At 44.4% G+C, this 139,001-nt stretch overlaps 15 protein-coding genes across 23 annotated transcripts; 4 read left to right on the plus strand and 11 right to left on the minus strand.

Annotated features, from left to right (window-relative positions):
• Positions 1-426: 426 nt before the first annotated feature.
• cxxc1b (CXXC finger protein 1b) lies at positions 427-7,599 on the minus strand. Of its 2 annotated transcripts, none has more exons than XM_079748375.1 (14): positions 7,456-7,599; positions 6,844-6,956; positions 6,643-6,743; positions 6,411-6,553; positions 6,007-6,156; positions 5,547-5,696; positions 4,315-4,422; positions 3,784-3,962; positions 3,311-3,518; positions 2,920-3,027; positions 2,745-2,794; positions 2,565-2,661; positions 1,792-1,944; positions 427-833 (listed from the first exon to the last, which is right to left on the minus strand). In XM_079748375.1, the coding sequence occupies exons 1-14, from the start codon at positions 7,456-7,458 to the stop codon at positions 687-689; spliced, it is 1,710 nt and encodes a 569-aa protein (XP_079604501.1). In that variant the 5' UTR covers positions 7,459-7,599; the 3' UTR covers positions 427-686. The 2 variants fall into 2 exon arrangements, with proteins under 2 accessions (XP_079604501.1, XP_079604500.1); XM_079748374.1 differs by having other exon boundaries at positions 6,007-6,162.
• Positions 7,600-9,897: 2,298 nt separating this feature from the next.
• On the minus strand, positions 9,898-16,415 carry tfe3b (transcription factor binding to IGHM enhancer 3b). 3 transcript variants are annotated; one of them, XM_079748379.1, is made up of 10 exons: positions 16,099-16,415; positions 15,523-15,596; positions 14,788-15,025; positions 14,437-14,664; positions 13,949-14,044; positions 12,924-13,035; positions 12,608-12,658; positions 12,433-12,508; positions 12,101-12,248; positions 9,898-11,723 (listed from the first exon to the last, which is right to left on the minus strand). In XM_079748379.1, the coding sequence occupies exons 3-10, from the start codon at positions 14,977-14,979 to the stop codon at positions 11,292-11,294; spliced, it is 1,335 nt and encodes a 444-aa protein (XP_079604505.1). In that variant the 5' UTR covers positions 14,980-15,025; positions 15,523-15,596; positions 16,099-16,415; the 3' UTR covers positions 9,898-11,291. The 3 variants fall into 3 exon arrangements, with proteins under 3 accessions (XP_079604505.1, XP_079604503.1, XP_079604504.1); XM_079748377.1 differs by having other exon boundaries at positions 12,608-12,664; XM_079748378.1 differs by lacking the exon at positions 15,523-15,596 and having other exon boundaries at positions 12,608-12,664.
• A 381-nt stretch (positions 16,416-16,796) lies between these two features.
• Positions 16,797-22,470, minus strand: gnl3l (G protein nucleolar 3 like). Its single transcript, XM_079748376.1, has 15 exons — positions 22,433-22,470; positions 22,290-22,333; positions 21,277-21,387; positions 21,053-21,169; positions 20,851-20,934; positions 20,382-20,517; positions 20,156-20,259; positions 19,890-20,034; positions 19,716-19,803; positions 19,268-19,445; positions 19,034-19,176; positions 18,809-18,945; positions 18,553-18,701; positions 18,261-18,432; positions 16,797-16,888 (listed from the first exon to the last, which is right to left on the minus strand). Exons 1-15 carry the CDS (start codon positions 22,443-22,445, stop codon positions 16,830-16,832), a joined length of 1,680 nt encoding a protein of 559 aa, XP_079604502.1. The 5' UTR covers positions 22,446-22,470; the 3' UTR covers positions 16,797-16,829.
• A 9,635-nt stretch (positions 22,471-32,105) lies between these two features.
• On the minus strand, positions 32,106-35,209 carry LOC307084147 (blue-sensitive opsin-like; the record flags this gene model as incomplete). The annotated part of the gene is made up of 5 exons (XM_079748388.1): positions 32,106-32,207; positions 32,743-32,982; positions 33,431-33,596; positions 34,230-34,398; positions 34,831-35,209. The coding sequence occupies 5 exons, from the start codon at positions 35,207-35,209 to the stop codon at positions 32,106-32,108; spliced, it is 1,056 nt and encodes a 351-aa protein (XP_079604514.1).
• A 1,010-nt stretch (positions 35,210-36,219) lies between these two features.
• Positions 36,220-38,213, minus strand: LOC307084146 (blue-sensitive opsin-like; the record flags this gene model as incomplete). Its single annotated transcript, XM_079748387.1, has 5 exons — positions 36,220-36,324; positions 36,464-36,703; positions 37,112-37,277; positions 37,535-37,703; positions 37,835-38,213. The coding sequence occupies 5 exons, from the start codon at positions 38,211-38,213 to the stop codon at positions 36,220-36,222; spliced, it is 1,059 nt and encodes a 352-aa protein (XP_079604513.1).
• Positions 38,214-42,632: 4,419 nt separating this feature from the next.
• Positions 42,633-61,455, plus strand: hcfc1a (host cell factor C1a). Of its 6 annotated transcripts, none has more exons than XM_079748359.1 (28): positions 42,633-42,765; positions 43,885-44,070; positions 44,620-44,768; positions 45,326-45,486; positions 45,638-45,846; positions 47,418-47,502; positions 48,069-48,175; positions 48,518-48,697; positions 48,893-49,135; positions 50,675-50,823; positions 50,916-51,095; positions 51,448-51,672; positions 51,933-52,037; positions 52,143-52,356; positions 52,477-52,628; positions 53,020-53,167; positions 54,514-54,734; positions 54,979-55,849; positions 56,097-56,248; positions 56,557-56,691; positions 57,290-57,515; positions 57,747-58,022; positions 58,124-58,230; positions 58,414-58,548; positions 58,635-58,820; positions 59,221-59,518; positions 59,747-59,810; positions 59,916-61,455. In XM_079748359.1, the coding sequence occupies exons 2-28, from the start codon at positions 43,890-43,892 to the stop codon at positions 59,953-59,955; spliced, it is 5,199 nt and encodes a 1,732-aa protein (XP_079604485.1). In that variant the 5' UTR covers positions 42,633-42,765; positions 43,885-43,889; the 3' UTR covers positions 59,956-61,455. The 6 variants fall into 6 exon arrangements, with proteins under 6 accessions (XP_079604485.1, XP_079604490.1, XP_079604488.1 ...); XM_079748364.1 differs by having other exon boundaries at positions 54,514-54,644; XM_079748362.1 differs by having other exon boundaries at positions 52,492-52,628.
• Positions 61,456-61,602: 147 nt separating this feature from the next.
• Positions 61,603-63,850, minus strand: LOC307084151 (ras-related protein rab7). Its single transcript, XM_079748392.1, has 5 exons — positions 63,727-63,850; positions 63,383-63,509; positions 63,077-63,295; positions 62,474-62,599; positions 61,603-62,360 (listed from the first exon to the last, which is right to left on the minus strand). Exons 1-5 carry the CDS (start codon positions 63,774-63,776, stop codon positions 62,274-62,276), a joined length of 609 nt encoding a protein of 202 aa, XP_079604518.1. The 5' UTR covers positions 63,777-63,850; the 3' UTR covers positions 61,603-62,273.
• A 4,195-nt stretch (positions 63,851-68,045) lies between these two features.
• gata1a (GATA binding protein 1a) lies at positions 68,046-72,198 on the plus strand. Its single transcript, XM_079748380.1, has 6 exons — positions 68,046-68,178; positions 69,845-70,063; positions 70,189-70,716; positions 70,904-71,049; positions 71,175-71,300; positions 71,438-72,198. The coding sequence occupies exons 2-6, from the start codon at positions 69,850-69,852 to the stop codon at positions 71,717-71,719; spliced, it is 1,296 nt and encodes a 431-aa protein (XP_079604506.1). The 5' UTR covers positions 68,046-68,178; positions 69,845-69,849; the 3' UTR covers positions 71,720-72,198.
• Positions 72,199-76,205: 4,007 nt separating this feature from the next.
• Positions 76,206-78,543, minus strand: LOC307084150 (bcl-2-like protein 1). The gene is made up of 3 exons (XM_079748391.1): positions 78,407-78,543; positions 76,947-77,608; positions 76,206-76,846 (listed from the first exon to the last, which is right to left on the minus strand). The coding sequence occupies exons 2-3, from the start codon at positions 77,466-77,468 to the stop codon at positions 76,703-76,705; spliced, it is 666 nt and encodes a 221-aa protein (XP_079604517.1). The 5' UTR covers positions 77,469-77,608; positions 78,407-78,543; the 3' UTR covers positions 76,206-76,702.
• Positions 78,544-78,864: 321 nt separating this feature from the next.
• On the minus strand, positions 78,865-83,158 carry adnpa (activity-dependent neuroprotector homeobox a). Its single transcript, XM_079748368.1, has 4 exons — positions 82,828-83,158; positions 82,121-82,230; positions 81,699-81,791; positions 78,865-81,600 (listed from the first exon to the last, which is right to left on the minus strand). Exons 2-4 carry the CDS (start codon positions 82,226-82,228, stop codon positions 79,288-79,290), a joined length of 2,514 nt encoding a protein of 837 aa, XP_079604494.1. The 5' UTR covers positions 82,229-82,230; positions 82,828-83,158; the 3' UTR covers positions 78,865-79,287.
• Positions 83,159-83,258: 100 nt separating this feature from the next.
• On the minus strand, positions 83,259-86,681 carry LOC307084142 (DEP domain-containing mTOR-interacting protein). Its single transcript, XM_079748381.1, has 9 exons — positions 86,568-86,681; positions 86,204-86,382; positions 85,911-86,034; positions 85,445-85,623; positions 84,673-84,882; positions 84,450-84,578; positions 84,291-84,361; positions 83,800-83,904; positions 83,259-83,661 (listed from the first exon to the last, which is right to left on the minus strand). Exons 1-9 carry the CDS (start codon positions 86,648-86,650, stop codon positions 83,536-83,538), a joined length of 1,206 nt encoding a protein of 401 aa, XP_079604507.1. The 5' UTR covers positions 86,651-86,681; the 3' UTR covers positions 83,259-83,535.
• An 840-nt stretch (positions 86,682-87,521) lies between these two features.
• mafbb (v-maf avian musculoaponeurotic fibrosarcoma oncogene homolog Bb) lies at positions 87,522-89,423 on the plus strand. The gene is made up of 2 exons (XM_079748386.1): positions 87,522-87,617; positions 87,723-89,423. Exon 2 carries the CDS (start codon positions 87,770-87,772, stop codon positions 88,781-88,783), a length of 1,014 nt encoding a protein of 337 aa, XP_079604512.1. The 5' UTR covers positions 87,522-87,617; positions 87,723-87,769; the 3' UTR covers positions 88,784-89,423.
• Positions 89,424-106,064: 16,641 nt separating this feature from the next.
• Positions 106,065-111,295, minus strand: fam83d (family with sequence similarity 83 member D). The gene is made up of 4 exons (XM_079748373.1): positions 110,715-111,295; positions 109,506-109,673; positions 109,244-109,368; positions 106,065-109,025 (listed from the first exon to the last, which is right to left on the minus strand). The coding sequence occupies exons 1-4, from the start codon at positions 111,192-111,194 to the stop codon at positions 108,047-108,049; spliced, it is 1,752 nt and encodes a 583-aa protein (XP_079604499.1). The 5' UTR covers positions 111,195-111,295; the 3' UTR covers positions 106,065-108,046.
• A 1,016-nt stretch (positions 111,296-112,311) lies between these two features.
• On the plus strand, positions 112,312-125,176 carry zhx3a (zinc fingers and homeoboxes 3a). The gene is made up of 3 exons (XM_079748367.1): positions 112,312-112,551; positions 121,072-124,004; positions 124,823-125,176. The coding sequence occupies exons 2-3, from the start codon at positions 121,282-121,284 to the stop codon at positions 124,854-124,856; spliced, it is 2,757 nt and encodes a 918-aa protein (XP_079604493.1). The 5' UTR covers positions 112,312-112,551; positions 121,072-121,281; the 3' UTR covers positions 124,857-125,176.
• Positions 125,177-127,224: 2,048 nt separating this feature from the next.
• top1a (DNA topoisomerase Ia) lies at positions 127,225-137,668 on the minus strand. The gene is made up of 21 exons (XM_079748370.1): positions 137,559-137,668; positions 137,054-137,078; positions 134,597-134,687; positions 134,215-134,329; positions 133,502-133,554; positions 133,307-133,399; positions 133,032-133,107; positions 132,827-132,921; positions 132,595-132,710; positions 132,170-132,291; positions 131,917-132,039; positions 131,627-131,814; positions 130,931-131,075; positions 130,468-130,611; positions 130,157-130,342; positions 130,003-130,071; positions 129,747-129,861; positions 129,381-129,508; positions 128,986-129,080; positions 128,730-128,879; positions 127,225-128,539 (listed from the first exon to the last, which is right to left on the minus strand). The coding sequence occupies exons 1-21, from the start codon at positions 137,589-137,591 to the stop codon at positions 128,437-128,439; spliced, it is 2,265 nt and encodes a 754-aa protein (XP_079604496.1). The 5' UTR covers positions 137,592-137,668; the 3' UTR covers positions 127,225-128,436.
• Positions 137,669-139,001: the final 1,333 nt, after the last annotated feature.

The raw sequence follows: 139,001 nt of genomic DNA on the forward strand, positions 1-139,001 counted from the left end.
TATACCAGTAGTTCAGCTCCTAGCTCCTTCCTAAACCAAACAATATTTAAACTCCAAATTGGAAATAAATGTTCAAGTACCTACTGCAATCCTTCAAACTACCCATAGGGGTACACTACTCACACTTGAAAAACTGCTATATGCTATTGTTTATACATTTACAGAAATTTAAATTTGAATTCACCAACTATTACTTCAGTTGTCAATAGCAGTAGACTAGAACCGAGATAGAGTAGAAGAGTATTAAAGTTCATTTCATTATTCAAAATGTTGGAAATCAGGCAGAGGAGAGAATAATTTGTTACTACTCCAGTAAACCAATCGTAAAATCAAATGAACCAAATGACAAGAAAAAGGATTAATGAAATTTCGCATCAAAACCTTTTTATACAATAAAAGCACTGCAAACAGGTTAAGGACCAAACATTGAGTTTATTTTTTATTCAGTATTTATTTTAGGCAGTGAAGGGCATAATGGTGTCCACTCATCAATAATCCATCTCCAACGTTCAAGAAAAATATAGCACTTTAGCTTTAAGAAAGAGTAAAACTGTCAAAATAATTAATACAAGTTTGGAAAATCTCTTGGAATAATAGGTAGGAAAGGTTTGAGTAACAAACCACAGCTCTCAAAAGACTCATTATGTACAGAAATGCCCCGTTAGGAGCAATGTGGACCAGGCAGGCTACCTGTCCTTGTTGCTACGGAGATCTGTGGTCAACGGGTCATGCTGAATAGTTTGGTGCAACATGAGAGCCAGCAGACCAGCACGGTTGGTCATGGCGGTCCTGACGTTACGCTCTTGCTCAAAGAGCTCGTCCAACTTGTACCACTGTGAGAAAAAGAAAAAACAGAATGGGAATCAACAATCCTCTAAGACATTGCACATTTTATATTACACTTAAACAGTTTAGCTTGTTATTTTAACAGTTTTTGGGTTATGCTACAATTGATTGTTTTGCTGGTGTTAAAGTGAAAAACAGTGGGATTCTATTCACATCCTCAGTTTGCTATTATAATTAGTAATTGGTCAAATCAAAGTGATGCTAGCATTAGCGGTCGCACAAGTACAGAGACAGAAGGGATATTCTTGATGCTTTGCGCTCCACTTAAGTTTCTCCACTTAAGTTTAACAAGGGGTTTGATGTGCGTTCTATGGTCTATGCTTAGATCCATTGCATTTTTTCCAAACCTTGCGCAGGTTTAAACCACATTACTAGTGCCCGTATACTATGGAAAAGCATTCATCTTCCAGAACTTTTAAGGCTAAAACTAAGCTCTGCCGTATCAGTCAGATCCTAAATCGGTTGACAAAAGCAATCCGAAGTGAAATTGTAATTTTGCTTTTTGCGTTAATATCGTAATAACGAATTTAACCATTCTGAAAGAACGTTTAGTTGATAAAAAGTGTGATTCTGTATCTGTAGCACATTCTCTTATTTGCGGGCACAGGACAAGGGATTACATATCACGCTAGACCAACGTAAAAAAACATAAACACCATCATAAAGCCTTCTTATATAAATAAATAGGCCTAATGCAATTTGACCATCAACAATTTGAAAAAAATACAGCACCATCATTCGTAGCCTTCCACACCGTAAACTATGGCGTTACCGCGTTGTTCTCTGAAGAATTTTGTGTTTGTTGTCTTGAGAGGGCCTAGGCTTAGGGGACGTCATATAATGTGGCCTGTGATGACCGTGAAAGTACTGAAGGGCTATATAGATCCTCTGTCTTGGTTGGAGTAATGGTAAAACAAGGTTTGGTCAGTATCGCTGTGGACCTACCACCCTGACCCGCTCCAGGTCCACCTCTGCTCTCCTCAGCTTCTCCCAGTTGTAATGTTTGTTGCATTTGCGCTTGCCGATTCTGCAGTACTCTCCCGTCGGGTCAAACACGTTACGAACCAACGGGCAGCCGCACACCTCTTCTGTGGAGATCTGGTCAGCGAAATGAATTGAAACAAAAAAAGCAGATTTTATAACAATTGGACTTCCATTCCTATAGCATTTCAAAAGCACAACTTCAGTTGCCAAGTGCTTAACCCATACAAATGACAAGAGTTATCAAAACCACATTAAAGTGACAATTAAAACTTCAATATGACTATATAGTAGGGCTGGGCGATTAATCAAATTTTCATCGCGATTTCGTTTTTAGCGTCAAAACGATCACAAAACTAATATAAAATTGTATTTTTTTATATATATATAAACTAATATAAATTTTTTCATTAATGTTTTATAGAAGGAGCAGAATAGATGGATGCATATCTGTACATTATTTTAGATTTGATCATTTTCTATTTGACCAGTGTATTTTTTTCAAGCGAAATTTCTAAGTTACAAAGTGTTTTTGGGAGACATGCTGAATAAATAATAAATACAAAAATACATCATGTTTTCAAACTCCAAAATAATCGTTTGATTAATCGCGATTTCAATATTGACCAAAATAATCGTAATTATATATATTATATGTTTTCTTTCCATAATGGAGCAGCTCTAATATATAGAGTTCATACAGCTCTTTAATTCAGAAAGGGGGGGAGCTCGTGTACCTTTGGGTCTCTGGAATGTTCCGGACACAACACCTGAAGTCTCTTGCAGTACGTTTTGCTCTGTGGATTGTAGACGTCGCAGAATAGCCTGGTAGCTCTGGAAAAAAAATAACAACAACCATTAATCTTCTCAAGTCAATACAATGTTTTTACCATTCAAATATTTATCCCCCAACTTACCCTTCAATTCTCGTAGGGTACATGGAGCCGAAAGATGTCTGGCTCTCATACTGTTAATGGAGAAAAGTTAAATGTCAACAGTAGGTAAAATAAAGACATTTTTGTGAGCCAGGAAGGTTATGAATCCCATTATTCAACAATAAACAAGAATATATAACAATAACATATAAATCACCTTGGCATAACATCGCTCCATATGTCTCAGCGCAACTTTTGGGTTGATTGGGTGACTACAAGATACACAGAATATCTGCAGGTCGGTGTCTTCATCGCCCTCATTCGTCTGGAAAAAAGCAGTTAAAACACCAAGGGTTACTCACTTCAACGACTGCATTCAACTAAATTAACTGGGGTTGACCCCTCATTTCCCCAGTGTCAGTCTTATAACTTTCAACTGAGCAACTTCAATACACTTTATAAGAGCGTTTTAATTACCATTTAATTCTTCAACGCATGATTTACAGTTAGTGAACCGAATCCTGTAAAAGCCAGTTGTTGTGCAACAACAACAGTGAATAAAAGTAGTGTGGCTGGCCCACCCTAGTTCTTTGGTAAGGGGGCCTCACCTCCTCGTCCTGCAGCACCATCTGCTGCTTGGCCTTGGCAATGATGCCCTCCAACTCGTGGAAGCGCCGCTCCATCTCCGTGAGACGCAGCCTGGCGTTCTGCTGGTCCCGGCGGATGCGCTCCAGCTGCTTCTTGCCCTGCTCCTCGGCGATGCAGGGACTCTGCTGCCACTGCTGGATGCGCTGAGGGAGGATCTCGTAGATCCGGCTGTAAACACACACGTGCACACACACGCGCACAAGAATTTGGGTAAATTTGAATAATTCTACGATTTTGAGTGAACCTAATCTCAAAGCTGTAACTATCAACGTTGGAACATCAAATCAAATGAACAAAATATAGGAAAGTATGTTTTTATTTGAAAGATGACTGTGTTATTTTTTATTACTTTACATATATATGCATACAGACAGCCCCGTCACTTAACAAACCTTTTAAACCCTTATTTCAGAACCTCAATCAGTTTCCTTACTTGGCTGCCAGCTTCATGCCACAGTCCTCTGAGCAGTACTTGGAGTTGGGTCGTGATGCCATGACGCAGCTGGGCCCCAGACACTGGTGCAGGCCACTGTTGTCCTTTCCCTCCGGCCTGTCACTGTGCCTGGTCTTCTCCTTGTGCCTCTGCTTCTGCTTGTGACGCCGTGACTCTTTCTGGTGGACCAATGAGAAAATAAAAACAGCATCATGGTAAAAATGTGTTTTTGCTAGTTTGTACCATTTAGTCTTGTAGCAGATGTATACATCCAAAAAGCCTTGCAGTGAACTGGGATACATGCTATTAATGAGCAAGAAGGGGTTTGGAATCTTGCTCAAGGAAGCCAACTGGCAATACTGTGGAAACGGGGGCCTAACCCAGTACGTTTTGGCTTGGATTCAATCACTCGTAGCCACGTCAATATCCAGCGCAATGTCCAGTTTTTTTTACATTTCAGTATGCTGTATGAAGAAGGAGGTTGTGATCTCTTTTATATCCATTATTTCTCACAACTTTGCTCCAACTTACTTTCTTGTCAAACTTCTTCTCTCGTCTCTTGACGTGCTTGACCTTCACGGCCTTCTTTCTCATGACGGGGCTGTAGGGCAGTTCCTCATCCTCGTCGCTCATCCACGACTACACAGCCGGAAGGAAGAGCAAACAACGTTAAACCAACCAGGCCTTTTGTTCTTCAATTTGTATCCAACATACCAAGACTCTAAGGCCCCGTCCACCTGGAGCAAATTTTTGCTGAAACCGCAAAAGTCTTGTGCGTTTCGGCCGACCGTCCAGACGGATCCGGTGCCCGAAAACGCAACGGTGAAACGGTGGTTTCAAATAAATCCGGACCTAAGCGGTTTCGTGTTAGGATTCGTGTGGACGCCTGAAACGCAAACGATAACGTCATCGCCCCACCCCTCGACCCTCTAGCCTTAGTGATTGGCTAGCCCACAGCATCTCAGAACGACAACAACAATAATAGCGGACTACATGCTTGTGACGATTCTTTTTCAGATAATGTCCCTTGTTGGGTTGCTGGGGCAATATTTATTTACCAAAATAAGCTAAAAAGGATTACGGACAGACACATACACCAAATCTCTTTAGGTCCACCGCGAAGCGCTACCAGGAGGTACTCGGACTGTATGCTTGTAGACAGCGCGCAGGCTTTATGCGCATGCTTTTCCTCCTCTTGTTTTTTTGCTGGAGTTCTGTAGCAGAAGCAGCGCACCTTATGGGCCTGGAATGTGTACTACAGCGTTTCTACAGCTCGATGCGGTTTCGCAACGAATCCGTCTTTACGGAGATATTCCGGAACCGCATCATAGGAAAACGGATCGCTTTCGCCCGTGTGGACGGAGCCTGAGTAATGTATGATTGTATAAATGTATGTTTATATGTTCATTTGCGTTTGTTTATATTAATAAAAAATACATCACTTGGTATTTTGTTTGCAATGTATTTTAAGTGAATTGGTGTTTTCAAAAGTGCTTTAAAAACAACATATATTACTCTTATAGACCAAAGCTTCCCATTACTTTATATTAAATATATTTAGCTGACAAAACTAAATTCAACCATGAAGATACAACCCAAAAACTACATTAATCATGCAACGTCATAAAATAAAACAAATAAGCTAACTGCTTCAACCATTGTGGAGCCAGCAGAGCACTCAAAATTACGGTCAAATTTACACTGAAGGATAATCCCAGGGGGATTTTCTTGGATGACAATGGACCTGAGGATTCTCCCCCTACCATGTTGTTGTCCTCTCCCCCCGCGGCTTTGTACTTCTGGTAGAGCTCTGCCTCGCTGTCGTAGTCATCTGAGTATCGCCTGCGCCGGTTGTGCGCGTTCTTGCGCCGCTCTCGTTGATTGAACTCCTCCTCTTTCACGCGCAGCATTTTCTGAAACACAGAAAGCCTTTCGTCATTCGGTGGACTGCTGTACACAGCAGAGGGTGCACTACATTTGTGACACTGATTTGGGACTTAAAGAACCTAAGGTTGGATACCAACTTTGAATGGATTCTAAACCACAGACTATATATAGATATTATTCTAGGACTTATTTTCACAAGATATTTGTTAAATGTTAACAATAACACTAACCATTTTAACATCTAAAATTGGACAGTCTAATTTCTGTTATCAAGTGTCACAACAAGCCCACTGCCTGCATTGACTAACTTGAATATAGAAATTTTAACCGACTTACCCTGGCTCGCACCACGCACTGCCTGAACCGACATTTCTGGCGTATTTTGTTTGGGCCCCCGAACTTCTTCATGTCCTTGCAGAAGTCACACTGAGCACAATCTACAGTCTTCTTACATGGCTCACACTCTCCGCACATACGCACAGAACGCTTCACCTGGCGGGAAAATTAGACACCAATGTCAAATTCTTGTTTATTATTATCAAGTTTATTTTTACTGTCAGACCACTGCATGACAAACAGGCCCACACATCTTTCTATCTGGCCATAGTTTATGGAATACAATCATATACATTGGTCAACGATCATACTTAGCAACATTTTTATCTATGATATCCACCACAACTATAATTTAACACTTCATATCAAACAGCTCACATCAGAGTGGTAGGTTTATACCTCACCTTAGACCCACGTCGACGCTCACTCCTGTATTCTGGAGTGCTTGGGTTACTGTTGCTGTAATACTTTTCAGCACGATCTGGCTCAGAATCCCTCTCCTTTGGTTTCTTTGTTCTGTATTTTATCTCCAATGAGGAATTTTTACCTGGGAGCATGGAATAAGATTGTCTAATTAAATCATGGAATATTTCGAAACCAAGAATTCAAAAGGAGAGTGTGATGAAGTTAAGTTACCTCTGCATCGCATGCAGTACCACTCCCTGATTGCCTTGGCCATCTTCTCAGTCACATTGATGCAGTGGCCATGGAACCACTCGTTACAGTTATCACAGCCACTGCCAACAGAGTAAAGGCCAAATATGTGGGCGAAAAAGCCTCTCATCAACTGGCCCAAGACAGACGTATGCAAGGAATGAATCAGCACCAGCTACTTACATCATGAAACAGTTGATGTCTGGTTTACGACATATACAGTACAGCGGTGAATTCTCGCCATCCATACCGCTCTCGGGCCCCGGCATGGGCTCGGAGTCGGACATATCGCTGTCCTGGAATCGCACATATTGATGATACAGGTGATGAGGGCACAGCACCATGTTTCAGCTACTAAAAATGTACCCGTTTGGATTATATGCACATTCGAGACACATTTCCAATATTAATTTGAAGGTTTATGCCAATATTTCCGGCAAAACTAACCATTTGAGGCTTTGTTGTATCTGATTTAACAGATTTAGCCGTTCGTCCACAAGAGGTTTCCCCCCTTTAGTTTTGTGCTTAACGAAATTGTAGCCATAATCGAGTACTAGCCGCGCTAAATTATAGATTCTTAAACTAGTTATCGCCCGCTGAAAAGCACCTACACTTGGGTAGGAAGGCACGTTAGGTAGTAAGTACGTTTTGCAACGTACGCTGCATACTGGCAGTGTAAAATAAACATTTTGAATAAGAATGAAAGGCTGGAGCCTAGCTCTGGCTAACATAACAGCTACCGACGAGCGACAGTAAAAAGTTCGTCATTGACGTTTTTATTTTTATTTCCGTTACCATTTTTCGGGGTCTGCGTGGTCCGCGATATCGCTGCAGATGTGTTGAAATCAAATCTCCGGAAACCAAGAGTGCACTTGGAAAAAATATTTTTTATCTTTGAAGCCAAGTAGTTAGCATTAGCTCTTCGAAGGCACCGTTGAGTTTGTTGATCCGGATGTTCAACATCGTTGACAATCGGCTGAACTCGTTTCTTCTCGTTGAAATGAGGCGCATGCTCAATGATGCCCAGAGCGGTTCCTTAAAATATTGTATTATTACTCTTTACTGCCCTCTCTTGTTGGAACTATAGTGTTATCACTACCACTACCACCCCCCCCCCCCCCCCCCCCCCCCCCCATCATTTAGTGAAGAGGACGTGTCATGAAAAGTAAGAATATGTTTCTCTTCAATTCACAAATATACATTCATTGTAATTTTTTCAATACTGTTTTATATATCTTTTAGTATTTGCATGGACAATGTATTCAGAATATTTTGTTAGGGTTAAACAAGAACAATGGATATTACAATGTTCAACATTTTCTAAAATCGCATTGATAATTTCAAAACATCTTTCTATCATGTAAACATAAAGTATGTTATAACGAGCATTAATATCAAGACCTCTGTATTAATGTATCAGCATAATGGTTTCTCAGCTTCCTTTCACGTTGTAAGTGTATCATCAATGGAGATGAATAATAGATTAACCTCTCTGCATGTTCCAGGAGTAACACTCACCTCTGAGAGCTGCAGGCACTTGTCAAAGGCCTGCCTGCGGTTCCCTGTTTCAAGGAACCGCAATTAAAGATAATAAAGTCTTTCCACCCTTTTGACCCTGACCTCATCCCATCAGGATTGGATGCACTGGTAGGACCTATAGTTAATTCAGCATGATAAATAAATATATATAGCATGCTTATCGACCAAAAATAACGTTGTTACTTTAGTTACTTTGTATCTTGACTGAACACAAACTCAATGAATGTGTTTTCTAAGGGGTCTTGAGCATTACAATGGATAGGAAACTGACACCCCCGGACGTGATGGAAAAGACGATGGTCATGAGTGATGTGAATGAAGATCTCCTGAGGGAAGAGCTTTCCTCTTCAGGTACACAGGTAGACTCCACAACATGCCCAACAGGAATAGCCTCAACAACATGCCCCAATTATTTACAAAGATTTCACTTGCTTACAAAAATGTAATGAAATGCAAAGTATTGAACTAATAGTGTGATATCTTGAATTGTGTTGATTCTTAATAAGATAGATTAAATGTTTTTATATATTTTCCATAGAATTGTCTGAACTCACAAAGCTGTCCCCGGAGGATAATGGGGATAAAAAAAACGCCTATAAATAATGATTTACATCAAACCAAAAGTGAGGACACCTTCACAATAGGTATATTATAAATTTTATTCGAATAGGCACCAAAAGAAGGATTTTTCCTGATCACACTTTTCCCAAAGTGTCCCTATGGGCAAAGAAATTTAGGTGTAGGCCTGTCTCTTTCCAAAGGTTCCAGGAATTCTCAGCTACATTTTGATACAAAGGATGATGTGAACAGAGCACTGCCCGTCTATGTTCCATGTTACACGAAGAACTACCCACCACAGCATCCCCCCGCCCTGTTACCGAAGCGAAAGAAATCCAGGGCCAATGAAAAGAGTTGTACTCATCCACCAGTGAAAGTTGCATTAGAACCACCTCATGCACTAATGAAACCCATAACGATGGTCAGCACACCCAACGGAACCATAAGTTGTTGGTGTGTCATCATCAATGACACTGTATTTATTCTGTGGTCGGATATTGTCCTCTAATATGGATCTCTCATCTTCCCCCTCCTGGCCCTTTGCTTTTCTTTGTCTCTGTGAGACCTCTGTGCGCCCATCCTCCTAGCATGCCTGTTCTTCAATCCACTGGACTGCCTGTTTGCCACGCTGACGGGGTGTCATGCCTCCACACTTTCCCTGTGCTCCTACCTGTGTGGCTGCCAGCCCACCACACTGGAGCCACTGCTGAACATGGGGGACTGCTGCAGCTGCCTGGTGGTCAATTCCTGCTGCTCCTCGGACTGTAATGGGTGCAGCGTCTGTTTACCGGCGGCTACAGAGTGTATAGAGCTCGCCATGGAATTCTCTCAGATGGTATTCCACTGAAGGGGCTGGATCCCATTCAGACATTCATCCAGCACGGCATGGCTACCACTCTCGACAACAAAGGCTTGAGGAACAAAAGCACATATTGACGCATGCCAAGAAATTTGTTTCCTTCATTAAAGTCCAGAATACCTTTACAGCATACAGAGGAAAGTTTTTTGCAATTATTCTCTCATGTCCAGGAAATAGGGAGTAGGAAGCAGACAAAATAAACCCAACAGGACCAAGAGCACACAAAAACAATCTATTCTAAGCCTAGTTTCATTGAGAGCAGTTAAATGTAGTCAGCCAAGAGAAGTGTGAGTCAGAATTAGGCAGTAGTCATTGAGTCGTACTTACAGTTCTATGTAAAGAGATCACAGTTTAATGTCATTCATATTTAATATACAAGACATCACTGGTGCCTAGAAGAAAGAAATGTGGGTATAGCTGGCTTCCATGATCAACCACCAAACCATCTTACCATGGTGTATTATGTCTGTGTAATAACACAGATGTGCACATATGCAGGCACCATTTTGAACATTCAGCACCTGTACATAATGTGGTATGAAAATGTGCATCCCATCAAGTCCAATGCTATCCCTTGTGTGTGGCTGTGACATTTATTAGTAATCACATTGTATAAATTTCACATAACAAATATTAAGGAAGTCAGAATAGTGGTTGCTTATACAATTCTAGGTACTATGAAGAGCAATAATCCCTTTTAGGTTAATCAAGGATTTAAATAAATAAACAAAATCCTTATCTCGCGATCAACATGATTAACTGACTAAATACACTCCAGGAGTGTTTACTCGATTACTTTGGTATAAAAATGATAGTTCTATTGTGAAATATTTGACCTGCATTTATGACAATTAAATGGACAACTATGGAGTACTAACATAAAAAAAAGTTTTTTTGTCCACGATTAGTAAAACATGCTACCTGGTTACAACCATCTCATGTGTGTAAATGGCAATTAATAAATTCTTTCATAAAATGCATAGATGCTGCAAAATAAGGCGCAATTAAAATTCTATGTAAAATATCTCATATACAATATGTAGTACATACTTTACAATGTCAATTCTACTATATATTTCCCTTTGGTGATTGCTTGACAGACTGACACCTAAGCACGTACATGCTGCATACGAACCCTGATTCCAGTCGGCTGGGGTAAAACAAATACAAGTCAATATAAAAAGAACCACGCTAGAAAATAAATGGTATCTCCCCATTTGTGTCCGTCATTCAGATAGGTTAAAGTAAAGGGAAACCTAACCGGTTTCCTCTACCCATGAGACCATTATATTATATATCCAAACATAATTTATTCTTTTCTGAAATCTGATGGAAAATAAAATATTGCATTTCGTTAAAAAAAACATTAATTAATAATTTCCCCATTATATAACATTCCATTTCCACAAGATTGCATTTTCCATTCTAAGCAATAGTTATCTGGGCCACTGCAAACTGGGACCAACTTCAACTGCGCCTACTTATGGCTAAAGTTGTGAAGCAGAATTGCTATTCTGCGATTCTACTCAACAAATACTCTGCATTATTTAGACTCTATTGCCGCCTACTCGTTGTCATAGTTCGGTTGTACAGTCCTATCGTGACACTTGGCATTACCCGGAGACTGATGGTGTGCGTTTCTCTGCCGTGGGAGCAAACCAGCGCCGGGAGCCTGTCACAAGTCCTCGTCCATATCGAGGCTGCTCCTGGAGGCACCGGGGGACAGGGGAGAGAAAAGGGGGTCCCCCTCCCTCTCGGGAGACAGGGTGCACCCCTCGTCCATGAGGATGGAGCTCAGGCTCACGTCCGGGTAGAGGCCCGACGCCTCCGCCTCGTCCAGCTCGGCGAAGCTCAGGCTCCCCAGGTCAAGGGGGCTGCTGATGGTGACCCCCACCGGTGACTCTGAGGAGGGCGGGGACAGGAAGGAGGCGGGGACACCCTGGCCTATGGCGGCTGCCTCCAGGCTGAGGAGGGTGTGGTTAGAGACTGCTCCGCCGCCGGCGGACAGATGCTGGCCGTTCTGAGAGTTGTGCTGCTGCTGGAACAGGGAGGGGTCGGAGGTCAGGCTGCCGGGGACTCCGTTGAGGCGAGCCTGCATCTCCAGTTCCTGAACGCCAAAAATAAAGAAAAATAACATTGATTGTAAATTCAGGCCACGGAAAGCCCTTCTATTTTAAAATAGATGAATCAAATTACAGAAGTTCCCTCTTCCATTCACCGGCCAAGATTACATCTACCTTTTAGGATCTAGATTTGAGCTGCTTCAACAAATATTTAAAAAAAGACAGACTTTGTGTATTCTTGCCCTAGGTGAAATGTGTGCGGGCAGGCTCAAACTTTCCGTTAAACCCCTATGTACAGAATTCTACGATGTGGAAAATAATACTTATATCTTAATAATGTTGTATTATTATTGAGCTAGTAGAACCGTACAATGTAAGGACATTTAAATACACTGGGCACAGCAAAGCAACAAATGTTGACCTGGATGCGTAGCAGGAGGCTATGATTCGCGTGCTCCAGCTTTTTCTGACGCATCTCCACCTCCTTGGCTCGCTGCTGCTCCTTCTGCAGCTTCCTGATGTAGTCCACCGAGGCCTTGAGGATGGTGCCCTTGTTCCAACGCATCTCCCTGTTGTCGGCGGAACATGACACATGGGATGCAAGGCATCACATCACTCTGTGATGTGATCACTCTGTTGCATGATGTTGCAAAACTGTTTTTTTTGCTTGAGGCCAGCACGTAATCTGATCTAATGAGGTGTTTAAATAGCCAACCGAACAATGCAGTATATTGGAATAGACGTTAGACTCACGGATCACTGGATTTGGGTATTAGACCTCCAAGCTCCTTGATGCGGTCATTGATGTTAAATCTTCGCCTCCTCTCAACTAAACAATGGCAGGAGCACAAAGAAAAAGAATATAAATTACGGTTAAAGCAGAGTGTATAATTTGTATTTAGCGTTGCCCACTTCATTGCCCACTTACTGAGATTATGGTTGTCTTTTTTCTGCCTCTCCTTCATAATTGCTTTGACATCTGTATCTGAAAGCAAGATTTTATTAATTTATTATAGTTAATACGTTAACCTAAGTTCTCACAGGCAAACATTTAAATTTCAGAGATATCCACTAACAATTGAAGTTTTAACCTAAAAACAGAGTGAGAAGCTTACGTACAAAGACAGTATAGTAAAATATTATCTGCGTAATTGTGTGTGGTAATAAAGAACCGAATTATCCTCACCAAATACAAATGATAAAAACAATGCAGATAAAAGCAAGTAGCACAAAGTTCACTGTACCGTGAATCTCCCTTTTAATGTTTGGAAGATCGGCAGGACAGGAATTGCTGGCAGTCAAAGTAGGAGCTGCCATTCCTGGGCTATGGTATACATCCAAAAGATTCCCAGGGAGCTATGCAACAAAACCAAACTCCATCAGAAAACAGATTTTTAAATGGCGACAATTTGACACATGCCACAGAACAAATAGCAAATGTTTGAATAGGGTCGGTTTTTTCTCATTCCCAGTTCCCTCTTTAAAGATGACCGCTAAATGGACACTTCCTCAAATTTGGGTTAAGCCCAAAGAGGAAGATCCTGTGTACAGAACTTAAAAGCATGCAAGTTTAACTCAGCAACCTAGCATTCAACACAAGATAGGATTAACATATATTCATCGTATAAAAGACCGTAGGCAGAATGAAGTATTGGCCGCAAAATATATTCAGCTGAATAAAGAAAATAACTTTGCTACGCACACACAGCATGAAAGTCTCAAACACTTTCCGTGCTGTGAATAAAGGCCCAGAAGGAAATCCCCCAACAAGAGAAAATTATTTTGATTGCACAAGTCCACTACTCCTTATATTTAAATGACATTATGAAAATCCTTTACCTCACACGGTTTCCTTTTTTTCTCATCCAACAGAATACCCATAATCCTCGTCTCCTTTTTGCCTTGAATAAACTTTCTGCATGTGTGACACACTGCGTGTTTAAGAGCGGCTTGGCGGCTTTGTCTCCTGGTAACCTGTCTTCTATGAACTGGTCTACACTGCTGGCTAACTCCGCCCGGCCACACTTCCCTGACAAGTTGTATCTCTGTGCCAAAAGCAATTATTTACTGCTATGTAAACGCTAAATTCCTGGTTCATGAATGAAATCTTAAAACACTTTTACCGCTAGTGAAACATTAACAATCATAAAACAATCATACAAAATACTGTATGATTGGTTGGACATTTTTATCATTCAAACGATAAATTGTATCATCGACGAATATGTTTTTTTATAAGTAAAGTGCTCTTATCAATACATTGTCATACCGTGCTAGGCAGCTGAAGACCCGAGTCAATAAACGTCATGATGTCATCATTAAAGCTGGACTCAAGGCTAATGATGTCATCGATCACATCCTCGATCTGGAGGGAGAACACCGCGAAAAAAACATGGAATACATAAATAACAAAAAAAAAAAATCATTGGATTTTTACCGATCCTTTATATAAACTTATTCTAAATGGTATGTCTGCGGAGAACAACGAAAAATGTATAGATTATCAGGGAAATTCCCTTCCCCCAGGGACATGTTTAAAATCATTAAGCCTAAGGTGCAACATTTGGCATCCTATTGTTACAACAGGCCAAACAAGAGGGGTAGGACTCCGAAAGTAGCCAAGGGCCATCGGAGTGATAACGTAGCACACCAATTAAGATGGAGGCGAAAACTACTCCTTATGACAATATAGGAACTCAAAAAAAAGAGCGAGCAAATCAAGAAAGAAACTTTGCGGAGGCCATTGCTGAGTCATACTTCTTCTTTGTTGTTGGTGCCCAGGTTAAGCAGAGCCATGGGGCTGTTCGGAGCGCTGTGTGCGGTTGGAGCCATCTCAGGGGCAGAGCTGGACTGTTGCACACCGGGTACCCCCAGACTTAGAGTTAGTGCTGTATTACCCAGAGTGGTGGAGAGGTACTCCTTGACCTGTTGCCTCTGAGCCTGCTGGATGTGGTATTTAGTGGGGTTCTCTAGGTGAGTTTGCACCTAAGTAAGGACAGAAAAAAAGAGAAAAAAGTAATTAACGTTTTGTACAACATTATCATGGGGTCTTGGCAACCAAATATGTATTGGTGCTTGAAACACTTTCATAATAATGAAATGACTTACTTTCAGCACTTCCACAGGAACCTGCGCTGGGGGAGGCCGGGCTGCGTTTGGGGGCAGTGACACTGAAATAGCAGGGGTAGAGTCTGATGGTCTGAGCTGGGATACGGAGGCTTGTTGCTGGGCCTCGCGTCTCTCCTGTTCCTGGGCTTGCTCTCGCATTAGTTGCTGCCTCAGCAACACGCGGGATGACATGGCTGACTTTGGAGATCTTGCTCTTTGGGCTTGATCTAAGAGAGACCTAGACATACACACAAACACATACATAGGGAAAAGAGTGATTCAAAATGTAGGCTAAGCGAGGAAGAGTGCAAATAGTAAGGAAGAGAGATAATAACGGCCAAACAGATTAGCCGCTTTCAAGTGGTGAGAATGAAGACGTGCCTAACAATGGTTAAGAGTTTACACAACCCATTTAGAAAGGTATGTTTTAAACATGAACAGATAAAAACAATACTGAAACCCCTGTTCCAGAGAATTGGGAAAGTTGCAGTTGAGTGTCTGAATTGCGAAACTACAACTAGGCCAAACTCAAGACGCCCTTAAAATGTGGGCCCTCCCCTTTTACTTTATATAACACAATGTACAAGTCCACTACATAAGTCCATGCCCTCGTAGAGATATTTCACCGTTAAAAGAATAACAGCCTTCAATTTGCCCAAGGCAACACGGAAGTACACCCATTTCTAGGTTTTGTATTCCAACGGAAATGCATAAACCAACAACCATCCTACATACCTGTGTATATTCACACCGCACACCCGCGTCCAGCTCTACGACTACGATCGATAATGCTCCTTGTGGAAATTAACCTGATCAATACAAAAACATAAATATATATATATATATATAAATCAACACATCTAGAAGTTTTACTTTCAATCGCAAACAATAGCCTATGTTTTGTTAAAGGTCAAGGCACGTTGCAGTAACGTTATGCTGCATACATAGCAGTGGTAAGAGTTGTAGATCAGAAGTTATAAAATAGGATGAATGTGACATTATTCAATGAGCCACTCGAGACCTCAAGTCTTGGATCTAGAGTTAGCGGTTTGTTGATAAACAAACTATCCACACAACGGTGGTAACCCACATTCTTTCGAATAAATTCTTATTTTACCTTCCTAGTTTATGCAGCATAAGTCAAGTTAGAGATAAACGGATAGACCTGATCATGTATTGATGCCCTACCGCTGTCGAAGAGCGATGTTCCTACGCACTAGCTCATTAGCACCTATAGACAGCATTGACTACTTCAGAGTTTAGATAGATTGAGAATCTAACACTTTTAACAAGAGTGTCGTTAAAACCAACCTTATTCTAAGAATAATTTAAGTTTTAGCCAGAGGCCTTTCTGCGTTCAGCGGGCTGGAGGGGCCATGAAGGGGAAGTGGGCTTCAGCTAGCGTCGCTACTGGCGATCTCCCCCGTCAGCGAGTTCCGTCAACAGCGTAAAAAAACAATAATATGCACATACTTTCTGAATAGTGAAGGTTTAATGACAGCGTTTTGTCCCCGCTACGGTCCCCCTGCCATGTAGTTGTAAATACTGCGAATCGAGCCTGTTGGTCAAACTATTATTAGCAGTTAGCCGCAGTGCTTAAAAGTTGTTTACAACGAAGATGTGGTCATCCGGCACATAACCCGGAAGTAGTTCTGACAGAGGCTTCGTGAACGCTCCTATGGATCATTGACGCATCATTCCGCCATATAAATAAGGGACTCTTGTAGCACCTTTAATACACTTTTTATGTAACCGAAGTGTGGTCAGTAAATACCATTTGTTTGGAATACAAAGTCATTACTGATTCCTCCTAGCCATAATATTATGCAAAACATTGGATGGATCACCATTAAGAAAATAATTTGTATCAACTGAACACCAAAAGCCTTTGTCGAACTATTCCATGGACTTGACCCAAAAGAGGAAAAAAACTAAACTAAACTCGGCCCATTTTCTAACAATCTTTTTAGTAGATTGAAATTAATTCAATAAAAAATGCACACAGAATCTTTTTGGTACTTTTTTTATTTATATCAGTCATCTTAAAATGAAAAATTCATTGCAGAGGTCAACGTATCAGAGAGTTTGGTGGCAAGTTTATCTAAAAAGGGAAGAAATGAGTAGCCCAAATTAAAATCCCTTTCAATCAAAGTATAGTCGGACTGTATAAACAACCAACTAAATCTAAACATTAGTAATGTGCCAGTTGCTATTCAGAGGGGTATTCCACAAAGCCGGTTTTATCACATAACCGGGTAAGTTAACCCAGGGTTTGCGGTAACCCTAGGTTTTCCGTTCCAAAGTGAACACGGTATGCTAGTTACTATAGAAACATATGCTCTGAATCAAACCTGGTCGGAGCAGGTTTTGCGCAGGTTAAGTTTGGAACATAACCCGGTTTTTGGTATTTAAACCCGCGTTCACCGCAGATTGCATGTGTTCACAATGGCATGCCCTTTTGATGAGAGGCCTGTTGATATTGGAGCGCAAATTATTCGTGCAATCCACCAGGAGCGATTAATAAGACACACATGGCCCCTGACTCTCTGAGGAGGTACCTCCAGGTACCCCATCCATGCCAGGGCGCCCTGAATTTATGTCATTTGCCAGCTCCTCCACCGGGGTCAAGACAATTTGAGGGCCAGATCCAGTCTGCCGACTGTCGGCCTTTTTATGATTGGGTTAAAAAAAAAAGGGCTTATTTAAATGCAGGAGTGACAAATATGGTATGACAATTTAAATGCTGGACTGACAAAATATACCAATACGATGGTGGGAAAAGCTTACCAGTTTGTATGTTTTTATACTTCATTTTTACTTGATCCACTGACCGCTTGGGAGCCATCGGAGTACATATTTTTTAGAAGAAAAGGGTTATGTGGTAGGAATGTTAAGAATGCTTAACTGGGATGTTAATAGATTCATGGCTCAAATATTCTCTGGGTTGCAGAGGCTTTAGCATTCCCTATTCTTGTGATAATGTCCTTCTCCTCGTCATAGAACCAGGAGAACCTGGAGTTCCATTTTGTTGAAATAAGCGGCCTGTTTCGCCATTTCGATCAGGGTTTCCATGATCCATACATCACGTCTTTATAGGTTTGGCGTGGACGCGCACAACCCTGTGTTAACCAACCCCGTGTTGATTGAACTAATGCATAACCCGTAAGGTGGAACCGACGGTGTGTTTGTTAAACCTCTGTTGATGGAATACCCCTCTGACCAATACATCCCGTTATATTGTCTAGTAGGAAATAGAATGAGGAAGAAGGAAACCAAAGCAAGAATCTACATACATTTCAGCTTAAACTAGTCTAGTCTGGGATATGCACAAAAAAGCCACATGGAAACATTCAAAATAGTTAAGAAATATATATAAACTAACAAAGTATAGCATTTGTTTATCACTGAAAGACTACAAAATCTATATTTTTTCTTAGTATTGACAGAAAATATATTTTATTTTGTATACATACCTGCTCTTTTCTGTTGCTTTTTCCTCTTCTTCCCGGCAGCCTGAAGTGCCTGGCCTTGTTGCAGAGGGTCTACATACAGGATATCTTTCAAATCAACAGGTTTGGGTGCTGCCTCTGCAGAGGCACTGGATTTGGCCTTAACAGATTTCATCTCCACGGTCATTGGTCCAAACTATTTTGGAGAAGAAAATAGCAGGGAATGAGGGGTTGGATTCAGGACACAAATATGAACTAAACAATATCTTTGCCAGGGTAAAAACCTTTAACCTTTCAATAACACCTGCCACTCTACCTCTGTGTCTTGGTCATCGTCCATAGATTCAGTTTCATCTCTTAGTTCTGGGTCTTCGACAAGGGCCCCCTCCATTGCCAAGTCAGCTGGAAAACCTTGCGTCATCCCAGCTGTTTCCATGCAGAATCCCATTTGGACCGTGGATGATTCTGAAACATACAATACATGATTTATTATGTAGCCTCACAGAAAAACAAAACCTGCATTATATATATTTTTCATTGGAGACCTGCAAGAATACAATGTCTATGCCTACCTGCAAGAACTTCCTGATTTCCTTTCTCAAGTTCGTCCCAGTCAAACGCTTTGCCCATCTCTGTAACAATCTCTGCACTGACATGGGTGGGGAGAGTATGGGTCTCTGGAGGGTGTGTGAAGTAACTGATCCTTCCTCTGTATGACAAAAAGAAAATGAAATCATTCATACAGACAGGTGATAGATTGTCCCTTCCAGGTCCAAATAATGATGAAATTCACCCACCCTGTCCAGTCGATTAAGACGCTCTTTGCTGCTTTGTCACAGTCGGGCAATCCCCCCTTCTTCAGTTTGCCTTGTCGTTTGGCAAGTAGTGCCAAGAACTCCAGGGGTGTGCGAAAGTCTGGAACCCCATAAAACTCCATGATCTGGAGGTGATCAGGCATGCTAATTAGGATGGTATACAGATTAAAACCAAAAAAAAGAACACACACACACGCGTAATGAGACCAGCTATACCTGAGGTTTATTGCAGCGTCTGAGAATGGCTTCCACAGGGGGAAGGGGGTCGACCAGAAGCTCGATTTTCACGCAGTTCCGTAGAATCATTGCTGCATCGGATGTGGAAGTAGCCATGACAATGCCAGGGCAATCTAGGAGCTTTATGTGTTTGTCCAGATGTATTTCTTGAAGGCACCTGCAACACATTTGGACAAGTTATTGAACCAGGGGGATACAAAAGGAAATCTGAATTAACTATGGGGGCAAGTTACACGGTAGTAGTCAGGGTGTTTGAATCCCAGCTGAAACTGGGGATCTAGGTTTAATCCCTTATGTCTACTGCCTAGCTGTGGGAGTCCTAGTGCATGGATGTTCTAACCCCTGCCTTCTCTTAAATGACATGCATTGAATAAAAGCGGGTGCTAAATTGCTTAATATAAAAATCAATACTTGAATGTGTACTTACTTTGTCATACCAGGTGTGGCCCCAACACTGCAGGACCGCGATCGCTTTAGACTGTTAATTAAGCTGCTCTTTCCCACGTTGGGAAAACCTACATTAAAAGGCAAGGTGGCAGTAATTAGAATATGTGCCAGATTTGATTAATGTACAGCAGAGTTTGAGCGAAGCTATGCTCACCGACAACACCGACCGTGATCGCCGTCTTGATGTCCAGGTTGCGGCAGTAATTCCCCAACAGTTTCATCAGGCAGTCTGCTCCCACACAGGCACTACTGTTGAGGAGCTCTACGGTGGCCTGGATCACCGGCACATTGCTGCGCTTCTGCTCACAGCGGGACACCAGAACCAACATGTTTCGTAGGATAGCTACTGCTGATACAAAGAACCCTTCTACCTTGATTATTTGAAGAATTGCTCTGCTGCTGAAAGGGTTGATTGCTTACCAAGTTCTTGTTCTGTAGCTGAGTGGAGGATTTGAAAGCCACAGTCGGAAACTCATTGCGTAGATACTTGATCCATTTCTCCACTATTTCCTTTGAGACCAGATCTTTATGGTTGGATGCAAATAGAGAAGCCTTCACATATCCGAGCAATAAGTGTAATCGCAGTTAGAGTACATCATAAACCATAAAATGGATACAATGTTGGATTCTTTTGCTGAAGACCTACCGATTTTATTCAACACCAGGACTATTTTCTTGTTAGTCCCACTCTGGATGACGGCCTGCTCCACCTGTGGGCACCGACATCCCAGAGGGTCGCGTGCATCGAGGACCTCTAAGATCACATCGGACGCCTCCACCACCTGAAACCAAATGTTATAATGTATAGTTTAGCATACTATTTACATCCTTTCATCTTACGATTAACCATTTTGAACTTGATACCTTAACCCTACTACCAACACCTTAACCGTTTTTTGATGCCTCCCCGGCATAAGAGTGAGAAATGTCCATTGAATTACGGGAGGGACAGCATATGATGGGACTATGGCACTATTCTCTGTAAAGTTTATTCCCTACAATACCTGTTCTTAGTGGCAGATGACAATCAGCATCTTTAAGTACTAATAAGCCAATGCAAAGGTCATAAAAATGTCTTTGTTGGTTCTTGGTTCAGCTTCATGATTGCTCTATACCTTTTTGAATTCTCTGAAATAGGCCTTTCTTGAATTCTCATTTTCAAAATTGACATGCTTCTCCAAATTCTGCATCTCCACTTCCTGCAGCAAAAAAAAAGGTTAACGAGCGAAGACAACAAGAACAAATACATTAACACTCTACTATAACAGTTATTCTACACACTTCAGTTGCCAGGCCAGTCAATTGAAAAAAACCTACCTTGATCTCGAAATCTTTCTGCCGCTGCAAAATGTCATCCTGAAAACTATTGAGACTCCTTCTCTTTTTCAGTTGTTGTTCTTTTGAGATTCTCTGCTTTTCCTGGAGCTGCAGAAGCTGCTCGAGAAAGATCAGGGATCAACTTATTAGTTAAGATGATTACATTTTCCCCCGTGAGAATTGTGATTTGACATTCTTAACCAACAAGGAAAATAATGAATCACCCGTTGCTTCCCAATTTCTTCTGGCTTCTTGTGGTCTTTAACACGTCTCATCGATGAAGGGCTTTTTTGCTTTAGCCTCCCTAAACCTTCACTTTTGTTCCCGTCGGTCGGCTGGAGAAACATGAAATGTAATGCATCAAGTAAATTAAAAAAGGATCAGAGAAAAGAATGGTCTGCCAAGTTTTCACATTCAAAATATTCTTTAGTTTAAATAGATCTACCAATAACTTTTATATTTTATTTTAAAACCATTTAAAGAAAAATATCAAAACCATCTGCCAACTAAAATGTGGGACGATTTCGTTCAAAAAAAGGTTATCTATTTATTTTCCAAAACTCACTAAAATGGTCTTCAAATCTGATATGAAACCCCGATTTGATAACCATTTAATACAGAACAGGCTATCTATGATTTAATAGCTCTATATACAGCAAATTCTGGATGCACATATTGTTTACTATGATCAATTGAAAGATAGCCCTTCCAACGTTACCCGAGTTATAACTTCTCTACAGTATTGACTGTAATTATTATATATATATATATATATATATATATATATATATATATATATATATATTTATTTATTTATTTATCTATTATAACTATAATTGCTTAAAGTTAGCCGCAAGCAACCACGAGGACTTGGTGACATCTTAGTCGCCATTCCGTCCATAAAGTTCCCTAATCATGAAAATATATGTCTTATCTGATTGTATTTATTGCAAACGTTGATGTTTGTAAAAAGGTTTGCGAATAGGTGGACGCAAAACGCGACTGCCCTAGTCTCTTGCAGAGAGTTAGCCTACTCAGTTCTATACGGTCAGTAGAAAAGCTCAACAATGTGTAAACATATTATTTGGTTTTCAAGCAAATATTCCAAAGGTGTCATCTAACGCAAAAATCGAAATTTATAACCAGATTTAGACCATGGCCTAGTAATGTGGACACATGTTGTGTATAGTAGCCACTATACTAGCTTTAGCTTTAACGTCACACGTTAACCACTTACCCTGGATTTCCCGTGGAGGGCGATGCGCTTTGCCTTTTTTTTTTCTGTAAAACGCAATGACAATTATCCATTTCAGGCGACAATAATGCATACACACAAAAACGGCTAAATATTAATGACAATGTTGTAAACCTATAACGTACTTGTTTTCGACATGTCTTCCACCCTGCCTCACGTGTGCTACTAGAAGGCGGAAATGTGTACGGAATGACGCGGATAACAACATCCGGTTAAACTTTTACATGAATATGATCTAATACATAAGTAATATTCAAATAATATAATTTAAAGTATAATAAATATATTACCCAATTTCCATTTGTAACAGGTGTGTGCCTCATTCACCCTTTCTTGGATGAGGAATCAAGAAAGACAAGGGCAAAGGGTTTGCAAACAACCACCCATCTCTCCCTCGAGATGAACGTCAGGGACCAGACAGGAGTAAGGCTTAATCCGAATTCATTGCTCATTGCTCAACACTACCCCTCATTGCTCAACCCTAACCCTAACCCTAACTTTTAAGCCACCCCTACCCTGTGACATCATCATTAGTCATCATTAGTCAACTTGAAATGCTTGACCCCCAACCTCCCCGTGACCCCCTAGAAGATAACCAGACACCTGGTAATGCTACAAGGGACAGATTGGCTGCCATTGTCTCGGGCAACGAGCAAGCCCTATTGTAAAGATTTAACCTAAAATGGTATTTATATTATGTATTGTAGCGTCGGTCAGGAAGAGACGGAAGAATGAGACGGGAGACCAGGTTCAACCGCTTAGTACCACTCTCGGGCCCCTTACACCGCACGACTACGAGAGTTCTTTTTTATTTTTTAACGACCTCACAAATGGTAGCTCATGTCTACAACAGACACGTCACTCTCGGTGGCGGTGTCAACAACCATGAAAATGAACATGCCAATAGAACACACAACATCCCAAACCCATTAACCCCACTTAACCCCAACAACAGAACAAATCAACAAAACCCCTTTTGTCAACTGACAACCCCAACTCCCAGAATCCCCCGCGGCTCCGGAACATGGCGCCCACACCCGTGGTCGCCACACAGCCCCCACCTCAGGGGTCAGACTTCCCGACGACCCCATCATCTGTCACATAGTCCCTTAAGTGTTCAGGGGGCCGGCGCCGCCGGTTCGGCCGCTGAAGCCCCCCAGAGGCGGCAGCCGCGGGGCCAACAGCCCCACCCGGGGAGCCGGCAGGGACAGAGGAGCCGCCAGGGGAACCGCGAGGCGTTCCTCCTTCCTCACCAGCAACAACCGGGGCGAGGGGGCAGTACGGCGAGAGTCTGTCCTGGTGCAACACCACCACCCGCCCCCGAGCGCCCGGCATCCGCAGCCGGTACACCACCTCGGACACTTTGTCGAGGATTTCCCCCGGCCCCTGCCAGTGGCTCCGCAGTTTTGGGCAGACCCCCCTCTTTCTGACGGGGCAGTACACCCTCACCCTGTCCCCGGGTGTGAACGCTCGTCCCCAGCAGCGAGTGTCATAGCCCCTCTTCTGCCTCACCCCTGAGGCAGCCTGAGCCTGGCGGGTGTAGTCGTGGACCACCAGCAGGCGATCCCTCAGCCTGCGGAAATAGTCCATAGCCGCACCCCGGCAAGCTCAGGCTCGGGCGGGGACCTCGAACACCAAGTCCACCGGTGTCCGGAGCTCCCGCCCGAACATGAGGGCAGCCGGCGTGCAGTGACTGGATTCCTGCACCGCCGTCCGATAGGACCACAGGACCAGGGGCAGGTGACGGTCCCAGTCCCGCTGGTGCTGGCTGGTGAGGATGGCGAGCTGAGTGGCCAGGGTGCGGTTAAACCGCTCCACCAACCCGTCACTCTGGGGATGGAGCGGCGTCGTCCTCGTCTTGTGCACCCCCAGCCGCCGGCAGACCTCCCCAAAGACCTGGGACTCAAAGTTCCGCCCCTGGTCGCTGTGGAGCTCAGCAGGGACCCCGAAACAGGCAAACATCTCCTCCACCAGCCTCTCCGCGGTGGTGGCAGCGCTCTGATCCGGCACCGCATACGCCTCTGGCCATTTGGTGAAGTAGTCCATGGCCACGAGGACGTAGCGGTTGCCAGAGTCGGTGACAGGAAACGGCCCCAGGACGTCGACCCCCACCCGTTCCATCGGTGCTCCCACCAGGTACTGCTGGAGCGGGGCGTGGGAACGTTGGGCAGGCCCTTTCTGCGCCGTGCAGGTGTCGCAGCAGTAGACATGCAGCTCCACGTCCCGTCGACAGCCCGGCCAGTAGAACCGCCCCCGCAGGCGATGCAGGGTCTTGGCGTTTCCGTAGTGCCCCGCCCCCACCGAGCCGTGGACCAGCTGCAGCACCTGGGGACGAAGCACACGGGGCACCAACAGCTGCAGGATGTCGCCCTTCCCCCTAGGGTCCCGCCAGCGGCGGTGGACCACCCCGTTGTGGAGCTGGAAGCATCCCCACTGGGAGTGGTAGGCCTTCACCTCAGGCCCTCGTGCCGACACCTCTGGCCAGCTGGGGCGCTGCCCCGCCTCCAGCCAGTCTCTCACCAACGCCAGGGTCTCGTCGGCCCGCTGCTGCTGCTCCAGCTGACTCGCCGTCAGCAGGAGCCACCCCTCCGCCTCCCCGATGGTCTGGTCAGCCTCGGTGGTCTGGAGAGCCGCCACCATCGGAGACTCGTGGGCCCGCTCCTCCTGGCGCAGGCAGTAGCGACACTCCAGGACTGCACAGGGCCGTCGGGAGAGTGCGTCAGCATTGCTGTGGAGCCGCCCCGCCCGATGCTGGATCTCGAAGTCGTACTCCTGCAAAACTTCCAGCCATCGAGCCACCTGGCCCTCAGGGTTCTTAAAACTGAGGAGCCAGGTGAGGGACGCGTGGTCGGTGCGGATCAGGAAGCGCCTGCCATGCAGGTACGGCCTGAAATGCCGCATGGCCAGAACCACAGCCAACAGCTCCCGTCGGGTCACGCAGTAATTGCGCTCCGCCCGACTGAGAGTGCGGCTGAAGTAGGCGACGGGACGTTCCCCCTCCCCCACTCCCTGGGAGAGGACCGCACCGACCCCCACGTTACTGGCATCGGTGTCGAGGACGAAAAGACGACCAGCGTCGGGGTAAGCCAGGACCGGGGCCTCGGTGAGCACCGCCTGGAGTCGGGCGAAGGCCGCGGCGCAGGCGTTGTCCCAGACGTACGGCCGGCCCGCCTCGGTTAAACGGTGGAGGGGGCTGGCGACCGTAGCAAAGTGCTGGACGAAACGGCGGTAGTACCCCGCCAGGCCCAGAAAACTCCGCAGTTCGCCGGCGTTGGTGGGGGTCGGCCAGTCCCGGACTGGCCGACCAGTTAGTGGCTACGCCATGCTCGTTCAACACGTGCCCCAAGAACAGCGTTTCCCTGGCCAGCAGGGAACATTTGGCAGGGTTCAGCCGCAACCCGGCCCGGCGGATGGCCCCAAGAACCTCAGGGGAAGGAAAGGCGGCAGACACAGGGCCACGGGGAATGCAGGGACCGGGCACGAGGGCTCTGGCGGCCAGCGGAGTAGTCGTCAGGTTGTGCCCCGGGAACCTCAGCCTCTGCCCGGTCCCTGCATTCCCATCCGTCCAGGCGGTGCTCACCGAGGCCCCGGTCCTGGCTTACCCCGACGCTGGTCGTCCTTTCGTCCTCGACACCGATGCCAGTAACATGGGGGTCGGTGCGGTCCTCTCCCAGGGAGTGGGGGAGGGGAAACGTCCCTTCAGCCGCACTCTCAGTCGGGCGGAGTGCAATTACTGCGTGACCCGACGGGAGCTGTTGGCTGTGGTTCTGGCCGTGCGGCATTTCAGGCCGTACCTGCATGGCAGGCGCTTCCTGATCCGCACCGACCACGCGTCCCTCACCTGGCTCCTCAGTTTTAAGAACCCTGAGGGCCAGGTGGCTCTATGGCTGGAAGTTTTGCAGGAGTACGACTTTGAGATCCAGCATCGGGCGGGGCGGCTCCACAGCAATGCTGATTTACTCTTCGACGGCCCTGTGCAGTCCTGGAGTGTCGCTACTGCCTGCGCCAGGAGGTGCGGGCCCACGAGTCTCCGATGGTGGCGGCTCTCCAGACCACCGAGGCTGACCAGACCATCGGGGAGGCGGAGGGGTGGCTCCTGCTGACGGCGAGTCAGCTGGAGCAGCAGCAGCGGGCCGACGAGACCCTGGCGTTGGTGAGGGACTGGCTGGAGGCGGGGCAGCGCCCCAGCTGGCCGGAGGTGTCGGCACGAGGGCCTGAGGTGAAGGCCTACCACTCCCAGTGGGGATGCTTCCAGCTCCACAACGGGGTGGTCCACCGCCGCTGGCGGGACCACTCCGCCAGCGGCGGTGGACCAGTAGTTATTTCTCCTCACCAGATTGACCAGGACTCAAAATTCTTTCAGAATATTAATCTCTAGAATCAGACGCATTTATACAACTTTTCCCACAATTTCATATTAAAGCTAAATATGATAAAAAGTTTCACAGGCTACAAAAATAATCAAAAATTCACCAAAATCGCCACATAAAATCTTTAGACAAAGCTTCACAAAAATCATCGAACAGAATTTGTTTTACTTAGTTCCATTTGAGAAATATTGGCCAATAAAGTTGGAGCAGTTAGCCCATTTTTCTTTTGTTATTGTATAACTACCATACGGCTATCATTAGGTGGATACCATTAACAGTGCAAATGTTCAGATATGTACTCTTTTAAGAAAGCCCTTAATTCTCTTGTGAAATGTGTGCTTGGAGTTTTCATGATGTCGTGTGCTTATCAATCGACATTTTCACATTGTGAATGAGGCTTCGAAAGTTCAGGAATGTCAGTGGCTCAACGGGATAATGCCGTGTACTGGTGATCCTTAGGTTGAGAGTTTGAATCCTGATTAGAGCATTATAAACAAGCTGAACATAACATTCCGTGATTGCCACTCATTTAAGAAACACAACATTGAACAGCACCTGGAATTCATCAGGCAATCAACATTCCGGCTCATTAGTTTCCAAGAATCACTCTGCCAAGACACAGTATTGCATTAAGGGTAACTTCTTTGTTAACCATTTTTCTTCATAATTAACTCTGTCATATTTATATTTCTTCCCAGAATTTCAAAGATTTTTTTAGGTATTTGCTTTTAAGAAAGCCCTTAATTCACTTGAGAAATGTGTGCTTGGAGTTTTATGGATGTTGTATGTTTATCAATAGACATTTTGACCATGTGAATGAGATTGCAGTTCAGGGTTATCAGTGGCTCAATGGGATAATGCCTTGTACAGGTGGTCCTTAGGTTGAGAGTTTGAATCCAGATTATAGCATGCTGAACATGAAATTCTGCCATTGCCTTGTAGCTCACCTGAAAGACGAGGCACAGTATTGCATTAAGTGGAACATCTTTCCTTCATAGTCATATTTATATATCTTCCATTAGTGTGTTCTTGACTTTTAATTTTGTTGTGACTTGTTAATCACCGTTTGCGGTTATATTTATTATTATTATTATTATATTATATTATATAGATATAGAGCTCCAGGAGTCCGCAAACGGCAACAATGACTTCTCCTCCATGCTGTGGTTCACTCTGACAGCTCATTGGTCAATGGACTGCAGCTCATTTGCATTAAAGCTACAGACACCAGAAACAGGCACTGAAGGGACTGAAAGATAAGGGAATAGCGATGGGCAAGATTTTTTTTCTGAAAGCTATTTCCAGCAAACAGATTCAGAAACATGTTTTCTGGAACTCATATACTATGTTTACTTGTTGGGGAAAAAAACATAATATGTCTCCTTTAACTACTCACTCCTCCAAATCATGTTGTATGTATTCCTTTCCCTTTTGTATATTACTGTAACAATGGCCGCCATGCTCTAACAGGCCCCAAGGAGCAGTGCATACTTCCGCAATCCACCAGTGCTCAGCGGCCAAGCCTGGTATTGCAACTGTTTTTGCAGGCTGTGGACGAGTTCCTCGATTCATGGGGTCCTAGAAGTAGATATCCCCGTTCACTCCAATACAAGTGGGGAACAGTAATGTGTCTCCGCAAAAAAAATCTGGATATCAATCAAAGGCTCATAATTATCTTTATACCATATACTAATAAAATGTAAGTTTTCTCTTTTCAAAATGCTACCTCAAGCATTTTATTTTATTTATGTATTTTTTGCAGGAGAAGGACAACTAATTGTTGTCCAGATGGCAGGAGGAGTGTCATTTAAAGATCACATATAGAGAATCATCGGGGGGTTATTAACTTATACTTCCATGGTCGATAAACAATGCGACAGTGCCCGCTCAGACCTCTCACTGATGATGCTACAATGCTAACAATGCTAGTTAATGAGAATATTTCTGCATCCGGCACGTCATGCACGAGGGAGTGGCTAGGTGCCCATGATGCGGAAGCAAATCTCTCCTTGATGTTCCTCTGCGCCATTGACCAGTTTTAACAGGAATGAATGGGCGGCCATGTTTTAGTCCACTGTCCTTTCTTTAATAGGTCCATGACCTAGGTGGCTTTTAGGCTCCTCCGGAATCCAGAGCACAAGTCGGTGACAAACAAAGGTCAGCTATCAGGGAGAAATGGCAGGTCGATCTGTTTCTACGCTGGTCCAACTTTAGAGACTTCAGCCACTGATTGGATAGATGATGACTCCTCATCATCACCTCAACCCAGTCCCAACATCGGGCTCTCAAGTCTCACGCATTGGGCGTGAGAAACACGCATTTCAACCCATGCACACGCTCACACGCCACACTTCGTATTTCTAACGCAGAGAAATGACCAGGATAGCGCCCAACAACTTGCGCCGCTATTTAACAGTGGAATAATTATGTTTATGCACGTTTGCAACGTTTAACAAGTTCAGGGAAAAGTATATGCCTCTACTGGTGTTGCTTAAAGGTCCCATGGCATGAAAATCTCACTTTATGAGGTTTTCTAACATAAATATGAGTTCCCATAGCCTGCCTATGGTCCCCCAGTGGCTAAAACTTGCATTCGGTGTAAAACGAGCACTAGGTGTTCTGCTCGCCTTTGAAAAAACGGAGGCTCAAGCTGAATTGGAATGTGGTCCCATATGTCGTCATAAAGGATCTAAGCCCCTCCTCTTTCTCTGCCCTGCCTGCCCAGAGAATTTGCCCGCCAATGAGACACGACCGTGCGAGCGCCACGTGTGTGTGTGTGTGTGTGTGATTACACACACTGTAATGCAAGTGTTTGCTGTTGGTGTTATGGCGCATAACACGTCGGTTCTTTGACGTCTCTTGTATTTCCACAACGAGACTGTAGTTGGGGTTATCTCAGCCATGGTTGAGAATGAATTGGGGGAAAGGAACTTTGGCTTTGACTCCCTGAAGTACATGAACTGCAACATGCTGCCTGCCGCCGGTTGCCGCGAGGCACCTCCGCCCGGCAGTGGGCAGCCGGCAGTGGGCAGCAGGCAGCGCGCCGTTCAGTCTACGTCAGATTGATGTGGAAGTGGAAGAACAGAGACGTCGGAGAACCCGACAAAGTTGTTTGTAATTCATAATATCGTCTGGAGGTGCACACAGCTTTTGGCCGTGATAATATGCCTTATATGATATAGATATCTATGTATTATATGATATTATTTAGATATAGAGCTCCAGGACTGTAACCCAAGTGTTGTACACTTCCTTGTTATTTGGATAACCGTGCTGCTGTTGGTGTTATGGAGCATAACACGTCAGACTCTCGTCTCTGGTATTTCCACAACGAGACTCGTAGTGGAGGTTATCTCAGCCATGGTTGAGAATGAATTGGGGGAAAGGAACTTTGGCTTTGACTCCCTGAAGTACATGAACCACGACATGGAGGAGAAAGGGATTGTTGGCCGCGAATTTCTCCCACTTGAGCCCCGTTTCCCGCTGCCGAGGGACCACCACCTCGGCGCTGCATGAGGCGTTTGGGCCTAAGTGCTTACCGCTGACGAGGCGTTGGTCCCTTGGCAGGACTCCTGTGTGTTCTAGGATATTTACAGAACACGGCTAAAGGCTGTGTGCGCATCGCCATTGCGATACATCCACTGTAAACAGAGCGCATGGTACCGTGGCTGCAAGCTGCTCAGGGCCACAGCCCCACCCTCCTCTTTGACCCGCCTCTCTCCTCCTCATTTGCATTAAAGCTACAGACACCGAAGTGGCGCATTTGGGGAAAGCTCAATGTGCGACTGGCTCATAGTGGCTGTAATTCTGCACCACGGCTACATTTCGGGAACGTCTTCAAATACTGTGTTTGGGGCCTACTAATATCTATATTAAAGCATCCATAAAGTAGCATGCCATGGGACCTTTAAGCCAATCGCCTTTAGAGGCAGTGTTATTTCTGAATATAGTGTTAAGGGCCAATAATGCTTATTATCATACATTAGTCACCATGTCTGTGGACACATTTGTATGCAGTCACATGTTAATGTACCCCCGCCGCCGCCGACAAAATCTCACTCTGAACTCAGTTCAAAACTTGAGAGCCCTGTCTTCATCATGCATGAACGAAACTGGAACAAGGAAAAAAACAACAGTTATGCACATTTAAATCCTACACATTTATCAGACATCCGCAGGAGGTGTAACATGCTGCCATGCAGGATACCTCTCTGAGAGTGTTGGGTGATGGCTGCTTTAACCTGTGCACATTGATTGCTAGACTCGACATGTGTGCACACAAGCCCCAGAGCCAGGTAAGGCTGCTTAAACCCGCCAAGTAAGCCAAGTGTAGTAGCAAATGTGTGTATGTGATGATCCATGGAAATAAGGGTTTTGTCTTGTTTGCCTGACAGAACCATGATTTGAATAAATGTGGAGTAATTTGAGGCATCCACTGGGAAGCTCCTTTTCGAATAATTGTAAAGACAGTTATGTAATTGCAAGCACAAACACACACGCATGCACAAATTATGAAGACATAAATCAAACATAGAACTCTTTTTTTAATTTGATTTTACATGTGTGTCTTTTGGTCTATAAATAGCCTCCCACAATGTGCTTAAGTCAGTAATAACATTTTCCTTGGCAGAGGAGCTACAATGCCTGATTGAAAATGGGGGGTCTAGGGGTGATGGTGGTCTTTTACACCTCTGATCTCATCACCATTCCTTGCTGTGCATTTTAAGGGTCGGTCTGGAATTCTGTTGATTCTGAATTGTATGTGCTTGTTAAATGTTCACTACTAGCTGAAGTCAGATTTTCCCCTGGATACAGAATGGAAACTCCCTGATGCCATTGGTCGAGGGAGCATCTGAGTTCTCACTGGTGGTCCGCTTGGAGGGACCCCCAAAGGTGTTATCTGATTGGATCACACCTGATCAACCTTTACATATGGCACTGTGTTCTCTTCACATCAGCCAGGCTAAATAATTAGCATGCATTCACCTGTATGCGTGTAGACGTGTGTTTGGTATTGGAGAGATATGATGTCATTGTAAAAAAGAATCAAATACACTTCCTACTTTATTTTACAATCATCCTTTTCACTTTAAGCATTTATATTTGAAATCATCTACTTTCACTGACTCTGCAGTCCAACATGTATGCCTACATTATCTTATTTTACTGTGCATCATTACAGCCTATATGTATGATTAACATTTTTATTTGAAGTATGGAAATGCAGGTTACGTTATCTATGGTTATTGTCAATAAAAATTCATTCTCAGTTCTTTAAGCCCTTTTTTTTTAATTTGCATATCATTTTCTATATGATTTTTAAGATTTTGTTGAACTCATACATCATACATTCAGTGGTACATACAATTCAGTTAATAAAATAGTCACCTATATGCAATAATAATACAAAATTAAATGCTTGTCTGAACTATGCGGGTCCAACTTTTGATACTTCAGTTGTTGATTGAGTCGAAGTTGACTCTTCGTCACTGTCGCTCATCCCAATCATCTTCATCATACATGAACGGAACTGAAAATCAAAAAAATATTATTGGTCACTGAGTCAATTCTAACTCTTACCTTGATCAATTTGTCCCTTCAATAATACTCAAATTTACACTAACTTTCGGTTTAATATATAGAAGAATATCATTCAATTCAATAAACAAAAATTCTAAATGTTCTGCACTTTTTCTGACCAAAATATCAGATACAGTCCTACTGCTTAAGAAGAAAAAAAAAAAAAAATTAGCTAGCTGAAGTGGCTTACAATATCTGTAAATGAGCGTTAGACATGTTAGAAAGCAACATGCTTCTTTAATGTGACGGCATTCCCAACCTTCTTCATGTTACTTATTATTTTTCTAAATTAAACAAATGTTGGTTTGTCAATTGTGTAACTAACAATTCAACTGCTGCAGCTTTTTGATTTCTGTAACTCATGGACAGAAATCAAATTCTAATTGGACATCTGCTATCTAAACTAAACATTTAATGTATATCTAATGTAAACATTAGATACACAAGTTGATAACGCAGGCCTCCTAGCTTATAAGCCAACAAACCTGTTTGTTTAGTAGGATGTAGATGACAGGGTTGTACACAGTGGAGGCCTTGGAGAGGCAGGAGGGTATGGTGGCCAACCTCAGGTCGAAGGTCTGACCACGGTTGTTCACGACCCACAAGGCAAAACTGGCGTAGGGCAACCAGCACACCAGGAACCCGAGTACCATGATCACCACCATCCTGGTGACCTCTCTTTCTGCCTTCTGGGTGGAGACCGAGTCCGCCTGGGCCTGTGCTGCCTGTGGGGACGGAGAACCATTTGTGGATTCTGTGGAAACCATTGTGATAATGGTAATCATAATCATAATATTGCCCTTCTTTAAACAGAGCTGCAGGATCATTTTCTACAGGTGACAATGTTTGAGTCCCTTTCAGCTGAAAGCTTCTAGGTGAATTCTGCACTGTCCATAACCTGTAGGCATTGTTGAGCACGTTTCCAAAGCCTGGCTGCTCGTTAAAGGCATGTATAAAAAAGAAGCAACATAGTTACTAATACATATCTATCTATTTCTGAGTATAAACCATAAAAAAACATCGGCGGACGATTAAAATTCTGACGACTTACATAGTGAGAGCTGAGGACAATCCAACCATAGGCCTGTATATACTAAGCTCTTTCTGATCCACACTGACGCAATCTCAACCCCACTCATTAAGACTCTATACAAACGGAGGCTTCCTGCTAACCATCTTCATGGTGTAGAGGAGATTGCTGTAGCAGAAGACCATGGTGCTGAAGGGGACGGCGAAGCAGAAGCAGAAGAGGAACATCACGTAGGACTCGTTGTTGTATTTGTTGTCCGTAGTGTACCAGTCTGGCCCACAGGAGCACTGCATACCCTCCGGGATGTACCTGTGTAGGATTTAGTATTTCACATCAGGTCACACACGTTACACGCCACCATTTTTGTGCCATTTTCACAATTATAACTAGTTGCTTGGTTATTCAACAATGTTTTGTCAAAAAGTACCACGATGGTGGGCTGGAAATGTAATCATGGAAGTTAAGATCACATGATTGATTCCTTCAGATCATATAATTGAAACGGTTAAACAGAGATGTCACCGTTATATATGATTGTCACAGCCATTAATTACTCAACCACACATACACACCACATATGCCAAGAAGGGGCATTGTCACAACAGCCATCATATTGTTGTCAACACATTGTTTAGTGATGTTGTATGACATAACATAATCTAAATCATCATTTGAATTAATTTTTTTATTAAATTGAACACGCCCTTCTACAAAATCAATTCTACCACATGATACTGTATAATCTAAATCATTGTTTGAATTTATTTTTAAATGAAATTGAACTCACACTTCTACAAAATCACTTCTTTCTCCATATGAAAGGACACATGGAGAAAGTTGGTAATATTTATAATAATAGTTAAAGTTATTTATAGTCATATTAGACATAGTAATATTCAAAGTCATAGCAGCAGTAATGGAGGCTTTCTCTGTAACACTGACCTGCTCCAGCCGAACAGTGGGGGGAGGGCAGCGGCCAGAGCGAACACCCAGGTGACCGCACAGCCCATGATGGCGTGGTGGCTCCTGAAGGAGAACTGACCCAGCGGCTTGCAGATGACCAGCCATCTCTCCACCGCCACCACGGCCAGGGACCACAGGCTTACCATGCCTGCAACCACATGGCAAGAATACACCTTCAGCTTTTTGTAACTATTGCAATAAACAGCACAATGCACCATTCAACGTATGAACATCAATGACCGCTGTTGATAATTGTATGTATTTATTCTGTGTTTTGCAGAGGGACATATTTAATAAGCAAAGTGTGTGTAGAAATGTTGTATTGTCAAACTGATGGGTTAACAAAATATTTTCCAACAAATCACAAAAATAATCTAGATGAGGACAGTTTGAAGAACATTAAGTTGAGTCATTTCTTACACTTCTTAGGCTTAAAAAAAAAAGTTACTAACTTCAATGGGGAGGCCTGTACCTCAACCCTGTATACTATTAAATGTCCGTAATACGATATATATTGGCATTTTGATTGGAACAAGGAACAAAACAAACAAGGCATAATAACTGTCCCTATAATCCTTACCCCCCAGAGTAGCGGTGAACCCTTCGACCTTGCAGGCCAGCGGGCCCAGCACCATGTATTTGAAAGCAAAGCACACAAAGCAAGTGAAGGAGCCAATGGCGGCCACAAGGAGGTTGGCCACGGCCAGGTTCACCAGGATGTAGTTGAGGTGCGAGCGCAGCTTCTTGTATTGGACGGTGCACGCGATGGTGAGCAGGTTGATGCTGCTGCCGGATGCAAAAAGGAAGAACATGAAGGCTGACATGGAGTAGAAGATGCCTGTGCTACCCAGGTGGTCCTGGGGAACCAGGAAGGGGCTCATTGCCGTAATGTTGTTGGTGTCCAGGGGAATGGGGATCCAGAAGTCCTCTGGGAGCTCTGTAGGGTAACTGGACCTCATGTTTCCCCTCGTATTGTTGAGCCCGATATAAAATAATAAGTTCTGCTTTCTTTCTTGATCGATCAATAGTCTTCTTTTCAATCCACTGACTGGGTGACTGACTGACTGCTTATCATTGATCTGGCTTCTGTTACTGAATGAGACATAGGGTTGTATATATAGGAGTGGCGACTATTAGTAGCCTGGTGTTCATTGGCCCACAGGGAGGGATTTTACAGCAGGGTTAATTACTAAGAGGTTCAAACTGATGTTTCCTCACGTGTATACAAACGTCCCACATTGGCATTACCCTCCAATGGACTCACTGTTAGGGTACATAAGTGCAATGGAAGAGCAGGGGAGAAAGGGATGATCTCATTAAGAAAGAGATAATCCCTGTATTTGCTTCTGATAATCTATAAATCCTACTGTAAAACCTGCTAATCCCAGGTATTTACCTTCCTTTAATCTAACCTCTGTATGCTTTTAAACTCAGCATGTTGTTCTTGGATTTTTGCCTTTCCTTATACTTCAGAGCAGCCTCTTTCTACAATACACCCATATTTTAAAGTGCTGCAACTTTATAATGTGTTTATTCTCTGACACACACACACACACCATGCACACACCACACACACACACAACACACACACACACCCACACACACACACACACAAACACACACACACACACACACACACACACACACACACACACACACACACACACACACACACATACAAACACACACACACACACACACGCACACACCAACACATCCACACACACTTATATGTCCGTAATATCTGCGATGTAAAGTAAATTATTCACCACCAAATACTGCATGCATTACTTTAATTGAATGTATTACTTTTTTATATAGTTTTTTTAATCTTGCAGAGTTCATTCTTTCATATTATTTCACACATGTTTGTATTTTTAACATGACGAAACACTCACATATTCATTACACATTATTTACAGTTCATAAAACGTCAGCTATGATGGGGAAATGGCAGGTCGATCTGTTTCTACGCTGGTCCAACTTTAGAGACTTCAGTCACTGATTGGCTAGACGATGACTCCTCATCATCACCTCCACCCATTCCCAACATCTTCATCATGCATGAACGAAACTGGAAGAAGGAAAAAACAACAGTTACTCACACTTAAATCCTACACATTAATGAGACATCATCTTATCATCATAAAATGAGTTTCATGGCTGTAAATCACTAAACGAATCATGGAATGTGCCTGTCCTAACAAACAGACCTGCTTGTTGAGGAGGACATAGATGAAGGGGTTGTAGACTGCGGAGGCCTTGGAGAAGCAGGAGGGAATGGTGGCCAACCTCAGGTCGAAGGTCTGACCACGGTTGTTCACGACCCACAAGGAAAAGGTGGCGTAGGGCAACCAGCACACCAGGAACCCGATCACCATGATCACCACCATCCTGGTGACCTCTCTCTCTGCCTTCTGGGTGGAGACCGAGTCCGCCTGAGCCTTTACTGCCTGTGGGGACGGAGAACCATGTTTAAATCCCTGAAGCAGTTTTTCTCAACCTTGCCTGAGAACCAATCTTCAGGTGTCTGCGACCTACAACTGCTTACAATTGTTGGCCTCTGCTTCGCCCCTGATTTTTTTTAAGCTAACCATCATCTGCCAATAGTTTCATGGCACTACCACACTAGCGACTAACAAGTCACCGATGTCCCGTGATCCTTTACATCTGACAACCCCACATGGAATCTCAAACCCAAGGTTGGAAAACACTGCCTCAAAGCATTTTACACCCCATTAGGAAGCAATATTTGTTAGCTTTGTGACTTAATTAGATACTGAATACTACCATGTAGGAAATCTGTAAAAAAAAAAAAAAAAAAAGAAGCTCATCCAACCTCTACCCAAATTTCTACTTACTATTTTGAGTGTGTAGAGCAACTGGCTGTAGCAGAAGAGAATGGTGGCTAAGGGGACGGCGAAGCAGAAGCCGAAGAGGAACATCACGTAGGACTCGTTGTTGTATTTGTTGTTGGTTGTGTACCAGTCTGGCCCACAAGAGCACTGCAGGCCCTCCGGAATGTATCTGCACAAGCAATACACATGGCGTGAAAAACACAATATTCACAACACGTTTATGTATTTGTGTCGTCCATGGAAATGACACATTGGAGAGGATAGGGATGATGAAAGGGGCTTGTTTTTTTCCAAAAACTTCACAGTAGAGATATTCAACTTATAGAAATGCACAGATGTTTTGGTGGCGCTGTGTGTCTGTCCAAGTATGCATGATTATAAAATACAAAATAAATCAGCTGGTATACTTGTAAAGGTGTGGCTTACCTACTCCAACCAACCAATGGGGGCCCAGATGCAATCAAAGCAAAGACCCACGTGAACGCACAGCAGACCAGCGCATGATCCGGCTTGAAGATAAAGCTACCCAGGGGTTTGCATATCACCAGCCATCTTTCAAAGGCCACCACTGCCAGGGACCATAGGCTCACCATACCTTGAGGGACACAGAGAGTCAATTTGAAAAAAAATACATGTTGACTTGACATTAGTAAATCCATTGGTTGACTTGATGCTTTCACCAAGCAAAATGAGTGCACAACAAATATGAATCAGATGTTAACATACCAGCAAGAGTCACCATGAATCCTTCGATTTTGCATGCTGTAGGTCCGAAAATAAAGTATCTGTTACAGAAGCTGCAGAATGCTGTGAAGGAGCCAACCACAGAGACCAGGAGGTTGGCTACAGCCAGGTTCACCAGGATGTAGTTAAGATGGGAGCGGAGCTTCTTGTACTGGATGGTACATGCGATGGTGAGGACGTTGATGCCGGTGCCGACAATGAACACAAACAACATGAACGCTGCCAATCCATAGAAGGTGGCAGTGTCCCCCAAGTGGTCCTGAGGGACCAGGAAGGGACTGAGCGATGTAATGTTGTTGGTATCCAGCGGGACTGGGATCCAAAAGTCCTCTGGAAGCTCCATATTGGGCTGGGATCGCATATTTACCTGTGTATTGGTCCCAGTCTACACTGAAATATCTTAAATTAGAATTAACCTATTCACGTATCCCTGCTATTGCTTCTTGCTCTCAAATGTATCAACTAGTAAAGTCCACACAGTCTGATGATAAAAACAACAGGAGAATGAATGGCTGGATGTTTGCACCTTGCTGTCTGGCTACAATGTCTTTGTGAAGAGGTACATGAAGAGTTTTATAGTGGCCTGGGAAAGACAACTTATTCCACTTATCTAGTTTATTAAAGTAATTGGGTTAAGCAATAGCACATCTACCTAAATGATTGATCGATTAAACTGTATTCCAACAACAGCTAAGCCATCCAGAGCTTCTAACGGTATTCTGGAAGCAGTATTTTCTAAACACACAGGCCTTAAATCAATTACCTACACTAGGACCCAAATTTGTGAGCCAAACATTTGCTAAGATGTTGGATGCTCTGGGGCTCAGACGGCAATTGCAATGGATGCTTTTATTATATGAAGGGAAATGTAGGGAAAATTTGTAGTGTACTTACATTTGTTTGTGGTAAACATTGTTTATTTTGAACAAACTGTGAATTCACTATGAAACACAGGATACTTGTATATGATTTGAATGTGTTTTTCTATGTTATTCAACAATTATTTTGTTTCAAGATTACAAGTGAAAGACATAGATCATATAGTCATAGTTCTATAAGGAACGACATAGTTCCTTTCTGTTGCTTTGTGGTTTGGTAATACTCATTTCATAAAAAGAGTATATGCTTGTTTTCATGCATACTGACCAAAACACCAAGGCCTCTTTCTACAGATGACCTTAGCACTTAATCCCAGGTTGAGGAGATTTATCCAATGTGCTTAGGGAAGTTCTCTTCCTGCTGATCTGTTTCCAATACTGTTAAAGCGGCTGATCCAAAGGACTTAAACCCATTTTAATCCCAACTGCCAGCTAAATTGAGGCTTGGCATGCGTCTTCTTTAAACCTCTCTCTGGAGAAAGCTTTACCTGTCTAGCAGGTGTCCAGTGTCTCAGTATGGAAACTCACTGCTAGAAATATAATATGTATAGCAATTAACTTTGTATGAAAACATGTTTTATCAAGCAGCCAAAGAGGGTTGAGCAGATTGTCTACAACAGAGGTTGCTAGTTAACCGGTACTTGCGGACGCCTGGTTGACAAGGCTGTTATGGACTGCCCCTTTTATCTACCAAGGCACGGGTAGTAGACTAAACGAGTGAAGATACTACACATTGATCATTGCTGGTGCATAAACACATAGGCCTAAATGAAACACCTGCCTACCTACCCAATGTTAATACTGGCGCCTACACCTGTGTTCTCCATGCTATAACCAATGTTAATGTCTGTGAAAGGGATCCATAGTGAAAGGTGGATTTTCTTCCCTCCTTTAGTCTAAAACCCATGCCATGGTACATGGAAGCAGACCCATAATCAGTGTTATGGGCACCACCATGTTTTTCCTACAGTGAGGCCTCTATGAAAAGGCTCTATCACATGCCTTCTGTTGTAAGTTAACCTACTGACATTTTGGTATTGATGTGTGCATTGATCTGTGCCTTTGGATAATATAGGGCTTGTACATCGTGACTTTGCATTGCAATGACTGCTTCCATTTCGGAAGTTTAACAGAGTAGGAATGTCATTGGCATTAGGCTTATGGTCATTTGGTCATGTTCAGTAATTATATGTCATTTTGTCATTTAGAAATGATTGTCATTATGGGAGACATTGGTGTGTTTGAAACTGCCACAGTGTTGCTCATGAGAGACATGGCCTAACAAAGATTTGATTACCCTAGGTAATGGTGTAATAACATTTACTTTGGATTTTATATAAATACAACTCTCAGAGGAATCACAAAACAGCCCCGTTTCGCCAACAGAAAACACCATGGTGCATTCTGTTCTGGAAGCCCTATTATCAGTCCCTCTCAATGTTGATTTTCTGTGGGACTAAATCGTATCAACTAACATTAAATTAACACCCAACAAGCAAATTAAGTTAAAGCTAAAGATTAACTGACTATTTTTTTCATTATTAAGATTATATTCTCTTCTCCAATAGTAGATTTGTAATAATTAATTACAACACAAATATCACTGGCAACTAACATGGCTCCAGTTGGTTTCTCAAACCATTATTTTGCACTCTACTACAAAGCACTAGAACTGTTAACATAACCAGAATCTTTACCCTGCTGTTGGACTACTGTTTACTGACTGTTGGCGATATGAAAAGGGTCCATTCTACATTTTATGAGTGTAAGTCACATTAATTACGTGACAGCACTTTATATTTGTTACTCATTTTAAGTCACCCAAACATTTTAGCATTCTGATATATTAAATGTATTTTGCACTTCATATTATGTTTTACCAAATACAATATCTCATTTCAGATCAGCTAAAATGTATATAATGATAGCGTATAATGAATGTCCTTTTCTTATGACCGGGTCTAAGATAGACCATGCCGGTGGAAAATTCCTCAGCCATCTGCTGCCCAGTTCGCATGTGAAGTGCATGGCGGCCCCTTTGAGTACTCTCAGGTCCTTCCTGAAGGAACTTTATGAAGCCACGGGACAGAAGGCCGTATCTATACGTATAAGTTATTGCAAATGGCTTACACCAGTTCATCTTTACAGTCCTATACTTACTTCTCAGTAGGTCAAAGTATTAAGTCATTTTTACCATTTATCCTTAATGTAATATCTGTATGGTTGAGCCTTTGATTAAAACTCAAAATACTCAATACGTCCAGTCGATGGGGTGTAGTAAAAAGTGTAATATTTGCTGCAGTATAAAGACCCTACATTATTATTAAAGACGCTTAATCAATAGTCACGTAATATAAAGGACTGGGAGCAATACGTGTTGTGCCCAGGTTAATGAGGCGCAGCCCTTTTTATTTTTGAGAAAATGACAGACACCTGTATGTATGTATGTGTGTGTGCGTGTGTGTGTGTGTGTGTGTGTGTGTGTGTGTGTGTGTGTGTGTGTGTGTGTGTTAGTGTGTGTGTGTGTGTGTGTGTGTGCGTGCGTGCGTGTGTGCGTGTGTGTGTGTACATAGTCTACCCATTTAAACATTGCTCCATCAATATAGGTTGCTCTGTGCTCTATATCTGTGAAAAATGAATTTTCATTTTGAGACTGTTTGATTTGTGAATAACTGGAAACTCCAATCAATTACCCAATTTACTGAACTTATTGAAATCCCAAGTCTCAGTGTCAGCCCTTGTTCGGGTAAATCCCTCCGTGTGACCAAGCTCAGAAATTCCATTGTACACGTTCTCAACTGTAGAATCCAAACTGGATCCTGGATCATGTGCACCAGCGACATCTTGCGGATGGTTAGTGTCTTACCACAATACGATCAAATCAAACTGTTTGCAGATATGTAGATAGGTATATATATTGATTAACTGAGTGATTTTATGTTATCTAAAACTGAAACTTTTTGGCACTTAAGCTTAATGTCACCGTACTAGTACCATACCAAACGCTGTTGTTGTTTTCCATTATTCTTTAGTCATGTGTGTATGCCTACATTGAAAATGGAATTGGAAACTGGAGATTCGCTCAATACGTAAAAGCATATTTGGCCAACAAAACTGATTCTGATACAGATTACCTTTTTCGTTTATGTAGGCCTATTTCTGTAAAACAAATTGAATAAAATAAAGGCAGTGCAAGTTTCCAAACGACTTAAGGCAAGCATGGCTATGATAAGTAGCACTGCATAGAAACAGGCCTACATATTACAAAAACAAACAAAAAAAAAACATTAGGTGACAACCACATGCTATATAATACTGATAATACTATAAGCCTACGTCACACAAACATATCAAAAATAATCTTTGCCTTGATAAAAAAAGAAACTGAGGAGCATTAATGGTTCAATTTGGGCAACTCCTGTCTTCCTGTCCGCGATTACATCAAATCTGATCAAAAAAATATTATATATATTTAATTATGTACCGTTAGCTGGTGGGCGTGGCTATGGTCCTCGACTTTAGTGGTAAATGCAACTTTATACAAAAGAGGCTAGTTATTTGATGGTTATGTGAAAGTTAAACAAATATCCATTGGTTACCTCAATCTAACATTTGATAGTGCCTAAAATATTACAATACAGCGTGTTCTTAACGCATCCCGCCATCTTTCATAAAGGACAATTTAATGTATTAGGCAACTTATGCGCAATATGCCCAGTACTGTATATTATTTCCCAATATTAGTTGTGTTGCAAGTCAATCGCTTGAATATGAAAATACTTTATTCAGGGAATCACCCAAAATTGTTTTAAAATAATATTTTTTTTAAAAGGTTTCCAAGTCTGCGTTTGTCGCCATGTTTACTTTTGGTGACGCCAAACCTCTTCCATTTTCCTCCGCCTCTGGTTGTCAAGAAGATGGCAGCTTCCAGGAAGGCATGAGAGGGAATACTTCTTCGCAAATCGAATGAATTTGGAATATTGGTTCGAGATAAGACCATCTACTTGTACTTTTGCAATAAGTGAATTGAAATACGTAAGTAAAACTCTTGGGTTAATGCGCATTTTCCAGTTGTTATGTTTTGTTATGGCAAGCCGCCCGGCCATTTTTCTTCCTGAGCGTAGAAGTAGGCCGAGTGTTGAAAAGATGGCTGCTTCCAGAGGCGGCATGAAACATAAAAACACCCTCTGTATGCAGTCAAACTCTGCCTAACTATTCGCTCGTGTGAGGATTGCAGTTGTATGTATGTCGAGCACACAATGCATGTCCAACTACAATTACACATAATTGCATTTCATTGTATAAGGCGCCGACTCTTTGACAGATGCTAGCCTTGTTAGCATGGCTAAATGGGTTGACCGACTAGCGGCTAGTGCTAACGAAATGTAGCTAGGCAGCTTATCTGGAATTGAGGCAAATGTGCGCGATTTGTCAGTTTATTGAGAATATGTTCGACACGAAATGTGGTGTAAAGCTATGTGTTGATCTATTGCTGTACTGTTTTTACCTAATGCGCTTTGTTAATTGTAAATAATTGTTGAAATTGTATGAACAAAATGCTAAGCGCTTTAGCTACAATATGGCGTCTCCCACAGAAGCATGAAAATTGCCGTCTCTTGTGTACGGTTATAGTTTCATGAGTGTGAATGGATTGGGATACATAAATGCTTGTGAAGTTGTAAGATGTGTACTGGTCTGTTGAATAAATTAGAATATATGTGTTCGGTATCGCTTCATATGGGTACTTGGCGTGTAACGTTAGAAGTCTTTTCAATCGCTTCCGCCATTTTTCCGACTGGCTGTAGCGGAGGTTTGTTTGGTTGCAAGATGGCTGCTTCCATGGGTTGTGTTCACTAGTGTCGACCACTCGTTGGTGTATTGGGCCCAAGTTTGAACCTGTATTGGACTACTGTTTACTGATTGGAAAATGCCAATGTCTCTACAGTTCTTTAATATCCGGAACGAATAGGGAAGGTGCTGTGTTGTTTTTTTAACGAGTTCAGTACAGAAAGATTGTTCAATCCTAACCGGCATGGCCACAATGTAGTTGGCTTAACGTTAATAAGAATCGGACTTTAGACTGTTTATTTGGATCTTCTGAATGGGTTTTGTGGCATTTTCTTTTTGGATAAAAGGCTTATTTCCATTTCGTAGGAGACATGTCTAATCCTGGGACCACAGGGTCGGTTCTCCAGCCGCGGTGGAAGCGGGTTCTAGGATGGTCTGGGCCGGTGCCTCGGCCCAGGCACGGACACAGAGCTGTGGCTATAAAGGAGCTTATGGTCGTCTTTGGAGGTGGAAATGAAGGAATTGTCGACGAATTGCATGTCTACAACACTGGTAATACTTTTTATTCCCCTTATTTGTGTTTTATTTTAAGTAAATGGTTATGGGAGGAGGTAAACAACTGTGTGTTATTCAGTGTTGACATTGTTTTGAATCTTTTTTGCTATTTTGATACATTGTATTTATAAGCCATTCATTGAACTGTTTACACATTGGCACTATTAGAATGATTGATGAATTGCAGCATAATAGAAATGCACCCAAACAGGCCACGCTTTATGCTGCGGTTTTAGGTAAATTAGTGCCATCTGGTGGATATAGTTATTACTGCCCGTTAAAAATGGCGCGCTAAAATAAAATGGATGACGCTATTTGCGTCAACGACTTATGGCTTTCGTTTTAACAAACAAATCTACATTCAGGTGACATGTCTAATATTATATTAATGCATATGCGTATGTGCCATTTTCACTTCAATACAAAACAACTAATTAGCTAAATGTAAATTAATGTCATTTGTTTTTTAATCAGCCATTGTTGTACGTAGGGTATAAACTTGCTGATGTGTTTCATGTATTAAAAATATCCCCTGTTGTTCTCTAGCTACAAACCAGTGGTTTATCCCAGCCGTCCGTGGTGATATTCCTCCTGGCTGTGCTGCCTATGGGTTTGTTTGTGATGGCACAAGGTTGCTGGTATTTGGTGGTATGGTTGAGTATGGAAAATACAGCAACGACCTCTATGAACTACAGGTAAACGGCCTCTTTATTTTGTTAAAACATTTTCCTAAATAAATTAGAATAGGTGTAATGCTATATTTTCATACATATGCATGCATACATACATGCATACAATACAACCAAAACTAAGGGAAATGCAATACTTTTTGTTATGTTTGCAGGACTAATAATCATTGAAACATTTTCACAAAGCATTTGTTATCTGCTTTTAATTGCATGAATTATTTTTTTTTGGAAATAAATACTTTTGAGATATTTTATTGTTTTGCTGGTGACCACACTAAAAAATAGTTCATTTTTGGAATGCTAGTTAGTTAGAACTCTAGTTCTAAAGGACAGAACTAGCGTTCTGTCCCTTTTAGGCATATTTGGTTTTTATTTTAAATGTTATAATACGTTTTTTTTACTTGTTGCTAATTTAATTATTTGCATCTGAGTATATTGAGCGTTTTAGCATGGTTACTTTTTTAATCTGTGTATATATATATAGTTTCATTCATATTGGTTCCAGTAATTGTTGTTATGGTGTAATTTTTTTTAAACTTATTTTGGATGTTATTGTCTCAAAGGCCAGCCGATGGGAATGGAAGAAGTTGAAAGCAAAGAACCCTAAAAATGGGCCACCTCCATGTCCACGTCTTGGTCACAGTTTCTCCCTGGTTGGCAACAAATGCTACCTGTTTGGTGGACTGGCCAATGACAGCGAGGATCCTAAGAACAACATTCCCAGGTACTAAGGATTCTGCACCTGCGAAGCTTTTCCAACTTTTGTCCCGATAAGCTATTGTTCCTGACTTGGTGATGACTCTAACAACCAAAAGTATTTGGTTTAAAAGGCAAAGGGGTCACTTATCTCTGTTATTGTGGTCATGTTCCTTTAGATACCTGAACGATCTGTACACCCTGGAGCTCCGTGCGGGCTCCAGCGTGGTGGGATGGGACATCCCGATCACCTATGGAGTGCTTCCACCACCACGTGAGAGCCACACGGCTGTGGTCTACACAGACAAGACCAGCAGGAAGTCTCGTCTCATCATCTACGGCGGAATGAGTGGCTGTCGCCTAGGAGACTTGTGGACACTGGATATTGGTGAGGTTACACTCAGTGTCTTTGTTTCTTTGTGCTTGTTCTACACAGGGAGGTGCCGCCCCTGGTATTTAATATTGGCCCAATGCTGAAAGAAGGGACTACCTATAGGCAAAACAACTTGAGAGCCTACAGTCTTACAGGAGAAAAAAAGTGAAAGGCGCTGAACAACTAAACTTCCATAAGAGATGGCAGGGAGCTGCAGGAATCAAAGCAATGGTTTTTTTAAATTTTATGTTCATCACCAAAACAACAGCATGTTCAACATGACATTTACAACAGCATGCCAACATGACCTTAACAGCATGTCCCACGTCAGCATAACCCCTTGTTCAAAATCACCTTAACATCTGTTTGTTCAGCATCACTTTAACAATGTTATGTTCAACGTCACAAACACTATTCAGAATCGGCAAAATACTAAGTTTACTATATAATAATACTATGACCAACATCACAATCTGTTCAACATCACCACAATACGGTTTTCAACTTCACAACAATACTATTTTCAGCCTCACAACAATGCTATGTCCACCGTCAGAACAATGCTATGTCCAGCCTCACAACGTTACTATGTTTGACCTCAGAACAGTACTATGTTCAACCTCACAACAATACTATGTTGGGAAAAAACATATTCATCACAGCCACAATATTATGTTTAACGCCTCAAATTTTGCTTAAACTAGCATAATAGGAATGCTAAGAATCTGCTTGAAGAGCATTGTCAAGGGCTTTTCGTAGGTTGCGTCGGATTCTGCAGAACATGTAGAGCCAGGTATCTGAGGAAGCAAACAAAGACTTGAGTTGTAAATAATTCCTCCTCGAAGTTAATTGGAGGAGGCTAAAGCGTGGCCTGGGCCGTAGGCTGATAGTACTGCAATGTGTGCGGGTGCAGATCCGGAACACCATCAAGGATCTGAACATGAAGCTGGCTGCTCCCCGGAGCCAGTGAGGTGACTCGAAGCTCAACAACATGCACTGGTAGTCCAGCCATTGAAGCGCTGTGGTAGTCACGCTCTGAGATGAGGGACGAGATGAGGAGCTAAGCTGAGGGCTGTGATGGAAGAATATGTACTTCCTGATATACTGAGAGAATCTGCAAAATCGCAAATGCAATATGTTGAAGCAAAGTTAGCTGGTCTTCAATCATTATCAAGATTTTTTTCGAAGACGTTGAGTGGCGCTGAACAGTTAATATTGACTGCCTTGATGGGAAACATCAGTTGTCTTAATCTGCTTCCGTGCTATGTAGCACGTTGGGATCCAGGCAGTGCATTGTGTGAAATTGTAAATGTTTCGAATACTTCAGGTTATGTCTTAAGTACCCACGTTGGATAAATACCAATCATTATCTTCCTTTATTATCCAAACAGACAGAAAACGGATCATCTTGCTTGGTCTGATAATATTCTGCTCCGTACAGCTACATAATGTACAAAACGATTACCCAAATGGGCCGGGGGTGCACGCACACCACAATGCTGTGCTGTACAGGGCCTTCCTAAATCTGCTCCCCACAATGCAATGCCTCTCTGTGAGTCTAAATATTTAGTTTTCTTCTTCTGCAGAAACCCTGACCTGGAACAAGCCGTCAGTAAATGGCACAGCTCCGCTTCCCAGGAGTCTTCACTCAGCCACCACCATCACCAACAAGTAAGCACTCGACAATCAAGAGCCTTTTCTGTGCAGAAAAGGCCATCACTTACCTTCTGCTTTTACTTTATTCGTCCGGTTGACAAAAAATAAATTGAAGCCATAAAAGTTAACACTTTCTTTAAAATTAATGGTACCATCATACAGAGGTCCCTGTATTATATTATCCTGCAGTCAATATGCATCAACCATGCTCTTTTCTGCCATACTCGTTAATAAAAAATTAGGGTTATGAATAATGGGTTCATATTGTATTGAGACTTCATCATCTTTTTGTAATATCATATAGTGAGGTCCCTGTCCCCCCCGTAATGCCTCCATGCCTTTGTCTCATTTGATCATTAGTTTGATTGAAGACTAACAATGGCAATACTGTATTGAGGAACATTTTACCCGGAGATATATTAAATTTCACTTTTTTCTGACCATGGTAATGATAAGGCATCCCTTATTTTACTGCACAAAATATTTGTTGCGGCCTGGGCCATAAGTGCCGCCATGGGTTACAGCGTGAGAAAGTTTGGCTACCCCTGATTTCACATGGTGTCACCCCCTTCCCCCTGCAGGATGTATGTGTTTGGCGGCTGGGTTCCTCTGGTGATGGATGACGTCAAGGTGGCCACACATGAGAAGGAATGGAAGTGCACTAACACACTCGCCTGCCTGAACCTAGGTTTGTTGTTGTAACCCGTTGTTGGAATCTCTATTATTACATCGTAGCCTAAGGATACACTCATAGTGACGCTAGTGTATCACTAGTGTTTGACTCTCAGCCCAAAAGGTCCCGGTTTGTAGTTAAATGTTGGCAGTCTACCTGAAGGCATCATTGAGCAAGCTGCCCAACATGGCTCAAAAATGACAATAATTTGCTTTGGATAAAAGTAAATAAATTGTAGCTTGTGCTTACAATGTAAATGGCATTTAGGGGAAGGTATTCTATAAGTTCATAACTTCGTGAAATTGAGTTATCCAGAGTTTGGTATGAATCTTTCCTCTATCTTCTTGTTGTCTGCAGACTCTATGTGTTGGGAAACGGTGTTGATGGATACGCTGGAAGACAACATCCCACGAGCGCGCGCTGGTCACTGCTCTGTAGCCATCAACTCCAGACTATATGTGTGGAGTGGACGCGATGGCTACCGCAAGGCGTGGAACAACCAGGTCTGCTGCAAAGACCTCTGGTACCTGGAGACGGGTAGGTTTACAGCACACATACAAAAGCGCTCTTTTAAACCATGTTGGAAAAGGCCCTTTAAACCTTTATGTATTCAAAAGCATATCCTGGGGTAGTATTGTGTTTTCACAGATTGATTGGCTACCGATGTAATATAAGGATCGTGTGACACTTTTTCTACACTTTTGCTTACCTTTGACCTCCTGTGTACCTCAGAGCGGCCGCACGCACCAGCCAGGGTTCAGTTAGTTCGTGCCAACACCAACTCGCTCGAGGTGAGCTGGGGCGCCGTCTCAACGGCTGACACCTACCTGCTCCAGCTGCAGAAGTACGACATCCCAGCAGCCACCGCTGCCACGTCTCCTGCCCTGACTGCCACCCCCTCACTGCCAGGCCACGCCCCCAAGAGCCCTGCCCCAGCCGCCACCGCCCTCTCCGCTCAGAGTCACCCACAGACAGGTACAAGGTTGGGTCTTCATGGGGTCCTCTCCCTTTTATCGTTGTCTCTGCGTCAGGAAGCTCCACCAGATCCAATATGTGTACATATTGTACACAGGTGGATGTGAGCTTTGACTCCAGAATGTCAATGGATGACACCCCCTGCTAGACGGGGTGTCTTTGACTTGTAATGTTTCTGGTCAACCACAAAGTGAAACCAGTGACAGCATGAATGAGTAAGACGAGCTAAGTCATGAGGGCCGTTATAAACTATATTTATGGCTTCCCTGAAATGACATGTTCCCTGTAGAGCCGGATGTCGGGCGGTGATAAACGCAGCAGGGACTGGGGAGGAGTTTGATGTTAGACCGCCCAGTGATCTACTCTGTACTGTTTGGTCTTAGACCGCCCAGTGATGTACTCTGTACTGTTTGGTCTTAGACCGCCCAGTGATGTACTCTGTACTGTTTGGTCTTAGACCGCCCAGTGATGTACTCTGTACTGTTTGGTCTTAGACCGCCCGGTGATGTACTCTGTACTGTTTGGTCTTAGACCGCCCGGTGATGTACTCTGTACTGTTTGGTCTTAGACCGCCCAGTGATGTACTCTGTACTGTTTGGTCTTAGACCGCCCAGTGATGTACTCTGTACTGTTTGGTCTTAGACCGCCCAGTGATGTACTCTGTACTGTTTGGTCTTAGACCGCCCAGTGATGTACTCTGTACTGTTTGGTCTTAGACCGCCCGGTGATGTACTCTGTACTGTTTGGTCTTAGACCGCCCGGTGATGTACTCTGTACTGTTTGGTCTTAGACCGCCCGGTGATGTACTCTGTACTGTTTGGTCTTAGACCGCCCGGTGATGTACTCTGTACTGTTTGGTCTTAGACCGCCCGGTGATGTACTGTTTGGTCTTAGACCGCCCAGTGATGTACTCTGTACTGTTTGGTCTTAGACCGCCCGGTGATGTACTCTGTACTGTTTGGTCTTAGACCGCCCGGTGATGTACTCTGTACTGTTTGGTCTTAGACCGCCCGGTGATGTACTCTGTACTGTTTGGTCTTAGACCGCCCGGTGATGTACTCTGTACTGTTTGGTCTTAGACCGCCCAGTGATGTACTCTGTACTGTTTGGTCTTAGACCGCCCAGTGATCTACTCTGTACTGTTTGGTCTTAGACCGCCCAGTGATGTACTCTGTACTGTTTGGTCTTAGACCGCCCAGTGATGTACTCTGTACTGTTTGGTCTTAGACCGCCCAGTGATGTACTCTGTACTGTTTGATGTTAGACCGCCCAGTGATCTACTCTGTACTGTTTGGTCTTAGACCGCCCAGTGATCTACTCTGTACTGTTTGATCTTAGACCACCCAGTGATCTACTCTGTACTGTTTGATCTTAGTCCACCCAGTGATCTACTCTGTACTGTTTGATCTTAGACCACCCAGTGAGCTACTCTGTACTGTTTGTGCAGGAAGCTTTAGGCTGCCTGCACACTTCTAAGAGGAAACTAGGCATCTGTTCTTTGTTCCACATCGTATTTAGGTGTCTATGGTTCGTTTACAGCTATATTGAAGGTTGCAGCTCCCCAGTCTGCAACGGGTACGTCTATCGTCACCGTCCGTCCCAACCAGATGGGGAAGTCCCCCGTCACTGTGACATCACTTCCTCCCGGGGTTCGCATGGTAGTGCCGGCCCAGAACACGCAGGGATCGGTACGTGAACCAGAGTACAGCCATTAATGGTTAAGCAGTAACATGAAAATGTCAACGGGCGCTTTCATTCATGCTTTTTATCTGTTGAACAGCCAATCGGCAGCAGCCCTCAGATGAGTGGCATGGCAGCTCTGGCTGCAGCAGCGGCAGCTACACAGAAGATTCCGCCCTCCTCCGGCACTGTCCTCAATGTACCCGCTGGGGCAACCATCCTCAAAACGATGGCGGTCTCCCCCGGCACCACCACCGTCAAAATGTCCTCTCCACTCATGGTACATATTTCTAAACGTGTTCATGTTGGGACATGTGAATGAGTAGGCTTTTGTTAAACCTTTGCATTACCATGGTCATTTATTCATGCAAGATGGTGAAATTCACAGCAGCACTCTTCAGAATAAGAATACATTTGAAATTTGGCATAAATTAACAGGATTGTTGTTCGACATTGATTGTTAGCTTACTTGTCAGTTTGTTTTATCGCTTTTAATGTATTAATCCTCAAGAGGGACTCAAACTGTAAAACGTGATTTGAGCATGAATGCAATACACGCGTGAAGTGTGGGATACATTCTTGATGGGTAATAGTGATTGGAATATACGACTCTAAATGAAATGTTGTTGCAGGTGAGTAACCCGGCCACCCGTATGCTGAAGACTGCAGCTGCCCAGGTGGGGTCCGCCACTGGGTCCTCTCCCAACACGCCCACCAGGCCCATCATCACCGTGCACAAGTCAGGCACAGTAACAGTAGCCCAGCAAGCCCAGGTGGTCACCACTGTGGTGGGAGGAGTCACCAAGACCATCACCCTGGTCAAAAGCCCTCTCACCATGGGCAGCGGAGGCACGCTGGTGAGTCTGGTTCACTCTGTCTGTGGCACGGTATTTCACCAATCATGTTCCGAGTCAAAGTCCCTGTTAAGTGCAAGTCAGCTCAACTCACTTGAGTTCAATGAGCAAACCTAGTTCATTTGCCTGGCTTTCAGTCACCCCCGAACTGAGCTTCCAGCTGTTTCCCCAAAGTCTCGTAGGACTTTTGACGAGAGTCCCTTGTCTGTTTAATGTTACTGTGTCTCCCTCTGTTAAATGAGCTTGTGTTTCTCTTGGGGCAGCAGATCTCCAACCTTGGCAAGATGATGTCGGTAGTACAAACCAAGCCAGGGCAGGCGTCTATTGGGGGCCAGTCTTCGACAAACCCTCTCACGCAGCTCATACAGGTAAGCTATCTACGTTAGTAAAGGAATATACAGGAGGTAGTTTAAACCAGCCGCTTTCCATGCAGACTGTACGATAACCCTTCTCCCTTGTGTCTCCACCAACAGACAAAGGGTGGTCTTCCAGCTGGAACCATCCTGAAACTGGTGACCTCCGCGGATGGCAAGCCAACCACCATCATCACCACCTCCCAAGCAGGGGGTGGCGGCAACAAGCCACACATTTTGAACATCAGTGGCATGTCCCCCAGCAACAAGCAGGGCACCACCATCATCAAGACCATCCCCGTCTCGGCCATCATGACCCAGTCTGGAGCCACAGGTCTGGGCCCACTACTATACATTTTATTGTCTCCATCCATTAATATTTTACTGTCTTTTGAGGAACCTGAATTGAATGAAATGTTTGTTGTAATTAAAGTCCAATGTTGCTCACACACAGTTAATCGCTATGCAGGTGTCACAAGCAGTTCAGGCATGAAGACCCCTATTACGATCCTAACCACAAAGATGATGACCTCTGGCACCCCTGGCAAAATCATCACCGCTGTGCCTAAACTTGGCGGTGCCTCTGGCCAACAGGGACTCACACAGGTAATGTTATCATGTTTCCTTCATGTTCTAATATTTTAATCGGTCGGTTGTATCAGGCTGGTTTTTGCAGTGATCCTGTTGTCCACTTTGAAATGTAGTTCCTCTTGTAATATTGTGCTGTGTTTATTTTATGTTTGTTTTATGGCACTTTTTTGTATTTTTGTTTGCCTTGATTGTTCTACGCTGCACTTGTATGCCTTTTTAGGACAAAAGTTACTGCTGTGTATAAATGTATAGCTTTCTCTATTCCATTGAGAATATTTTTCTATTCATAAATCTGAAATTCTTCATTTTGGTTCGTTAGGTCTGTGTAGATGGGCTTGAGTGGTTAGTTTGTGCAGTGGTAACCTGGGTAGTGGCTGGCACCTCATCCCTGGCTGTGTGTCTGCAGGTGGTCCTGAAGGGAGCTCCTGGACAGCCCGGGACCTACCTCCGCACCGTTCCCATGGGCAGCATGGGGGGAGTTCGACTCGTCACGCCCGTCTCTGTATCCACTGTCAAGCCTAATGTTACCACCTTGGTTGTCAAGGGAACAACCGGTAAGCATACCTTATTTCCTCAAGGAATTGAAATAAAGTATCACTGGATGTGATCTGACTTTGTAAAACATGTAATGTTTTATCATAGTAATTGTAAAAAGTTTACAGTTTACAATTTGCTTTGTTTATATATAGCAGAGATGTGGACTCGAGTCACATGACTTGGACTGGAGTCAGACTCGAGTCATGATTTGGTGACTTCAGACTCGACTTGACACAATGACACATGACTTGCGACTCAACTTAGACTTGACTGGTAATGACTGAGACTTGACTCGGACTTTGCCTCTTTGACTTGTAGTGACTCGACATGTCTTGAGTCAAAAACATTTATTGTTTTAGATATCTAACCTATTTCCCACCTAGAGGGCTAGACACCCAAGACGCATTCACTTCCGTGAAGATGAAAAAAAAACAGCGAGCGAAGACAAATCTACACTTCAATAATATCAAAACGAAATTTCGATATCGTTTATGCTTTATTCAGAATAACAGTTTTAGTTTCATATCAGCTGCGTTTTGAGTTCGTCCCATTGAAGCCGTCTGGCCAGCCTCTGACAATTAAGACATCGTAACTAAATCATTGTTCAACCATTTACCTTCGTTCAAAAAATATAACAAATCTACACACTCGTATCTTCAATAATATCTAAACTGAATTTCGATATCATTTATGCTTTCTTCAGAATCACAGTTTAAGTTTCATATTGGCTTTGTTTCAGTTGGTCTCATTGATTTACGTTGACGCTGGAGGTGAGGACGTTCAGCAGTGTTGCCAGATTGGGCTTTTTCTTTTACAGAGCTATTGGCCTACGTTTTGAGGACGTTCAGGCAGTGTTGCCAGATTGGGTGGTTTTCCCACCCTGTTGGGCTACTTTTAACAACATAAGATTTCGGCGCATGCACATATCATAACACATTTGAAGACAGAAACAATGAACATATTATAACTGTATTGATAAGAAATGACTGTACATTAGAGTCATATGTTGAAATTATGATCAATAGCCTAATAATGACATTATTAAGTAAAAATACATGGTGACTTGTTCAAGACTTGAAAAAGTTTGGGACTTGGACTCGACTTGGCTTTGGTGTGACTTTGACTTGGACTCGACTTGCCTTTCCCCTTCTTGACTTGGGACTCGACTCGGACTTGACTGCTAAGACTTGGGACTTGCCAAACAGTGACTTTATCCCATCTCTGATATATAGCATTCATATTGCATAGAATTCTGAGCCTTAATTCTCCTAATACATTTTCCTACATTGCATGTCTGTAGTTTCTGTAAACCTTGATGGGCGTTTCACTTCCTCTTAATGACACCGTCTGTCATGCGCTGCAGGAGTCACCACTCTGGGGACAGTCACAGGCACAGTGTCCACCAGCCTGGCAGGGGGCAGTGTTGCTACTGCCAATGCCTCTCTGGGCACCCCAATCACCACCCTGGGCACCATCGCAACCCTGTCCAGTCAGGTGATTAATCCCACCTCCATCACTGTGTCTGCAGCCCAGACCAACCTGACCTCTGTGTCCTCGCTTCCCTCCTCTGCAATCCCTGTGCAGGTATGCAGCCCTTGCAGGCCTCGATCTGCACCTCTCCAGGCCATAGGGCACTAGACCTGTTAGTTTAGTATTGGAGACGGGCAGTGAATGCGGTGTGGAAGTGATAGATATTTTGTTTAAAATGACATGCATTGAAGTGTATAGCTCGCCATCTAGTTGTAAAGAAACGATGAATGCTTCATTCAAATTTAAAAGTTTGTCATGGTGTTAGAATCTGCTCAGACTCTTCTCTTTACCACTGTAGAACCAGCCTACCCAGGTGACCCTCATCACCACACCCAGCGGTGTAGAGGCCCAGCCAGTGCAGGACCTCCCAGTCTCAATCCTGGCTTCGCCCACCTCAGAACAGCCCAGTTCCACTGAGGCCGCCAGCGCCGGGGAGGGCTCCGGTACCGTTACCCTGGTGTGCTCCAACCCCCCGTGTGAGACCCACGAGACGGGCACCACCAACACGGCCACCACCGCCTCCTCCACCATGGGTGCGGGCCAGGTGTGCTCCAACCCCCCGTGTGAGACCCACGAGACGGGCACGACCAACACGGCCACCACCGCCTCCTCCAGCATGGGGACGCTGCGCATGTGCTCCAACCCGCCCAGCGAGACCCAAAAGACGGAGGTTACCAACACGGCCACCACCGCCACCTCTTCTTGCGCGGGCGGGGCTCCGAAGATCTGCACCAACCCACCGTGCGAGACCCACGAGACGGGCACCACCAACACCTCCACCCAGGCCGCGTCCAGCATGGGCAACACACAGAAAAGCACCGACTCTGGCACGGCACAGAGGGTCTGCTCCAACCCGCCGTGCGAGACCCACGAGACGGGCACCACCAACACCTCCACCCAGGCCGCTTCCAGCATGGGGGGCGGCCAGACCAGCACAGACTCCGGGACGGCGCAGAGAGTCTGCTCCAACCCCCCCTGTGAAACCCACGAGACGGGCACCACCAACACCCCGTCCACGGCGACCTCCACCATGGGGGGTGACCAGACCAGCACAGGCTCCGGCACAGTCCAGAGGGTCTGTTCCAACCCCCCCTGTGAGACCCACGAGACGGGGACCACCAACACCGCCACCACTGCCAGCTGCAACATGGAGACGGGCGAGGGTGCAGGTACTGCTTCTCCTTATGGATTAGCAGCGCGTGACCATGTGACTCATGGTGGCTTTATAGTCTTGAAGACGTTTTGGCTCTGCCTCCAAGTGGATGTTGGGGTGATGTTATGTCTGTCCTATTAAAAAAATAAAATAAAATAGGCCCATTGTAAATAGATTCCTGGAAGTCAAAACCTCAAAAAGCTGTAAGCCCAAAGTTGATCTGATGAGCTGGTGTGTATAAGACCTCTGAATCGTGTTTCCAGCCCAGCAGACAGAGGAGGGTGCAGATGGGGCCGGCGGTTCAGAGGCCGCCTCCACCACCGCAGCAGCCGGGTCCAGCCCGCCCAGCGCCTCCCAAGGCCGGGCGGTCACCACTGTCACCCAGGCCACGCCAGCCCCTGGGCCTTCTGTACCTGTAAGAGCACCGCCACACCGACAAGTATTACTAGTGGCCATCATGTCAGAGGCACCCACAGGAAGCATTGACAGTCACAGTGCTGTAGAGGTGTGAAAAAATCTGTGTGGGCATTGCCAGGGAAGCCTTATGACCACAACACGCACACAAGTTTCAGTTCCCTCTTCCTCTTAATCTGGAATATGAAGTCCTGACAAAGCACATGTGGCCTCAATCCAGCAGAATTGAAAACAAGCCTGTTGCGTTCCCCCGTTATGGCGACGGGCCAGTACTGAGTTCTTCTGTTGCCTTTGTCTCCATTTCTCTAGTCCATCTCATCGATCACAGAGGGGGCCAGTTCAGCCAGCGGGGCCACGGAGGAGCCCATGCAGACGGACGAGGCCCCGGCTGCCGAGGCTGCCCCAGCGGAGGAGGCCCCTACAGCCATGGAGGCCCAGGCACAGGTTAGAGCAACGTGTGCTGCATGAAGACCCAGTGACCCCAGCGTGAACCCTGTCTAAGGGCTGTTAGATGATACTGCAGCGTTTCATATCAATGTACACAGACTGTATATAAACACCCAAACATCAGTCATAGTTATAAATGCCATAATAGGAATTTGGTAAAAAAAAATTGATATTTACTTATGGGATGTTTTTGGTATGGTTCATTTGTTGAAAAAGCTGTATTGGTGGAAGGCAAGCTGTCGCTATTAAATGTAGTGGTGTGCTAAATGAGTGTTGTGCTAAGCCATTCCACTTGTTGGGGGTACACCCTCAATCCAGGACATTTGTATAACCCAACTAGTTCCCATCTTTACACATGCACACAAGAAGGTTGAGCAAGAACCTTAATAATCCAAAATAATCTAAATGCCAATACGATGAAAATATTCAATCAAGTATCATCCAAGTGAAGCGACGTGCAATGATGAACCTAGAGACAACTTATTCATGAGCAGTAACGGGTGGGGCGTCTCGCCGGTGAAACAACAAGACTACACTTGCCGTGTCTCCAGCCTGGCTGAATGTGACTCAAGTGGTCTGTGCTGCCCCTCTGCAGGGAGAGGCCACGGCAGCAGCCTCCGCCCCCTCCACCACCACGCTGAACCTCCCCGCCGAGCTCATGTCCGAGGGCCAGGGGGCCACGCTCATGGTGACCGGCCTCTCTGACGAGGAGCTGGCCGTCACCGCCGCCGCAGAGGCAGCCGCCCAGGCCGCCGCAACGGAGGAGGCCCAGGCCCTGGCCATCCAGGCTGTGCTGCAGGCCGCCCAGCAGGCCGTCATGAGTGAGTTATACATTGGCTATGTGTGCTCTCACTCACTCACTCTCGGTCTCTTACTCAATCACACAACAGAGGGTACTGCTAAAACAATAATGGCTTACTGTACCCGATGCAGGCCTTTAACCCATGTAAACCTCCATGGCGCTAAGCGAACCCCAACAGGCATACGAAATGCCACAGTCTTGACAGTGTTCAGTGTCTTGATGGGTCCTCTTCTTCTTTTACGCCTCCCAGACGAGAGCGACTCGAGCGGCGACCGGCAGCAGCAGGCCGGCATTCCCATCGTGTTGACCCAGCAGGATCTGGTGGCACTGGTCCAGCAGCAACAGCAGCTGCAAGAGGCCCAGGCCGCCGCCCAGCAGGCCAGCGTGGACGCCAGCCTGCCCACCGAGGGCCTGGCCCCTGCAGACAGCCTCAACGACCCCTCGGTGGAGAGCAACGGCCACAACGAGATGGCCGCCAGCGTCACCACCGCCGTGGCGTCCCTGCTACCGCGCACCACCGCCGAGGGTAAGCTCCGAGGTGTTCAGACCAGGGCTGTGTACACGTTGGGGGTGTTTTCACCACGGGACCAAGCTGACCTGCTTCGTGTCGTTGTTTACTCCCTCCAGCGCTGGCCCCGTCGAGCACGTTCGCGCCCGTCGTGGCCGTGGCCAGCCCGGCCAAGCTGCAGGCCGCAGCCGCCCTGACCGAGGTGGCCAATGGCATCGAAGGAGGGGTGAGGCACCCCAGACATTGATACCCTCTTTGAGCTTGGTTTTAAATGAGATGATTACCTAAATATTTAACGGCCGATCCACGATAACTTTCCAGGACTTGAGTACTTCCGCTTTTCTGTCATTATACAAAACAAAAACAATTGGAATCCATTCTGACCCCCCCCTGTTTTGTTCCTCAACAGAAGCAGAATCCCCAGCCCACACCAGTGAAGACTGTGTTAAAGAAGGAGAACCAGTGGTTTGATGTGGGCATCGTCAAGGTCACCAACATGGTGGTCACACACTTTTTCATGCCATCCGACGACTCGCAAGGAGATGTGAGTATCCAGGGCTCCTGTATGCACAGGTTTCCATTTCATATGTCCAGCCTCCCTAAATGCCTCCCTATCTATCCGGTGTGCAGGATGACTCGGGTGTAATGCCAGACTACGGCCAGATGAAGAAGATGGAGCTGCAGCCAGGCACCGCCTACAAGTTCCGGGTGGCCGGGATCAACGCGTGCGGCCGTGGATCCTTCTCCGAGATCTCTGCGTTCAAGACCTGTCTACCAGGGTTCCCTGGGGCTCCTTGCGCCATCAAAATCAGCAAGGTGAGTGGAGCGGGGGCCGTGGAAGCTCTCCCCTTTTGGTCGGAGTGATAACTCACTGCAGTACTGCCCACACGAGTCACTCTCTCCATGAGTCTCCCTCTCCATGTTGAATCTCCCCCCCTCATGATCTGCGTAGTCTTTAAAAGTCCTTGCTATTGGTTATACTTAATGCTTTGCATACTAAAATACTATTCAAGTAGAAAATATAGTTAAACTTGACTGGTTTGTTATATATTTTATCAATATAACAGGTTATTAGCCATGTATAATAAATGTATATAACAGGGTTAGCCTCAATTGAAAGATTTCTAGTTGAGATGCTAACACTAGGGACCAGGCTGAACAGACCCTCTTAGCGGTGGGGTTTGCGTTCTTACACTCCTGTGTTCCTGCTCTGCAGAGCCCAGACGGCGCCCACCTGACCTGGGAGCCCCCATCGGTGACGTCGGGGAAGATCATCGAGTACTCTGTGTACCTGGCCATCCAGAGCAACCAGACCGCCGAGGCCAAGACCTCCACCCCGGCCCAGCTGGCCTTCATGCGTGTGTACTGCGGCCCCAGCCCCTCCTGCCTGGTGCAGTCGTCCAGCCTCTCGAATGCACACATCGACTACACCACCAAGCCAGCCATCATCTTCCGCATCGCCGCCCGGAACGAGAAGGGCTACGGCCCCGCCACTCAAGTCCGATGGCTCCAAGGTGAGTCCGCGGCACCAGGACATGCTGAGCCCCATTAGACTAGGATCACATGTCACTTTGTGTCACTTCTCTAAATGGAATGTCTGAAGGTCGAGGGCTGAAGGAGTATGAAACTATGTCCCAGTCCTTCTCAGGCACTCTTTCTGTCCATCACTGGCTGTTTTATGACCTTGTTGCGAGCGACAGTATGACGTAACCATGTCTACACGGTTTCTTTTGTAATTCTAGAATCCGGCAAAGACGCAGCCTCGGCGAAACCCGCCCCCAAAAGACCAGGCACCTCGCCCGATACGTAAGTACCTCTCCCGTCACCCATCAGGGCGAGACAACGTTGTTTTGTGTGGAAACTGCTGAACCATATGCAATACTTACCGTTTTTTTCGTGTGCCCTCTGCAGTAAGGCTACTGGTCCAAAGAAAGCGAGGACGGATCAGTGAGACTGCCCAGAGAGCCTGACCCCACCCTGCCTCCCTCCCTCCTTTCCTCCCACCCACTTAACCACAACCCCAGTCTTTAGCCCCCTTCTCCACTCACTGTCTTTACCCAGAAGCCCTCCACCACCACCTCATCCTCCTCCTACCCCCACCCCCCCATCTCTCATCCTCAAGTGTGACTCGAGTCCAGCTCCCCGAGAACAGAACAACTTTATGAAGCCCAGATGACAGTCACTCTGAGACCTCTGTAGATAATACCCTTCTCTTTTTCTCTGTTGGTTATACCTTTTTTCTGTGTGTATTTTTAAGAGCGACACAAAGTTAGAAGCACATTAGCGCTATTTCAGTCCAATATGCCATCTTTTGTTTTTGCTAGTTTCAGTAGTTCAGCTGTAGAGATGCAAGTACAGCTTCCGCCAACCCGGGAGCTCACCTACGCATATCCTTACTTTGGTTTTGTTCTTTTTTTCATTTTTTTTTTTCTTGAATATCTCGGGATTTGGGAGGGTGGGCAGGGGGTTGTTAAAAAAAACTACATAAAATGATGTACAGTGCTGGAAATGCAGTGGCATAAGTTAAGATGCGGGGGGAACGGAGAGGAAAAATAATCAGTTTGGAAACAAATAAAGCACTTGTCCTCACAGAGAGAGGACATCCTTCTTCTTTTTTGTGCTCATACAAAATTTGCTTCAAGAATCCGATCTGTACAGACATACTGGATTCCAATTTCCTGGTATTGTCATCACTGTGCGCTTTCCCCCAAGATGATGACTGGAGACGGGTGAGACACACAGTGGACAAACGACGAAGGAAGAGATTTGTAGAGTGACATAGACTTGCTAGGACTGAGACTTGCAGCACACACACAACTTGCAAAATCTTCCCAAAAAAGTTAGCAAGCAATGATGCAGAAGATCTTTTGTGTAGTTTATTTTTGTATTTTTTAAGCTTTTTTGTTTTGTTCTACCTGTGTGTATGTCTAGTGTGCATTTTAAAAACAAAAACATAATTTTTTTTTTTAACTGTTGTTCATCCCCATAGTACGTGTTTGTGGGAAGAGGGTTGGCTGCGTTGCGCTGGCCACTGTATTTTTAAATATGAATTTGGTTGGTTGTACGTTCTTGTTGTAACCGAAGGTATAAAAGCGAGGCAAGACTGTTGTATTCCAGCTAGGATGCAGAGCTCACGGGACTGAAGGGAGCTTGGAACCAGACCCCGTGGAGGTCCTCACTTTGTTGCTTTCCTTTTTACTACAACTTGCTCAATACTTGTACGTCTTTTGTTTTTGCCAAACATCAAGAAGCTAAGGAGTATAATAAGGAATATATTATCTGCCCGGCCCCCCTACATCTTTAAATGCCCAAGTCAATTGTCTTATGCTTTTATGCTATTAAACGTGGTGTCCTACCCTTTACTTTTTTAGAATGACAAATTCTATTAGACTCATCTTGTTGATCCTGTATGTGAACTCCATTTAATAAATTTAATTTTTTTTTTCTTCTACGGCTCTATTCCAGATTGCTGGCAGTGTGCAAGCTCGTGAATTTGTAATGGTTTTGAATGGTATGCCTTGGGAGGAAAGCTTACATAGCCAGTGTACCCACTTGTAAATTAGTTCGTTCATATAGCAAGAATTAAAGAGAAAAAAAAACATCTTGGCCTTTTATATAATTACTTGTAACAGTTTTTACATGTTGGTCATCTCTTGATTGCCTTTTGTGTCTTTACATATAAAAAAAAAACCAGACAAATAAGATATATAAATATATAGTCTCCTAATTTGCTTCTGTCAGGCCAAGTCACTGTAGGAGTCGGAATCACTGCTAGGTCCATTCTAATACAACACTTGTGCATGGGAGAGGTATCCCTGATTGGCCACAAGTTTGTCATTTCCTAAGAAAAGCATTTGTGTTGTGAGGGTCTTGGCCGGGGGGAGAATGGCGCCAAGCTCACTTGCCTCTCCCTCTCGCAGGTCCATTGGGTCTCCGTTTGGGGCGTTTTCTGATTTATTTCTCTTGACAAAAGTTAGCTTCATATGCATTCATTATTTTGTGCGTGTCAGTGTGTCTGTTGAGCAAAACTAGACATGCATGCAAAAAGCAGTGTATTTAAGTAGTGATGCCTTAAGTTAGACCATAAGCTGAAGGTCCTCAAAAGAAGAAAAAAAAAAGCATTTGAGTTTGTATCTCTTCCCATGTGGTATACAAGTGTGCCCCTTTTCCTTGCTGGATCACTGTTTTCGCCACCTCGTTAGGTCGTCAACATCAGCAGTGCCGAGGTCTTTCTGAATATGTCCTCCCACACTGGGAATGGTGCGGGTCTCAGCACTGACAGCGGGCGCGAGTTTCCCTCGGCTGTTTGCAGGCTAACTGGAAATGTCCTGTATTTTCCAATGTGTGTTTTTTGTACTGTAGGGAGTAATGTATCTTTTATCATCAAAAATAAACATGTTAAACATTAATGGAACTCGTCTTTTTGTAGTTTTTCCAGGTACATACATCTCTGATGTAGGCCTACGCACCTGTCTTAATCCAGCCCGCGCAGCCTCCAGGAAGGCCTTGGTCACGTGCATGTCCTCCTTGGCGCTCCCCTCGTGGTACTGCGCCCCGATCTGCTCGCACCACTGCGACGCTTCTTCGCGTGTTACCTGCAAGACTGATCTTTAAATTATTCAACTTCTAATTTGATAGGGATTATAGTGTTATATAAAACCTATTTATTAATTGAAACCAGTCCCTCCAGAAAAATGCGGCTTTTTTTTGTGATTGTTGCGGCTAAAAATCCTTGATTATGCGGCACGTTTTCTTAAAAAATGCGATGAAATATGCGGCATATTTATGCAGTAACATGCAGCAACATTCTCCTTGCAGCAACATTTTTGAACTTTCTGCTAAGATATATGTGACTTTTTTGCAACGAAAATGCGGGGATCATGAAATCATGCAAGCCCCGCATATTTTGAGCGGAAATTGGCAATTTATGCGGTGAAAATGAGGCATATTTGAAAAAATGCGGCCCCCGCATGAATATGGCGTTTTTCTGGAGGGACTGTGAAACAATGGAAAATAAAAATATTTTATTTGAAGGCAAACACCACTCTAGAAGCGTAGAAACAGCTACTGACCTCACGGTTTCCCATGTCGGTTTTGTTTCCCACAACAATAAATGGGAAATTTGAGGGATCTGGGGGATCTCCCTTAGTAAGGAATTCTTTCCGCCACTCCTCCATGGCAGAGAATGACGCGCTCGACGTCACATCAAACACAAGCAGGCAGCAGTGAGACCATCTGTACATGGGAGTGCCCAAGGACTTAAACCTCTCCGTGCCAGCGGTGTCCCAGATCTGAGCAGCAATCAGTGAAAGACAAAGAGTGAGCCGGTGACTATTCAACAATAACCGAGGATGGGATTTAGGATTTCTTCCTCATACCTCCAGGATTACTGCTTGGCCATCTATGTCGACTTCTTTCGTGACAAAGTCTATTCCGATCGTAGCTCGGTGAGAAGTTAAATACATGTGGTTGACATATCTGGTCGTCAGCGAGGATTTCCCCACCCTGCTTGAACACATCGTTTAGAAAACACACTGATAAGTGCTACAAAAGTTTCTTTAAAATCCGGTTGAAGAGCCGAAAACTATTTATTGCCCCTCCATATAATTTACCAAAACAGACCGAAAATAAATCTAACGAAAACAATCCTATACATGCCTATCTAAATGCACATATACACCGAAAATTAATCAATAGCCTAGTGTAGGAATGTTGTCTTTACCCTGAGTTCCCAATCAAGATCAATTTAACTCGAGCAGGTCCGTCCGTCATGTTGTTAGATGTCTAAAGCTGAGATCAGTCGTTCTCTCAAAAGAATACCTCTGGAGAGAGTTTGCGTAATCTCAGTCATGAATGAGTCACAGCCAGTTCAACTGGATATTTTTTTCTTGTAATTCCTCCTCGAAATAAGGAACTCAACACACCACACAAACAGAAAACCTGATGCAGTATGGGCCTTTTACAACACATAAACCTTGAATCTCAGATTCCATTTAGTAATTTACAACGACAGGACTTAGTCCTGTCGATCTCGATCTCTAACCAAAATCTGAACTCTTCAGCAGTGTTTCCAATTGTTGTCCGCAAGAGGGCAGTGTGCTTAAGGTGTTCAACCAACTCACCTTTGAGGATATGCAGTATGTCAGGTAAACAGACCTTCGATGTTTTGATGAAGGTTCACTTAAACTCCAGAACATAGACTAACGCGTTTTGAAAATTTAATATATATATATATTTATATATATATATGTACAGTGGTAGGCATAAGTTTAGGCACCAATGCTAAGGTTGACTAAAAAGAGGAATAAAAAATCATCTTTTGGAAATTGATCTTAATAGCCTTCAATAAACAAATTAGGAAAAATCCAACCTTTAAGGACACCAATTTGCTTTGTTAATAAATAATTCCATTCAAATACAGGATGCATCAGTATAGGCACCCCTATGTTAAATTCCCATAGAGGCAGGCAGATTTTTATTTTTAAAAGCCAGTTATTTAATGGATCCAGGATACTATGGATCCTGATGAAATCACCTAGGCCTTTGAAATTAAAATAGCCCCACATCATCACATACCCTCACCATACCTAGAGATTGGCATGGTTTTATTTCAGTTAGCCTATTAGCTGGTTTGATATGCATTGAGAAATCATTAGGCTATCTAACAACTATTAGGCTAACTGAAAAGAACCATGCCAATCTCTAGGTATGGTGATGGGTATGTGATGATGTGGAGCTGTTTTAATTCCAAAGGGAACTTAATCAGGATGCTTAGTATCCTGGATCCATGAAATAACTGGCTTTTAAAAATAAAAATCTGCCTGCCTCTATAGGAACATAGGGGTGTCTATACTTATGCACCCTGTATTGTAATGGAAAACATTTATTTATTTATGATACATTATTCATTCACAAAGCAAATTGGTGTCCTTATAGGTTGGATTTTTCCTCATTTGTTTAATTAAGGCATTAAGATCAATTTCCAAAATATTATTTTTTATTCCCCTTTATAGTCAACTTTAGCATGGGTGCCTAAACTTATGCCTACCACTGTATGCAAACCACGGTAATCATTAACATGTAGACTTTAGATCCTAATTTAATTTCATTAATTTATTTAAAGGACTATAGGTCTATATTCGAGATAAAACGAGATAACGATATAATGAAAGAGATCACGACTTCAACAGATAAAGGCTTTCTGTTCAATAGACCACACTATGTTGATCGGACACACAAGGTTAAATCAATAACTTATCTCTCAACAGAGTGTCTGCGTAATATACAAATATTATTTTACTCCCTTTACTCCCCAGGGATTTTTTCAAATATTTATTTTACATCTTATATATTGGTGCATATCATGGGGGAACTTTGGGTTGATGGTTTAATGCTTGCGTGTAATGAAGAGGCGATATGATAACTACATTGCACAATACAGATGGTGCATCTTATAGAGAGTGTAAGAAGATCAACAGAAAACTGATCTGGGGCTAAAGAATGGAAACAATAAGACAACCAGAGGGTCGGAGACGGAGAGAGAAAAGGAGAGTCAAAGAGAGAGGCCAAAAAAGAGTCAAAAACAAGGAAGACCGAGGGAGAGAGATAGAGAGAGAGAGGGGGGGGGGAGAGAGAGAGAAAGAGAGAGAGGGGGGGGGGAGAGAGAGACAGAGAGAGGGTGGGGGGAGAGAGAGAGAGAGAGAGAAAGAGAGAGAGAGAGGGGGGGGGGGGGGAGAGAGAGAGACAGAGAGAGAGAGAAAGAAGGGTTAGGGCTGACCCCGGGGGGTGTACACCGCGGTATGAGCACGTCTCAGAGGTACGCCCTGCGTGGCCGAGATAAGGCAGCCGCCCCCACGGCAGCGCGCCCCTTGAAAGAACCGTTGAAAAGACCCGAACGATTCCACTGGCTCGCTCCCTTAACCTAGGCCACCCAGAGGCCAGACCCCCACACTGACCCCGAGCCCAGAGCACCAACCAGCCCACGGGCAGGCCGAAGTAGAGCCTGAAGAGGGGCCTGTGTGAGGTAGTGCACCAGGGGCTGGGCTCACTCATCTCTGGGGCTGAGGACACGGAGGTCATGTCCTTTGGAGTTTGGACTATTGAGTCGTTTATTTCAAAGCTTCCAACGGGTAGATCCATGTCACTAAGGAGCAGGTAGGGGTCAGGCAGGGGCCTCTCGCTCCACCTCGCATACAGGTCAGGCTGCAGGCATCGCCGTTAGATTCCCAGGAAACTTTGGGCAGCACCCCAACCTCTACCTTATCCTGCCCCCCCCCCCCCCCCCGCCCTTGGGGGCTTGCTCTGGGGGGGGGCAGAGCAAGGGGGCACGCTGTGGCCACACACGCGCACACACACGCACACACAGTGGTGCTGCAATGTCCGGTGCCTCAGCACTGCAGTCTGACAGCGGCCTGTCATTCCTGCACTCCGCCTCCTTCCATCTTGATAACGTCTTATCAGGGCAGAGCAGCTCCCTCAGACAGCACCAGCAGCCACATCCCTGCTGCCCAGCTGCCTACGAGCACAGCACGCAGAGAGGAGGTTGTCTCCCTCGCTCTCCCCCTCTCTCTCTCTCTCTCTCACCCTCTCTCTTGCTGTCTCTCTCCCCCTCTCTGTCTCTCTCTTCCTCTCCTTCTCTATCTCTCTCGCTCTCACTCTTGTGTTCTATCTAGCCCTCTCTCAATACTGTTACAACTGTCTCTCTCTCTCACTCTCTTGGGTTCTCTTTCCCCCTCTCCCTCCCTCTCTCCCTCTCTTTCTCTCACTCTCACTCTCTTGTGTTCTCTCTCTTGCTCTCCTCCTCTCTTTCTCTCTCTCCCTCTCTCTCTCTCTCCCGTTCCCTCTCTCTCTTTCTCTCTCTCTCTCTCTCCCTCTCTCCCCTACCCTCTCTCTCTGTCCCGCTCTTCCTCTCCTATCATATCTCTCCTTCCCTCTCTCTGTTTCTGCCCATCTCTTCTAGTCTTCCTTAAGAAACTTCTCCTCTCCAGCCACCTTTCTCTAGACGAGATAGACGGATAGTTAAGGGATGGTTCTGAACCAGTAAACGGGTTCAGAGGTCAGTCTGGGGGACGATGTCGCTCATCACCCTGTGTATGTGTAGGGTCGGTGAGCCAAAACAGAGGACTCAAACCCATTAACATGAACATACAGTAAAATGTTATTCCTTAGAAAAGTGAAGGTGTCCTAACTCTCTCCTAATTTGCCTGAAGAGAACAAAGCGGACAAAGAGAGCAGGTTTAAGGGGTTGATGGCGGTGGTGAAGGGGAGTCGGCGAGCTGCTTTGACTATCAAATCGATAGGACACAGTCAAACTTATATCCCGGACCTCTTCTGTATATCCTTCTGCAATCGGTCAGGCCGTGCTGTATTTGCATTACTGTCCAACACAGTAAGCGTTGAAGGATCAAAAAAGAAAAAGTTTTATTTGCATTTCATATTTGCTTTGTTCAAATTGCTGTTCATTGCTCTGGTGAGGCCTTATCAGTGGCTAAATGGTTATTCCCATACAAAGGGCTCTGTCCTGCCGCCTGACAATCCACTTGGCTCAATTGTGCTCACAGTGTCTTTTCCCTATTCCCGTCGCATACAGATTATTAGAAGATATCCAATCCTGCTCTTACAGGACTTCAGTTTAAAATGTGAGCGGTGAAAAAACGAGCCAACACGGGTTGGTTTGATCCAATTCTGTGATGGTGGCGTGGTTATAGCTCTCTCCAGAATAGACACTAGGGGTGTTGATGTTTATGGTCTGTGGATGTCTATGTGGGACGGATCACCAGTTTGAATGATTGAGTAATTAACTTGCCTAATTAGATAGGCAAACAATTCAGCTCTGAGGTGGCTGTTCCTCCACTTCTCCGTTAACTTAATACTGTTACAACTGTTTGAATATTGCATATAAAGTCCACAATAGGACCAAATTTGCTTCTACATGTGTATAGTGCGTACCCTTCTTGTTCTGTTTGGAGCGGAGAGGTGTGTCTCTTTAGACATGTTGTCCCCGACCCCTCCCACAGCCCGTGTCTAGAAGCCTTAAACTTCTGTGGTTGTCAGGCGGTTTAAGTAGGCACCAGTTATTCTGCTGTCCATCCACTCTGACATCTTGAGCCAGTGACTGAGCCATCTTTCACCTGGAGACCCACCGGTTCACACCACCTCTTCATCTACTCTTCAGGTAGGGTCCAGTGGGCTGTCGTCTTGCGGTGGGCCTTTGCCGCGGCTCTCTATCTATTCACTCAGATTTGTGTTATCGCTTTTGATCTTCACTGAGATCAGTTGGTTGTTGTTATTTGTGAGAAAAAAATAAATGTCACACCAAAGGTTGCTTTATCACCTGAAGAGTTATTTGAGGAGCTGCTTTATGCTTCTACTTGTTATAGCTACTGCTACGACGACCACGTTCTAATTATTTTATTCAACAGAACAGATTGGGATAAAAAAATAAAAGCAAAAACTAAATGAAAAAAACTTTTTTTTCTACAATATTAAAGTGTGGATGGAAATGTATGCTTTTCAAAATAGCAATATAAAAATATAATACAAAAAAAGTAATAAAATATCATGTGAATTGTATGAATTCATATGATATGAATTATATGAATTCATGAGCTCATATTCGGTCCTTTCCTAGTTCTAATTTCGAAATCATTGTTGTTGTGTGATTTCTCTTAATCTCATGAGATAAGGGTTGTTTTAAGACTCAATCACTGGAGCTGAATATAGTATATCACATATTTTTCATTATCATATACTAATAGCAATATCAACAATCTGAGTATTCAAGGGTGTCGTAAAATCTCGTGATATCATGTCCCTTTTTTTACACATAACATCTCTGGTAGTCAGTTGTATCTACTGTAAAAAATAAATAGGCAAATGCAAAATTATACATTACAATTAATTATTTTAGAACATATTAACAGAGATTTATATTTATTTAACCAAACAGACTTTTTTTTATAGTATCGTACTTAAGTCCTTATTTGGAGTATCTTTACTTTACTTCAGTTTTTATACATCTATATAACAACTTTCACATTTACCTCAGTAAAAACAAAAAAGGTACTATTAGTCCAAGGCAGCGGACTGTCCGTAAGCTGTGAAGAAAGCAGCATGAACACAGCCTCCTTATCCTACCGAAGACAACTCCTTAAACCATAGTTACTGCAAATGTTTACCAACATATATTCGCTTTTTTTATCCTTTTCATTTTGCTTTGATATACCTTCATTTTATATCTATATATTTTTAATGAAAAATTACATACTTCATCTCGTACTTTTTAGGATACTTTTTCACACTTTCACTTTCAACTAAGATATTTGTACTTTGACCCAATTATGACTTTAGAGTACTTAATACACCACTGCCATGTACACTCATTATTGTTAGACATAGCCCCAGTCCAATAAGGATACCGGAAAGGGAAGTTTGAAGAATATTGCTGTTTACACTGTCCCTGAGAACTTTAGTGGTTGAATAAAGGGATAATAGCGCATCCACAATTAGCCCCTCAGCATCACCTGAAGCCTCCGAAACGCAGGCATACAATTGGAACTGGTGGCTAATTGTGTAGCTTCCCACTGCTGTCCTAGAACACAACTCACCTGACCTCGTTGTACGTACGGCTCACCTCAGAGGTTATAACATGGTTCCGGACCCCCGTAATACGCAGGTAGTGTAGTAGATAACCTAGTGATGGTCGTCGTGTTGGACTCTCCCTTGTCACTCCAAACCCCTGTGACGTATAAATATGTATATATGTATACACAAAAACCATCCGCGTAGGTCTCTAGGACTAACTTAGAACTGATCTGCCCACCGGTCGCTCTTCTCCGCAGCGAGCATGGAGGATTCCTCGGAGCAGTCCCACTGGGCGTCGCCGGCCCTGCTCAGCTCAGACTCCCTGGGGGTCTTCAGCTCGGACACGGGGCTCCTGTCCTCGATGGAGGAGGGGGACGCCTTCTTCTCCAACCCAGAGGTGGACTACAGCGGGCTGCCCTCCTACTTCTCCAACCCCACCCACAGCCGAGGCCCGTCCGCCTACAGGAACAGCACGGGTCAGAGTCCCCCTATTGGTCGCACTGTGTCCCTCACTGGCTAAGCATTCAGATCTCCACTCTCTTGGTTGCATAGAATCCCGAGCCCTAACATGCACTCTTCCTCTCTCCTCACGTCCCGGCAGTTCGACAGCTGTACATGTCGCCGTCTCTGCAGAGCAACCTCCAGTGGGTGGAAGGACCGGCCAATCACTCCATGGGCTCCCCCTACAACCCCCCCACCCCCAGCTGGAGCAACAGCCCCCTGTCCAAGACCCCCCTCCTCCAGCCCACCCCCACCTCCCCCTATACCCCCATCTCCACCACCACCACCGCCGCGTCCTCCTACGCCTCCCCCAGGGACGGCTACATGTCCACGGGCAGGGACGGCAAGGAGAGCCCCTCGGGGCTCCAGGAGGCCCTGAAGGCGGAGAGGCTCAGCCCGCCGGGGGGCGCCGCCGCCGGCAGCAGCTTCCTCAACCTGACCTCCGTGGCGGGGGGCATGTACAGCCCGTCTCCCAACTCCCACCCCCACATGCTGAACCCCTACGGCTCGTACATGGGCTCCACGCCGGACTACAGCGCCGCCGCCCTCTACTGCAGCCCTGGAGGCTGGATGGGCCCCGGCTCCTACTCCCCCAAGCTCCGCAACAAGATGAGGCTATCCCCGCCAGGTGACCACGCGCAAAAGAATCAGCATCCTCATCCTCAACCTCATCACCACCACCATCATCATCCGTATTGCAGTGTTCTGCATTGTCATGTTTAGTGCAGCCATGGTGGGATAACCCATCATAAAGGGCGCGACTCATCCTGTTAGAACACGTTGACTAATCAACGTGTTTCTCTGATTTCAAACAGAGGCCCGGGAGTGCGTCAACTGTGGAGCCACCGCCACCCCCCTATGGCGCCGGGATGGTACAGGCCACTACCTGTGTAACGCCTGCGGACTGTACCATAAGATGAATGGCCAGAACAGACCTCTGATCCGCCCCAAGAAGCGACTGGTATGACACAGATGCTTTTTGTTGTTGTTGTTGTTGTTGTTGTTGTTGTTGTTGTTGTTGGTACTCTGATAGAGCCACGGTAAAGGTAACACACTGAGACCTGTGTTTGTATTACTATGTTCCAGATCGTTAGCAAGCGAGCCGGTACACTGTGTGCCAACTGTCACACCAGCACCACCACGCTATGGCGGCGCAACGCCCACGGGGAGCCCGTGTGCAACGCCTGCGGACTCTACTTCAAGCTGCACGACGTGAGTCACCGCACAGACAACACGCCGCTCGGCGCACGCCGCTCGGCGCACGCCGCCCTGCGTACGGTCGGCTAATGTACGACCGTGAACCCAACGCCGGCTCTCCCCCCCCCCCCCCCCCCCTCCCCATCCTACAGGTCAACCGGCCGCTCACCATGAAGAAGGACGGCATCCAGACGCGCAACCGCAAGGTGTCCAACAAGAACAAGAAGAGCAAGAAGAACCCGGGCCAGGTGGCATCGTACCCAGACCTGATGCAGCCGCTGGAGGACAACTGCGGGCCCTTCTCCCTGGGGCCCGGCGCCATGCTGTCCTACGGCCACGCGGCCCACCTGATCCCCACAGCTCCCCACGGCCTGCACTCCTCCGCCCCCATGTCCTACGCGCACTACCCCAGCGCTGGCATGGTGCCCGTGTGAGGGCTGGATGTGTGACTTAGCTAGGGTGTGGTCACACCTGCGTGTCGCAGCAAGGCTGGTGATTGATACATAGGATTTCTGTCTGGCTGTTTTGTATGTATGTATGTGTCCACAGTTGTGCACTAGAATAGAAGGTTGTTTTATTTTCTATTTGTTTTTCACTGTATTTCAGGCCAAGTTGGGGCATATTAGAAGGAGTATGTCAGGTTTTGTTATAAAGTCAATACAATGTTTTTCCCATCTGGTTCAGGGGCTCCTGCACAATGGTCAAAAGGATAATTCCAGCTGTAAATACAAACAGAATTGTGTATTCATGACAACAATGTTGTTATTTTTGTTCAGTTTTACACCTGTATTTTTTATATTGCAGAATATGTAGAACGTAGGCGTAGTCAGATTTTGCAGATATTAAAGCATGTGTATTGTCTGGTATTTGTTTGTTTATGGTTTATTGGTTTGAGTCAATTCAGTCAAATTAAAACAAGCACTGGGCATTTGTTACTTATTACCGTCACTCTGTGTCCATTATATAAAGCTGTCTTTGTAAAGTCTGCATGACAGTGCGCTTTATCAGCTCCACCACAAATGCAAATTTGAGGCGACATTACCGTACAGCCAAACCACTTTAGCTCAGTTCCATATTCAAAATCCACTTCAATATGATTGTTTAAAAAATGTTTACAAACTGAAACAAAAAGACCACACAAACCCTCATATAGAAACAGAGACTTTGTAACGTGGTGTTACACACTAGCCTCGTGCTCCAAGGTCTATAGCCTGAACTGGCGTTGAATTCCATCATAAAACGTGGTGAGTGATACTTGTTGATAGTTGTAATAAGGTCAGCAAAACCTTGAAAGAACAGGGATTATTGCAAGATAATTATTATACATTTGCTTGTGCATTATCAAACAAATTTAGCAAACTGTCAACAGACCTATATTTCTGGGGAACGGACCTATATTCCACTATATTTCAGGCATACTGAAACTGTGAATGAATAGTCAGTCAAAGGCTGAGATAGTATCTTCAATCTTTCTACGTTCACCAAGACTTGACTAGATAAAACTGAAAAATGACACTTCCTCTTTCTAACCACCCATCCACAACAATGATTGCTGGGAGGTAAGGACTTCAGATAAGAGAATTTATGGGCAAAAAAAAAAAGTGAAAGAATGAAAAAGGCATCGTTAACCAAAGATGAAAAATATGTGGTGCTGAAAAGCAGAACTATTGGAAACGCTGGGGTGAGCATGTTCATCTTTAATGAGCTGGGGAGGGTTGGGGAGTATCACGTGGGACTGGTGGAGGGCTGATAACTTATCACTGAGGCACAGACCACAAGCCATCCACCTGATGCTCATACGAGCGCTCACGAGCTCCCTGGCAGTTACACTGACACCAGAGAACCACACATGAGAGGAGGTAGCCTGTCCTTCACCACGCCTGCCCCACCACCCTGCCCATAGTCTGGTAGGCTCAGGGTGACCTGGCTTCCCAGGCTACAGTTGAAAAAAGCACAACAGCTATTCAAATGATCACTTGATAGGTTAAAAGCCATGTAGGAACCATTCTAGATCCACGTGATAGAGCCCAGTTCTGTTTCTGAAGCCGTTTGGAAAAAACAAACATTAGATCACATTTCAGTGCCAATCGAGGAAGAATAAAACCACCTGGTAGGTCCTAAGGTATTATTCCTGGTTGATAAACAGGTTAACAGATAGAAATTACACCTTGGTTCATTAAGATTAACCATTGTCCATTCTGATACTTAATGGTCAAGTGCTGCTCTTTATTATTTTGCTTGAATACATTTTTAAAAATGGCTGGGGCATCCACTTTTTAAGGCGTTGAACACAATTAAACTTATTTTTATTTGTCCTTAGATATCCTTTATACTTGTTAGAGTGTCTATTCATGCTAGCATATCAAGAGGTGACAATATTCTTTCAACAACATCTTTGTATCAAGGTTTGGCTTAATCAGTTGAGCTACGATCCTTCACAGGGCCGGTGTATACACTTATGTGAAGAGGGATTCTGGCTTCCATTTCTGCAGCATGGCAGTATGCACTTTCTGTGAACATTCGGTCATGGAACACAGTGATTATGTGTCATTCCGTTCCATTTTTGACCTAAATATTGCAGTTACACTTTATATTTGACGTACTACTGCATCATCATCTTTTATAATGCTATAATATCAAATGAAAGAAACAAACTTCCTGGAAGGATATCTGTGACGATGACAAAATTATTATTTACAACATAGATAATGGTTAATATAATCATATATTATAAGTCAAAGTGCAAAGATCCTAGGGTCTCGTCTTGAAGAATAGGATATGGGTTGACATGATCTCATTTTCATTCTTAAGAAGTTAGGTAGTTTATTCTTGTTTCCTTGGCATGCTTTATCTTTTGTTACTGCCAGCTAGGCTCTGGGGAAATGGCAACAAATGACAGGGAAAGATTACCAACCACATGCTCGCTCCTGCTCCCTCACAAACCCATCCGTTGGACGCCTCCTCTCTTGTTTTCTTGTTTTTTTTATGGTGGGGGTTGCATTCACAGTTGTCCCTTCAAGTTGAGGGATGTCACTTTTAAGTTTATGGCTATAACTGTTTTTCTGACTTTGTCGTTGTTACTTCTGAGGATTATTTCTTGTCCTAAACCAGCAACCCTATGTGAATATCCTCTTTTCAATAAATCAAGATCTTAAATTTAAGTCAAATTATTCCCTAAATCCCTCATAGATGATCTATATTTAATTTATCTCCCCTTTAAATCCCTTTAATAGTTTCCTTCTCAACTGCAACTATATAGAGATCAGATTGAGATGCTGTATAATCTCTATTGTTGGGCAGCTGAAGCCATTTTAGGTGTGTAACAAAGGCTCCATCCAGAGGCAAAACATAAGACTGCAACTCTATCACACAAATGTCCCCCTGGTTGAGATATAGTCCTGTACCCATGACCAATCACCAGGTCAACAAAGCACATGCCCTGGGGCCCACCAGGGGCCCAAAGCTTTCACAAGGGTGTGTGTTTGTGTCTTATCTAAATTAAATCTGCCCAGTTGCTGCCCTGACAGACCACAGTAGCAGGTCCCCTAGCAGCTCGCAGCCCAGCTACAGTCAAACTGTAGGACCATATTGTCAACTTGTACCAGGGGGGCCCTATCTACGGTCTCCCTTTACCAGGAGGGCCCTAGCTACGGTCTCCCTTCACCAGGAGGGCCCTATCTACGGTCTCCCTTTACCAGGAGGGCCCTAGCTACGGTCCAGCTGTACCAGGAGGGCCCTAGCTACGGTCTCCCTTCACCAGGAGGGCCCTAGCTAAGGTCTTCCTACACCAGGAGGGCCCTAGCTACGGTCTCCCTTCACCAGGAGGGCCCTAGCTACGGTCTCCCTTCACCAGGAGGGCCCTAGCTACGGTCTCCCTGCACCAGGAGGGCCCTAGCTAGGGTCTCCCTTTACCAGGAGGGCCCTAGCTACGGTCTCCCTTCACCAGGAGGGCCCTAGCTACGGTCTCCCTTCACCAGGAGGGCCCTAGCTAAGGTCTCTCTTCACCAGGAGGGCCCTAGCTACGGTCTCCCTTCACCAGGAGGGCCCTAGATACGGTCTCCCTTCACCAGAAGGGCCCTAGCTACGGTCTCCCTGCACCAGGAGGGCCCTAGCTACGGTCTCCCTTTACCAGGAGGGCCCTAGCTACGGTCTCCCTTCACCAGGAGGACCCTAGCTACGGTCTCCCTTTACCAGGAGGGCCCTAGCTACGGTCTCCCTGTACCAGGAGGGCCCTAGCTACGGTCCAGCTGTACAAGGAGGGCCCTAGCTACGGTCTCCCTTCACCAGGAGGGCCCTAGCTACGGTCTCCCTTCACCAGGAGGGCCCTAGCAACGGTCTCCCTTCACCAGGTGGGCCATAGCTACGGTCTCCCTTCACCAGGAGGGCCCTAGCAACGGTCTCCCTGTACCAGGAGGGCCCTAGCTACGGTCTCCCTTCACCAGGAGGGCCCTAGCTACGGTCTCCCTTCACCAGGAGGGCCCTAGCTACGGTCTCCCTTCACCAGGAGGGCCCTAGCAACGGTCTCCCTGTACCAGGAGGGCCCTAGCTACGGTCTCCCTTCACCAGGAGGGCCCTAGCTACGGTCTCTCTCTACCAGCAGGGCCATAGTGCCATGCATGTACCTCTCCCTCTCCCTCCTTTAGAAAAATGTTTCTTTAGATTTGTCTATGATGTTTAGATAAACTTACATGTTTGTTTTAGAACTTGGAATTAACTTTGTTACATTTTAATTGTATGTCATCATCATTGAGCTCAGTTAGGATAAAAGCATCTTCAAAACGACAACAATGTAAAGCAAGACATCCCAATACCCAATATTGTGGATTGGAAATTATGAACATTTTGTGTGTAATTCTTTCCTTCAAAGAAAAAGACGTACAGACATAGAAATAAATACACCATAACAAAGCATAAACAAAACATAAATATATTTATTTTTTTGAAGCATGCCATAACTCCTGTACAGCAAAAAAAAAAAGAAATAATTAGGTGTTACAAAATAGAAAATGAAATATATTCTATAATATCTTCTGTCAGTTTGGAAATAATGAAAACTGGTCCTTAAGAGAATACACAAAGGCAAAAAAATAAACACAACAGGCAAGTCTCTGTCCCGTTTCACTCTTAGCTTATCGGATGTATTTCAAACCTCTCCGGTCTCAAATGTGTAACTTTATACAAAACAAAAGATAAAAGCTTTGCTGTAGGTAGAAGGAACACAGCACAGGCTTGGTACGGAGTATAACAGCTCACAAGCTACATATGGAAAAACTGCCATAGCCAATCAAGACTGTCAGTGCACAAGCAAACTGGGCCTTTGTAAACATTAACCATTTTTTTATTAATATCATTTAGTGTTGTACAGTATGTGCTGGGGGGGGGGGGAGGGAGTAAACACGTGCTGACTCATCCGTACTCTAGACACGTTTCTTGGCGAGCAGAGCCCCGAGCAGCACCCCAGTCAGCAGCACCACGCCCACCAGCACCCATGTCCTCCCACTGTCCCGGGTACGCCTCGCTCCCGCTGCCGCATCGCCGCCAAACACCGCAGCAAAGTGTTCCTGGAAATGTAAATAAGGCCAGATAAGAAGACAATTACAGCCCCAATAACATAAATACATAAATATATAAGAGGCTGTCCTCGGGCCGCTGGCTGCTCACCCATCCTCCGTGGCTCTGGATCCAGGGGCCAATGTGTTCGTCCAGGTACCTGGTCATCCACTCTGCCACGCGGGGCACCATGTGGCTCATCTCCTTCTCCACACACTCCACGCAGAGGGCCCCCCCGAAGGCAAACAGGCCCACTATGCGCCCCCAGTTGATGCTGTCCCTGAACACCTCATCCATCACGCTTTCGAAGCTACCGTAGGCCGTGACGGGGGTGATGGGCAGCTGGGACGACAGGTCACTGAAGGCCAGCGTGTAGCGCAACTCAAACTCTTCCACCGATTCTAGAAGCGCTGCCCTCACAGCCTCCGTGCCTTGTGGAGTAGGTGGTGGCGCCAACTGGCCATTGCCGTTACCGTCGTTCAACCGTAACCCATTATTACCAATCCTGTTGGACTTGTCCTCATCAGTCTCCTCACCTGGCCCCTCGGGCTGGAAGGGAATAGGCCTGTAATTTCTCTGAGACAGTTTATGGCTTAGGAAGAAGAACACCAGTTCTCTGTTACTGATCGACATGCTTGTGTCAATGCTTATCGCCCGCCTAGTCAGACTTCATGGTTGGGTGCTTCTGCTCAAGCTGACCGTCAGCTCTATAGCTAAAATTGGATCTCTTCACTTTGATTGGCTTTCTGTCGTTGGCAACCGGTGCTGTTGGCCTGCGAAGACATGAATACATGGAGACTGTAACATCAAGGAACGAAAAAGGTTATTTATTTGTTGAAAAGCCATTGTTTGTGGTGAAACCTTAAAAGCCAGCCATATGTAAAATGTCCATGAAATGAGCCTACAATTTAAATTGATGCCGTTGATTATGCCATTATAACTCCATTGAATATGGTGCATACCATTTTGATCAATAAGCCTGCAATAGTCACACGTCCCCATCCTGTGCGTATGAGAAAAGGTCAAGGCCTATTCTTACCATTATGGAGAGGAATACCTAGTATGAAAAAATGCTTTGGCAATAAAGTCCATTCCGACAACTGACTGCAAACAAAGTTGCTAAATCCATTGTTAATGACGCGTTTATCTTTCCCCTGGATTCAATGTAATTGAAACGACTGCGCCACAAAAACACATGTGATAGCATCCGATGTACAGTTAGTGTGTGGCACCAGTCCACAGTCATTTCACTGGGAAAAGGTACGTTATTTCATCGCCGCCCAGTGATAAGCATACCGTACCAGAGTATTAGCTTCCCTACGTAGCTACCATGGCCCTGCGCTATACACTGCAACCAAATCAATATTAGGATATCCATTTAAAACACGTAAAGTCTGGATCGGCAAACATACTAAAGCTGACAACTCGGTTCGGGTTATTCGTAATGAATTTAGCTGAAGATCCTGTCTAGATTTAGAGTTAGATTGCTACATTAGAAACGTATGGAAAACTATTAAAATACTGTAACCATGGCAGTATTGATCATGCCCAAGTTTGATTTATATACTTACAGTGGTGAATTCTTCTCAATTCAAAACCGAAAGGGTTTTATAAAATGCATTTCTGCAAATTACAAAACAAATATCGACATTTTACAGCTGAAAATAGGCCTTGACGTGTTAGTACTGGCCTGTTGCTATTGGCCAAATCTCGAGGCGGATGTCCCTCCTTGAGAATTTTTTTACCAATAGGTGGTTTCCCAGAGCCGGAAGTTAATTCAGAAACAACAAAAAGCTATCAACTTCAAAACGTTATGGGGTAACAAGCGATATATTACTAAATGTCAGGGGGTAACATTGTTAATATCCGAACATGCAATGTAACATTTCAAATACTCATGCTGTCCATGGGCTGAATAAACTCAACTATATATCACTAAGCACAAATATTTGAAGCCCTAAATCTATTGTTTGCAAAGTAAAAAAATAAAGATGGAAATCAGGGATTTTTAGGAAATAAGCTTATTTATTTAAACGTGTACATAGACAATTAGCATATCCTACATTTTCTATGAGTGAAATGTCAATACAGTTACATTTCACAATGACAAAAAAGAATATCAAAGTGGGAAAAATTGTTTCATAAATCAGTGAACTAATGAGCAACAGTGAACATATGTATAGTCTAACAAAGTACAATGCCTAAATTATTTACAATGTCACAAATTATGCCACTTACAGAAGCCATACAATTTTTTGCACAATAATATAGCTTGATTTCTCTCTCAATACTGGTATGAAGGTCAGTATTAGTTGTTACAGTATTTTCATGTACCATGCCATTAGCCCAAATATCTGAATTCTGAATGTTGCTATTGTTGAAATCTTTCTCCACCAACCATCCTCACAGAAATTCAAAGGACTGAATCAAGGCACACTTCAGAGCACGGACACTAACACAGTGCTACCAAAGTATTTGCTTTCCCATCGTTCAAATTGTTTGTCTCCCCTCTGGAAGTCCCATCTGTAGTGCTCTGGATTTCTTTCGTTACCTCTTGGACGTCCTCACTGGGAATGTCGTCGTCGACATTCTCAACTACACCCTCCTCGATTTCTGGTTCACTGTCCGAGTCAATGGATATGGTCTCTGTATATGTACTGAGCTTTAGTGTACAGTTAATCGCCTCACATTGTTTGTTTTGGTGCATGGATGGGGTGCCGGACTTGAGGCCTCCGGGTCTGCGTGAGGTACCAGCCAGTTTGATTTCCTCGAATGTCATGTCATGCTTTATTTTCTTGAGGGCCTGCATGTCAAAGCCAAGCAGCACAGAAGATTTCTTTGACTCACAGTCGCTCTCACACACACGCCGCTTGTTTAAAAAGTGACTGGCAATGTCTGATTTCCAGAGCCATAGACTAGCAGACAGCTTCTCCTCTTCTTTGAGAGAAAGGTAAGGGCGCTTGTTGAAGTAGGCTGTGAGGAAGGCTTTACGGGCCTCATACGTCTTATGTTCGTAACTTCTAGGATCCAGCACAAGATCTGCATCATCCCGGGGCCCGGGTGCAGCAGAGGTCGTCTTCGAATCGTTTAGTTTGAACCTCTTGGGGTCTGATGTGGTCGGAGTGGGTAGCCTTCTCTTCAGGAACCCGGCACCAGAGGAGTTCAGAGTCAGGGCAGACTTCATGCCCTGGCCTGCATGGGACCGGCCCACTGCCCTGCACTGCACAAGATGCAAGGTGATCGTGGAGGCCACCATGTTGCTTGTGTACACCCCAAGGCAGTGTATGCATTTGTACGTCATCTTTTTCTCCACCGGGTGCATCGTCTGGAGCACTTGGTGTCGCTCCCGTAGATGCTGGGCGAGGGCATGGACGATGGGGCCCTTAAGGATGGTGAAACACAGCGGGCAGAGGGTCTTACCCACCTCACTCTTGTCAGTTAGAGCCGTTGGATTTCTAGCATGTGCCTCTCCTTTCCTGTCCATCACCTTAGGAACGGTTACTTTAACCAAAGGGGGACTGCTGCTCTGAGCAGATGCAGTTGGATCCTGACCATTGATGGACTCCTTCATGTTAAATGTGATTACAACAAGCTGTATGTTGTTCGACTTGTCTTGTTTGATGGTGAGGTCAAAGGTTAACGGGGATGTAGCCGTAGGCCCAACATAGTCGTCTGGGTGAACCTGCTTGACATGCTCAATCATCTTCTCAACATTGTGGAAAGCAGAATGGCACTGAGGGCAGGTGAGCCCGTGGATTAACATGTGGTTAAGCAATGTATCACTGGGCAGATATCGATTGCAAAGCAAGCACTTGCTGGTGAAGTTGTGGATCTTCATTATGTATTTGGCCATCGCCCAAACTTTCTTTGCTTTATGTGCCTTTTCAAAATGAGCACTATAGAGATTTTCTGGAAAAAGCTCATTGCATACAGTGCATATCTTCCACTTCTGTGTTTGGGATGTGTTCACAGCAGAAGATGTGCTTTCAGCCAAGGCGCTACTTCCAGGAATTGAGACACGCCCCGGATGTCCAGCAATGGAAGATTGATTTTTAAGAAGTGAGGGACCCTGTTTTAAGTTGCCACGCATCATGTGGCCTATTTGCTCAGATGTTAAGCTACGGCCCGCGGATGTCACTATGGAGGGTTTCTGGGACATTCCAGGGAAGGCTTGAGACCTGGAAACCATAACATTGGCATGCCCAATCATGCTTGTTACTTGAGAGCCAATGCGCTCGTGGTACTCAACCACATGCTGCACTAATGCCTCGTAGCTTCGTGTGGAAAACTGGCAGCGCTTACATAGGATGTTGTTGCCATTGACAGAATTTGCACCATTTTTGACTGATGACTCAGAAACCATGCCAAGATAGGGGGAGACCACATGCTGAAAATGTTCCCTGTAAATGTGTCGTCTTACAATGTTATATAGAGGGTCCCGGTAAGTGCATTTTTTGCAAAAGTACATCGCTTTCTCCACATTGTCTCCCTGTTTGGCTTTGTCTGGCCATACTTTCTCCTTCTGGGCCACCGCAGCGCCCTGGATGGTCCCGTAGTTCTGCCGAGTTGAACTGGGTATGTGGAATATTTTGACGTGAGTCTCCATCGTTCTCTTGCTCGCAGTGAAGGTGCAGTATGGACAGTTAAGCAGGATGCTGTTCTCAAAATTCTGCCTGTGTACATTGCGAAAGTGGTTCTTGTAGCCTGAGTAGTATTTGGAAGAAAATGGACACTCTGTGCAGCAAAATGGCTTGGATCGATATTCCTGAAAGGCATAAAGCAAAAACATACAATACTTTTAAAAGACCAGAGAATAAACAGCTGTGACTGCAACAAACAATTACAAAGCAGCATTTAACCTACCTGTGTTTTGGAGTATGATGGGTCCCATGAGGAAATCTCAAGGCAAAGAGTTCCTTTGACATATTGCTCATTAGGGCAAAACTCCTTGAACTCCTGCATAGTGAGAAGAAAGGGACATTAGTCACAGTCAAGACTTGATTTATTTTGTGATAAGTAGCCATGCAGTATTCAGACTTTTGAAAGCACCAGTCCAAGGTTTAAAGGGAACACGGTCAAATTATTAAATTAAGTATACCTAGAAATAACTACGAATTGAAATTAACTATGAAACTTTTGAAAGAACTCAAGGTAGTAATTTGCAAAAGGATAAAATATGTTGTCTAATTGTATTCAAATAAGAACGTATTTTCTTTGTTTCTTTAATTGAATAGGAACTTCCGAGCTACTTATCCAAATGAAAAGTGGGATAAATGCACACTCACCTCCGCCGCCTCTTTACAGTATTCTAGCCCAATGTCACCAAGGGCTTTCTTCACCTGCCTCCTGGCTCTCCGAATCCTGGTAAGGTTGTTCACAGGGAGCTGATACATGTCTGTTGAAAGCAAAAGCGAAAACAAAAATATATACGTGTATAAAACATTCAGAACAAGGGTTAGTGGCTATGCAAGAACAATCACAAAAACAACAATTAACGATGGTCTTTTTATATGCTTTATATGTTGTCAACGTGACGCTGAACAACAGTAAATAATATGATAGAATGTATCTATTTTACAAATGAGTAATGAGCAAGAATATGGGAAGCACCCATTGGCAGATAGTAATCATTTTAGTGGACAAATGGACGTTTGGCTAGGTTAAAGGTTTCCATCGTTAGCGGGGCCCTACGTTTTTATATAACAGTAGATTGTGTTTGACGACGAATGGGGATGATCTAAACGGAGGGTTAAAATCGACCCAATTAACCACTTACTTAAATCACAGCATCTGATATCCTGCTATTTACCCTGGAGATGATTTTCGCTAACATTAACGCTAGATGCTTGATTCGCTCGTGGCGGCTTGGCTGCGTGCCCCAAAGTTACCTAGCCCCAGTCACAAGTCCACTCTCCCCTTCACTAACCAAATAACCCCGCTTGATAAAACAGACACTTTACGTACACACAGCTCGGAGGAATGCAAAGCTTACCTAGCGTATGAACTGGTCCAACAGAGTTTTGAGCTGGGCCAGGCTGGACGGACTCAGGTGAATAATGATGATGATCGCACTCGCAGCCGGTGCTGTGTGATGCTCTGCTAGTGTGCAAGCTAACCAGCTAGCGATCCCATTTGTTGTACGTTACTGTTTCTAGCAAGCTATAGGGTCGAAAGAAGGACAGAGTAGTGCACCATTCATTAGAACGACATACTGGATATTCGATTAGCCGTAAAGTGTGAATCAGAAGAAACTCATCGGCGCTCTTTGAATTGTTTTGCTGACTTGGCCGTAGTGGTGAGCGAGCAGAGCCGCTAGCCTCACCGTATCTATTTCAGCCAAGATAACACTCAATCCAAAATGGCGCCGACAAAAAGACGGAAGTCATAGGATGGAGCCAGGAGGTGGTGGAGAAGTGGCAACCAAACGAATTTATTGTGTATCTTGAAAATAATATAACATTTCATGCAAGACAGTAAATGGCCATGCATTTAATCCATCAAATTAATAATTGTATTCATACATTTGTTGTACGCCATTGAATAAAAAGACATAAAAGTGTCTAAATATGATTGATTGCGTTTTGAAATGAAACAGTAACATTAGGCCTTTTGCTCACGTTGAAGAGTAGTACAATTAAGGGTTCGCGTTCAGCTATCTAAATGGTAGATACAAAACATTGAATATTTATTGCAGATGTTTTCACTCCAGGGGCTCCATAACTTCCAACACAACAGTACGCGGTCCTGTCATCACTAGCCGAGATACCGTCCGATAATCCAGGTTGAGTACACACTCTCCATTCACCTGACAGATAAACTGTCGAATCTTGCAACAAACCCAAAAAAGGATAACATTTACAAATATATACGATAAAATATAAGAAGATAAAATACATCAAATATTGCCTTAATGAATGGCCCACTTAATGGCATGGATGTTTATCACATAGTAAAGTAGGACAACCTTAACTCCACTTGCTGCTGCTGGACTCCCAGGGTCGACAGCCTGGACATAACAGGGGGCCATGCCTCTGACAACAAAGCCCCAGCCCAATGCATCCCCAATCACCTTGAAATGAATGTATAGAAAAGTCAGCGTGGAATAACCTCAATTTAAATGAGTGATGAATGCACTGTAGGTTGAAAGTTTAGCAAAATACTGACTTTTGTCATTTTACTCTGTTTTCTGGAATTCAAGCACGTTTGATTTGAGTCTAAGAGAGCTACACACAGGAAAGTCATTTGTGTCAACAGGATGTAAAGGCTATCTGCTGTGACAGTTAATATGAGGCTGATCTAATGATTAGTAGCCTGTATGATCTTCTATTTCTGACAAATGTTCCAAAGTAATGTATTTGCAACTGTCAATGCCATGCCAATTCATAATTAAGTGTTGTTGAATTAACTCCTTGCTAGTAATGTAATTACCCTTCACATTAAATACTAACCTCTTACCGTTAACACTCTTTTACTGAATGGTGCGCCAGGTGACAATAACTCTTCGCAGGTCAAGTTTCTTCTCAGCACTTCAAAAACAAATAGGAACCATTTTATTATCAACATCAAGGTTTGGAGTATATATGCAGGAAATATATGAAGCTGTGAGATACTTTCCTGATTTTGGATTATATCTCCCTGGTGGGGTTGTGGAGAGATTGGCAAAGGGGCAAAATCCAGAGGCAAGAAACTGAAGCCCACTCAAGTTCCCTCTGGGCCCGGAAATAACCTGTTTCCCATCATTACCTTAGTGAAAATCAAACAAACTATTTAATATTTTACTTCACACATCAATTATTTCTCAACATGTTTCATCAGTATGCAAAATCCTTTATTTTACCAGAATTGAAACCGGTGTAGTCTTCTTGGTGTGTTTTATGCAGGACAAACGGACTGTCGGGCTGAACGTCCTCTAATGTGGGCACAGACGGCCCTTCTTCATTGTCTTGCTCATTGTCATGTAACAGTTCCGATAGGCGCCGGCGCCTGCGGAAGTTGATGCTGAACTGATAGAGTAATCCACTGTCGAAAAAGTTGTGTTTCTTTAACACTGGGGGTGAGAGGGAGGGAGAGAGGGCAAGGGAACAAAGGAAAACCACGTCACATTTGAGGCCTAATGGTATTCATCAGGGAGTGGACAAGCTGTTTCCCTCTGTTCTAAATGACTCCCCTTTAAACACATTACTAACTCATAGTTATTATGGGATAATAAGAGTGGTCATCTAAAAATCCCGACATTTAACCTATGCCTTGTTCCTGTAATGACCTGCTCATAACATGTTAACCTATGCCTTGTTCCTGTAATGACCTGCTCATAACATGTTAACCTATGCCTTGTTCCTGTAATGACCTGGTCATAACATGTTAACCTATGCCATGTTCCTGTAATGACCTAGTCATAACATTTTATCCTAGGCCATGTCCCTGTAATGACCTCGTTATAACATTTTAACCTATGCCATGTTCCTGTGATGACCTGGTCATAACATTTTAACCTATGCCATGTTCCTGTGATGACCTTGCCATAACATGTAGACTGCTGGCATGTCCATTTAATGACCTAGTTATAAAATGTTAACCTATGCCATGTTCCTGTAATGAGCTGGTCTTACCATGTTGGACAATGCCATGTTCTTGCAAAGCTCGGCACAGTTCCACTCCTTGTTTCCGGCTTTCCACTTCAGCATTCTGAAGGAGCCAGTCAATCAGATCGCAGCCAGGAAAGCAGCGCTGATATATAACACCGTGCTTCTCTCTCTGCTGCAAGACCGAGTCCTTAGCTACAATAAGGCTGTGGAACCAAACACACACATACATAATTCCAAGGCTTTCATTAAAGAACGCAAATCGCTTTACATTTGGAAAGATACAAATAATCGTCTATTTCAGAGGACATTTTGCACAATAAGCAAGTATACAATCCAATTTTAAGACCAATCCATTAAACATTTTCAACACTACATTTGCACAGAAGTGTGCAGCTTTACTCTCCCTTCAGAATCCGCGGGGGAATGTCTTAACGTAAGCATTTTTGCTTTCAAATAAAGTGATTGCTTGGCCAAATGAAGCTGCTCTTACTGTTCATACAATCTTTGTCCCAGCATAAAGACCTTCACTTCTTTATTGAAGGGAAACGTGCCGTCATCTTTGCGGAAACGGTAGAGAAGTTTTGCATCCTTGAACACAGGTCGCTTGTCACACACTGAGAAAATTAGAAACACAATCCCAATGAGCCTTCAAATTGACATTGCTTTATTCTGTTCCATTGAATTACAGTGTTTGCATTTTTTTTTACTTATCAGCGAGGCCTAAAGGCCATTTCCTATGAGTGTAACCTTGAGCAAGGAATCACCTGGGTGCTTCCTGCTTACCATGGTGAACAATGTCATGGTCCATAAGATGCTGCATGAGACAGATTGCTGTGGCACGATCCGGTGCCTCCTTGTGAACCACAAGCCAGTCTGTGAGCTCTTGGGCCACAAAGCAGTTGGGGTACGTGCGCAAATGGTACCGCCGTTCCTTAATGAGCTTGCAATCGTGGAGCCTCAACCTTGAATTTGAGAAAGACCGTCAGCAACGACTTTGACCATTAACCTGGACACCTCAGTCACCCAGAAGAGGATCAAACCTGGATCGTCCTCAGCAAGCCATATTCAGATATTGGTAATATGTAGATACACAAAGTAATGCCTAACTTAGGGTCATGCAATTTGTTCTTCTTCCTTCGCCCCATACCTGAGTTGCTCTCCAGCAATCATCACCTCAGCCTTGTGTAGTCGAACCATGGTTTTTCTCCTATTACTGCTTACATGATCCATGTCTCTTTGCTTCTCTTTATGGCCAGCTATGTTTACCAAATAGTCATTGAAACTGTCATGTGGGAGAAATTTGTTGTGTATACAGCGAGTTAGAGCTGAAAGGATCTGGGGGAGGGTAGGCTATGGAGGCAGGGGAGGGGGTAAGGGAATGATAGGGAGGTGAATATTGGGAAATATTTTAGCCCATTTGTGTAAGCCCTTTGTTTCACAGAAACAGTTATGGTCAACACCACAGGGTGTCAGTAGTGGTCCTTTTTTGCGCAATCACAAAGGAACCTACACGTGTTAGCGAATTGTTTTTCACATATTTAAGGAAGTAAAAATTACAGACTAATGCATAAATTAAGACTCTTTTACACGTGGGATTTTTAAGAAGGTCAGACAAGCAAATTCAGCTACCTAAGTCATTGTGAACGAGCCTAGTAGGCATAGTCAATGCCGGGCTATGAGGTTGTGGTAAAGCAGAAAAATATGTAGGCTACTGTATACAAACAAGCAAATTAGGCTATTGGGATCACATTTGACGTTTTGAGACGGATACATGCAACAAAAGTGTACAGCAAACAACATCGACTGATTAAATTGCACAAAGATAATATAACATAGGCTAAGGCTTCGATATGCCAAAGGCTAAAACCACGAATATCGACAAAGGATTATGGCAGCCGACCAGCCTATGGGGTTCGACTGGGATTAAGTCGATATTCTCACCATCACATGTTAAGGGTCTGAAAATACTCTCGCATCAGCTTTTATGCAAATGCCCTGTGCGTGGTCTCATTGGAGAAGAGCTCGGAGGTGTAGTCTACAACGCCTGACGTCACGTCAATGCAGCTTTATGAAGAAAGTGCGCTTCACGCGAAAAGGCAGAGGTAGCACGCGCACGATTGTGCTCTTTGAGATTTCCGTGGACTAACTTTACCCCCCGAAAAGCCCATCGCTTACAGTACAGATGACCCACTAGTTGGTAAGGTGGAACCTCTTACGCATGTTTTTTTTTATTTGTAGACATATTGCGATATATCGTTTTTGGAACTTCATTCTAAAGCATTGCGTGTTTACTGCATTACAGAACTGTGGGTATTCGGAACTCCGGGCGGAAAAAAAAGCAAGCTTGCAATGAATATGTCAGCCGATGCGCATTTGCATTTGGGACTTCAGAAAACCCCGATGGATTTTGTCAGCGAATTCGACTTAGCCGTTAGTTCGATGAAGTTCGGCGTCAAGAAGGAGACAATGCATGGGGGGGATCGTTCATTTATTGGACCGTGCAATCAACTTCAAAGACCAGAATCTGCCTCCACCACTCCGGGCAGCACACCTTCCAATTCGGTCCCCTCGTCGCCCAACCTCAACCCCAACGAGCAGAGGAACAACCCGGGCGGTGAACAGTTTTGGATGTCTAACAACGGAGGTTACTCTCAGCAAATGTATCCTCAGTCTTTTGGTCTGACACCCGAGGACGCCATGGACGCCCTCATTGGCACAACGGTGCAGGCCAATCCATCTGCGCCCCACAGCCACCAGCCCCCCTTCCCCGCTGAATTCGAGGGGTACGGACAAATGAACGAGCACGTCCCGCATTACCCCGGACACCTCCGTCAGCCGGACGCCCTGGTGGGCCACGCCGAGATGCAAGGGTTGGCTAACACACAGTGCCACTATCCGGGGGAGGACGTCGAGAGCTCGGCTCCCCATTCGCCAGAGTCCCAGGACATGGTCCTGGGCGCGCACCACCTCCACCACAGCAGCAGTCGCCACGACAGAAGGTCCAACGGCGACATGCAGTTCTCGGACGATCAACTAGTGTCCATGTCCGTCAGGGAGCTGAACAGACACATCCGAGGGATGACCAAAGACGAGGTCATGCGTCTCAAGCAAAAGCGTCGGACCCTGAAAAACAGAGGGTATGCCCAGTCGTGCCGCTTCAAGCGTGTTCAGCAGAAACACGTCCTGGAGCACGAGAAGACCAGCCTGGCCTCGCAAGTGGAGCAGCTGAAGCACGAACTCAATCGATTGGCCCGCGAGAGGGACGCCTATAAACTAAAATGCGAGAAACTGACTTGTGCGAACGGCTACCACGAAACGGGGTCGACCAGCGACAACCCTTCCTCGCCCGAGTATTTGATGTGAGTGAACTTTTTGCAGCCCTGGCCTATTTTCCCTAGGCGCCCCCTGTAAACGGTTGCCTATAAAACGCTGTACAAAAAAATAACGCATTTATGACTTTATCTATAGACCATACAATATAATTATAATAAGGTGGATCGAGTTGCAACTCTTATCGTTCAATTGAAAAAAGGAATCATGCGTCTACCTGAAGAATCACCAAGCATGCATGCGGGACATGTATGGGACTTTTTTATATTCCATATATCATACTCTTACCTGTATTCTATCTGAATGGAGATACTTGAAATTGATTTAACTTGGCAAATACTCAATTTATTATTTACGCAGGACTTCTGATTTTGGCTTTCTTTTTTTTGTTTGAATTCCTTTCTTCTTCTTCTTTTTGTCTTTAGCATTCTTGATTGCTTAGGTTTTGTCAAAATTGTTCACATTAATCTTATCTACTCAATATAATTATCTAGAGATTAAATGTCAATTTTTTATGACGCTGGTTCTGCTGGACGGATTGGTTCCTGTTCTTTCTATGATAAAAAGAAGAAATATGCAAGAAGGAAATAATAGGGATTTGCAGCATTGACAAGAATTGTTTTGTATTTAAATTGTTTTTCATCAACTATGGATCAATAAAGCCATTTGACTTTGTAAATCTGTGTCTCATCATATATCACCTGACAGGGATAATCACTAATATAGGTTACAATGAATATTTAACCCACATCATGATTTTATATTATTATTATTTCAAAATCTAGACAAATAAGTTACACTGCTCAGAGGTGTGTTCCAGAAGGAGCCGTAAAGTGGTTTAATTGAGATAAGGAGACCTATAGCTTTGTAAATACGCAAGAAAATATATTGGTCAAACATTTGTCAGACTTTATATTTGAAGTTCCCCCTTAAAATTAGTCAAAAAAATCAATAAGATTTGATACACCAATCATATGGTGAAAGACAGCCATTACCAAAGTGTATACGTTTTAAATATACTGCAGGATGGCTGCATGTTTTATTTTACGACCTAATATCTGGTAGGCCTATTTACTGTTAATGAGACATGCTTACGTGAACAGACAAGAACAGCTCCACAATTCAGGTGGTGAATCAGAGAACAGTATGGTCATCTGCTGCCACAGTCTAGTGCAATGTTTTGATTTACATCCCTTGTTTGTTTAAAATTTTTTAGTGGGGGGCGGGCAGTAGTGTAAATGAAAGAGTTAGTGGCTCTCTCCTTTCCCTCTGACCTTTGGTCTCTGTGTGGAGGGCTTCCTGAATCCCCCCCCCCCTCCCTGCACACACACACACACACACACACACACACACACAGACTTGGGCACGTGAAAAGCAAAGAGGCGTGAGTGACAGGGGCTGTGTGGCTCAGATAGTATGAGGTGGAAATCAGCCTTCCCCTCTGTTGCCTTCCTAAGACAGACAGGTCACCTTTGCATTCATTACAGAGAGGAAGAGAGAAACGACAACCACAGCACATTGCTCTGCAGATTACCAGGTTTTTGTCTTCCTGATTTTATCTACATGAAATCAGTTTTGTTCTGCAACTGATGGACTTTTGTTTGACTTAGACTTAATACACTTGTAATAATATTGAAACCTTGAATAAACAAATGTAAACAAGCCAACAAAGCTATTGAGGCGGCCCTCAAATTGTCCAAGCTAAGAGCTGGTGTTGTTCATATTGAAGATGAATGATGCTTCCATGGTTGCTTTCAACCCACAGCTTTTTTTTTCTTCATGTAAAATGTGTTATTATTATTATGTTAGAATATTTTAGTTTGTTTTAATATTACGTAGACCGCTCTTGGGAAGGGTTTATGTGTGTGTGTGTGTGTGTGTGTGTGTGTGTGTGTGTGTGTGTGTGTGTGTGGGCGTGTGCGTGTGTGTGTGGGGGGGGGCGTGTGCGTGTGCGTGTGTGTGTGTGTGTGTGTGTGTGTGTGTGTGTGTGTGTGTGTGTGTGTTTGTGTGTGTGTGTGTGTGTGTGTGTGTGTGTGTGTGCATGTGTGTGTGCGTAATACACTATTGTCGGTGACCTCCTCAAACAGGCCTGGAAACCATGTTCCCCTTTTATGAGTGACCTTTGACAGCTTTCACCTCACCTCTTTTGTTCAGTGAAAACAGCTCCAAATACCCACCACAGGTGCCCGACGCATGCTCCTGTATCGCTCTGCACCCGGGAGGCCCGCAGTCAGACTGGCTATTGTACTGATTTTGAAAATTGTAAGAAGTTTATAATAAATCTATGTGATACTGTAAATTAATTGTGGCTATTCAGTTCATTCATTTTAAGGTGGGTCTTTTTTTGAATGTGTAGCTCTTACAGATTATAAATATAATTATAATATAAATGGATACAAAATACGCTTTAATATGCGTCTTTTTTTTCGTAAGACAACTTGAACAATTTCACAGAAACAACTCCTGCTAAAACTGAGGAACACAATTAATTGTTATAGAAGGTACTACTAAATATGACGTCTAAAGATGTGTCTACATTTCTGAGGAAAGAAATATTACACCTTTTTGAATTGACCTTAACCGCAACCTTATAATTTGTTAACAGTAAACCATTATAATACTATAGCACCCAAATGGAATTAGAAAAACGTTAAGCAATAAAGGCCAAATCTGCGTTTGGTGATTGTTTGTGGGTAGTGTCGTGTGTGTCTGTGTATCTGTCTGTATGTTAGTGTATCTACGCACCAGTATGTGTCATCTTTAAAAGATGTACATGTTGTGGTGTGCATGTGTGCGCGTGTGTGTGCTCATTGCGTACACGGCATCACGCGCCGGCTAACGGCAGCCGCGGCGGTGCGAGGCAGAAGTGGAATATTGGAGAGGACAGCGGTTTGTGGTCCTGTATCACAGCATGAGGGGTGCCATTGGAGAAACGATTAGCCAGCTCTTTTTCCTTGCGTGTGATAGGCTGGCGGCCCTGATGTAGGAGCCAGGCAGTGCTCCCCCACTGCCAGCCTCCTCCCTGCCACCAGCAGCCAGCCTGAGCCCTGAGCGCCAGAGGCTGGCTACTGAGTCAGCAGGAGGGGAAGGTGTCTGCATGGCTGGGTCATATGATCACAAGAGATAGCCGGAGACAGATAGAGAGCGTCGTCACAATGCTCGTGAAAAAAGCGCCTCGCTCACAGGATTGGGGACGAATTAGACATTGCCGCATAGATGAATTTGTTTACGGCACGCGGTCGCCTATGTTATAGACGGGGATAGAGGGATAGCTTCAACCCCGCCGTAGAATAAATGGGCTGTGCTGTTGTTAGGACAGAGAAAATAATTGAAAGACGGTGACCTTAGGTTGGTGGTGCTCCACGGAGTTGAGTGAGTTTGGATGATTTTTCATGAGCCTCGTTGTGTCTCAGACAGTGGACACAGACAGAGGAATGTTGGAGAGGCTGACCATTGTGTAGGGAGAGGCAGGAGGAATGCAGGCTACACTGACACCAGTCAATACAGCCAGGGGCCTCGGGCCAACAGCGAGGGGGACTGCTGGCAGGATCAGGGGATGCCACACAGCGATATTACCAATCACTCAGATCTGTCATATCCTGCCCATTGACAATGTTGATTGTTGCAGGTAGACTATTCAAACAAACCTCCTTGTTATTGAGGCCTACTGACATCAGGCAGTCCATTACAGATAAGGTTGAGTCCAGTAAATGATTGCAAAATGGCCGCCCCGGATTACCGCTGATAGGATGATCGGAGTGGAATGAGTAGATATTCTAGCCAAATTCGGCATCGTCCAAATCAGCCCTAATTCAAACAAACAACAGCAGTCACTCACTGATTTGTGTGTTTGCCCTTCTGACACGTACTTTGGGTACGTGTCAGCCCAGCAGACATTTGACCCCAGCCCCACTAAATAACAGGACAATACCAGTCCCCAGCTGTATGTTTTACCTCTTATTGTGCAATGGCTGGGGCCTGCTCAGAGAGCTGCATGGAGGACAGGATGGAAGGGGGGGGCTTCCTCTTTCACTTCCTATATGAGGGTCCAGTCAAGTGACTCTTTGTGCGACGGTTAGGCTCTGTGACACAGGAAAAACACCGCACCGCTGGCTGCGGTTTCCGATCAGGATGTCCACTCGCTGCTCCGCAACAAGTTGTGACACACTGAATCACGCCGTGGTCAGTGGCCTCACACACGCACGACGCATGCAGACGTACACACAGACGCGGCAATCTGTACTGCGTGCAGGCAGCAGGCCTCCTCTCGACGTGCACAAACAATCTCCCTATCTCTCCCTCTATCTCCCTCTGTCACTCTGGCTGTTTGTGTTGTATGGTTCAACACACGTCAGTCAACAACATTTTTCAATTTCTTCAATTGAAATCAAGGCAGAGTGCCTCATTGTCTCTTCAAATCATCCAGTTACGTGGCTCCTGGATTGGACTGTGAAGGCATTTCATTCATTGCCGCTCACTGTGGTCGTATAGTAATTACATTGGCACGACTGTAAACCACTATGGCCCACCGTCACATGACGCTCTCATCTGCTCCTCACGGAGTGGATTAATGTGTAGCCTCGGTGCTGCAATAAAAGCTCCTTTGCTATCTTATTGGCTGTTATAGGGCACCCAGCTAGCTTCCTGGGGACCTGTTGTTCAGCGTGTTGGCGCATGAGCCCCTGTGATATGATAGGATAGCCCTCTGATAAAGATCCCTGTCACGTTTGACTGAGCGCTGCTGGGAAGGGGATTTGACGAGGTCCTGTACCACAAGAAACTGGACTTTGGAAACAGAGCTGCGGCTGACCTCCAGTATGTAATAATTATACAGGTAGTATACTTCACAGTGCTTCAGGAATGCCGTTAAAACATAGCCATGTTGGACAACAGAGGAGTAAAACAACAGAATGTTTATAAGGCATTAAACCTCAAGGCCAAAGTAGGAATTAGCTGAGATCACTGCTCATTGAAATGCTCCTTGTTTTAATCTTGGTGGCGACTGCACACCATGTTCCTTTTCTTTTTCTTTTCCGTGTAGTGCTGCAGTTTGAATTGCACAACAGAGGGAGCCAGCAGAAAGTTGAAACATGTTTTTTTAATGAACCAAGCACGACGACGGGGAGTGAGACCGCAGTCAAAGAGTCGAAAGGCGACCATTTTGAGAGAAGAGTCAGAGTGAGTGAGTGAAGTAGAGTGAGGAAGGGAGAGGAAAGGAAGAGGGGAGTGCGTCCGAGAAATGAGCTGGCAGGTCTGCTTTGCTCGGGCTCAGCGGCCATAAACAAGTGGGGTAGGAAGGGAAGAAAGGGAAAGGGGATGCGGAGAAGAAAGAAAGAGGGGAGAAAGGATCAGGCATTTGCCTGCCATGTCATTCTCTGCTAGGATTTCCTGCTCTGTTTTATGGGGGTCATGCAGCTGGCAGGCGCCCTCCTGTTTCTGTCCGTAATGATGACAAGCGTCCATTAGTGCACTGTAGAAACACGAGCCAACCCCCCCCCCCACACACACACACACACACACACACACACATACACACACAAATGCAACACTCGCATTGGCCTCTTCCCTTTCCACAGCTCCTGGCCCCAAGCGCTGCCTAACTATCTATAGGGCAGATAATTGTGGCTCTCGGTTGCTTTTGGCAGAGGCTGTGCTGATCAGGGGGGATTGAGCCTCTGCTCGGACGCCGGCCTTGGGTTCTCTGCTGACTGATAAACAGCTCCTGGCCTCTAGGGGCTGTAGTCTGTCTCCTTATTGTCCACCAGACTCCCCTCCTGGACAGGTGAAGGGGACTTTGGCTTTTTGGCACGAGGGCTTTCGTATGAAACATTAAACTGTTATCACTGCTGGTGAGAGATTAGAAAAAAAAACGGTTATGTAATGAGAGGTGTAATTTGACCGTGACCTACTGCAGCCTCGTCTAAGAACAACACAGCTATCTCACTCCAAACTGTTTAACATTAAAACCGACACAGGCATAGACATTCTCAACCCAATCCCACTAATGGTTGCACTAAAGGAATGCATTGGTACTATGGGACTTTTCCTTTAGATATGGTCAATGTCAATTTACATTGAACATATCAAAAAGAAACTCAAGAATTTAGCATAACCCGAGGGGATATGAAAAGGTGGTTCGAGAGACGGCCATTAAAACTGGACCTGCTGCTCACTGACTTCTTCAAAGCCTATATCATTTCTAAGAATACAAACGCTACCCCTTGCAGTTGTGGACATCGGTGTGTGTGAGCTGTAATCATTGATGTTGGTTGTACTGAGACTGTGGAACTGGGTGTGTCTCCCTCCAATGTGTCATGTTAACAGCCCTCTTATGTAACTCCTGCTACTATTTCTTCTCCGTGTTCCTTGAAAATGGGATGTAAAGTTCTCTATTCCGGTCTTATACACAACGGTTACTTTGCCCATAATTACGTCGTGATTCCATCTACCCCACACATTTATCTCCACTGTCAACGCGTGTAAAAATGGATCGCGAACTTGACACTTTGCCTAATTATATACTGCTCATTCTTAGGATTTAAAACTGTGAATCGGATTAGTTCTGTCGTTGGGCCTTCAGTTGACAGACCAAACCAAACAATAAACATGTATCTGTATTCAATGAATGTTTGGAACTACAGATACAGTACAAGGGAAGTCGATCAGGCTACTACAGTTTGTACGATAATGAAGCTGTGTACTTGTTTTGTTCGGTGGAAGAGATAGAGGAACTAGAGTGTTCTGTGATTTAATTGGAAAGGAAAAGGAAAACTGAGACAGTTATTACTCAACAGTCTTACCAAAGGAATACACGTGTATTTTCGCTTTGATACTTTTGATTTGATTTAGACTTATATTGGTGACAAATTAAAGCAGTTATTGATTTGATCAATATTAATTTGACCAGAACACTGAGCCCAGCAGAGCAGTATTTACTACACATTAAACTGTAGAGACCTACTTGACTCATATAACATGTAATATTTACACCCCCTTATCTATACAAACCCTGGTTTGGTTCATTTATTTATGTTTACCATCTTTGTGTCCTAATAAGAGCGCTATAGAAATCCAATTAAGCATTATTACATAAATCATTTTGTTTTTAACTACAATTAATAGTAATCATTTATAATGTTATTTGAATTCAAATTGGTCATTAAACTCATTCAATGACAATTTGTATTTAAAATAACAGCAATGTACCTATCCAAGAATCTTTCAGTTTAGAGAAACACTTACATATTTTTCATTTCCAAAACTGCTCAGTACTTTTTATCTTCAGTTATAGGATTTAATCCTGGTTTGGCTCGGCAGTTTTTCGTTCTCTTGTGAATAATAGTATTTCGGAACTAAAAGCCAATTTCAAGCAAACATCCACAGCTGAATTGTTTGTACATGAAGCAGCTAAAATCCTCTATAAGTGAGTGTGTTTTCTTATGAGAAGCTTAAACGTTACAGCTAGCAAGTGTTATTCAACCACTCATTGAACTACCATGACGACATCATTATACGTGTTCAAACGTAATTCTCCTAGAATGAAACGTAAAAAAATTTAATTATGAAAAAACAAGAAGAATACAACATATACATATGCATAACAATACAAACAATAAATCCCCTATAATAACTGTATAACAATGTAGTAAATGAAAGACAATAATTTTTGAAACAAATTTATATCAGCAAATAATGGAATTGTAAAAGTTAAGCTACTAAGATAGCTGACTAAAATACTCAAGCCACCCCCAAATAAACAAGGAAATAAATAATGCAGTCACAGTCACTACGGACTCGGGGGGTAACCCATAGACTGACCTTTAACCTTTACCCAACAAGTGAACTGCAAGGAGGTTCAACTGTTCGATGATAATTGCGAGAACATCCCCCTCCTTTCTGTCTCACATACAGACAGCCATCTTCAGCCAACCCACAGGAGGATACAAAACATCATCTGCATACAACATGCATCATCATATCACACCATGAGAGACCGGTGAAGGCAACATGATGACAGCTTACAGTGGGACTAGATCAAAGCCAACCAAATATCTTTGTTACTTAAGGGTTCTAGTATGGTGATCAAACCACTTGAAAAATTAAGTACGTTATTTAACAGAGTTTGACGCAGTTCAGAAGGTCAGTATGACTCTTAAGTGAAATGAAGTAATGGCGTGGAAGGCACCATGGTAGATGCTATGACTCAGTGATAGTGTATCCGCTTTCAACACACAGAAAGCTGAAACTGTTTCCCTCACTCCTTTAAATAACTAAGGAGCCATCTTTATCACCGTCCTCAGCAATGACGGAGATCATGTCAAGGTATTAGCAAATATATTTAGGTGAAATGTGGTTTTATCACAAAATGTGCGCATTTATTCTACTCGTGACACTTTATCAGGCTCACCGATTTGACAAAAAATGGATTATGTGAAACAACTATACAACATGACATTTCATGCCAAATTCTCCCCCACCGTAAGGTCACCTAATGACTTACAAAGTAGGTGAGGTATTATTGACAGCTGACTTGCATCACTGCCTGGTTGGCATAGATTTAATTGATTAGCCAGATAAAACAAGGGCTTTTTTTGTTTTTTAAAGGATCGTATCTGTCAATATCCTCTTCAAGCAAACCCACGACGGCGGCCCTCAGCGTGGCACTTGAGTCGTTTTCCTTTTGTTGTTTATTTCTTTTTTTGCCGAAGCTGTGCTTTAGTCAGTCACTATGGAATCAGTGGAAAGCAGCATCATCGGGCTTTCCCACAGAAGGAAGAGAAGAATAAAAAGAAGAAGAAGAAGAAGAAGAAGAAGAAGAAGAAGAAGAAGAAGAAGAAGAAGAAGACACTTTGAAATCAGATCACCCACAATGCCCTTTATCAAGCGGGTATGCACCTGATAAAGCTGTCAGAAAAGGCCCCCCCCTCCCCTCCTTACCAGCGGTATTATTCACGGTCCATGCTGGTAAAACAAACCTCAGAAGAACCCCGGAGCTCTAAGCCTTTAAGCCTGATCCTAGTTCAATGCTTCATCAGCACTGATACAGTGACTTACACCTTCAAATAAAAAGACACACAGCACACTTTAAGGATTGTTTCTGTTTTCCCTTGAAACAAAATATCCTATTATTTGTCTAATAATTATACTTGTTTTTTTTATAATTAGAGGATTTTTGCATGCATGTCAATTCATGTATCCTGCAGCCATGAGTGGGATCTTATTGTATCCCTTTTTCTGTGCTTTCAGACTCGCCGACCCCCCCAGGGCTATTTTGACATGTGCATGCATATCTATCTGCGCTGCCATCTCTCTGCAGTATATCTGTGTCAGCAGTTGGCCGACGCAAGAGCATGAGAAATGTAGAGAGCTCAGTCCTCAGTGCACCCAAATAGGGGCCGGGAAAGCTGTAAACACTTTTCCTACATGATGGTGTGTGTGTGTGTGTGTGTGTGTGTGTGTGTGTGTGTGTGTGTGTGTGTGTGTGTGTGTTTTTGTGAGTGTGTGTGTGTGTGTGTTTTTGTGATTCTGTGTGTGTTTGTGTGTGTGTGTGTGTGTGTGTGTGTGTGTGTGTGTGTGTTCATGTGCATGTGCATGTGTGTTTTGTCACCCTGGAAAGGTGGCACATGGATTCTTCCCACAGTAGAGTGCAACCCCCCCCCTACACACACACAGTCACACTCTCACACCCTACTAGCCGATGACAGGTGCCTTATCACTGCCCGCATCTGCAAGGTTGGTTTAGTTTAGGTCATTTACCCTGCAAGTGTTTAAAGGATTAGGGATAAAAGGGACAGTGGTGCACCCAGGCTATACGACCCTTGTCAACACTCTCTGGCGTGGCTTCTTGAGGCGGTCTTCGTCACGGCCCACTTCTGTTGTAAACACTGGAGCTCATTCTTTAAAGGAGCTGTTTGTTTTGCAATCATTCTCAGCCTCAACTGTACTACTAGAGAACCTCTGTAAGCGGATATGTGGGTCTTACCGGAGGCAATGGATCTAGCATTATTTTATTACAGATGATTGAGATGCTGTGCAAAATGAGATTTAGAACGCTCTCCACACAATCTTCCACACGTATATAATTACTATATTACCTCTATAAACAACCAGTTTTGTCACTAAATTGTCACTCATTATCACATCTCATACATTACATTCAGTTACGTTCAGAGAGGACAAAAGTGTGTTACCCAGAATAACCACACCTATATTAAACTAACTCCTCCATAATGTCTTATGCCAGCAGAAAGTGATTTCATTCATGTTTGCGTCAGAGGGCGCTGGCAGGTTTTAGTGGAAGGACTAACATTGTCAAAGAGGTGCTGCTTTAGCTCGACTGTGCCCGCTTTTAGACAGCTCTGCTTGGGGGGACATTTCCCAGATTTGGGGTGGGCAGCTTTTGTTCGCGTTGGAGTGTTCTCTGCAGTGGTGTGCACTTGTGTGTATGGTTAAATGTAACTTATGCACATTGTACTTTTACTAAGCAAACTAATACGAATGGTAAAGGTGATAATATTTAATTTGTTTACTGGACATAGTCATTATTATTCATAAATCATCAAAATAGCAAGTGTTATATAAAATAAATTATATAGACAATTGTTTTGAATATTCAATCTTATGAATATTAAATTGTATCTATTAGCTAATTATAAATGGGGTTTTATTGCTATAGAAACAAAAAACATTATAAAATAAAACAAAGATCCCTCATTAGTGTATTTGAAGTACCACAAGTATTTGTAGAAACCCCCTCCACAACAACCGTATATTTTCATACATTTGACCCCATTTCGGTGGTATTTTAGAATGTTTATAGTCCATCGCTGTGTGTGCTGCACTCCCCATAGATCAGGTATAGCTGAACACAATTCAGCTCTCAGTCGTTTCCCGACATTGTCTGCACAGCATCTACACCTTCTCTCTCAGCAATCCTCCTCTTCACCTGTGTTCACTATTAGGGCACTAATTTGGAACAAATGCGTTATTATTATAACCAGCCCACTGAAATGACCGCGCCGACAGGGAGCGATGGGAGAGGGTGGGTATTGCCCGGGACCAGGAGAGGAATGCCCTGCCGTGCAGGCCCCTGGATCGGGCCCTGCTCCGCGGCCGACCACAACTAGAGGCTGACCTTGCCTTTGGCCCCTTGGCTGTGTGACAAAACGCTCCCCGTGCTGTAGTGCGGGACGGCCGTCCTCTAAATGAAAGTAGCCGAGAGGCGAAGGGCAAAGAAGCCTATGGAATATCAATGTGTGATGCTCTCAATTAAGATTAAAGCTTTGAATAGAATCCTATGGAGGCGCTTGCCTAAGAAATGCTTGACATTTTACCCTTGCTGACTCTGGATAAAATAGTGTCATGTGCCACGAGCACCAGTGCTACGCTAACTACTCCCACTCGCCGCACCTCCTCAGCAAGCTTTCCATTTGCAGGATTCATTTTGTAGATATTGACTTATGCCACGGCCACACTTCTAAGAAATAAGTGAAATGGATCATCTTACTGCCAGTGGATGATAAGAATAGTGAAATATGGAAAAGCGTGCAGATCAGCAAAATGACAAACTAGTCGGGGGAAATATGAGGCAGTGACGATAAAGCCTCAGAGACAAATTCCCTACAGCAGAATAAAGAAATGGGAAAGGAAGAGAGGATTTTTTCGAGTATGTCTCTTAAAAATGCCTTTTTAAGGACGAGCACCCGAAACAAACAGCTCCCTTATTAGCAAAAAACACCTGACAAGCTATTATTCAAGGGCTTCAATGCTTGTTCCATCCTGTATGGTAATTAACAGCACAACGTTGTCCTTTGAATATGTAACATATATTATACATGTACAACGTGTTGTTTGTGAACATAGCTCTGTATGCCTTCCTATGATATTGGTGTTTACAAGCAGGGACAAAGAGCTTGCTGTCTGATGGAGCCAGCCTTTTTTTTAATAAACATTAAATGGTTTTAATCATTGAATGGCTACTTATAATTTCTAAGGATACGATTACAGTTAGTTGCATTGGATGCTTTTGGCTCAGCTTAATAAGCGGAAAAAGCCCTTTCTGCTGACATCATTGTGTGTGTGAGTGCCAACTCCACTTCCTTGTTGTGCTTGTGATAAAAAACACCGGAGTAAAAGCTTCTTCTGTGAGCCCTTTATTTACTTCCAACATATTCACACACAGAGTGGTCTTTTTCTTTTTGCATTGCTGCTTATTTCAGCGGACAAATTAATATCCTTCGTGGCGAGGGTTAATGTACAAAGCCGGGAGAATATTTCATCTCTGTAATGGAGACACCAAGGAGAAACAGTGAAAAACAACGTAGAAAATGAGATCCAAAATGGAGCCTATCATGTAAACTGCACCTCCTGATAAACAGAATTCCACATCACGCCCCAACTCTGCAGTTAACTGAATCAATGCAATTCCAGTTGTGCTGATCTTGCAGACCAGGGCCCTTCCCCCCTCATCCTCACACACACACAGACGTGCTAGGCGGGATCGCTCGCTCTCGCGCGCACACACACACACACACACACACACACACACACACACACACACACACACACACACACACACGCACACACACAACCCCCTCCTCCGCCTCCTCTTCTCCCTTTCCCTCCGCTGCGCTACCGGTCTACCCATCGTAACACATTAGCAGCAGAAGCCATCACACAATCAAGACAAGGCGACGTGTAAGACGTCAGCCCAATTTGTTTCCTTCTCACAGCTACATCACATTAGCCGGGTGGCAATACCCTTGAGCTAAATCCAAGTTCGCGAGGGGGCAGCAGGCTGTTGGACAGGAGGGCCGCGGTGTCAGCACATTTCAGGTGGGGGGTTGGGGGGCGGGCTGGGGGGAGCGGGGGGCGGGCTGCACTGACGTGCACTGAGCCGACACGCGTGTATGAAAACATGGATGGCCACTTGAGATGCAGCTGTTTGTTTGGTTTGCATTGGGATGCATTGCTGCGATGGTAGGTAGCGTCGTCCCCGCGTGAAAGAGATTGGCTCGAGATTAAGATGTCAAACGGGAACCGTCAGCAAAATCAGAGGCTTTTTTATTTTTTTATTTGATCGTTTCCGGTTATAACTGGATCGCGGGACCCTGAATTGAACTCGATGTAATCCATGTGTGGGGGAGCCTTTCTCTCGCTGAATCAGAAGATAAATGTTGCTTAGAGAGGCCAGTCGATAGTTCAATTATCTAATGTCTGTCTCAGTTAATTAAACATATAATTGACCATCGAGGGAACAAATGATTGTCGGTATTTAACCATGAATCCACGGGATCACGCAGACACACACACCCCGCGTCGCGCTGCGTAGTGGCAGCGTCGAATGACTACTCCTCCGATTCATGGGTCAGAGTCTATCCACTGTTCACTGCCTTGACGCTGTTCACGAGTGGATACACACACACACACACACACACACACACACACACACACGGGAGAGAGTCATATGATTTACCAAGGAGCCGCCAGCACACCTGCCAAAAACAGTGGGAGAAAAAAAATGCAATTATGGCAAGATTATCATACTGCTTCCCTTTGACTTTTCTGTGCGAATTCATGAATATATATGAAACCGCCGTGAATCTCAATCGGAAAACCATCTTTTAGGCCCTTTATCTACATTTTTGCCGGTGGCGTTTTCTTTGTAAAAGTTTGCTTGATCCTGGTGCTTACAGACAACTTGGCTACACTGAAACTGGGACAATACGGCAGAATGGAAGGAGATAATTCACACTCACAGTTTTGTTATCACAGCAGCCTACACATCTAATCACCCAAGAGACGCCCTAATCAATTACACACCCTGAGAGGATCTCACGTTATCTCAAAGTGGAACACACACACACACACAATGCTAAATATCCCAATAATAGGCCAATTCTTAAGAAACACTCCTTTGTGTAAACACCTTATTCCATATTAGTTTATCTCATCCCATCAACCGCCTCAGGACACGTGTAAGTCCCCCTGCCCCTCTCACACTCAGCCACACGCATGCACACAGATACAAACATAAACGCACACCCAGAGACACACGTCCCCACACACAGCCACAGACACATACACTCACATCCACACACATAGCCCCACACACAATCTCCTCTCCCTATTAGTTATAGCTGTGCATCCCTCGGCCCCCCTCTCTTGGCTGAATGTAACATCAACCCTTGGACATTGCCACCACTCCCCTTAATAGCTCAATCTGACAGATCATTTAAAAGCCCGCTGCAACAGACAGATGGGTAATGGATTGCATGGCAAATCAATGCCCCGATCAATGGAAGACATGCATCAATAAACAGATAGAGAGCTGTTGAAATAGATACCATAGCCGCTGCAGAGTGACGTGGGACGTTAGCCCCAGAGTGAGGCAGGAACAACACAAGCTAACGCCTTGTGCTTGTTTTGAGGTGATAACGCAACAATAACACACACGCACATACAAAGGCAGACAGTCCATTCCTTTCTGCACTACCTGGATACATACTGGGACTTTGGTAGTAGAGTTGTTGGGAACACTGTTGGTGTTGTTGTGGTTGTGACCAAGAAAGAAAAGGACAGTAGCACAGGGTGTATCTGAGGAACACCAAGGCCTGCAGTGTTAGGGCAACACAGAGCCACAAGGAAACATGCCAGCAGGGACAAAATACAATCCGTTCGTATCCAGGACAGGAATGGGAAAATATAGACACAGGCAAACAGCAACCACCTTTTTATCAGAATAGGGAGGGAATTTCTTGGATAAACAAATAATGTAGGAACGGGTGCTGAACTAACACACTGCCGGGAGGTGCTTTTGTAACCAGGTAGCGGGGATGTAGTGAAGCCACAAGAATCCTGTGAGCAACGAATGACTCATCTCCACCACGCCAGATGTCCTGAGCCCCGGTGGTTAATACAGTATGCCTACCGGCTCTCAAAAGTAAAACCAACCGTACACTCCAGGCATGGCTGTCCTGTCCTGCCATGGTGAGAATAGGGGTGCAGTGAACAGCGAATAAAGGGGGTTATTTCAACAACATGGGGTCTGCTTGAGAGACCTGAGCTTGTATTCCTTGAGCAAGTGGTGAGACGCTACAGCTGTTTCACGAGGGCTTCTGCCATAAATCTCCTGCGTAAGGCTGCTTTAAGGGGCTGTGTGTTAAGGAGCAGCTGTACCTGTCTAAAAATAGCAGCTCCCGTTGCTGTTGGACAGTGTGTGTGTGCGTGTGTGTTTATGTGTTTGAGGGTGTGTGTGTGTGTGTGTGTGTGTGTGGGGCGTGCGTCTGGGGGTGCGTGCATGTGCATGCGCAGGCGCTTGTGTGCGCATGTTAAACCTTGCAATGCAGTTAGCACAAAGGACCTATGTACATTAGCTTCCACCTGCACCGGCCCACACAGCAGAGTGGCATCAGCGCTTTAACAACTGGGGAGTGACAGGCTATCATGCAGCCTGGGTGAACGTGCGTGTCACTGTCAGGAGACTGACTCACTCAACCCCAAACAACGCCCGGCCAGCAGCGGCAGCAGCATAATCCTGACCGCACGGTTTTTCCCTGGGCCTATGGGTGCACTTATTTTCCAATGAGATGAACATTCATTATCAGTGTTTTGTGGCCTGGGGCAGAACGAGACGGCGGCTTCCTCATCCTTCACCACCACCTCCACCTCCTCCTCCAGAGTGGTGACTACCCTCCGCTGCCCTCATGGAAAACAAGGCTGAGGTGGCATGGACAACAAGATTCATTATGACAGGGACGGTTGATAAGGTGGACGGCTCACCGCACCAGCAATTGTTTTAGATGTCTTTAGTTTTTTTAGTTTTTTAATTAAAAACAACGACCGGATTTCCGAGGTCCATCCAAGCTGATTTAAGTTGACCAATGAGTATGTGTGTGTTTGTGTGTGTGTGTTTGTGTCTGTCTGTTTGTGTATATTTGTTTTTAAGCTGATAACAAGTTAACAAGTAGACAAGTGTGAGCTTGTGTGTGTGTCCGTGAGTGTGTGTGTGCATATTTGTTTAGGTGCAGGGTAAATGTAAGTGTAAAATACCAAGTAAGAGGCTTTGCTGTTTTTATTGGTGCCAAACGGTGCCCTGGGGAGAGGCAATAGCTTACGTTCTGACTAATGAAGGGACGGTAATCAAGCCTCAACCTCATCAGCCACAGTTGGTCTAATTAAAAGCCTCACTTGACGAGACAAGGATTCACTCTGTCAACCTGCGTCCGCAAGCAAAACTAGCACAGAAACTTGGAATCAGATGACCTCTAGTTGTTATGTGACCTGCCCCGCACAGTCGACATCTTCCAGAACCAGAAACAGCAGTGAGCATCGACAGTCACTTGATGGTTGTACCCGCTCTGTTTCCTGCTGTGTTCACTCACTCACTCAATCTCAATGTGGGGTAAGGGTTAGGGTCCTATAAATTAAATCTGGGTATATTTTAGGGATGTATTGTGATGTGTGTGGCATGCAGATGATGAGCTGATCAATACAAGGCAATGAGAGGGGCAGTATAACTAACCTGTGATGGATACAAGGATATTTTTAACTGGGAGGCTTGTGGGTCATCTCTGCTTTATGTTGTCCATTGGGACACCGTAAGGTTGAGAGGCTACATGACCATGAAACTAACTAACACTCATTTATTTTGGCAAATCAATAGACGGTTCTTCTTTTGCAAATTTGATAATGATTTCAATCAAAATGAATGAATGAATGAATTTATATTGAATTATACATTCATTGTTGCTTTGTTTGACGTTAAATGACCACAGAGTGACATAGATAGGTTGAAGTATTGCATTTAAAAAAACTTGTTTTTCTATAAACCAATATGAAGTAGAAATTGAATTTTTTTTTGCCAGAATAAGAGTTATAACCAGTATAATAAATTCCTTAAAAACATAATGGATAATCATAACAGAAAGACATCACTTGGTGGCAGTGTCTACTTTTTCTAGCCACCTCGTAATCATTTAAACAACGAGTACGCCTATAGTGATTGCAGTTTATTGTTATACAAAGACTCCCAGACAGAGGATGTGTCTGTGTATTTATATATATATATATATATATATATATATATATATATATATATATATATATATATATATATATATATATATATATATATATATATATATACATGCATAATAAAATGTTATATAAAAAAATATATATATATAACAAACGTACAATTCATCATGTAGATTACAGTTAAACAAGCTAATATTAACCCTTAAATATTGTGTAAATCTAAACGCACAATTTCGGTATGTATCCTAATATCAAGACGGATTTTCTGAAAGGTAGCCCGCGCTTCAATTCATTTCCAATTACAGAGCTCTCTCTGGTGGCTGAGAGAAGTCATCGACGCGCCCTTGAGCACAAATGCCCTATGAATGTAGTTGACAAAAGCAATTGAAGCCCTGGAAATATTTTGCACATTGTCATGTTATTAGGGAGAAATTTACCAACGAGCGGAAAATAATCTGCGCGGATTGTTGTGTGCTGTGCGGGTCCCCTACTGTTTCGTTCATTAGCACACGACTGGATGTCTCGCAACAGCCAATTAAAATCAACCACCCTCCTCTCATACATTAACACCACTCCATTTACTCGTAGAACAATTCCCTTAAGTGCACGATTTTTACATAATAAATACGACAGCGTTTTGATGTGCCTGACTTGCGAGAGATGCACACCCATCATATGCACAAACACACACACACACACTTAATCACACAAACATACACAGACGCGCGCGCGCACACACACACACACACACTGGCTGGCCAAACTCCCACTCCCACATATTTTTGTGAACAGCTCCATTTAGGCTCGCATACAACTGATAAATTGAGCTAAATCAATCAGTATACTTGGCAGTGATAACCTTATTTGGAATATTACCAACTTCCTGATCTACCACTACCTGTGGTCTCGGCAGTTAGAAACTATGTTGATATTATAATTGCTCCGTTGTTCCAATTTATTATACCAATTCTATCTTTAATTATTGTATATAGTTTGAATAAACATAAGTAGTGTTTTCGTACAATGCAAAAAAAATTGCAATTGAAATAATAGCAATTATGACAATATGGCAATTATAATAATAATTCCTGGCCTGGCACGACAGCAGTATTAGGGCATTTTCCCTTAACACATAATTTTATAAATAACACAATATAAAAACACTCAAATATAAATAATGTGAGCAAAGCTACAAAAGGTATAGGTTGGCTCCAGTGATTGTGTGAAACAGTGAGTTATCTGTTGCGCTCTTTCGTGCCTCGTTCTCCTCCCTCGCCCTTAACCTCCCAGTGTTCTGAACTCTCTCTCTCTCTGGCTCTCTGTCAGCTGCCATGCACCTCAGGTGATGTCTGCCAACCAATCAGAGGAGTGCACAGCAGCAGCAAGGCATGGGTGTTGATTCTCTCTGGCAACTTTCCCTCTGAACTATTTGTTAAACATTGAATGCACATTAAACTAATGTTAGCCAGAGAGAGTAAAAGTCAAGAAAGTGTCAGTCAATAGAGTGAGGAAAACATACCAGAAGGGGATAGAATAACTAGTGGAAATTGTTGTTAGCCATCTCTGTGCTTTATCTTGTAATTCTTCCAACTCACTACTCATTCTCATGTTTCATGAAACAAGTTTCATTTTTGTCTTTGAGTTCTTATTTCTTATTGCTAGATAAGAATGTAATGGAACTTTTCAAACACACATGCTTCGTTAATTTTATGGAATGTGTGTAAGGCATCAAAGATGTTCTTAATACTGTAACTATATCAGAAAGATATTTTTGATCACAGAATGAGATTTATTCTGGAATGTTACCATGTAGTTACAGCAGGTAAGACATTTTTCAAAGTACTACAATTATATTAACTATACAGATTCTTTTTAGGTTCAAATTCATTAGTTTAACCACGTTTTCAAGATACTATCTTTCTCAGTAGATGGTATCACTTACAACAACAAAGACCAAAGCATTATTGCACTTTTTCTAACTTGATTTCTGGGTGGTCTTAATTAATCCGCTTTGGTATTGCATCATCCCAGCCTCCGACACCCACGCACACAAAAAAACTAAAGTAAAAAAACGTCCATAGACAAGAAGACACGTAGACATAAAAAAGGCACAGGATTGAGGTACATGAAGCTACTCTTTCAGAAAAGCATCGTAGTGTTAAATTCCCCAGCACACCCTAAATCAACCATAAAAACCCTCCATCTTCCCCTGAATCGCACTAAAAGCGTTTAACTCTTTGCAGTGTAAAAGAGAGATATTTAGTGGAGACATCTGGCTCTTGGCCACGTGCCCACGCTCACATGTTCCCCAGGCAGCATCCCGGCACTCTGCTCCTTTCCGCACTCTCGCTGGGCCCTGGGCCCCGCTGCTGCGGTGTGGCTGACGTTGGTGACATCCGCCAGCTCCCTCCTCTGGGACAACACGCTCACCATGCTCTCAAGCCTGCTGCGGATGGACGAGTAGTGGAGCTGGCGCTCTCTGCTAAGCTTGGTGAAGCAGTCCCTGAGGCTGGCGTCGGCGGTAGGACCTGCTGCTGGGTCGCGGGTCACGACCGGAGACCTGGGGTCGGACACCCGCCGGGCGGGGGAGATGGGGCCCAGCCCCCTGGGGGGGGGACCGGCTGGGTACGGGGCGGGGCTTGTTGTTGGCTCGCGGTTGGCTGTTGTGGCGGTGGTTGTGGTTGGCTCGGCGGTGGGTGATGGAGCAACAGTGTTCTCCGGTGCGCGGTGAGGGCCGTTCGGGTGGCCGAGGCCCCCGGGCTCGGTCTGAGAGCCACAGTCCACCATGGCACAGCGAGCCTGGGTGGCGACCTCGCTGGAGGCCTCTGGTGTCGGGGAGGTGGGAGGCTCGCTCTGGATCCCTGGCATCTCCTCAATGTGCTGCGGCTGGTTCTCCGCCCACTCATCCCCGAGCACGGAGGAGTCTGACCCGGCCTCTCCGGTCAGGGGGTCCGGCACCAGGGCCCGGGGCTTTCGACCAGGCGTGCTGGTCAGGAACAGCATGCGTGCGGCGGGTCCGGCTCTGGCGCTGTGCGGGGAGGACATGGCGTTGGTGTGTTTGAGGAGGAGGAGGCGCTCATGCGCGCCGCTGGTGCGGGCCCGCGGGGGGTCCGGGGTGCTGCTGAGGGGCAGCGACTGGGCGTAGAGGATGCGGAACTCCTCGTCGAATTTCTCTGTGATCTGGCCAGAGAGCTCCACCAGGTTGCTGCTGTTCAGGCGCCCGTCGGTCCAGTTGAACCTGCCGACACCAAAAACACCAATCCTTATCCCGCAAAAGCACTTTTTGATGAGGTGAGTGTTTGACAGTGGAACAGAAACCCGTCACCACATTGTGCCAGTAGCTCACTGCACCGACACCATGGAGGGCCGGGTAGAGTATTTAGTAACACATGTGTCCTAAATACATCATATACTGTATGTCTCCCGTTTCGCCGGGAGGGAAACCCAGTGAACTACCTGTAGGAACCGGTTGCCACGCGATTTCCGTCAATAAGCATGAAGCGCTCGTGGACCTTTCCAGATATACTGGCTCCAGATCGCAGGTAATATGTTGTGCCACGGAGAGATCGCACCCTCATTTGCTGTATGAAAGAAAAAAAAAGGGTAAGGAAAAAAAACTGGAAGGCAAAATAAATGAATACAAAGATATGTTAAACGGTTTCCAATTGTCCTGAGGCAGGCAGAAAAACACCACCCTGTGTACACACGGCTGACATACACGCAGGTCGTCCAAACGGATGCCGACATCGTTGCACATCTTCAGGAAGGCAGAAACGCTGGTTTGGTCGAGGAGGACGTAGACTGGCACATTTCGGCGGGTGCATGCCTCCTGAAGATCTTTGAAGATATCCAGGTCTGTGAGTGAGTCGGTAACTATGGCAATCACCTGCAATGGAAAAGTACCAAGGTAATACAATGAAATTCATTTGAGACTGCAGCCTTGCAGGACTAGATGGGGCACATGATTGGGTTTTTTATTTTATTATTGGCAAATTCAAGGCCCTCGTTCAAACACGCGGCGCAGTGGGACTCTGTCACACACGCACCATGTAATGTGCACTCTGATGAGCTTTCTATCGACTCTGGTCTGTTACCATGGCAATGAGCTGTAAAGATTGGTCAGCAAACAAATCATTTCTGTGCTGGAGACAAGTGGGCCCATTGTCTTCCCAAATTTTGGAGCTGCTTAAAATAATATATTTATTTATTTGGGTTGATCTTTGCTGGGTATGATATTGAGCAGACAATCAGACAGGTACAAATATCTGGCGTTACAAAACCTGATAATCACATGGTCATAATAAAAAAAGAATGCAAATTCATATAATACAGGCTTACCCATTTCTGCAGCCATTGTAATAGACAAACCTTCAAGATGGTAACTCTCTTATATGTTGCACGATTTGTATAAGAGACTATATGTTAAATAGTACATATACAATACATAGCCTTATGTACATTCCTACTCATAAAGAAGCATGCGTAGAGTTTTGCTGTTCTATTCATTCCGCGCCCATTCGAGCACGTTCCTTTTTTATGACGTTCAAGTTGCAGGTTGGGGCACATAATGAGGGCGTAGCACGGGCACATCTGCCTTTTGAAGTTGACAAGCATATCCAACATTAAGGAACATATTTTTTTCCCAAATTCGTTGGAATGAATCATGAATCCACTAGGACACACACACACGCACAGTATCTATTATAAATATATAGGGGTGTGTGTGTGTGTGTGTGGCCTGGAGGTCTTGAACATGGCCACGTCCATTCGTGAGATATAGGAAATCCAATGATGTACAAACCCTTTAGGCCTGCATGTGAAGTTAGTTGGTGTGTGTGTGTGTTATAACTTATTCCGATATAATTAATAATTGCACCCAAAAACGACACGATAAGCTTTTACTATGCATTTTTGGCAATATCCGTACCTCTTTTGCACTTTTAATCATTCGTCGTGCAGCTTCCTTGCAGCTATAAATGCACTCTCCGTAGCTTGGCTGAAAATGTGCAACGGCACGGGTAACTCCTCGGTAGGAGCCTGTAGTAAAAGCTGGCCAGCCGACTTCCAACAGCGGGGGGTCAACATCGGAGATTTCGGGGAAATATGTAACGGAAGAGCAGTCCATTGAACTGCTAACTGACTGCTCAAAGTCATCCCCGTGGATTGAGTGGCACCGAGGGACCACAGCACTCCGCACTAACCGCTGTATTTCCTCATCCGAGATGAAGTTGGGAATTCTCTCTTTTTTGAGAAAGTCCATAAACTTGTCGGTCCCACAGGAAACAAGCTCCTCCAAAGCAAGTCGGTGACTTTCGTTGTACAACTCTTGTAGATTCAAATCGTTTGACTTTTTGGTAGCCCACTTTGCGGGTGAATCTTCTAAACATTGCGACAAGGCCGCCATCATTAGAACTTTTAAAATGAGTCCGCAACGTATCAGGTAGGCCTAAAAGGTGACGAGGATTCACTGTACGTAATTTGTATTTTAGCTTTTTCCCTCTGCTCCTGCCCCTCTGCTGGTGTCGAGATCAGCATTGGCTGGCCCGTTGTCGTCAACGCACACTTGCGCTCCGGCCATGCATTGTGAGACTGTCACTCTGGGCCAAGTTGACGCTCATTGGCTCATTTGGAGGCAAACAAACCTAAAGTACATCCCTCTTCGACTCACCCATCTCTGGTTACTACTGTAGCCTACAACACCCACAACAGCCACATGGAATGAGCGAGATTAATCAATGACTGACGTGGAAACTGATTTTACGCACACTATATAATCATGTACGCCTATGTTATAAATGATTGTACGTCCCATATAGCCAGTTAGATCATACTCATGCATGTATGTACATGTTATGGTATTATTGTTTACGTTGGTGTGTCTTCGGATGATTCCCAATAAATCAAATCAATGTGTGGAATTCACTTAGTCAATAATGGGTTCTAATGAATTGATTAATGATTGTGATCTTCCTATTAGGCGCCATGGCGCTTAAAGTATTTTTCAGTGGAAGCAAGTGCTATTTATTGCTAATATTGGATTGGATTTGACAATGGTATTCAGAAAGCGAAAGTAATTGTAAGTGTTTGTGTTTTAGAAAGATGGTGTGTTGTAGACAGCATACAGCAAAGCGTACGCCGCGCGTCTTGACGCATGGAAGGCCAAACAAGGTCACGAGGGTTATTAAAATGCTTATTATGTGAACATCTTTAAAATGTATACTTCACAATGTTTACATTAACAATACATTAGGGTTGCCAAAGCGTGTGGTGGATACAGTAAAAACCAAAAATCCCTCGCCATATATTTCACCCGTTTAGCCCTCTCCGTGGCGCCATTGTAGCATATACGTAGACGCTCCGAGACCTTACCCTAACAACATACCCAAATGTGCCTGTGCCCAATGTACGTATCACCCTCCCTCCCCCTTACAATCCCCGTCCCCTCCCCGCCCTTTCCAAAATTTAGATGAAAGGGCTTTTGGATTTTGGGTGACGCTTTGAATCACGTGTTCATAGGAAATACACTCGCTATAATTTTGGCTGCCTCGTCCTGCGCCGCCGACCATAGTTGTTTGCTGTCCATACTGTGTACCAGGATAGGTAATGTACCTTGCATGTGGTCACTAGCGAGTTCACGCCAGTTCACCGGGTTCACTTGAGGAGACGTCCCACCCCCTCCTCTCAAAGCTGAACGAAGGGAGCTAATCTAATATTATTCATTTATATATTAATGTCGGATTCCGTCTCCCGGGCCAACCATTAAGGTAAGAATAATATGTAACAATCCAACGGTCATACTTGTTATTACGAGTGTGCGATACCAAGTTGTGGACAGAAACTAATGCCTCGCTTTTGCATGTTATATGGTGCTGTAGTCTAGGCAGTTTATATCAAGTCGCCAATGTATAAAATGGCGACAGTAGGTGGGGGGTGGAGGGTGTGCGGAGTAAGGATTTTTTGGGGAATATTCATTAGGCTTTATCTTTGCTAGAGTAGCCGATCTGTGGTGAGAAGTAAGCTGAGAGGCAGTGTTTGCCCACAGCCGTGCGAAGTGAACGGGTTAACGCGCCAGTTTGCTACACTTACGAGAAGAATGTATTCATCGACTCGTTTGCGCTCTCGCACGCTATAGAATGTGACGTATCTCCTTATTTTATTAACCAACGCGGCGAATGTTTCGTTTTGCCTTAAAGTGAGGACTTTCGATTCTGAAAAAAGACAAACTTCAAATAGTAGCCATAGTCATCGTCAGATTAATTTAGTCTGGGTCCACGAATCGTATCTGCATGCTAAATGTAATTTTGTGAATGCCTATTGATTTTGAACTCACCAACAAATCATTTTTTTTCTAGAGCAGTTAGGCAGGCCCTTATCACCACGTACAAAAATATTTCATTTCCTCCTCTTCTTTTAAGGCTTGTCGCGGCTCCTCATATAATACATACCATAAAAAATATCTCCTCGTAACAACGCTGTCTATAACGCCAACATAATGGTTACAAATTCACCTCTGTCTGAAAAACCCTTTTATGAGTAATGATATAATATTACTCGTCCTCACGCAGTCCAATGTATTTTTAGCGACATGTACTGTATGAACATACATGACATGTTGGCGTAACGATGATTGCCATGTGTCTCCCTTTCCCCTGAGGGGAGGGACCACTTTGCTGACTAATGTTGCCATGTGTAGGTCCTGTGTCACCAAAAAAATCTGTATTGGCCAAGCAGCAAGAACAGCAGCACTTTTCATTTGTAACAACCCTGTGACTTATATATGGTCCATTTGAGTCCTGACAATTACCACATATACCACATTTCTTTTGGCAATTTTCTGGCAACTCCCCTGTTGCCAGGAGTGTCCTAACAGAATATATCTCAGATTTACTGTGCTGGTGCAAGCGCTGTGTAATCCACACAACACAAGCATATTCCTGCTTCATTCACATTCTTCACTCTGCAGGTGTGATTGCAGACACAACAAAGGGGGGGGGGGGGGGGGGGGGGGGGGGGTTCTGTCACTTGCCAAGCTTGAACTGAGCCGGGCTCTCCCGCTTTGGGTCCAGGGAGTAAGGTGCCTGTGGAGGGGCTTCTCTCCTGAACGAAAGCCGGTGCTGCACTGGGGGAATGTCAATCGCCTTTGTGGGTGCCTGGGAACGCTCCCCCCCCCCCCCCCCCCCCCCTCTCCTGCCTTCCCTCCACCGCACCCTGCCCCTCCCCCCCACCCCCCTTCCCGGAACTGTTCTAATGAGGCCACGCATATTGCCTTTCATCCCTCACTCTCTGCAATTAGGAACAGCTCACAGTTTTAGTTATGGCCAAAACACAGAGGGCTTGTATACACAGATACAGGGTAATGGGTCCGGTGGGCCCACTCACCTCTGCAAATATAAAAAGGTAGCGGCAGAACACTTTGCCCTGTGCTGCTGCACTTACACCATACTGTACTTTAAGGATCTCAGCGTTCCGGCGAAGAGAGACTCCGGCAGGGCCGGCATTGTGTTGTGGCCCCGACGGTTCGCCACTGCTCTCCTGTCAGGGAGGGAGACAGAGGAAGGTCATGTGGTCATGATTTGCTGTTTAAGATGACATCAAGTGTATAACATTCCTCAAGTTGGGAGGAAAATCAACTGTAATGCCAGCCACATCAATTTCCTGGCTGTTTTCGAACAAAACATCCATGAAATGGCTCCTGTTCGAGCAGAATACTTCACCCGTTGTCCTTATTTGCCTTTTGTAAATAGAACAAACAAAAGACAGAAGAAATGTAATTCTACACACACATATACTTTTAGTTTTGGCTTGGTATTTGCTTCGTTCCCCTCGCATAGCAGTACATATCAAATCCAGAGGTTTGCCTCTTCTCATACAAGCTTTGGCGTGTGTGCGCAGTTTCGACCCTGAAAGAAGCCTCCCAATGCTCACAACATGGAGAGAAGAGAGGGCAAGGGGCTCATGAGCAACGGCCACTTTAGTGCACAAAAAGGTTCAGGTCAGCAGGAGCTGGCATTTACCAAGTTCTGGCAGTTGAAAAAAGAGCCTCTGGTGTCAGCCATCTTAGGGATGGACCGAGGAGCAACGTGCCGCGCGGCGCCATCTTTCTTTCTTGCTTTCTTTTTATTTTTTTTAAGTTGCCAAATCAATGCCTGTAGTCTTGGCGACAGAACTGAAGGAGTTATTTACCCAAAAGTGGTGAAAAAAGGGATGCATGAGTCAGTGTTTTCTTCTTCCCCAGCGTGCACCAAGGTTTATTTGTCTGTCATTCATCAGGGCCACAGTAGGGTTAGGGGAACAATGTAGGTTTTCAATGGCGCTGGCTTTAACAGGAGACGACACAGGGCTTCAGGAGAGATGCGTCGAGATGTGGCGCCCGGACCTCTGTCCTGATTTACACTCGCGGTCCGCACCTCCTTTTATTCTATATAATATGGCGCTTTCTTCCCTCCGATTTTGTTTCGGGTTTTTCTTTCTGTACGTTTGTTTTCCGGCCGTTTGTTAGTGAACAGCGGTTTGCCGTCGTATACAATGCACGCCCGGGAACGCAAATCCGGTGCCATAAACACCAAGGCAACAGAGGAATATGGCATGTTTCTGTGGCTAGAAAATAAAAGTCCCCACTGACCTCAACCAAGTGATGTGAAAACAGACTAAACCATGAATGCACTTGTTTAAAGATGTCTGCCAGGCCCATGTGGATTAAGTTTTGTCCTGCACCGGACTCAGCCTTAGGAATTGCATGTGTGTGTGTGTGTGTGTGTGTATTTCTGTGTCTGTACCTTGAGTCAGACTGTGTGTGTGTGTGTGTGTGTGTGTGTGTGTGTGTGTGTGTGTGTGTGTGTGTGTGTGTGTGTGTGCGTGTGTGTGTGTACCTTGCCTCCTTATGTGGGTGTGTGCGTGTGCACTCGTGTGTCTTGAGGTTGGGTGGGTGTGGGCGAGTGGCCCTTCTGTGTGTAGTGTTGTGGGGGAAGAGAGGGGTTGCCATGGCGATTTTAACACATGAGTGGCACCGCCGACTGGTCTCCCAGCGGACGGGACTGCAGGCATGGAGGTAGAGCCGGGGTGGGCGGTCAGGGAGGGAGACCAGGGAGGGAGGGAGGGGTGTATGTTGAGGAGGTTGAAGACGTCTGACAACACCTGCGACCCAAGCAGGGGACACGCACGCACACACATACACATAGACACACACACACACACACACATTCACACCCACTGACCACAAACATACACATAGACCCACACATTCACACACATACACACGCATACCGACCGCACACACACACACATACCGAGCACGCACACACATACATATAGACACACACACACACACACACATACATACACACACACACTCTTGCAAAAGCACACACGCGTACATACACTCAAACACGCATACACATAGACACACAAACATATAAACAGCACTTACCGAGGAAGATTGGCAGAAGTGTGGGAGGCTGTATTAGCGCAGAGGCTAGCGACCCCATGATGACTCTTGATTGTTCACTGCCACCGTTTGTTCCTTTATGGCCAGCCAGCGTACCCCACCGGACCAAAGATGGCCGCACCCCTCCCAATCCCCAGCCCACAAAACACACAACTTACTCTCCATGCGGCCTATGAGACGGGACCCAGGAGACGCCCACGTCTCCGCAGTGGACAGGACCAGCCAAAAAAAAACAAATAAAATACCCCCTGGAAAAAACGCGTGTCACTCAGAGTTCCCGAGACCGGATCCCACTTTTATAAAGGACATGTTGTTTCAAGTCCGCTTCACCGTGTAATTCCCCAGTAATTGCTATCTGTTTCTGGCTCCTATTCGGGTGTCCAGCTGATCCTCTCACATGACGTTAATCTATTTAATGGATGCTTGGCAGAAGAATTCTCTCCCTCGACAGATTTGGGGATAATTTAAATATATCGGACATGAGTTCCCCCTTGCTACGCTGCCTGTCAGCCATCATGGCAGTGGATTTTATACAATGCAAAAAAATAGACAAATTGATATTGAACAACATTCTCCAATATTGGAAACAAACGGTGTAATAATAATAATAATAATAATAATGATATCACTGGCGTTTTTTTCATTTGTCTGGTTTCCATTTCCGACATCAAGGGACCTGAAGCAGATTCTTTACTTCAAAGATTTAAGATTTCAAAATGGTGCAGGTGTTAAATATTATTCAGGGGAGGCTTGAAGTGTGTGTGTGTGCGTGTGTGTGTGTGTGTGTGTGTGCATTTGCGTTGTGTGTGTGTATGTGTGTGTGAGTGTGTGTGCCAGTGATGTGTTGCAGAAGGTGGAATATTGAAATGGCGCTGCGTGTCATTATCATCAGTCACCCCCCCCCCCCTCCTCAATTCACTCCTAACTGTCTTCACTTCCTATTCCTTTGTCCTTCCTTTCCCTTCCATACTACTCACCTATTTTTGCGACGAACGCCAAGACAAATGGCCCAATCGCTGTGGCGCTCGTGTCGGCTGTAGGTGACCCCCAACACATCGGTGGGGGGTTTTCTGATTTCACTGGAGGTGTTTGTTGATTGAATTGTAATTTCCAGCGACCGCCCCACAGCGCGCCTCTGCCTTCCATTTTGTAGTAGCCCACTTCAAATTGGAGATGTTTTTTTTTTTTAAATACTATAATTACTGAAGCAATTTATGTGGCGATGAAAGGAACGAAGTGCCTTTTTCATGTTTGAAATTGATTTATTGAAAGAGGAGCAGCGCACTGTTTGTAATTTAAAACTGTGGAGCAAGTGATCAATTATTAATGAGATGTAAATATAATGTTGTTAGGGGTATGTTTAAAGGGTGCAAGAGGGAAACCTCATGGTAAAACAAATCACTGGGACATAAAATAAGACAAGAGGGTTGCGAGGGAGTGGGTCGCGTGTAATGTAACCAGGTTTACACACCCCAAAAAAACGGTTGTTTATTTTGAATTGGGTGGTCATTAACACGCATCCCCGTTGGCCCTGCCGCGGCCCCCGGAAGCGCAGAGAAGTCTGCGGTCCATCACCTTCTCGCTTTTTCAATCCTCGTCCGCTCATGTGAGAAAGAAACCGCGGTTTTCTTTCCATGTATGCCAAGCAGCTGCTGGCGGGTCCGGCGCGGGGACATACGACACACCAGTTACTGCCATCGTCTCAACATTGTCTAGCTCGCCGGCTGAAACACGAGGACGGGCTTTTCAGAAAGCCCCTTTCAATGGCTCTCCATCTGCAAGGCCCTTGTCTTGTGTCTGATCGCACGTCGCCCTCGCCAGATAAAGCAGCCCATTCTTTTGATCGGTGACCTGTTTCTTTTTTTTTTTTTTTTTTTACATAAGTTTCCAAGCAAAAAAATGTGTCTGGTTTTTTGGAGGTTTCACATGCATGCAAGGCGGGTTTCGCCGTTGTCTGTCCTGTCACGGAGCATCCCCCTGGGCCCGCTGTAGGATAGTACACCAGACAAGTCAAATTGCCTTGACCGAAATTGCCATCTCTGCAGCATAATTTTCCCCCCATTTCAGCTATGTCCAAACATCTTGCGACTTATACTGTGCTGCCATTTTAAGAAAAGAAGGAAAAGAAAAACAGACAGCATTATTTGTTTAAGAATGAACAATAGAAAATGCAGCGGCAACCACATCAACAAGGACACCAAATGAGGACCAATCTCCCTGTACAGAAAAAGAGGCTCTAGAATGGAAAAGCATAACAAAGGTCTCTCACACAGATGTTTTGGATGTGCATGATCAGATGCCTCTCTTGCGTGAGGACAGCCTTCCAAAATCCCTTTTAGTTCAGTGGAACAAACTCTGTGAACCCCTTGTCCTCACCAGGGGTTAATCGAGTGTGCTGTTGTGGAGGGAACGGGAGAGTATCATGACCTCTCCAGCGGCGTAACATACAGCACATGCACACGTCTGCGTGCACTGAACTAGGATTAGTGCATAAGATGCTCCTGACCTAGTTTTTTTGTTGTCGTTGTTGGAGTTGCTGTTTCTGTTTATTGTGTTTGGTTACCGTTTTTTTTTGTCTAAAGGTCTGAAAAGGAATGAGGTTATTAAGGATACCTTGCAGTCTGTCTGGAGATCAGCGTGTCCTATTAGCTGGTCCTTTCATTTAGATTTTACGTTCGTCCTGGAACAGGTTCATCTTTTATTCACCAGTGAGTCGGCTCTGGTGAGAGTGCACGGCAGGACTGCTAAACGCCTATGTATTAAAGTCCACTTTTTGGCATCTGCTAATGCTGTGAGACATACAATCGGTCACGAGTATGTGCCGTTTAAATGCTGCGCCATCTCCATAATCCAGCATGAAAGGTTAAGGTGTGCTAAAATCGCAGCATAAACAGGCTCTAAATGATGGGTTTTCCATGGAAAGCGGCAGGCTAAATGATATGGATCACTAATGATGGAGTGAGAGCCGTTTTCAGCTGTGTGTCAAACATAAAACATTTGCGGGTCTCACAAATCTGGGGAATGGTAAAAAGGAAGTGTGTGAGTGAGTGTGTGTGTTTGTGCAGTGTGTCGGGAGTTCACCGAAAGGGCATTGAAATGAGAGCTCTGACTTGCATATGTTTTATTATATTTTTCCAAGCAACATGTTCCGCATACTCGTATCGTATGGGAAGATAACAATGGATATCTTTACCAATGATAAACAATCACTGGGCAGATATGAACTTTGCCTTGGCCAGAGCCATAAAAATCTATATTAGATATGATATTACTTGTTTCCAGTGGGACCTTTATAAAGAGTTGAGCACTGTGAACACACTTTCTCATTATCCTCCGACCACCATTGTTATTACGATGGGACAGGCAGCTTGGATATCATCTTCAATGCTTAAAGAGTCTCACATATTGTATTGAGTCCTCAGACTGTATAGGCATGTTGGCAAGAATCCTCATACTACATGCAATTTATTAGAACATGCTACCGACATGACTATCTGGGTCAGGTACTAATCATATGATGCACCCATAGGGTTCTTTGCACTGCATCATGATTGGATTGTACAATATAGCCTCTGTCAAATTTTAAATGTGGCTGGGATCCAAACTTGGCAGCATAGTCGCTGGCCTTAATGTGAAGCACATGATTGTGTGAAGCAATTTCCCAAGTACACACTCACAGTTATAGAATGCTTGAATGTGTATCTGCACGCACTTGACCAATAGTCATACAAAAGTAGGTTGTCATATATACAAACTATCATATGTTTGTTTTTCAGAAACATCCAAAAAGCCGGTCAGGTTGACCCAGTGTATTTCAGTGATAAACATATTAACTCATTTTTTATTAATTCCCCTGTCAGGATGCTCATTTGCATTTGACACAAACTCCTAACATACTTTCAAAAATTTCATGAAACGTTTTCTAATTATTTTAATTAATAACGTGTCAGCAGTGGAACACTAAGCCTAAAACCTAAAAACAGTTATGAATATATTTTCACTTTTCTTTTGGTTGCTCATCACAATGTCATGTTGCTGGCAGTGTTGGACACATCTGGCACCGACAGAGTCAAATGAACAAAACACTTCAACTCAGTCGGGATCTCAGAATATGTGCAGCAAGGCAGGTGACGGTACTTAATCGCATTGTTAGCTTCTCCTTGAACACTTCTTGGTGTGGACAATTAACATTTTTCTAAATTACATCTCAACACTTTTTGAAGGATGAACTCGGCAGTCCTTCATGGAAATAATGAAATGACTCGTTCCGTCAGTAATTAATGAGTCCTAATGTACTATGATCAAGAACAACAACGGAACCTAATTTACTTTGACGAAATCTTATCCTTTAGTCAAATTCAAAAGGCCATATTTCAAGATAGTTCTAGAAGTGGTTAGCAATGAGGATCCAAGGATATAACAGAAATCTACCAAGCCATCTGTTGCAATCCTCCATTAAGGAAGAGTGTCTGATATGGGACTAATGAGACATGTGGGCATGGTGCAGTGAGATATTTAGTGAAGCCTTTCAGAATTCTTGTGGACATAAAACATGTAAACACTGTCTCCCTAAAAATATTGACTAAGAATGCTCTGAAGAATTGTTTTCATGATTTATCTTTTAATATCAGATAATGGTCCCATGGGCCGGAACCCACGCCCCAGAACATGTCTTAACTAACAAAAATGAACTTAAACTATCATTATTTCTTCTGTGTTTCCAAATTTGGGGAAATGGCCCAGCTTGACTGGGAGACGAGTTATGCACTTATTTGAATGAAATCGATCTGCTAAATCTTTTTGACAATCTTTTTTTCACTTTTAATCTCTTATGTCCTAGGTTTCCAGCAGTCTACGAAGGCAAACTTGTCCATGGACCAGAAATCCTAAAGAGGCGGACCGGCCATCATGAAGCAACACTGTGATGTCATATTAACTGCTCCATGACACTAAACCTCTGTTTGACCTCTCCACTATCCACCCGCCCTCTGTTTCCATCAGACCGGACCTTCAACCAGTCACTCACACACACAACACACAGCACAGCACCATGGCTAGCAAGAGGAAGTCCACTGTGCCCTGCATGATACCATCCAAATCCAAGCACATGCGTGAGGAGATCATAATGGGCTGCCTGCCAGATCTCCTGCCCACAATCCCAGAAGATAGCATACTCAGCATCTCTGGAGACGGGTCCGGCCACAACCAACACACGTCCCCCAAACCACCCGAAATCAACAGGGGACAGAAAGGGGGCACGTACAGTTGCTCAAACTGTCGGTTTGAGTCCAGAGACCTGAACTACTTTCTGGACCACATGCATAATTGCCACATAGACTTCAGAGCACAGCCCACCTTCTACTGCCTCAACTGTGGGGTATCGGTTGTCCGTTTTGAGGCCCTGGCTCTGCATAACGCTAAGGCCCACAGAGGAATAATGCAAGGCTCCATCACAGCCTCCCTCCACGTCAACAAGAGGGACGGGTTGACCACCGTGGAGCAAAGTCTCTTCACTGAAAGTGGGGAAGACTACAGAGAGTCTGGGCTGTCTCTCACCAAAACACCCATTGCAAAGATGATGAAAACCAAGGGAGAGCACAAAAAGATAGTGGTTTCCCACACTGTGGAGGTACGAAAGATAGACACTGGAAAGGATGTAGACCTCAACATGCTGACAAATGTGCCTGAACTCCAAAACGGGGCTCTCAGTGTTTCTGGTGCCCCAGCTATGCCGAGGACGACCGTCACCCGCGTGACCACGACGACGTCCAATCAAGTCTTTCACCAGCAGACGCCTCCCCTTTACTCCTCCCATTCCTCCAATTCCTTTAAAGACCTTCCAAAGGTGATGATCCCTCTAAGCAGCATCCCGACCTACCATGCCGCCATGGACACCAGCAGCTTCCTCAAGACCTCCTTTGGCAAGTTCCCCTATCCGACCAAAGCTGAGCTCTGCTATCTGACGGTGGTCTCAGAGTTCCCCGAGGAGCAGATCAAGTTGTGGTTCACCGCCCAGCGGCTCAAGCAGGGAATCAGCTGGTCTCCCGAGGAGATCGAAGAGGCCAGGAGGAAGATGTTCAACACTGTTTTCCAGGGCCAGCCACAGCAGAAGCAGCCGGTAGTGCCACAGCATGCCAGTCACATGGTCACCCACCGCACCGTCACCTCCCAGCCTGCCCTCTTGGGCCCAGTAGGACCACACTACCCCATGCCCAATATCCCCTTCGGCAGTTTAAGAAATCGATCCACTGGGGTCATTACCACACAAGCTAACATGTCCACCAACCCCAAGGTCACGAGGGTCACCTACTCTGCTCCAGCCTACCCCCCAAAGTTTCCATCTGTTGTTAGAACGGCGCAGGTGCTGAGCAAGAACACCCACCTGCCACCGCTTGAGCCAACCAAGAACAATGGCCTGGACATGGCTGGAGGCAGTGTCTGCGTCAGTAGCACTAGCAGCAGTCGCAGCAGTAGCAGCAGCAGTTGCAGCAGTAGCAGCAGCATCAGCAGTTATTCCAGTTGTAGTAACGGCGGGGAAGCTGGAAAAAAGAAGCACGTGAACGGCAACAGCCCCACTAACGGAATGGTTACCTGCTCTAACATCACGAGCAATAATGAGGAGCACGGCAGAAACGGCAACACGCACGTCAAAATGGACACTATACCCATGGAGATGGAAGGTGGTGCCACTACCAAGAGTAAAGTGATTGTGAATAACACCAGCATAACTGACATCCCCTGCAACACCTATAACAACAACAGCACTATGACTCAACACGAGCAGTCCCGGTTCACAAAGCCTAACGGCGGCTGCAATAACTATACGAACCAACACACCAAAAACGGCAGTATAAGTAGTGATTGCCCCAGCACTACAGGTAACGACAGTGTTCCCGACTTCCCCAACCATGCAACCAGCAACTCCCCAAACGAAAGCACCAGCACCACTGTCATTACCAAGAGCTGCAGCAGCCTGTCGCCTCTGGAGGAGGGCCCGTTCGCCAAGGACTTCCCCATCAAAGGCATGTCGATCCTGCAGCAACTCATCAAGGACGACCCCCCTGAGCAGGACCCGTGCTGTCCAGAGCTGAAGGTCGATCCCATCCAGATCAACCTGAAGAAACAGAAGATGAACGACCTGGAGCCTAAGTCAGATATGGACATTTTTGCGCCTTTAACAATGAACCCAGAGACATTCGACAGTCCCCTATCACAGCCGTCCTTTCCATCCCCCTGGGGCAAAATGACCCCTCACCAGGTGCACATCCTCCGGCAAGTGTTCTGCGGCACACCCTGGCCCAGCAGCCAGCAGTACGAGGACCTAAGCATCATGACTGGCCTGCCCAAGTCGGAGGTGGTGCGTTGGTTCAGCGACAGCCGCTACATCCACAAGAACAGCCAGCGGAAGTGGCTGGAGAGCTACCAGCGCCTGCCAACGGAGTCGGAGGAGGCCAACGCCCGCGGAGAGGCTAACGGTGAGGTGCCAATGGACCCGCTGATGGCGCGAAGGAATTCCCCGGAGCAAGACCAGACCATGCACCACGAGGGAGCGGGAGCAGGCATCAACCTGTGTCAGCGCGAGGTGTGGCAGGATGCATACTCTCCACTGCTTGGCCTGATGGGCTCCGCCGAGGCCGGGGAGCGGGGGAGGCCCGGGACATCAGTGCCACCTGGGGTCCTCCAGGACCCTTGGTTGGAGAGCGTGAAGGACCACCCGCAGCCAATGGCCAACCAGTCCTTCATGGAGCAGCAGACGGACGCCAGCCAGGCCAGGTAGGTCACAACGTCTGCCTCTCGGTTCGGTTTGTGATTGTTATCGTGTACAGTATAAAATATGTACTGTAAATCAAAGCTTACATTCATCCTGTTAATGACCCCCCGACCCTAGCCTTGTTGCAAGAATGTCCTTCGCCAGATTGTGGATTTGAGCAATAAAAACACTTTCACACGATGAAGCTGTAAAGTACAGTAAAAACAGGGTGGTTGTTGTGATGCACATTATAAACAGTGTGGTGGTAGTGTGAGTCCCATGATGAAAAGGGTGTTTAGGGTCTGATGTACACTATCAACATGGGGATTGTAGTTAGATGTTAAACAGGGCGGATGTTGTGCGTTGTACAGAATGAACACGGCGGTTGTTGTGATGTGCATTATAAACAGGGCGGTTATTCTGATTGACAGTAGGAACAGGGTGGTGGTTGTTATGTGATGTACTTGATGAACAGGGAAGTGTTTATGACTGACAGTGTAAAACAGGTAGGGGAAGGGCATTCGGATACAGATAGGCAGCTTATTCAAGCAATCAAAGGTCCGTGTTTGAGTAGCTATTTTTAGATCAGTAGGAGTCTGGGCTATTGAATTATAGATTGAGGGCATGCTAATATAGGTGAATAAATTATGACAATTGTCTTTGCTAAGATGGATTTTCCAAAGGGGCTTGTTTCCCATTGGTCATCATCTGGATCCACAAAGCACCACATTATTCCTGCATTTATTATGAGAATGTTCTCTGTAGATTACACACGTACGTGACATGTGACCTAGTGTGTGTGTGTGTGTGTGTGTGTGTGTGTGTGTGTGTGTGTGTCTAGGGATCGCCTGAGGATGGAGTTGCTAGAGGTGTGATGGGTCTGGCCGGCCCCCCACCAGAGGCGGGGCCCGTCGGCCCGGCCCGCTGCCCGGCCCCCCTGGTGTGTGTGATCATCATGACAGCAGAAGTGATTGTAGCTGGACCGTTGGATTCTGACTGTAACTGTGAATATCCCCCTCTTCCTCCTCCTCCTCCTCCTCCTCCTCCTCCCTTACACCCACCCCACTCCACCACCACCACCCTCCGTCCCTCTCACCACCCACCTGCCATCACTTCCTGCCATCATCAAAAGAAAGAAACTTCTCACCTTTTTTGAGTCCTGTAATGTTTTAACGCCTTTTCATGCTTCTCTGTGGTCGTGTTGGGGGGGGTTCGGGTGGGGTGGGGTGGGGTGGGTGGAGGGCGAACACGGAGCTCGGCCCGGGGGGAGCGACGGATCTTACGGAAGGAAAAAAAACAAAAGAGGGAAAGAAGACGCGCACACTAGACTTGGCATACTGACCCGAAAGAGAGGAAAAAAATAGGAGAATGGCGACGGATAATGTTTTGGGCAGAGGGAGAATTATATATAAATATATATATATGAATAAAACTGCACTATAAAAGATGGTTTGTACTGACTGGACAAACAGAAAAAAAGGATGTGTCAAGGAAATGTTCTTGTTAGCTTTGTGAACCTTTTATTTTTTACTTCTTTATTTTTTTTAGCAACCAGTACTTCAGCACTGCCTTGAATTGTACTTGTTTCCGTTACTCTGTTTGTTAAATTCTATTTACTCAATCCTATACTCACTGTAAGTCCAGATGCAATCAAAATATGTTTTTTTTAGGTCTGTATAAATGTTGGCTACACACAAGAGACTATAACCATATAATGCACTATAAAAAAAGAAAAGAAGACAGCAATGCTAAAATCACACTGCCCCAGAGTGAGCATATTGATAGTTTTGTGGAGATCAATACACTACACTGCCCTGCAAACCCAATGTGGAGAGAAGCCTGTCACGCTAAAGTTGCCTTACTCAGCTCTGTCCATGTGTTTATTTCACCTTCTGGCTATCACCTAGCTTTTCAGCTGCTGCGCTTTCCAAAAAAAAAAAAAGATTGTCAGTGCAACAATAAGTTGTCCGTGCAACAATAGTCACTGTTGGTCTATATCTGTGGAAAAATAATAACTTGTGCTGCTTTCTGTACACTTGGAAATGTTTAAGCTGTAATTGTATCAATTATTGTTTCTGACTAAATGAATAATGTTGTTAATTGCAAAAATAATCAATTTGACCCCTTGACATGACAGAGTGAGATATCATGGTAGCTAGAGAGCCAAATTTGGAGGTGCTTTTTCCCCTCCTCTGAATATTCTTGTGTTCTTTTAAAACATACATTCACTACATAAATCCTATTAAGCTGCATCTTTGTTGAGCTGCTAAAAAGCTAAGAACGGTGCTATACCATCCAAAGTGAAATTGGAGGTCACTCTCCTACCAGCAGTGTATGCACTTGTGTCGAATGTTACAAAAAATATTTTGGTTTGAGACTAATGGAATCTGGACTTACGGTGTTAAGATCACTTAAATCTTTTATGAAATACTCTTGATCATAAAGCACTGTTGTATCATCCTTTCTAAACTTCTGAATCTTTACAGAATAAACAGAATACTCACCAAGCATTAACGCCTCCCCATCTTCTTACAAACACTCTACGAGTTCTACGAGTGAGATTCACACTTAAAAAACTGTGCATATTAATTAGTTAAGGGTTGCCGGTCGTAGAAACAATCAAAGCTTTTGGGGTAAATATGAGACTAATGTCTAGTGACCCCTAGTGTCAAGTCGTCCTCTATCTAAAAAGAATTCACCTCTGCAGTTTAAAAAAATGTGGCTACCATAGCAGAAAGCATAATCACACGGAGGTTACCTTTGCCAAATAAAATAAAATGTTGATGTTATGTAGGGTAAAGGTTATGAAAATGAGGATTAGAACATTTTTCCCATGAAAAATCAACAGTGGATTTAAACACCAAGAATTTGGAAACCGGTATGCCAGATGCTTGCAAACGATATGAAATCCTTCCTGAGGTGGAGTATGAAATAACAATAGAAGGATTCTGCGTTGACTCACTTCAGATTCCATACCAACATTACATTTCAATTTACGCATGTCCTCGTTCCAACAGCCGTACATTTTTCCACAGAAAGATTATAGATGGATGTTAAAGCAAATATGCAGATTCTCCAAGAATGATTTTGGCAGCAACTCCCCAGCCGTCAAGTCCAAAATCAACATGCATCTTAGGGCTCTGGGGCCCTCTTGTTAGGGGTGCCAGAACCTGCTCTCAGAAACCATGTGTTGACATGGAGCACAATAAACTAAAAAACACAAAAAGAATGCCAACGTTGGAGTTGTAGGGGTTTTATTGATTTGGAAACCTACAGCGGTGCGTAGAAACCCAAATGATCAGAGGCCATGACAAACCTCATGGTACAGGGAGAGGACGTTGATTTTTTTTTGTTACAGACAAACATCATCCTCCTGTTTCATGAGTGGGAACATTTCGCAAATCTATCACACATCAAATGTACTGTTACGTGTCTGTTCCGTCATACATTGTTAGAAAAACCTGCCTTGTATTGTAACAGATTGGTATTTTTTTTTGGCAAAGTTGAAATCTTTCTCACTAACACCTTGTCAGGAAAGGGGAGAAAAAAATAAAAGAATCTCCATTGACCAACTTAAAATACATTAAAATATCATCTTCAAGTAACAGAATAGGGATATTCTTTTCCTCGTCATCATTAAAATGATTTCAGTTAAAATCAAATGTAGACAGGCCTACGCACAGACTCTGAGGGCGCTGGCAACTTAATTGGTTAAAAAAAAGTTCACATTTACATTTTTTAAAAAGACATCCCTGATAGAGGCTGTAAATTAATATTCACATTCTGCTTGTTAAATATCGACATGGTTGCAGTATTTCGTCGCCCTGTCCCAGCATTTTACGTTATTACATGTTAACACAATCCAGTTTAAATAGTCACCCACACTGATTTTGTTGTATCCCTTTCCTGCACACAGACACGCACACTTCAAAACAAGAGTTTTGCATTTCATCAAAAAAAAGGCGCCTGGGTGTATTTAAGGAATTTCTGATTTAGCTTTTTCTATCAAAATATAGAATTCATTAATACTACATGGGTGGGCTTACAAGACAGAAATAAAATTACACATGTGTTTTTTTGCTGAATACAGTAGCTATAAGGACCACAGAGTTCAAAGTTCAGGTATTTCCAGATCCCCCCTCCCCCCCACACTTCCATTGTGTGCATGTGAGCGAGGTGTGGCATTAGTGTAGGATGGGGATCGCAAAGACCACAGGAAAACCCTTGAAGCTCCGATGATGAGTGTATCGCCTCAGGTCAGCAGGCAGCACAACGCACTCCAGCCACCTCAGCGTCTGGCCACTCCCGTCCGTCCACCCAAACCCACACGTACACGCAAACCCACACACTCGCCCTCATTGGGTCTGGCCACCGGGTGAAAAGTCATTTAAGCTAAAAACAAGATGTCTGTTAAAAGAGCGCGTCATTTAGGTAAAATCGCAGACATTTTTTGACTTAGAATTCATAGTCGTCCTCGGCCATGTCGAGGGCCCAGGCGAACTTCTCCCGCTGGGTCTTGTTGTAGATCTTCTCCACGGGGATGTCCCATTTCTTACACCTGAGGACACAGAAAACCACAAGGGGTCAGCCATTTCCATCCTGAGGAGCAGCCATTTTGGGTCCACTGCATTCATTGTGTTTTTTTTTTGTTTTTTTTTTAGAGCTTTGAGCTGTCAGAGCTCAGGGACTCTGTACAGCCCACCATGCTTGAGGGTGTTATCTCGATGCTGTGGTGGAACGGGTCTTACCAGGCCACGGAGATGCGAGGGTCCAGGTAGTTGAGCTTGGAGGTGCCCAGTGCGATCTGCTTGTTCTCCTCTCGGTCAGTTGCCTGCACCTCCATCCTCATCAGCTGCTCCTCTATCCTGGAAATGGCCTTCTTCCTGGTCTCCACCGTCCTGATGAAGAGGAGAGCAGCGAGGTGAGCATGTGCGTTGCCCGAGGGAGGCGTGTCGTTCTTCTCCAATATCTGTGCTGCTCTGCACATCTTTCAGATACACTTACTTCTTGGACTTCTCGTCTCTCCGTACTTTAGCGTCCGCTTTGGAGCTCTTCAGCTCTCTCCGGGCGTCTGAAAGTTGGTCCTTCTTTGCATCAATCTAAAATAATTAAAAGCAGGGAAATGTTAAAACAACTGCACATGACTGCCCTCTTCAGGAAATTCATGCTTTATATTATACGACAAATTAAATTACAATATAAATTAATAAGAATATTTCTAATATATCTGATCCATTATGAAAGCTTATATCTTATTTCAGAAATGAAGGAGTTAAAGGTTTGGGCACAGCATTTCAATAAAAAAAAAAAAGCTTAACATCAACAATCTCTACTTGAGTGGAAACACGGACCAGTCACTAGCGTTCGTTTTAGAACAAGATGTACTGATGGATGCTTACCTTCGCCTGGAGGGTCTGCATAGACTTCTCAAAGGTTTTGGGTGCTGCCCTCTGGTGGTTACACAGGATAGCCACAGCCCTGTTGGCCCTGTTGTAGGATAGGATCTTTGCTGGAATGTTTTCATCCGCTGGAAAAATATCAGAAAGCCTCATAACTTTTATGCACATCATTTAAAGACCACCTGCAATGTGCAGCTTCCACAAATGAAAAGGCAGCTTTTGCCAGCCAGGTATAGGCTTGTAAAATGAAGGCCTCGCCAAAACGGGTTTTCCACCGAATTAGGCTTGGGGATAAGTCTCTGAACAGCTCTGAAAAGAGATTCTATGGGCTGCCGCCGGAGACGGTATTCATGGGTGGGTGCTTACGGCTGGTGAGCTCCTTCAGCTGCTGCTGCAGGGTGATGGAGGCGTTGTAGGTACGGAACACTTTGGCCGTGAGTCCGTCCATCAGCTCCTGCAGGTGCTTGTTCAAGATGGAAGTCTGGAGGAAGAGAACATGCTCTATACACCACACAAGACATCATGCTTTATAAAAGACCCCACTACATACTTACGGCTGAGATCACAAAGGTCCCTTCAAGAGTTGGCTCTAAATTTGACCGTGATGGTGTGATGCACTCACGTTTAGCCGGTCAAACAGGTCATCCTCTGTGGCCTTGTTCTCCATGAACAGCTGAAGGTTCTTGAAAGCCTGAGAGACAAAAGGACACATTTTAGACCAAAACAAAAGAAAAAAGGGGGCGCAATGTTCCAGAGCGCACATCCACCATCCTTACCCTCTTCTCCACAGGGACCTTGTTGTAGTAGCGGATGGAGTCTTTACCCAGGAAGTCAAACTCCACCACAAACTCCTGCCCGTCCTTCTCGGGGTACAGGTTGATGTGCTCCACGCGCAGCGAGCAGCAGCCCACCGTGTCCGCCGTCTCGCCCTCCTCCTTCTCGTTACCCGCTCTCAAAGCCAGCTGGTCACGGGCAAACAGCAGGGCGTCAGTTAAACCGTCAGGACCATATTCCTCCAGTAGATGGCCCACAGTCAGTTCGCCCCCCTGCACTGGGTTCTAGTTTCCACCATGACTCAGGACTTCACCTTGTCAATGAAGTAGAGCGCCACGGCCCTCTGGCGGATCCTCATCTCCTTGGACTTCCAGTCCTCGTGGTACTGGCTCCGGATGCGGTCCACACACTTCTTCAATCTACGCGCCGTCTCGTACTTCTGCCAGTCCTTCTCCCCCTAACAAAGCAGACAGTCGCTTTATAGTCACGACTCTGATTTAGAACCATTACAGTATCAAAAGGGGTTTTAAAAAGGCCAACATGAGATTAACAAATGGAAGCAGTCGCACGCCAATGAGCCAAAGAGTGCCACATCACGGAAGGTTACGCAGAAAAAACAGGTCAGAAGATCCAATTTATATACAAAATGGGTGTTCATAGATTGCGCTATGTGGTGTGAGAGGCATTTGAGATGGGCTGGGAGTTAAATCCCTCACTGATAGAAACCCTTTCCAGCATCAGTTTAGATTTAACAAGACCGATAGATGTGTGTGTACCTTGATCCTGGAGCTGGGGTTCAGCATGATGTACTTGATGGACCCCTGGATGTTCTCCGTCCAGGACACCAGCCACGTGACCTTGTTGTCATGGCGAACCTCCTTCCACTTGGTCCCGGGGGGAGGCTTGGGGTGCTTTGAGTCCCTACGGCAGCAGACAGGGGGGGGGGGGGGGGGGGTTCAAGTCAAAATATTGACACACCATGATAAGGCCTACATTTACTTAAGTCTTCATATTTAATTGAATTAAGTCAATCATTTGATTTAAAATGTTGTTTTTTCTTTGTACGCCTGCTATATTTACAACTTCAAACCGTTTCAATCTCCGCAATAAGCAGCCATAGGAATCACAAGCACTGCCATAAAGAGTGCTAGAATTACAATTATGCTCGGCGTGAGGAGTCCTAACGCTAGACGGAACACAAAACAATGTGACACAATTTCAATTTTATGCAGATGTTTTCTCTGCCATTGTTAATTAATAACTGACATTCAATATTGTCTTTGGGCCAAGAAAGACCGACTGGTCATCAAGGTGTCAGCTAATGGGTGGTCAGGTTGGCAAATTGAATCGATAATCTATTCGATGAATACTAATCTCAATATCAGGCCAATCAATAGCAATCATGTTTTTTGCAGTGATCACGAAGCCCTCCGTGTACAACCCGTCCTCCACTGTAAGGGAGGGGCACTCACTTGCTGCAGTTGATGATGATGTCCTCCGGCCGGCTGCGGCGCTTCAGCATGCCCATCTTGGGGTGGTCCCCGCGGCCCCGGAAGAGCCCGGGGGGCTCAATGCGAAAGTTAGCGATGCGCTCCTTGTGGTTGTCCATGAGGCAGAAGCCGTACTCCTGCAGGGTCCGCTCGTTCTCCTCTTTGATTTTCTACCACACAGAAGAACACGTGGTTAACGGCAGAAGAGGTTGGTCTTAGATTTTATACCAACAACGAATATAATTCAACATGTAATGGGACGCATTGCTCACCAGTTTTTGTTCTTTAGACATGGCCTTCCTGATCTCAGACTGGGCCTTAAAGTAGTCGTTGATCTCGTTGAAGTCACACTTCTTCAGATCTGTGATTTTGCTTTTTTCCTCAGAAGTCATTTCCTTTGAGGACAAGCAGAAGACTGCATTCTTAAAAACCGATCTTGCACGATTCCCAAAATAAAACTCCTTTGAAAATATTTAAAGACACTACATTAGATGTGAATACTCTCTCTGCCTCTCTCATTCCTACCTTTCTCCAGTCTTTGAAGAAGTTTTTCCGGAAGACTTCCTTTGTGGTGTAATCATGGTCGAGCATTTTGCCAAAGAAGGTGGCGACCTCTTCAGCTGCTGGGGCGAGCTTCATGTGTTTACCTGGTGAACACATCAAAATATCCGTCAGTAAGCTCTTTATATCCAAAACTACCAAGGCCAAACGTCCCACCCAATGGTATCCTAACCAGAAAGTTATCCGTCTGAATCATAAAGAAATGAGGAGCAGCGGTTGGTCAATCCGGTTGAATAGGTTTTGCACCAGCATGTGCTTGGGTCTGGTTTATTTTTTGAGCCAACAACCCCGCATGTGAAATCATGGTGAACGATCAACCACCAGACCAATAATCAGGTTATAGACATGCACAGTGAAGACTTGTTGAAAAAGGGATTAAAAAGACAAACCGTCGTAGTAGAACTTGACGTGGTCAGGAAGAGGCTCGTACGGGGGCGCGAACACGGGTCCTTTGTGCTCCAGGAACCGCCATTTAACCCCGTCTGTGTAGCGCTCCTCCTCCCACCTGGGAGCATCACACAGCGCCACGGTTACCCTTCTACCCACCGCAAAATAGTTGCACCACCATGTATGGAATGCAAAGCTTAAAAGCACTACGGACACACGAGTCCTTGAACTCACCACTTCCACTTCTCCTCCGGCTCCTTCTTGCCCTTTTTCTTGCCATCGGCAACTTCTCCCTTTTTGTTGTTTTTAGTCTTTTTAGGCTTTACGTCCTGAAAACAAAAGACAGGAGGGCGTGAGCATCAATCAATGGGATCCTACTGCGAATAAAGATCCAACCTCAAATGCATTATCACTCATGACCACAGTAAATGTCTCTTACTTCATTTTCTTGTTTCCTTTTTTTGCCCTTGGCCTTGTCGTTTTCAATTTTGATCTTCTTGGGCTTGAATTCTGACCTGAAAAGGAGGAAACTTATCACAGTTAGCCAGGGTGGCTACAACAAACCAACCTTCATCCTAGACATTTAACAAAATATTTGATAATAAATTCAACTTTATAAATAGCTCCCTCGGTGCAACTTGGGCTTCCATATCCAACATGACAAAACAAAACACCAATGCTAGTACAATGTTAAGTTGGACTGATTAAACTCACTCAAAGTCCTCATCACGTTCCCTCTTAAGAGACTTCTCCTGCTTGGGAGAGTGGTAAAAGTCATCCTCGGGCTCGGATTTCACATGGCCGGGGCTGGAAAATAAGACATCCCAGAAAATCAATCCTCTCCCATTCTTTTAAAAGATGTGTGCCAATCGCTAAAGGCAGTGGATGGTGAAATGTCTCAAGCTTTACCTGGAGAAGCCGTTCTCCTTTTCTTTTTTGACCTTGCCGTCGGCAGACTTCACCTGAAAATGAGGATCAAAATTAAGGACGAAAATAGTCAAGAATTTATATATAAATAAAGGCTGGAACATTACTGCTTGAGCTCAGTCATTAATCACAGCACGTCCTCTTATTGGAAAACCAATTTTCATAGTACTCATTTTTTGTACATCTTGAATTAGCACACAGTCCATTTAGCTATATCCTCTATTCCCTTGCAGTCCCAAGAGCATGATTCACAGTGAGATGTGCAAATTGCAGCCCCAAGAGTGAGGTGGGCAAATTATTATGGTGGTACCATGTAACTCAACTCACAATACAAACTAACCATGGTTTCGAGCCTCTTTCGGCTTTACATGGAGGGATGTGTATCGATTTGACTCTATTGACGCTGGGTTAAATTTACGATAACAAGAGTACTTGAAGGACATTACGACAAATAATGTCAGCCATATTTGTTTAGAATGTGTCAACCCCAGCTTGAATGAGGACACCTATTACCCAATGAAAGAAATGCATCACGTTAGAAAGTAAATTACACATTAGCTTAAATACATTCAAAAAAAGGTTTCCTACTGTATTATACATATAACAGGTAGATGGAGCTTGAAAAAAAAAAGCCTCCAGTTAGCCAGGTCTAAAGGCCGACAATGATTGCCAAATTGAATTTGTATGATAATCACCTCCTTCCTCTTCTCCTTGTCCCGGTGTTTGTCCTTGTGTTTGTCTGCATTGCCTTCTTTGTGCTTCATCTTCTCCTTGTCCTTATGCTTCTTATCAGAAGGGTCCTTGTGGTCACTGGAGTTTTAGAGGCAAACAATATAAAAACACATCTTTATGGCAGAACTTAAACACCACGTCAATTTGATTATTACGATTGCTTTGATAACAGAGTGGTTGGACTTCAATACCAATGACGCAACGACAAACTTGGTTATCAAGTTTGTCATGAGGACAGTCATGAGTATTCACACAGCACAGCTCCTAACCAGGTCCAGCAGACAAAAAAACATTTGCTAGAACGCAACATAATTATGTAGTTGCTCAATAGGATATCAGCCCTACCTGATGGCATGTTTTGATTTCTCACGTTCTTTGTCCTTCTTGTGGTCCTTGTTTTTATGTTCTTTGTGCTTGTCTTTATGTTTGTGAGGATCTTAGGATGAAGGAAATGGACGTCAGCTTTACCTCATTACAACATTGTGTTATTTTATTGAGACAATACAGGAACAAGAGAAGGCGAGTCCTTTTTTATGCAAACTACTAATAAAACCACGTATGACAAACAAAATGTTCACAAATTTAAGTCCACTCTTTCCCCATTCAACAAAATAATTTGGTGAAATGCATTTTTATGGAAAGACAGCATCCCCTACGGTCACTACATTTGACCGATATGTAATGTAGGACAGGTTGTAACATGCAAACAAAGCCAGCTATGCATTTTCTTAACTTAAAAAAAACCTGTTGTTTAGCAGAGGTTAAGAAAACCCTCCTAACGGCAAGCAGGAAACAGTCATTGATTGCACAATTTCTCTGGTTCAGATGTACAGAAATGATGGCCAAATAGACTGACGGAGCTTATCATGCCCCATCAATCTTAAACCGAAAACACATGCAGATGAATCTATACCCAATACTTCAGCTAAACATAACTACTAGCTTACTATTGCTAACAAAATAAGCTTGGTTTGGTAGGTAGTCAAAATGCCTTACCTAAAAGACTGATGAAATTAATGAAGAGGAATGTTGAGATTAATGGGAAACTATAATATGGACAGTTAATTTGCTGGTATATTGTCATCTATTCTAAAAGGTTGCTATGAACAAAGAGGAACACATGCACAAGTCAGAACATGATTATTTAGACCATAATAACAGCTGCTGGTTTAGCAGCACAACACACACGACTAAGGAAAACCGTCCCCGTGTTCCTTAAAAGGGGGGGGGGGGGGGGGGACATATGAAAACAACACTTTTCCTGGGATTTGGGGTGTTGAACTTTGAAAAAGTCTGTACATTGTTTTTTTGAGTGAGATATGCATTTCTGAAAGTACCCCGTTACCAAAAGAGTGAGTCAGTTTCGGCGTCCCCTCCTACGTAGGACGGGGACACAGTTGAATATTACCTCCCACTTCCCCGCTCTCCTCCAATCAGAGCATAGCCGAGATAACCCCCACTACGAGTCTTTACTTGTTGTGAAAGTGCCAGAGACATCTGACGCAGTCTTTTTGATTCATAATATCATCCGAGACGCACATAGCTTTTGGCCGTGATATTAGATATAATATTATATAAATACACATATATAATATCATCATTATTATTATATTTAGATATAGAGCTCCAGGAGTCTGCAAACTTCTCCTCCATGCTGTGGTTCAGTCCGACAGCTCATTGGTCAATGGGCAGCAGCTAATTTGCATTAAAGCTACAGACACCAGAAACAGCGCATTCTGAAGGGACTAAAACAGAGAGGAATAGCGGTAGGCGAGATTTCCTAAAAGCTATTTCCAGCAAACAGCTTCAAAAACATGTTTTCTGGAACTCAAGTACTATATTTACTTGTTGTGAAAACGCCACAATATGTCTCCTTTAAAATATATCAATTAGAGTTATCCGTAGACAACCGTTTTTGACAGTGTCCAAGAAGTCCATCACCTAAAGCCAGAACTAATTTGCCCTATAACATCTGTATTTATAGACTGCCTTGGGCAGTGACAGAACATATAAAATATTGCACCATCCACATTAAAACAAAGGCACACAATAAATACATTTAAATAATTTCTAGAATACTTTTTTTGTAAAGTTAATTGGGGCTTAATTTCTGATCAGGGACATCCCATGGAAAAGCCTCCATCTATATATACACAGACACATTATAAATATCTATATAGATGCTGTGGTCAATGTGTGCCCTGTACTAAACTGTTTGCCCCACAAGGCAAGTGTAGCCAGATTGGTTTCAATGGCTAATGCTACTAAAAACCATGGATAACTATTTTATATTTAAACGCCATCTCGGAAACAACGTTTACTTTAAACAACGTGCAAGGCCTATCTAAACCTGCACGATGGAGAGTGGATCGAGTATTGTCCCTGCGCGTTTCGCTTCCAGACAGCCATCTGCACTCCATAGCCCATGTTCAGTGCTACAGTAGAGCCAGGCCGCTAGAGCGAAAAAAGAAAATGGCGTAGAGACTAAGTCCGCAAACCCCAAACCCTCACTTTCAGATAACAAATGTGGCATCTGAGAACACTAAAAAGAAAAACGGATCATGTTAACACGTAAAATACGTCAGAATGTACTAAAACAATTGACCCATTAGAGTGAATAAATGCCCGAAATGCCTTTTGAAGCCCTTCTTTTTGAACAATAGGCGCTTTTGAGAGAGGGAGAGGACTTAGTCTCTGGTCGCCATTTCTGTCCTCTGCTGAGAACTAACGTTATGAAATTGTGTAGACGCGTCAAATTTTGAGTCATCATTTTGTATTGTCGACACAATATTGGGGACTCACCGTTGTTTCGAGGGGCACAGTCAATCTGAAAATGTAGAAAAAATAAGCATGTTTAGATAGCGTTAGCTTGAAAGCCGGCTAACTAACTTTAAACTTGGTGGACGGCAGGGAGGCAGTAGTTAGCTTGCTGGTTAGCCTGCTAGGGTTAGCATGCTACGCTGGCTGGTAACATGGCACTAAAGTGTGTCTAGCCTTTACTGCCGAGAGGCAAAGCTCACTTAATGAGCTATACTTACATCGTTTTATACTGATGCAGTGATCGAGATATTTACACATCATTGTTCTCTCATGGCCTTCATTTTAATTAACAAATATAACTGAGTGTTGTTAAGCAAAGTCTTACAATCAAATGTGATGGCTACAAAACATGCCGAGCTAGCGCGAGTTAGCTCTGGTAACAGTTAGCCAACCTGTCAACCAAACCACATAATACACCATCAAATAAATTAATCGGATTTAACTGGAGTCAAACTTTAGAGAGGTGATAAGCCATGCTTTGTATTACCTGGTTGTTGTTATGGGAGTAATCCCCACTCATTTCCTATGCTTGGTCGGACTGAGAAGAAAAAAAACTAAGTGAGAAATGAGCAGAGTTAAATCACCGGCGAGAAGCTGCTAGCAGAATGAAGAAAGAAATACACGAGCAGCAGACCAAGTCCCGTCTGTACACCGATGCGCATGCGCAAGTAATTTAAATACGGGACCTTTCACCCCTTCCTACAGGCTCAAAAACGACCAACTTTCTCAACGCTGAAGTACTCCGAAACCAAATTATAACCAATTATTCATTTATTGCGTCAACTAGAGGAGTTTTTAAAATTGTTCAGAGAAATATGGAAATTCTAAATCAGTATTTAAATTGTACTTGGAGTATTTTACATTGCAATATGTGTTAATGTAATAGCTTACACTGCGGTACACGATAAAGTTCTGAACGTGAGTGTTGATACAATTTTACAAGACACAAGTTAAAAATGCAGATTTGTGCATCTTGTTATATCAAAAATACAAAATGTGTGTGTGTGTGTGTGTGGGGTGTGTGTGTGTGTGTGTGTGTGTGTGTGTGTGTGTGTGTGTTTGTGCTCTCATCACTGTTACTTCAGTGTCAGTTCAGTTCAGTGAGAACGTATCTGCAATTTATTCTATATCACTGCAAATGTATTCAATATCTCTATCTAAATCATCCATGACATAATAATTTAGATTTGATTGAGAATGTATTTATTTTCGAGGTTTACACGTTTTAGGTAATTAAGGTGAAGCTATAATTATAGCATAGGATGCTTTGTAGTCTGATAAGAGCACCTTCCGATTTCCTCTAAAAGAGGTAATAAAAACCCATACTATGCATTATGCACTATACATTCTGAAAAATCTAACTGAATGTTAGAGATTAATATCTAAAGTCTGATTCGACTTTCATCGCTTCATATTTGTTTCGATCGATCATGTTGCAAGATAGCCTATTTAGTGCGTAATTGGCAAACCCAAACTAGTCCTCCAACTCCAGTAAACTGTAATTATTTATATATTAAAATCAATCAATCAACAGCCTGGAGACTGCCAACTGTAATCTCCGGTAGGAAACGGCGAAATTCCATCCCTTGCAGTCATGTGTTGCCGTCGGATAGTCAAATAAATTACGTCCTAGGTCCATCTCTTACATCTGATCTTTTCCTTGACCTCGATAGAAAGCATAATAAGGTCAAGGAAATATGTGAATTATAATTCTTCAGGCTTTAGGAAAAAGACAACAGCCGTCCTAAAATATCCCAATGCATTTACACTAGGTACGTCATTGTGCGACGGCGGATGTTTTGGACGAGGGTCCGCCATGATGAAACTACAATGTTCCGAAGATGGACTACTTAAACTGCAGCTTTTACATACTTTGCCCCTTGCGTTTTTACTGTGTCGTTTCATGCAAAAAAACAAAGTTAAAGACTCC

Source organism: Pollachius pollachius (genome assembly GCF_949987615.1).
Source record: "Pollachius pollachius genome assembly, chromosome: 12".
Taxonomy (NCBI): domain Eukaryota; kingdom Metazoa; phylum Chordata; class Actinopteri; order Gadiformes; family Gadidae; genus Pollachius; species Pollachius pollachius.

Excerpts from the sequence above, each read along its gene's own strand:
- cxxc1b (XM_079748374.1), bottom strand. Across the intron at positions 3,028-3,310 it reads TGGTGCTGCAGGACGAGGAG|ACGAATGAGGGCGATGAAGA; the intron begins GTGAGGCCCCCT and ends GCTTTTTTCCAG. Across the intron at positions 834-1,791 it reads ACCTGGAGCGGGTCAGGGTG|TGGTACAAGTTGGACGAGCT; the intron begins GTAGGTCCACAG and ends TTTTTCTCACAG.
- tfe3b (XM_079748378.1), bottom strand. The coding sequence starts at position 14,979 with ATGTCATCCCGCGTGTTGCTGAGGCAGCAACTAATGCGAGAGCAAGCC. Across the intron at positions 13,036-13,948 it reads GTCTTCAGCTGCCTAGCACG|CTCCCTGGGAATCTTTTGGA; the intron begins GTATGACAATGT and ends TTTGTTGCATAG. Across the intron at positions 12,509-12,607 it reads AAAAGACAACCATAATCTCA|TTGAGAGGAGGCGAAGATTT; the intron begins GTAAGTGGGCAA and ends GCCATTGTTTAG.
- gnl3l (XM_079748376.1), bottom strand. Across the intron at positions 20,035-20,155 it reads AGCTACAGAACAAGAACTTG|AAGCGCAGCAATGTGCCGGT; the intron begins GTAAGCAATCAA and ends CGCTGTGAGCAG. Across the intron at positions 19,446-19,715 it reads GCCACACCTGGTATGACAAA|GTGCCTTCAAGAAATACATC; the intron begins GTAAGTACACAT and ends AATGTGTTGCAG.
- hcfc1a (XM_079748359.1), top strand. The coding sequence starts at position 43,890 with ATGTCTAATCCTGGGACCACAGGGTCGGTTCTCCAGCCGCGGTGGAAG. Across the intron at positions 56,249-56,556 it reads CCCCTGGGCCTTCTGTACCT|TCCATCTCATCGATCACAGA; the intron begins GTAAGAGCACCG and ends CCATTTCTCTAG. Across the intron at positions 58,231-58,413 it reads CCAATGGCATCGAAGGAGGG|AAGCAGAATCCCCAGCCCAC; the intron begins GTGAGGCACCCC and ends GTTCCTCAACAG.
- LOC307084151 (XM_079748392.1), bottom strand. The coding sequence starts at position 63,776 with ATGACGGACGGACCTGCTCGAGTTAAATTGATCTTGATTGGGAACTCA. Across the intron at positions 63,510-63,726 it reads ATCTTGATTGGGAACTCAGG|GGTGGGGAAATCCTCGCTGA; the intron begins GTAAAGACAACA and ends GTGTTCAAGCAG. Across the intron at positions 62,600-63,076 it reads CCGACATGGGAAACCGTGAG|GTAACACGCGAAGAAGCGTC; the intron begins GTCAGTAGCTGT and ends TCAGTCTTGCAG.
- gata1a (XM_079748380.1), top strand. The coding sequence starts at position 69,850 with ATGGAGGATTCCTCGGAGCAGTCCCACTGGGCGTCGCCGGCCCTGCTC. Across the intron at positions 70,064-70,188 it reads CGCCTACAGGAACAGCACGG|TTCGACAGCTGTACATGTCG; the intron begins GTCAGAGTCCCC and ends ACGTCCCGGCAG. Across the intron at positions 71,301-71,437 it reads TCTACTTCAAGCTGCACGAC|GTCAACCGGCCGCTCACCAT; the intron begins GTGAGTCACCGC and ends CCCATCCTACAG.
- LOC307084150 (XM_079748391.1), bottom strand. The coding sequence starts at position 77,468 with ATGTCGATCAGTAACAGAGAACTGGTGTTCTTCTTCCTAAGCCATAAA. Across the intron at positions 76,847-76,946 it reads TCCAGAGCCACGGAGGATGG|GAACACTTTGCTGCGGTGTT; the intron begins GTGAGCAGCCAG and ends TTACATTTCCAG.
- adnpa (XM_079748368.1), bottom strand. The coding sequence starts at position 82,228 with ATGTATCAGCTCCCTGTGAACAACCTTACCAGGATTCGGAGAGCCAGG. Across the intron at positions 81,792-82,120 it reads ACTGTAAAGAGGCGGCGGAG|GAGTTCAAGGAGTTTTGCCC; the intron begins GTGAGTGTGCAT and ends CTCACTATGCAG. Across the intron at positions 81,601-81,698 it reads CATCATACTCCAAAACACAG|GAATATCGATCCAAGCCATT; the intron begins GTAGGTTAAATG and ends TATGCCTTTCAG.
- LOC307084142 (XM_079748381.1), bottom strand. The coding sequence starts at position 86,650 with ATGGATCATGTAAGCAGTAATAGGAGAAAAACCATGGTTCGACTACAC. Across the intron at positions 84,579-84,672 it reads CTACACCGGTTTCAATTCTG|GTAATGATGGGAAACAGGTT; the intron begins GTAAAATAAAGG and ends ATTTTCACTAAG. Across the intron at positions 84,362-84,449 it reads GAGATATAATCCAAAATCAG|TGCTGAGAAGAAACTTGACC; the intron begins GAAAGTATCTCA and ends TTGTTTTTGAAG.
- mafbb (XM_079748386.1), top strand. The coding sequence starts at position 87,770 with ATGAATATGTCAGCCGATGCGCATTTGCATTTGGGACTTCAGAAAACC.
- fam83d (XM_079748373.1), bottom strand. The coding sequence starts at position 111,194 with ATGATGGCGGCCTTGTCGCAATGTTTAGAAGATTCACCCGCAAAGTGG. Across the intron at positions 109,674-110,714 it reads TGATTAAAAGTGCAAAAGAG|GTGATTGCCATAGTTACCGA; the intron begins GTACGGATATTG and ends TTTCCATTGCAG. Across the intron at positions 109,369-109,505 it reads TCCGTTTGGACGACCTGCGT|CAAATGAGGGTGCGATCTCT; the intron begins GTATGTCAGCCG and ends TCTTTCATACAG.
- zhx3a (XM_079748367.1), top strand. The coding sequence starts at position 121,282 with ATGGCTAGCAAGAGGAAGTCCACTGTGCCCTGCATGATACCATCCAAA. Across the intron at positions 124,005-124,822 it reads ACGGACGCCAGCCAGGCCAG|GGATCGCCTGAGGATGGAGT; the intron begins GTAGGTCACAAC and ends GTGTGTGTCTAG.
- top1a (XM_079748370.1), bottom strand. The coding sequence starts at position 137,591 with ATGAGTGGGGATTACTCCCATAACAACAACCAG. Across the intron at positions 129,081-129,380 it reads TGCAGACCCTCCAGGCGAAG|ATTGATGCAAAGAAGGACCA; the intron begins GTAAGCATCCAT and ends TAATTATTTTAG. Across the intron at positions 128,540-128,729 it reads CCTCGCATCTCCGTGGCCTG|GTGTAAGAAATGGGACATCC; the intron begins GTAAGACCCGTT and ends CTGTGTCCTCAG.